Source organism: Chenopodium album, chromosome 23 (genome assembly GCF_948465745.1).
Source record: "Chenopodium album chromosome 23, dcCheAlbu1.1, whole genome shotgun sequence".
NCBI lineage: Eukaryota > Viridiplantae > Streptophyta > Magnoliopsida > Caryophyllales > Amaranthaceae > Chenopodium > Chenopodium album.
This window is the reverse complement of record NC_137856.1, coordinates 32187582-32318629: the sequence shown is the minus strand read 5'-3', so window position 1 is coordinate 32318629 and position 131048 is coordinate 32187582. Positions and strand designations below refer to the sequence as shown.

Genomic DNA, 131048 nt, shown 5'->3' with positions numbered 1-131048 from the left:
TAACAAGTCGTGTTAATTTCGAGTCGGGTTAGCAACAGATTAGGTTGAATTTTTGGGTTGGGTAAGTAATAGGTATGGTAAAATTCGGGTCGGGTCAATAACAAGTCGGGTTGAATTTGGGTCAGATCAATAACAAGTCTAGTTGATTTCGAGTCGGGTTTGTAACAGGTTGGGTTAAACTAGGGTCGGGTTAGGAACATGTCGGGTTGATTTCAGGTCAAATTAGTAACAAGTCGGGTTCAATTCGGGTTTTGACGGGTTAAAACGGGCTTGCGTCAATTGCGGTTCAAGTCTGGTTCGCTACAAGTTAATTAAATTGGCCTTTGTAAACCGGTTAATCAGTGCAAGTTGTAACCCGGTAAATTGACCGTTTAAAAGCAAATTGAATGGTTCCACACACGCAATTGGACTCCAGGAGGGTATTAAGGACCATGGTAAACATTTCGGTAAACTTTATTACCGGGCAAAAAAAAAGTCAAAAAAATTCCAAAATTGAAGGCTAATATCCACGTTTTTTGAGAAATTTTGGAGGTTTCGGGGCTCGGTGTCAAAAAGTCTTAAAATTCTATGGGATACATCTCGGGGTCTTATAATGCCGTTTGGAACCATAGATGATCATTATTTTTTGTCATAAATGTTCGTAGTAGACTTGAATTAATGAAATCGGTGCAAGTTGTAAACCGGTAAATTGGTCGTTTAAAAGGCAAATTGGATGGTTCCACCCACCCAATTGGACGACTCCCGGAGGGTATTAGGGATCATGGTAAACATTTCAGCAATTTTTATTTCCGGGCAAAAAAAAAAATCAAAAAGTTTCTAATTTGAAGGCTAATTATCCGGTTTTTGAGAAATTTCGAAGGTTTTGGGGCTAGGTGTTGAAAAAGAAATGAGATTTTATTAGATACATCTCGGGGTCATATAATGACGTTTGAAACCATAAATGTACATTATATGTGGTCTTAAATGTTCGTGGTAGGCTTGAGTTAATAAAATAAATGCAAGTTGTAAACCAGTAAATTGGTCGTTTAAATGCAAATTGGATGTTTACAACCACCCAAATGGACTACCGGGGGGTAGTAGGTGAAGGAATATAATTATGTCTTCGATAAGTGCAATTACTAGATATATCAAGGATCACTATTATGGAGATAATAAGTTCATTCTATTGGGTCGTCAATATCTGGTGCTAGATATGATAATTGATCTTTGGGTTAGTTAAATAGCCCAAAGCCTTATGGAATGGATCCTATGAGGTCACACAACAAGGGTATTGGGTTAAACAAGTAAGAGGCCCATTAATGGGCCTCATGAGATTATGACATACCATGTAGAGTGTTGGGCTAGAGTAGTGTGTTTTGGATAAGGGTTTTGGGCTTTTGACATGGGCTCTTATTTAGAGATGATATCTATAAATAAGATCCATGCCTAGGGTTTGTAGGTAGCAGTCATAATTCACACACTGTGAATTTTGACATCAAGGCAACCAATCCCAAAACCCTAAACACTCTCTTCACTCACGGCCCTCTTCTCTCCCCTTCACGTCCGTACGTGCGGCGCCCCTCATGGTGGCTCGTGGTGTTCGTCGTGGTGGTTTGTGGTTAGCTCGTGTCTCTCTTCTCCGTTGAAGGTTGATTGAAGCGTTCAGTCACAACTAACTAGCATTAGTGGAGGTTTAACTTGTGCCCGTGGACCAAGTAGAGGAATCACGCTTGGGGTTCTTTATCTCCCTTTGTTCTTGCTCGATCGCACGTGGAATCACGCTTCAAAGGTACAATTATTTGTTCTTTATGTGTTATGCATTAGATCCTTGGATTAGGTACTGTATGAATATGATTCATGTTTATTTCCGCTGCGTAGTACCTATAAACTCCTACAGTGGTATCAGTTAGCCTATTGCATTTACGCATATTGCCAATAATTCTTTGATAATCCACAATTTTAATTCAATTAGGAGGGAGAATAATTAATTATGGGTCAATTATTATATTAAATGTGATTTAACTCTTGGAATTGATTAAATGTGATTTAATAATGCTCAAAATAGCCATGAAGAGATCCGATTTTTGCCTATTATGCTCGAAAATTTCGACCCCCCAAACCCTAATTTCGAAAATTTCGAAACCCTAACCCTAAATTATGAATTTTATGTTTTGGTTTTGATTTAATTCGTTTACTATGTAATTAATGAATTTAATCTATTAGATTTCATGATAAATTATGAATTTTTCATGATCAAATTATTTAATTTAAGAGTTAAATTGAATTGGGGATTATTTTCATGAAGAACCCTAGTTTTAAAATTAGATTGTGAATTTAATTTTAATTGGATGAATTAGCATAAAAGTTATGTTTTAATTTATCATGGACCACATAAAAAAAAAAAAAAGGACTTAAGGTACGGCAGCCGCGGCTGGGTGGCGCTGCCACAACGACTGCCGCACCAGGTGGTCCGGAGGGAGGGGCGAGGAGGGGCAGCAAGTGGATCAGAAAGGTGCAGCAACAGCAGCACCGTGCAACAGTTGCGCGGCACTGCTGCTGCTGTGCGTCGCTGCCTATAGCAGCGTACACCTCACGGTGTACGGCCACCGTGGCTAGCTTCGGCTGGCCACACCACGGTGGCTGGCGCATTTTAATAAAAAAAAAAATTGTTTTTTGAAAAATTATTTCAGGATAATTACGAATTATTTTGGGATAAAATCGGTTTTATTTTGGATAAGTTAAAATATTTTGAAAATATGATCTTTTTTTTTAGGATAAAATCAAATATTCAAAAGTTGTTATATTTGATATTATCCATATTTAAGTTGTTGAATTGGTAATTATCCTAAATTAAAGTAGTTAATTATGGATAAGATTTGTTAGGATATTCTGAGCATATTCCAAAAGGATAATAATTGATTTAAATAATGTGATTATCCCATAATTATTTTTGGATATAATTGATTTAAAATTTTGTGATTGGCTAGTAATTAGGATAGAATTTCCTAACTTTGTTAGGATAATCTTTAAGGATAAATATGATTTATCTTTTAAGATTAAAATAAGATTTGATTCTATCTCATGACTAATTTAGAATATATGATATATTATTGATGATCATGAATAATATATGATATTATCTAATTACATTAATTAAAATATGAGATATTTAGATGCCATGTTTCCTTAATTGTGAACATTCGATGTTGTAGTTTAGGAAAGCATGATGAGTGATTTATTATGTGGCAATTTTATAATATATGATGTTGTTTATTGCTATATAATGACTGGTATGGCCCAGTAGATTGCTAAATACGATCTGCGCATCGTGATGTATTTTTGTAATCTTAGTACGGTCTACGTACCGATAAAGTATTTTGTAATTTTATTTTATTTTATTTAAGTAGTAGATAGAATAGAGTAGAATTACAGGTTGCAGTTAATCCAAGAAGCCCATGAAGTGAAGGCCCAAAGGGGCAAGGTAGATGCGATCCATGGTGATTCAAGTGGGAGCATTTACTTTATTAGTTTTCTTAGGATTAGGGGTCATGCTATGTCTTATTTATGCATTCAGTATTTTATGCATGTTAGATTTTATTGATGTTTTGTGATGATGCGCTAGAGTTCACTATTTAATCACAACATAATAAATCTAGATCCCAGTAATATTGATGCAGCTTTTCCAATTAAAAACCCGACGAAAACCTTGATCGTTTGTGATGGGTCAGCCTTCAGCAGAGCATCATAATATATCTTGGGGAAGTGGGGGTAGGACCGCATATCTACACTTTTAATTGGTTATATTCAACAAGGTTACCTAAACCGTTTAGAACCTTGAAGCTAAGAGGAATAATTAAACATGCGATGGTTAATTATTCAACCAAGAATTACAGGAGTTGTAATCAGTAAAGAGTTTACTCACCTTGAAAATGTAATGGTTGATTGCAGAGCCTCACTCTGGTTAATTATTGCACGAATAAAGGATCTTGGAATCACTTAATTCAAGATGGGATCACTTAAATTGAATAGAGTGCTTTAAAGTTACCAATTTAATTCGCTTATGGTACTTTAAATTTAATAAACATAATTGAATTTTGCGTTTACTTATTAGTAACATGTCGTTCTAATTTTATTATTATATATAATCTCCTCGATTGAAAAATAAAGTTGAGAAACGTTCTCAAAAAGTTAAAAGATAATCCATAAACCTATATTCCAATTTTGCTAAGGTAATTCTAAAAGGCAAGTTTTAGAAATTCATGTCACATGTCTAAGGTTGGTTTTATTCAAAATGTTTGAGTAAAATACCAACACATCTTCATTTTGAAAAATGTTTCAAGGGATATAATGAGATGAGAGGTACAAACCCCTCCAAAAGACAAGTATAAAAATCCAATAAAATCTCTTATCCTCAATATGATTGAATATAAGAAAGTGATTGAAAATATCTATGATCAAAAGTTGATCAAATGACAGTATTCTTCATCTACTTTATATAGAGTTTAATACTTGATTAAACTCAAATATAAATAATGATAGAATAGACTTAGCAAAATCATGAAATGTGCTTAAAGGTTAAGCAAAATATCATTTTGAACCTAAGAGAAATGTTCTAAGTGGCTCAAACGGGAAAGGTTTAGGAATATATGAGGATTGCATTAAGAAGTTATAGGCCAAGAATTGCAAACAAGTTGCTACTTCTCAAACCTAAAACTACTTACATGCTAAAAGTTATTGTGAACAACAAATGTTTCAAATTAAATGGACCAATTCCAATTGATTATAAACTACCTCATATAGTTGGAAGGTAAAAGAATGGAAATGTTCCAATTTAAGAATTATATTATAGAAATTGATTTGGCATATTGCTACTTCTTGGACATATGATGTCTTGTTTAGATCACTCATTGCACAATTTGGTTGAACTAAAGGAAGAAATTAGCTAAAGGAGGAATAAATCTACAAGTTTAGAAGCAAATGTTGCTACTTCACAAGTAGAATCTACAAGTTTGGAAGCAAAAGTTGCAACTTTACAAGTAGAACCAGTATTTCACCACTAATGATTAGTTAGAATTAAATAAATGTTATTCATTCTTGCCATTATCAAAACACCATTCAATGTTAGTAATTACTAAGCATCGAAGATTAAAAAACGTGGAATAAATGTTATTCTATGCTTCATTGAGTCATAATGTATTTTGAATTGCTAAATAGGTTTAAAGTTCTATATGATAAAAATAGTTAAACCATTTCTATGTATATAAATTGTCTCTAATATGTCAATTAATTCGAATGAAAAGGAAAATTGCATGCGAAAGATCCAAAGGGATGGACTTTCAATATCATTAGATTATGAATCTATTGATATATGTAATTATCATTCTAATTTGAAATTTTGACTAAGTCACCATTTAGAGAAATGATGATGAGAACTCAAGGTCGAATACATATCGATGTAAGAAAACCAAAGGTTCAAAGGCTAGAGACGGACAACGAAATTTCATTTGTGATACGATCACTACTTATGCTTAATTGAAGCATGGAAGTGAAGATTTTGAAAAGTTCAAAATGTTCAGTATGAAGTTCAGTATCAACTTGACAAGAAAATGATTACATTACAATATGATTGTAATTGTGAAAATTTAAGTCAAGACATGTAATTGGCAACATATTCGAAATATTGCGATATGATCGTAATAATGAGAATTTAAGCCAACACATTGATAAACATCCAAGAGTTGTGAAAATGTTTTACAACAAACTCCGAAACACTAGGCGAAAATAAGGGTTGGCCACCGGTTCAAAACCCCCCTTTGCCACCGGTTTTGAACCGGTGGCCAGTGGGGGGGTGGCAAAACCTTGGACAAAAGGCCACCGGTTCAAAACCGGTGGCAAAATTAACCGGTGGCAATAGTCGTTCCCGCAATATTTTTTTTTTTTGTTTTAACAATTATTGCCACCGGTTAACCGGTGGCAATGAACAAATATATATATATATATATATATATATTTTTTTTTTGTTTTTTTTTACTTGAAATATAACTGAACAATCAAATGAAAAAAAAAATGACAGCATCTAAATATAAATCGAACAATATCATTCAATTTAATCGAAAAATTACAACATTTAATTTAAAAAAAAAATTCCAATATAATCCAACAATTATTACATCAAATAAATCAGTAAAAAATTACAATATAAATCATAAAAAATTACAACATCAAAATCACAAAAACCCCATACAACATCTAAATCAAAATCTTGATTCTTCACTTTCACATCCAAATCAATATACCTGCATCAATTAAAACAAAAATATAAATTGAATAATAATAATAATAAAAAAAAAGAACACTAATCTCGGAATTAAAAAAAAAAGAAGAAAGAACACTAATCAGTTTCAATCACAATTAAACGCAAATCAATCAAACCCGGCAAATCAATTAACCCCAAAACTTTCGAAAATCAATTAAACCCAGAAATTTCGAAAATCAATTAAACCCAGAAATTTCGAAAATCAATTAAACCCAGAAATTTCGAAATCAATTTCGAACAATATTACAACAATCAAATCCATAAAAATCAAGGCACTTACCTGTAGATCCATAAACATGCACAAATCAAGGCGAAAAGTGGTGTTGATGATGTAGATCTGTCGGTGTTGTTGATTTTGGTGTTGCTGGTGTGGTGGTGGCGTGGTGGTGATCTCGTGGGTTGATGGTGGCGAAGGAGGAGAACGGAGGAGAGAGGACGAGAGGGAACAGAGAGAGGACGAGAGGGAACAGAGAAGGAGGAGAGGGAACAGATGAGAGAGAAAGAGAAGGAGGAGAGGATGAAGGAGAAGAAGAGTTGAGGTCGAAAGAGGATGAAGGAGAAGAGGAGTTGAGGTCGAAAGAGAAGGAGGAGTTGAGGAGAGAGGATGGAGAGAGGAGAGAGGAAGGAGGAAACGGCTGCTGGGAGAACAAAATGTAGGGTTTGGGTATATAAATCCGTAAAGGGCCGTGTTTTTTTTTTTTTTTAAAATATATTTAGCTATTGCCACCGGTTCAAAACCGGTGGCCTTTCACATTTTTGCCACGGGTTTGGTTGAACCGGTGGCAATAACTCTTTGCCTCATCCCGCCACTAATTTTTGCCACGGGTTTTCAAAAACCGGTGGCCAATGAGCGTTGTATTTTTCAATTTTTCTACTAGTAAAAGTAAACCTTGTGAAGTGTTTATGAAAGAAGCTATCAATCTATATGAGATATATTTTGATAATGGATGTAAATTACCTATTTTCCAACCATTGTTCAAGGGATATACTTTTAAAATAAGCTACAAAACTAAACAAACTACATACGTCAAATCAAATGTAGCAAAGGCTTCATATGTGATATATATAAGAAAAGTTCTTATTAGTCTTTCTACAAAGCAAGGAATAAAACATGTATTAAACCGTTTGATGCACGTTCGATTCCTATATAGAGCACAGGGTACTACTACACAACCATACTTAGCACAAAATGTTTGTTGCGCAAGTAGGTGCCCTTATGGAAATTGTTCCAAAAGGTCAAGTGGGAGTAGTGTAAATCTCTAAAGAGTTCGAGAAAAGCAACAAACAAACATGGTTTAAAACCATGGTTGGTTCACCCTATGCTAAATATGCCTCCTCAAAAGGCAAGTGGGAGTATAAGAATCTTGAAAAGTTCGAGAGCCTTGAAAGAGTTCAAGAAAAGTGATTTCGAAAATCTTGAAGAAATTCGAGAAGTAATCGAATAAAAGCAACAATATGAGCATGATTCACCTCATGTCACGAATGACAACGCGTGGTCTCATTAAGTGTAATGGGATTAATAACCATGTGTCGAAGGTAGTACATTCCAAGTGCACATCCTCTATTGTCGTTTCTCATTGAAAACTAAACAAAGTTGTTGTATGAGTTTCAATTGTTGCATAAAACCCACAATGGTGACTAGCATATGCAAAACTTTGCCAGAGAAATATGATTTCATATTGACTAAGAGTTCTAAAATATTTATTTTGGAACGTTATGATTATGCAAGTAATAAAGATAATTTGACAAGTTATAACTCCAAGTGGTTTAAAACCAGGAAATCTGAAATAGATTCTAAATCTGTAAGCAAGTGTATGACACTTGAATAATTTGCCTAAATTGGGTGAAACCCATTGTAAGCAAAGCACACAAGAAAGAAAAACGTTTTCTAACTAAAGCAAAGACTTGTTAAAGGATTCAACTAATAGTATGACTATGATTACGATGAAACCTTTACATGTTGCAAAGATCTATTAAAGATATTTAGTGATTTCTACCTTATAAGATTTGGTAGATGGATTTCAAAACACTTTCTTGAAATTGTTCATGAAAGAAGATTTGCATATGATACAATCAAAAGTTTGGAGATCCAATAATCCTAGGGATGCATAAAAGATCAATAATGGATTGAAGTTAGCATCAGGGAGTTAATGTTCTTAATTTTGTGAGTTAGTCAAATCGTTTGATGTTCTCGTAAAATGAAGGAAAAGGTCTTGAGTGTACAAGATGTTTAGTGGGAGCTATGAAGTCTTCTTGGTCTAGTACAAAGAGCGATTATTTGTTGCTTGAATAGTCAAGTAATGGTTAATGCATTTTGTATGAAAACCTTGGAGAAAAAGATGAGTACATTTGGGATTCAAGATCTATATAGATAGGTCTCGAAGGATGCTTGAGTTTTGGTTAAGAAGCTTATATTGATAAGATTCTTATAAGGTTCAACATTATATTGAAAAGAGTTTCAATCCCATGTGACATGGCACGCTGCTTAATGATTCAATACCTTGAGAAAGGTTGATGAAATTAAGACTTTGAGTGGTGATCCTTATGCAATTCGCAAAGGATGCATCATGCATGCCATGGACTATACTCGTCTATTTGATTCACGTGTTTTAAAGAACAAGTGATGATAGATTTCAATCGAAACCCAATGTAACGTTGGAATACAAATTAGAAATTCCAAAGTTCCTTGCGAAAGGGCGAACGAAAATTCTTAGTGTATGGAGATGAAAATGATTATAAAATTTAGAAATTGCAAAATTCATGTTTATGAGAATGTCTCATGAACTCTACTTACTAAACCCCTTCCATAACCAAGGTATGAGAGCCATACTAAGGTTTTTGGATTGAAGCAAGTTATGTAATTTTAGTTGTGTATGTTTTGAGAAAGCATATTACAAAAGTAAATACATTAGCTTGCAGAATTATGTTTATCAATTGAAACAAAGTTTCAATCTTATTTAATCGTGGTTTTAAGATTAAATAAAATGTCCAAAATAATTATGAATTGATGGGCTCACTAGGTTGATGACCTTTTGAATGAAACCCCACAGGTGAACTAAATTCATATATTATTTAAGTTCCTAGTTCGGAATCATTAAACTGGACATAAATGACTTCGAATAATGGACTAGCATGTTAAGATTGATTGGATAGCGCAGTTTCATGGGCTATAGGAGCGTAGTGATGCTCGGTCAATCACATGGATATGCATGAATGATGCATGATTGAACTATAGACCTACTTTGAAGTTCAAGTATAGAACTTCCGGATATATTAGTGGATTCCTTTGACATGAGTGGAACACTGATTCTATTCAATGATTGTTTTGACTGTGGTACATTCAAACGTCTTGCCGTAAATGGGGATTATAAAGGATGTTTCCCGGTCACTTCATGAATTGGGTGGGAGCTTTGGTTGCCATAAGATTGGATTGAGTCTACCTATTTAATTAGAAATGTGTCTTGGCCCCTTGAAGAGGGAGAATTCAGAAAATGCATGGCCGTGCTCAAATGGATTACATTGTAACCATTTGTTTTGTAATTCTAACTCAGATTTCAAGAAAGATTTGTAGATTAATATGATCACGACATAAGATGCAATCATATTATCAAATCGACACACATTGACTTAAGGAATTTGAATATTGCGCACTTTTCTCAGACAAGTGGGAGATTGAAGGAATATAATTATGTCTTCGATAAGTGCAATTACTAGATATATCAAGGATCACTATTATGGAGATAATAAGTTCATTCTATTGGGTCGTCAATATCTGGTGCTAGATATGATAATTGATCTTTGGGTTAGTTAAATAGCCCAAAGCCTTATGGAATGGATCCTATGAGGTCACACAACAAGGGTATTGGGTTAAACAAGTAAGAGGCCCATTAATGGGCCTCATGAGATTATGACATACCATGTAGAGTGTTGGGCTAGAGTAGTGTGTTTTGGATAAGGGTTTTGGGCTTTTGACACGGGCTCTTATTTAGAGATGATATCTATAAATAAGATCCATGCCTAGGGTTTGTAGGTAGCAGTCATAATTCACACACTGTGAATTTTGACATCAAGGCAACCAATCCCAAAACCCTAAACACTCTCTTCACTCACGGCCCTCTTCTCTCCCCTTCACGTCCGTACGTGCGGCGCCCCTCATGGTGGCTCGTGGTGTTCGTCGTGGTGGTTTGTGGTTAGCTCGTGTCTCTCTTCTCCGTTGAAGGTTGATTGAAGCGTTCAGTCACAACTAACTAGCATTAGTGGAGGTTTAACTTGTGCCCGTGGACCAAGTAGAGGAATCACGCTTGGGGTTCTTTATCTCCCTTTGTTCTTGCTCGATCGCACGTGGAATCACGCTTCAAAGGTACAATTATTTGTTCTTTATGTGTTATGCATTAGATCCTTGGATTAGGTACTGTATGAATATGATTCATGTTTATTTCCGCTGCGTAGTACCTATAAACTCCTACAGTAGGGACCATGGTAAACATTTCGGAAATTTTTATTTTTGGGCGAAAAAAAGTTAAAAAATTCCAAAATTGAAGGCTAATATCCACGTGTTTCTAGAAATTTTTTGGGTTTCGGTGACCGGTGTCGAAAGGTTTTGAGATTTTAGGGGATACATCTCGGGGTCATATAATATTGTTTTAAACCATAAATGATCATTATGTGTTGTCATAAATGTTCTTGGTAGACTTGAGTTAATGAAATCGGTGTAAGTTGTAAACCGGTAAATTCGCCATTGAAAGGCAAATTGGATGGTTCCACCCACCTAATTGGACTCCCGGAGGGAATTAGGGACCATGGTAAACATTTTGGCAATTTTTATTTCTGGGCGAAAAAAGTTAAAAAAATTCCTCAATTGAAGGCTAATATCCACTTATTTGAGAAATTTTGAAGGTTTCCGGGCCAGGTGTCGAAAAGAAATGAGATTTTATTAGATACATCTCGGGGTCATATAATGATGTTTGAAACTATAAATGACCATTATATGTTGTCATAAATGTTCGTGTTAAGCTTGAGTAAATGAAATCGATGCTAGTTTTAAACCGGTAAATTGACCGTTTAAATGTAAATTGGATGGTTCGTTCCACCCACCCAATTGGACTACCGGAGGATATTAGAGTCCATGGTAAACATTTCGACAATTCTTATTTTTGGGCGAACAAAAGTTAAAAATTCCAAAATTGAAGGCTAATATCAACGCTTTTGAGAAATAATATTGGAGGTTTCGAGACCCGTTGTCGAAAAGCCTTAAGATTTTGATACATCTTGGGGCCATATAATGCCGTTTGAAACCAAATATGATCATTATATGTTGTCATAAATGTTCGTGGTAGGCTTCAATTATTAATGAAATCGGTTCAAGTAGTAAATCAGTAAATTGGTCGTTTAAAGGCAAATTGGATGGTTCCACCTACCTAATTGGACTCCTGGAGGGTATTATGGACCATGGTAAACATTTCAGAAATTTTATTTGCAGGCTAAAAAAGTAAAAAAAATCAAATATTGAAGGCTAATATCCATGCTTTTTTTTAGAAATTTCGAAGGTTTCGGGGCCCGGTGTCGAAAATAAATGAGAATATAGGGGACACGTCTCGAGGTCATATAATGTCGTTTGGAACCATAAATGATCATTATATGTTGTCATAAATAATGTTCGTGGTTGACTTGAGTTAATGAAATCAGTGCAAGTTGTAAACCGGTAAATTGGTCGTTTAAAGGCAAATTGGAAGGTTCCACCCATCCAATTGGACTCTCCCATGGTAAACATTTCGGCAATTATTATTTCGGGCGAAAAAAGTTAAAAAATTCCAAAATCGAAGGCTAATATCCATGCTTTTAAAGATATTTTCGAGGTTTCAGGGTGTCGAAAAGGCTCGAGATTTTTGGAGATACATCTCGGGGTCATATAATGCCTTTTGGTACCATATATGATCATTATATGCTGTAATAAATGTTCGTGGTAGGCTTGAATAATGAAATCGGTGCAACTTGTAAATCGGTAAATTGGCCGTTTAAAGGCAAATTGGATGGTTCCACCCACTCAATTGGACTCCCAGAGGGTATTAGGGACCATGGTAATAAAAATTTTGGCAATTTTTATTTTCGAGCGAAAAAGTAAAAAAATTCCAAAATTGAAGGCTAATATTCTTTTTGAGAACTTTGGAGGTTTCGGAGCCCGATGTCGAAAGAGATTTTAGGGGATACTTCTAGGAGTCATATAATGTCATTTGGAACCATATATGATAATTATATGTTGTCATCACTAGTAGAAAAATTGAATTTGGCACCGCCAAATGGCCACCGGTTTTTAAAAACCGGTGGCAAAAAAATAAGGGAAAATGGGCGGGATTTTGTGGGAAGGGTATTGCCACCGGTTTGAACCGAACCGGTGGTCAAAATATTAATTCCACCGGTTCAAAACCGGTGGCTTTGTTTAAAAAAAAAAACCGCCCCTCCCCTATATAAACCCCTAACCCTAACTAAATCCTCTCTCAGCCTCTCTCTTCCCTCCCCTCTCCTCTCTCGTCTCACTCTCTCTCCTGCTCACTCTCTCTCGTCTCACTCTCTCCTGCTCTCTCTCTCGTCTCACCCCTCTCTCGTCTCACTTCTCTTTCCTCCTAGCTCTCTCGTCGCCGGCGGTGGTGTTAAAAGCTTTTGTGGTTGGTGGTGTTAACAAATTAATGGTTTTTAAGGTAAAATTCGACCATGAAATTTCTAGATCTAGACTTTTCATGGTCGAATTTGACCTTATTAAACCAAATTCAAACCAATTTCGGTTATAAAGGTATGTTTTTTGGTTTTTTTTTTTTTTTAAAAAAAAATTTCGCGTTTTTTGTTACTGTCGTGGTGGTTCTCGCGATGGTTAGGGTTTTAGTTTCGGCTGTTGTGGTTGCTGTCGTGGTGGGTGTGGCGTTGGGCAGGGTTTTGGTTTGGTTGTGGGTTCGGTTACGGGTTGTGGTGGGTTTGGGTGATGGGTCGTGTGTGATAATTGGGGTTGTTGTTGGTGTTTGCGTGGAGGATGGTGGCTGTCTTGATGGCGGAAATAAAGGGGCAGCAGGGGTTGCGTGAGGTGGTTGTTAGTGGCCGCTGTTGCGTGGTTACGTGGGGTGGAGGCTATGAGGAGTGTGGCTGGAGTTTGCTGCTGCTGCTGGAGGGTGGTGCGGCAGAGCAGGGGCTAGTTGGTGGTGCGGCAGAGCGTGTGTGTTGTGTGTTGCGTGTGGTGGCTGCGTGTGTGTTGTGTGTTGTTTTTTTTTTTAATTTTTTTTTAATTAGATTTCACATAAGCTGGGATAATTAAATGGTTGTTTGTTGATCTATGCATCAAAGATAAAGTAATATTTCCGTCTAAATTGTGAGATGATTGAATAATATTACTTTTGTCTTGGTATATATAGTTTCTATGTGTTGATCTATAATCCTGATTTTTTCTTTGTTGGTTTGGATATAGGTTGATAGATTATCTTACAAAGAGCAGGAAACTTCTCTTCTGCTGAAACTTAATCGTCTAGAAGAAGCTGCGAAACTATAAGCTTGTATTTAACAGTGACTAGTATTTTTTTTAAGTTTTTTGGACCAAAATTGTAATATTACAGCTTTTTTAATGAAAATATGTAAGTATATATATGTGTTAGTGTTTATATATTAATTTATGTCGAAAAAATGCAAAAAAAAAAAATTTTTTTTTTATTTTTTTGGGCCATTTTTGCCACCGGTTTTGAACAGAACCGGTGCCAAAAACCTCTTTAAAAAAAGCGGGAATGGGTTTTTGCCACCGGTTAACCGGTGGCAATTAATTTATTTGCCACCGGTTTTGAACCGGTGGCCTTTTGTCCTAGGTTTTGCCACCCCCCCACTGGCCACCGGTTCAAAACCGGTAGCAAAGGGGGGTTTTGAACCGGTGGCCAACCCCTTTTTTCGCCTAGTGCATAAATGGTCGTGGTAGGATAGAATTAAAGAAATCGGTGCAAGTTGTAAATCGGTAGATTGGCTGTTTAAAGGCGAATTGGATGGTTCCACCCAACCAATTGGACTCCTAGAGGATATTAGGGACCGTGGTAAACAATTCTACAATTTTTATTTCCGGGTGAAAAAAGGTTAAAAACTTCCAAAATTGAAATCCACGCTTTTTGAGAATTTTAGGATGTTTCGGGGCCTAGTGTCGAAAAGTAGTTTTGAGATTTAAGGGGACATCTCGGTCATATAATGTTGTTTGGAACCATATATGATCATTATATGTTGTTATAAATGTTCGTAATAGGCTTGGGTTAATTTAATTGGTGCAAGTTGTAAACTTGTAAAATGGTCGTTTAAATGCAAATAGGATGGTTCCACCCACCCAATTGGACTCCTGGAGGATATTAAGGACCATGGTAAGCATTTCGTCAATTTTTTAATTTCTGGGCGAAAAAAAGTAAAAAAAAAATTCTAAAATTGAAGGCTAATATCCACGATTCCACGCTATTTGAGAAATTTTTGAGATTTCGGGGGCCCAGTGTCGAAAAGGCTTTAGATTTTAAGGGATACATCTCGGGGTCATATAATGCCGTTTGAAACCATCTATGATCATTATATGTTGTCATAAATGTTTGTGGTAGGCTTGAGTTAATAAAATCGACGCAAGTTGTAAACCGGTAAATTGGCCGTTTAAAGGCAAATTGGATGGTTCCACCCACCCAATTGGACTCCCATAGGATATTAGAGACCATGGTAAACATTTCGGCAATTTTAATTTCCGGGCGAAAAAAAGTCAAAAAATTCAAAAATCGAAGGCTAATATCCACGCCTTTTGAAAAATTTCGAATGTTTCGGGACCTGGTGTTGAAAAGCATTGAGATTTTAGGGGATACATCTCAGGGTCATATAATGCCGTTTAGATCCACATATGATCATTATATGTTGTCATAAATGCTCATGGTAAGATTGAGTTAATGAAATCGGCGTAAGTCGTTTAAAGGCAAATTGGATGGTTCCACCCAGCCAATTGGACTCCCGGAGGATATTAACATTTCGGCAATTTTTATTCTCGGGTGAATAAAAGTCAAAAAATTCAAATATTGAAGTTTACTATTCACGCTTTTTGAGAAATTTTGGAGGTTTCGGGTAAACGGGTCGGGTTGGGGTCGGTAAGAGTGGGTCCGGTCAACTCGGGTTGGGTCAATTCGGATTAATTCCATAACCTATGCGGGTTGGGTTTAGGTTAGGTCATGCATGAGTCGGTCACGTCGAGTCATACTTCTTTTCGGATTTGTGTCGAGTTTAGGTTGGGTTAATAACAGGTCAGGTTACATTCGGGTCGGGTGAACAATGGGTCGGGTTTAATTTGGGTTTTCACGGGTTAGGGTAATTCTCGGGTTTGATTGGGTTCAGTTCAAGTCAATAATTTGCAGATTATAATCAGGTCGGGTCATTATCGGGTTCAAGTCGGGTTCGGTTCAAGTCAATAATTTGCGAGTTATAATCAGGTTGGGTCATTTCCAAGTCGAGTCATTCTCGGAGTCAAGTCGGGTTACAATCAGGTTGGGTCATTTTGCAAGTCAGGTCATATTCGGGTTCAACCTATAGTTTATTATTTAGGAAGATAATTATCTCCTTTGACCATACAACAAATATATATACTATATTTTACTCTTAAATTTGAGGATGATGCTCTTGTCAAAAAAAAAAAAAAAAAAAAAAAAAAAAAAAAAATTTGAGGATGACGCTCCTTTCTTTTGCTGGACCGACTTGGTCTCCCTAGACAAAATGCTTGGTCAACAATAATAAGGTGGTCTAAATTGCATTTAAGGTGATTTGAAATCGGGTCAGGAACAATTTGGGTTGAATTTAGGTCGGGTTAATAACAAGTCGTGTTGATTTCGAGTCGGGTTAGTAACATCGGGTTGAATTTTTGGGTCGGATTAGTAATAGGTCTTGTTAAATTCAGGTCGGGTCAATAACAAGTCAGGTTGAATTTGGGTTAGGTTAATAACAAGTCGGGTTGATTTCAGGTCGGGTTTGTAACAGGTTGGGTTAAATTCGGATCGGGTTAGGAACGGGCCGGGTTGAATTCTAGTTAGGTTAGTAACAAGTCATGTTAAATTCGGGTTTTGACGAGTTAAAACGGGTTTGGGTCAAATTCTGTTCAAGTCGGGTTCGGTTCAGGTCAATAATTTATTGGTTACATTCGGGTCGAGTCATCTCCAAGTCAGTTCATATTCGGGTTCGGGTCTCACATACTCGGGTCAACTAACTCGAGTCTAGGGTTGGTTTAAGATCGCGTCAGGTCGGGTTTGGGTCACCATTTTTTGGGTTCAGATGGGTTGGTTAATAATCGGGTTTGAGTCGGTATTTCGGGTTGGGTCAACTTTTGACAGCTCTAGGTGCGTATATGATATTATTTTTAATGAACATAAATTATTTGCCGAACAGCTCTAACTTGAAATTACCACTCAAATAGTAGTCCTGTTTTGAAATTACCACCTGTAAATTTTTTTAATAATTAGTTGGAACTTTTAGCTTGCTGCTTGTATGCTGGATTTTAGATATATACTTATTGTTCTTTTAATAATAAAAACCTCGTGATTTGAGTAAATTTCATTAATAAATATATATTACATCAAGAGTTCTAATTACGGAATATATTAGGAATCCAATAACAAGTTTGTAAATAATTATTTTACATAATACAGAGTACATATACATATCTTAAACTTAGGAAGAGAACACAATGTGTATATTGAAATTATTGATATTCTGATATTCTCCATCAAACCAGCCTTGTTGCCCTTGTACCAGCGAATTTCTAAACCCTTTTAGACTTTTAGTACCTGCACAATGTACAATACTATAATGCACAATTGAACATCCTACATATAACGGAACGTGCATTATAATAAGTACTCTCTTTGTCTGATTTTCACTATTAACATTTTTATTATTAGCGTAATTTGAACTAATATTGTGGCATTTAATCTGGACAAAGATGTAATAATTACATAATAACTGAAATGGAGAGCTTGATTCTAATACAACATTTACGGGTTGCTAGTTTGTGTACTTCTTGCTTTAATTTAACAATTATGTTCGACTATTTGTGTAGTTACTAGTTAGTGTGTGTAATAATTACATAATAACTGAAATGGAGAGCTTGATTCTAATACAACATTTACGGGTTGCTAGTTTGTGTACTTCTTGCTTTAATTTAACAATTATGTTCGACTATTTGTGTAGTTACTAGTTAGTGTGTGTAGTGGTTCGGGCATTGCCTTGGCTTTTTTTTTTCTTTACATCATATATATTTATATTTTAATCTTATGAAAAATAAATGAATTATATTACTTAATAAATGAAAAGAATATTATAATATTATGTGAAACTTGAAACATTAATGATAGTTGGTTGAGATGGTAAAAGTATTATCTAAATATATTGGAGGAGGTTATGAGTTCGAATCTTGTTGAAAACATATTTTATTTTGTTAAATGAAGTGGCTAACTTACGTGGCGAATATACTTTGGATGATGACGTGGCATTGTGACACAGGCACACATACTTTGAAGAGTGTCACGTGGCACCGTTCCTTTAAAAGGAACGCCTTTTTATATATAGTATAGATAGAGCATAAACTTTAATTGTTGACCATGTTTATTATGATGGAGCTTGGATTTTAGCCTTCAAATTCGTAATTTTTTGATTTTTTTTCGCCCGAAAATAAAAATTGCCGAGATGTTTACCATGGTTCCTAATACCTTCCGGGTGTCCAATTGGGTCGGTGGAACCATCCAATATGCCCTTAAACGGTCATTCTACCCGTTCACAACTTGCATTGATTTCGTTAACTCAAGCCTACCACGTACGTTTATGACAACATCTAATGATCATATATGGTTTCAAACGGCATTATATGACCCTGAGATATATCCCCTAGGGTCTCAACACTTTTTGACACCGGTGCCCGGAACCTCAAAATTTCCTCAAAAAGTGTGAATTATAGCTAGCTAGAGCTGTCAAAGTGACCTGTAACCTGACTTGAACCTGACCTGATTTAACCGAAAACCGATTTGATCCAATACTTTATGACCTGAACCCAAATCTGCCCCCGACCTGATAGTAACCGTCTACCAATTTAACCCGACCTGAAAACAATCCGAATCTGTACTAGTATCCGACCCAATTAAAACATGAACCTGTGTCATGGAAGGTTTAATAAAATTTTATATACCTTTTATTTAGCTTTTTTACTGGTATAATTCTGTAAACCCTCAATCCGATTTAATAAAACCTTTTGTTCAGCTTATATAACTTTTGTTCTCTATTACTCGTATATAGGTTTGATAAAATCTTGACGATACTTGATCAAATTATGGAAGGCGTAATTACATAGTTCAACTTGGCCACATCAATATTTATTAGAATTGAACTTGAACCAGAATCCGACTCAACACTAATCCAAACCCGAATGTACCATCTTGTTAACCCATCCAAACCCGACTCAACACAACCCGAACCTGAAATTGAACCCGATCTGATTTTAACTTGAATTGAACCCAACCTATATTCGAAAAGGTGAACGACCCGTCATAACTTGAACTAAAATTGACCCAACCTGAAGCTAAACCTAATCTGAAGCTAGATTGACCCGACATAACCTGATCCAGATTTAACTCGAGACCTAATTTGACCCGACCCAAACCCAATTTGAATACCCGAATTGACAGCTCTACTCTTAGCATATACTCTGTATCTAATAAGATTAGAAGTACATTTCAGCTTATATATATACTCCGTAACTAATAAAAGTATATGAATAAATCATGTACGTATACGAAGTATATCATATCATACCTTTTTAGTTAAAAAGAGATTAGAAGTACATTTATATATAGGCTTTGCTAAGATCAACAAATTAACATATGATTATAAAAATAGTTACAACTAGATTAATGTAATTATAATTTATGTCTTCTAAAATTGTAGGCTTCAATGAAGAACAAGACTACAAGAGGAGCACTTTTAGACCATCTCCAATGGTGAGACTCAAGTTTGAGTATTAAAATACAAAATGATGAGTTGTTTTTTACCTTCAATGGTGATACCATACCCACTTCTTAATTTAGCAACTCATATGAAGTCTAAATTATTCTCAATGGTGAGTTTCTCTAAAATATACAAATGTCACTTTCAATTTATGACCCATCAATTATTATAAGATTACAAATAATAAAAAAAAAAGATAAAACTTAAATAAATTACAAAATATATTAGAATATTGACAACGGCCCACACTTTTTGTCAAATGAGACTCAAAGAAAGTTGCTAAGTTTAGAGACCAGCTTATTGGTATACATTGCAAAAAATACTCTCTCCCCTAAACATACTCACTTGAGTCTCGCCATTGGAGATGGTCTTAGCGCGAATGTTGTCGTTGTATTGTGCTTGTAAACTGTAAAATAAGAAGATGAATAAATGAATAATAGTATTCAATTACTCATAATAGGTTACGTTGACAACATTAAAATATGGACATATCTTATATATATTGAAACTTATTCTAGTGTTTCAGTGTTTGTGTTCTAATCTGGTATAATTAGGGAACAAGGCTAGAAAGTATGCCTTGAAAAAGTTTGTTATATTGGAGTGAGCAACCCCTTTGTGCCCTTAGACGAGGCTTGAAATTATAAAATTTGACTGCTATTTTATTTATTTTTTATAATATAGATTTAAGAAAAGCTAAATAATGATTTTCAATTGATTATATAATTTGACGGTGAATGTTGATAGTCTTGATACCAAATACACAGATTAACTTCTTTTTACATCATTTGTATTATGTACTTCGTAACACATAAATCTCGACTATGTACTTCGTAACACATAAATCTCGACGTATAAATTAATCCAATAAATTGAATCTCTTATACAAACAAAGACTGTAGACTGTAACAAGAAATTATTCAAAGACTGTCAATTGTGAGTACTTATACGAGTTAGGCTTACGAGGTTGTAAGTTTTAACCATAAACATTACAAAGACTGTCGACTGTAACAAGAAATTATGCCACAAAACACAAGATCTATAATAAAGCAATAAAATATACTCGTATAGCAGTAATGTTTAGTTGGAACATTTAGCTTGCTGCTTGTATGCTGGATTTTATATATACTTGTTCTTTTATTATGATGGAGTTTCAATTGTAAAATATCATCCTTGATTTTCTTGAAATATGTAACAAATATATAACCATTTACAGCAGAATTACTGTTAGGAAAGGACCTAAGAGGTAAATCAGTTTTGGCAAACTTATAACAGAGCAACTCCAAACTGAGAAAACTCATAACAAATCAGCATAAGACCGAGTGACCGACCCATCCAGAAAAAGGAAAATGCTAGAAATAATCCCAAGAGAATCGTTCACTAATATCGATGATGGGGATGTGTTTAATGTAAGGCCAATCCTCCCCGGGGGGATCTTTTTGACATCTACTCTTCAAGCTTTCTGAACATCTGACGAGCTTAAGTCGGTTTAAAGAGGTGAGTTTGGGCATCCAATTCGGTATTGATTCGAGTCTTTTGCAACCCCGAATTTCAAGGGTTTCGAGGGCAGACAAGGATTGCATCCAATCTGGCAGACTCACTAGCTGTGGGAGACCCCTAAATACCAACTTCCGGAGGGAGTGATGAAGGGATCGCCATGGCTTGCCATCCTCTGTCTCTTCTGATAGCCTCACATTTGGACAATTGTTTATCGATAACTCCTTTAAGGCAGTGAGATGCTCTAATCCTCCACAAACACTCCTTAGTCTTTCACACCTACTAAATGTCAAGTTTTGCAGAGAAGACGAGCAGTTGCGAAACACCCCCTCTAATTCTTCAAAGCTCTCCAACTCCCCCCAAACATCTTGAATTACTAACCATTCAAGACTCTGAAAAGCCACCATGTGAAGAGATTTCAACCACATCACATTGTCTATCTCCACTTTCTTTAACGTAGGAATTGGGATACTACTACTTTTACTCAAATTTTCAGGACCAAACAATAATTGCCACAACTTTCCAAAAAAGAATACTAATAATGATGGAGGAACCTCACCTATTTTTTCATCCCTCTTTGTTTGTAATACTTCCAGTCTATTATTGAAATTGGTTAACCGTAATTTATCCACCTTGAGACACCGCGGAATACTTGTCAACTCTGGGCATCCCTGTATTCTCACTTCAGAGAGACATAATTGCATGTTTTTGTTATCTTCAAGGAGATGAAGATCATCTCCCAACGCTTTCAACTTGGGCAAATCAGACAAATCAAGTTGTTTCAAGGAGGGGAAGATTGATACTCCTTGACCACATTCTGATCTGAAACCTGATGGATTAATCTCTATGTACTCTAACTTGGGCAAATTCTCAAGCCAGAGTTCTTTGAGATGCTGCAAGTTTCCCAGACACAGCGGCATGAACTCCAACTCCTTGCAATCCTTAAGTTCAATACGTACAAGCTTTGGAATGAGGGTTATCCAACTAGGCATTCTCACACCAAGGTACCCCCATATTTCTAATCGCTCGAGATTCGAATGTGGTTGCAGCTCTTCCATAAATCTTGTTGCTTCCTCAGTATCCACACCTCCATCTACCTCCTGATGACAAAAACGAAAGGTAACGCCCTTGAGATGTTCCTTCCTACTTAGATAATGTCCTTCACTTCTGCTGTCATCTACCTTAACGGCATTTTTAGGCCACTTAAACTGGATTTCAAGACGACCTTTGAGGTTGTTCATAGCCTTAAGATCTTCCAGTCCATCAAACCATTGCTTCATAGTTGAATCACTCCCTTCACCACCCACTATAAAATCACTTAGCCTATGAAGGTCTTTCAACTCACCCATTCCCTTGGGAAAACAAGTTAAGTTGAAGCACTTCCTCGTAAGCAAGGTCCTAAGCTTCACCAGCCTGCTCAACTCTTCTGGCAGCTCTTTCAATTTATTGCAAAAATCTAAGTTTAAGGTTTGTAGATTACATAATTTTGTAATCGACTTTGGAAGCTCTTCTAGTCCGGGGTTCCACGAGAGATCTAAATACCTCAAATGCAACAGATCGCCTATCGATTTTGGCAATGTCTTGATACTGCTTCTAGACAAATCCAATGCCCTAAGGCGAATGCAATTAGCCATTGATGCCTTAACATCTTGATGCTGGTAGCCAATAGAGAGATACGTTCGAATATGGGACTTGTCTAATGAACATCTTGCACCTTTGTTTGTGATAACAGACAGATGGCGAACTTTATTATTCAAGTTGCCTTCTAAGTTATCTGTTGCACAAATCTCCTGTTTGGTTACCATTTGAGCAACATCGTGCATGAGATCGTGTATCTTAAAATACGTAGTATCAAAACTTTCATTTATTTCTATGTCTTGAAAGAAACATCGTTGCAACAAAATTGAAAAATATTCCTCGGCAACATCTTCTATGCTTCGACCATCTGTCGGGACAATATAGCCTTGTGCCATCCAAAGGCTTATTAGCATCTCCTTTTCTATCTCACAATCCTTAGGAAACAACGCACAATAGCTGAAACAACTTTTCAGTGGAGACTCGAGATTATAATAACTCAGCTTCAATATAGGCATGATGTCATTCTGGCTCTCTCCGAGGTTGGCTAATGGATTTTGCGCAAGTGATACCCATAGAGTCTTGTCTTGACCATATAAGAGACTTCCTATTACTCTTATAGCAAGAGGAACTCGAGCACATCGTTTTACAATATCTTGCCCGATCTTGACCAAGTCATCAGGAGGGTTAGACGATTGCAATCCAAAAGCCATCCTTTCAAACAAACGCCTAGAATTTTCTTCTGATAAGCCTTCAAGCTCGTATGGTCGACTGCCTCCTATAATTTTTGCTGTCTTTAGTGAACGTGTTGTTACCAAAATCCAGCTTCCTTTTTGACCTCCGATTAAGAATTTTTCCAGGTTAAGCCACTGATCACGCTTCTCAGACCATACATCATCTAAAACAAGCAGGAATTTTTTGCCTGCTAGCTGATGGCCTAGCTGTTTTTGTACCTGTTCCAGGGTGAAGTCCTTCTGAGGCTCGTTGTTAGTTGCCGAAGCCAAAATCTGACAAAGAATATCTTTTACATCAAGTTGCTTCTGATCATGATCGGAGACACTAGCCCATAACCTCAACGGAAATGCACTTGTAACCCTTGAATCATTATACACAAGTTGAGCAAGAGCTGTTTTGCCCAACCCTCCAATTCCCACAATCGTGAAAGAAGATACATCGCGTTGCACATTAGAATCAAGCATCATACCAACAATCTTCTCCAAGTCCTCCTTTCTTCCAATAATATCATCTGCACGCACAAGAGAACAGGTCTCGGGCTTTCTTCTCCGCATAGGCTCGGAATCATGCTTAAAGCTAAATCGAGTGTTGTAATCAATAGCCTCCAGTTTCTTCTTGATACTCTCAACCCCTTGAGACATTCTGCGAGCAACACCAGCCTCTGAAAAGAAACTACACACCTTTTCAGAGAGAGTAACGCCAGCATTCTGCTGAGCAAGAGTAGCAAACTCGTCCAGCAGATCATCTGCTTCAAAGACCACGTCCTTCAGCTTCTCGAACTCATACTCTTGTAAATGGGAGAGCTCCTGCTTGGCCTCTGCATCAAGAAGCACAGCTCTGAGGGCCGTCACAGTTTGTTGAAGATCATCAAGCTGTGATTTGTACTTTAAGTCTGACATGAATTTTTTGAGCGCTGCAGAGTCCAGCGACGCAAGCAGAGTTTGAGCAGCTGATAGCACAACGCCACCAGCTGATAGCACAATGCCAGCAGCTTCCATTTTTTTTTCTGAAAAAAGATGTTAAAGAAAATGGTGAAAGAAGAAAATAATGGTAAACAAGGTCTGCTATACTCTACTTACAACTTGCAAGAAAAAGTTGTAAAAATCATATTCGTTGAAATGTTGTAGCAAAAGGAGATAAGGTAGTGGTATAATGTCATAATTCCAATACCCAATTAGAAATAGCAAAAGGAGATAAGGTAGATCAGTTTTACATGCTGGACCAATCATTTTTCTTAGATAAGGTAATGTTATATTTTCATTTAATAAAGTACTACCTCAATTTCATACTATGTGCAATGCAACAAAGTAGGTTTCACGAACTCTTAGATAAGATTTGTGTGTGAGTAGAGAGAAAAATCATGATACTTGTACATGTGATAATGAGAGAGAAAGAAATAATAATCCTTTTTTATAAGTTATATTTGAATTTGCATATTTGTTGAGATACAACTTTAATCATTAACATCTTTAATTAGAGATTAATTAAAATTATGAAAACATTAATTTATAAAAGTAAACATTATGATAAATCCAATAAAATATTTTACATTCCTACTTTTCTCTATTATATGAGGAATAAATGCTAGAACTAAGAATGTAATTTAGGGACGGAGGGAGTACGAAGTATTAATTTCGGTGGCTCCACAAATTTGGTTATTTTCTTTCCTGGTTGTTTCCTTAGAAGAATTTCTTGGAAACAAGACAAGGAGTTTCCTAGAAATATTATTGCATAGGCAAGGATTTTGACATTCACATGCATTTTCACATTTGGTGCCCCACAAACAACTTGCATTATGGTTGCTTTTGAAAATCATAAGGAGACAGGATACTGAGCATCAACTTTTTATTTTTGGTGGTATTTAATATGTTATTTATGATATTATTTTGGGCTTATCTAAGTAAACTCCTTGCAATGGTTGTTTCACTTTTGACCTCATAATGTCATGAAAGGAAATCAGCTGAGAAATATAGGAAGACCATGGTGAATCAAAATTAGAACAAAAAAAAAAAAAAAAAAAAAAGATCTAAGCTATATCCAACCTTAAGATCTTATCCTGTTCACAGTCTTCACACTGCTTCCTTGGCTAGTTCTCAATGTTAGTAGGCTTTTAAAATTAGAAATCAATGGGTTTTTCTAGTTCAAAATTATTTATGGATATGAGTTAATGTCACCTTTGTGGCATTATGTATTTATTATCAGTGGGTGAGTTTTTTTTTATACTGGGGCAAACTGAACTGCCAGATGTGAGTCATATGACTGAAGAAGTCCCAAAGCTTAACCAAATGATGTAAGATCAATTTTCTTGCTAGACAAATAATTTTTCTTATGTCAGGTAGTGCTGTATTTTCATCTAAAGCAATAATTCAGTGGCTCCACAAATTTGATTTTTACTTTCCTGGTTGTTTCACTGGTGTAGTGGACTAGTGGGACTATGACTAGAACAATTTCTCGGAAACAGGGCAAAGAGTAACCACTTACTCACCGTCTCTTAAAAGATTGTCCCGTAAAATAGAGGTGTAACGAAGTTCACCACCAACAGCGTTCTAGCAAATTATTCACAGCCATATACTTTCTCCGCCCACGATTATCTACAGCAAACATTTTTTTTTGCGGACACTTAGGCAAAACTTTTAGCGTAGTTTAATTAAGTTTAGGTGGGTTTAATTAAGTTTTTAAAAGGAGGGAAATAGGAGAGAGAAAGTAGTCTCATATGTTTAAAGTTTGTTAGTGTGTTAAAGTGTCTGGGAAATAGGAGAGAGAAAGTGGTCTCATATGTTTAAGTTTGGTAAAATGATATTTTTTACATTTTAAAATTTACTAAAAGAGGAAAGATAAAAAATTGTTGCACATAATAGAGAGCACCTATTTATGGCAAATGTTGCAAATGATTGTGGGCGGAGGGAGTAGATAAAATAAAAGCCCCTAATTAAAACCCAAAAAGGGCTACAAATCCTAATCCATGAAATCTTTAAACAACATTAAGTATTAAAAACCATTAATCATTCTATAGTAGCCCTCTAGAGATCACAGTTAAGCACTTGGATTCTTATCTTTGTACATTATTCAGTCAAAAGCATATTTTCCAGGACCAATTAATGACTCTTTTAGCTTATTTGATAATTAATGAAAAATACTCATTCTTAATACTTTTTCTGATCAAAATTTGACCAGCACATACGAATTGAAACAAGAAAGTAAGAAACTGAGCTTACATTCACAAGAACACCACACAAAATGCAACAATTAAGAATGTTTCCAGAATGAACCAAATCAAATTACAAATTAAAGTTACACAAAACAGAAAAATAAAAAAAGAAATTGATTGCACATTCTGAGAAATCAACGGCGACAAATGTTCTAATGTATAGCAAAGTACTAATGTAAAGTTGTTAGAATGATAATTTAAGGAGATGTACATGGCAATTGAAAAAAAAAAAGTTCAATAATCCATATAAGAGCAATTAAATCAACAATTGGTCTTGTATGGACCCGGTTTGTAATAAATTATTGTAGACTCAAAATTTGACACTTTCAAATATTATAATCACATTTTGGATGATATAATCACTTTTTTAGATGATATAACTATCTTTTTGTGAGTCATATATTTTGAATTATATAATCTCATATTAAACCATTTAATGAGATTATATAATTATCTTTATGATGATAAAATTTAAAAATCATCTTATGAATGATGTAATTTACTATTTGATACTTTTTATAACGATAAATTCACTTTTTGAATGATACATTTACATAACAATTTCAGGATGATATAATCACTTTTGTAGTAATATAATTACATTTCGTATGATATAATCACATTCGTATGGTATACTAGAAGGTTGGGTCTACAATAAGTTATTGTAGACCGAGTCTAGATAATTGTGTAATTAAACCTTATAATATCAGATAGTTGACAATTATAAAGAAAAATTTACATCATACCTTAACTTTAATGGAGGAGAGAATACTCAGAGTATGCTTCAATGGAAAACTTGAGGAAACTTTAATGGAGGAGAGAGACTAAGAGAGAGAGAAAGAGTTGAATGAATTTTAAGAGTGGAAACTAGAAAGAGGCAATAATGGAAAAGAGGAAAGTTAGCTTTTAAATTTCAATTGCAGTTCGGCTTCATTTCATGGGAATTGTGGATTTCATGCTTTTGCTACTCAAGTCCTCACTATTCCATATCTCACTAGAGTTACTACTGAGGGCATGCTAGGATTTAGACCTGGCAATCCTGACCCGACCCGATTGACCCGACTCGTAACCCGAAGTTGACCCGAAAATAACCCGAACTCGAACTAACCTGATTTGATTCGAACCCGACCCGAAATAGAGTTGACCTGAAGACCCGAAGTGACCCGACTCGAATGACCTGACCTGAAATTGACCCGAAACCCGAACTTGACTCGACCCGAAATGACCCGAAGTGACCCGACCCACTTTAAACCCGAATTGATTGACCCGAATCAACCCAACCCGAATTAACCCGAATAATAAGTGAATAGGATGAAATGGTGAAATTACTTGTTTTAGAGCTTCTTTCTTTTCTAAGTAATAGGTACTCACGATTATTATTTTTTATATTTTTTTAACGATTTTACTTTATTTTTCCAACTATTTTTTTTTTATTAAGTGAATTTATTTTGGTGACTCGACACAAACTTGACCCGAATAGACCCGACTCGAATTGACTCGACCCGAAATTGACCCGATTCAAAATTGACCCGACCCGAACAGACCCGACCTGACCCGAACTTAACCCGACCCGAACTTGACCTGATCCGAACTTGACCCGAAGTGCTGACCTGAATTTGACTCGAAACCCGAATCGACTCGACTCGAACCCGAACCCAACCTGAACATTTGCTGATCCGAACTTGACCCGACCTGAATTGACCCGACACGGACCCGACCCGAATGACCTGTTTGCCAGGTCTATTTGGATTGGGGGTAAAACATTAAGAGGGTAATAAAAGTCAAATTAAGCAAAATGAATGTGAAAATAGGGAAGAAGGAGATAGTGATGGTGTGATTGTAAGAAGATTATGTAGTGATGGTATGGTGTGAGGTGAAGAAAGAGGAATCAATACCCTCATTTTGGGGGTAATAGTTACACTAGGGGGAGGGTGGGTAACTATTATCCTATAATTCCTCCATCTCCCTCTTTTCCTCATGGCACAACTAGTTAGTTACACTAGTGAGTCTTCACAAAATCACTCTAGTAACTCCTAAGTACTCTTGTCATAAGTCATAAATTATATATATATATATATATATATATATATATATATATATATATATATATATATATATATATATATATATATATATATATATATATATATATATATATATATAGTTTGGGTTTTTCTAAGCTATATCCCCCAAGTTATTGAAATTCTAAGCTGTGCCAATGTTTTTTCAAAGTTATAAATTGTGTCCTCCATCTCACGATATTCTATCAACAATACACTTTGACAGCCATATTAGTTAAGTAGCGTTATTAATTTGACACATATCCCGTTCTAATTAGTTTAACACTTTAATAAACTATAAAAATCGGAAAACAAAATAATTAAAACATAATTAAGAATTAATTAGAACAAAAACCAACCACCCCTCCCACCACCATAACCCAACCCATCAGCTCACGTCGTCACCGTTGGCAACCGGCTTCCCACCCTCATCGCCCAGTCAATTCCTCCCGTCGGCGAGCCCCCACCCTTTCCCCCTCGCCCTCCTTCCTTCCTTAACACTCCATGAACACAACCATGTGACGCAACCCAACCCAGATAACCGACTAGCCCAAAAGCCGAACACCAACCACCACGAAACAACCAACAATCCCTTACTCCCACCTCGAAACAACCCTCCCTCGTCGTTTCGGGGTATGAGAAAGGGAGTTGGGGGTTGTTTCGTGGTGGTTTAATAGAGGACGACGATGGTTGGGTTGTTGGGGTTTCGAGAAAGAAGGTGGATGCAGTGGGGATTAGGGGAAAAGGAGGGGGTCGAGGTGGGTGAGATGGGGAGGTACGGTACTGGTCGGCCATTGAGGTGGTTAAGGTGGAGTGCCGGCCGGTTTTCCGGCGAGTTTAGGGGATGGGTTAGAGTTTGGCGGTGGGGAGGATTTCGGTTTTTTTATTTTTTTTAATGTTTTTATTTTCATAAATTTTAATTAATGTTTTTAATAAGTAACTAGAAACGACAATTGACGAACCCTAATGCCCGTTAATTAATGTTAACGTCAAAGGTTATTGCTAATAAAAAAAAGTGAGGTTGAGGGTACAACTTAGATGTTTGAAAAAACATGGGCACAGCTTAGAAACCGAAGAAGTTTGGGGGCATAGCTCAGAAAAAAAAAAACCTCTTTTTTTTCATCTTTCCTAGGTTCTTCCAATCCGAGTTAGCGGGCTAGACATTTTTGAAGTGGGAAAAAAGGGTAAGAGAATCTTCACCCTAACAAAAACTTTTACATGCCCCCGGTTTACAACATTTTTGCGAAAAGTGACCCATATTTTCACAAAAGTGACCCTTTTTTCACATAAGTGACCCCCTTTTTTCATAAAAGTGACCTTTTTAAAAAAAAAAAATTTTTTTTTACAAAACAAACAGAGAAGTAACATAGGAATTTTCATCAATAACCACTATCATTCGCTTTAAATTCGAGAAGCAACAAATCCCAGATTCACCAGAATAATCATCATAAATGTTTGTGGGAAACACCATAATGATGAAGACTAACACCATAGCGGAAAAAACGGAGATTAATTTTCCATACCAAATAGCCATTTTTGTGCCGCTTCGATAATGATTTGAGATGAAGCCAATCATCTATTTTTGTGGCTGGAGGTTCATAAATGTTGATAAAAACAATCGATTGAATTTCAATTATATAAATCAAAAACTCAATTTAAACAAAATTTTGTGAAAAAATTGTCATTTGAGAAATTGGTTTTACAGTCGAAACTTTTTTATCAACAAAATATTAATTGTACGTTGAAAATTTCAGAATAGCAAAAGTGATTTCTTAGGCATGGAAGATGAACAGAAAATGAAAGAGTAAAGAAGGAGAGAGAGGAAAGTAAGAGTAGAGAGAGAAACTCAAAGAAGAAAGAAAGATCCTGAAAATGAAAAATAAGGAAGAAGGTGCAAACAGATAGATGATAACTTACTTTATTTGAGCCGATTTACAATAATGCTATTGTATACCGGGTATTTTATAATATTTACCTGCAAATTATAAGATGCACCATGGTGCACCTAGAAATAGGTGCACCACACCAATACTTTTGAACATTTAATAAAAAAATCTGAACAAGTGCAAATTTTGAACATGTAGTAAAAACATCTGAACATCGCAAATTTTGAACATTTAATAATAAAATCTGAAAAATCGCAATGCATCATGCCTATACTTTTGAACATTTATTATAAAAATTTTGAACAATCGCGAATTTTGAACATCTAGTAAAAAAAATTCTGAACATCGCAAATTTTGAACATTTAGTAAAAAAATCTGAACAATCGCAATGCACTACGTCTATACTTTTGAACATATATATATATATATATATATATATATATATATATATATATATATATATATATATATATATATATATATATATATATATATATATATATATATATATATATATATATATATGAACAATCGCAAATTTTGAATTATTACTTGTCACATAAATAATTTTGAAAGAATTTTGTCTGACTCGTTATAATTCAATAGTTTTGTAATATAAACTGAACATTTACTATATACAAAATGAACATTTCTCTATAAAATATGAACATAAAAATTGCATGTTTATGTTCATTTTTTGTGAAGTGTTCATATTTTTTTTTTACTAAATGTTCATTTTTTTTTGTAAAATGTTCAATTTTTTTTACTAAATGTTCAAAAGTATAGACGTGGTGCACCTAATTCTAGGTGCACCATGGTTCACATAATACTAATTTATATTTACCTCACCCTAAAGTGTCTCTTGTAAGGCTTGGCCCCATAACCTCATGAAGTCATGATTGTAAGATGCAAACATTACCATTAGTGTATCATTTGAACATAATTATTGAACCATTCAATGTTTATTATGGAGTACATAGTAGTTCAACAAAAATGACGGTAGTGAACTATAACCTCTACATATGTGATATGCCCTTTATTATAAGGAAAAACTAAAAATAAATAAATTCCAACTTTCATCAGTTTTGGTAGAATAATCACAATTTTGGATTATTCTGGAAGTAGAAGTACTAGGCATAAACTAATTGACCTTGAATATAGAAAGGGGGTTTCTCTTTATGTTGAAAACCCGACAACGATTTATTAAACAAAATCATCACCAAATAAAATGAATTACAAATGCACAGGTAAAAAATTCTTTCAAATTTAAGAGAAGAATATAATTTGTACATTCTCCATGAATCTAGCTTTGTTGCCCTTGTGTTGTAACAGCACTTTGTCAGCAACTCTCAACAGTTTCCAGCTTATTTCTGAATTTCTCTACTATCTCTAGCTATCTGCACAGTACACAATACAAAGTACTAGTGAACATCCAATTATTGTGACAATTAATCTGGACAAAGATGCAATAACCTAAGTTCAAAAAGTTAAAATGTATCAGTAAAACTGAAATAAAAAATTTGATTCTAATACGGCATTTAAAGAGCAGAAACTTCATTTGCTAACCATGTTTATTGTTATGATGGAGTTCAGTTGTAAAATTTCATCCTTGATTTTCTTGAGATATGTAACAAAAATATATAGCACCATATTAAGTAGTTTTTTGTTTGAATTACTGCTAGGCAAGGACCTAAGAGATAAATCAGTTTTGTAAACTTGAATCAGAGCATTTTCTAATTGATTAATGATCATATGAACTCCAAACTGTGAAACCTTATAACAAATCAGCATAAGACCGACCCATCTAGAAAGAGCAGCAATGTTATGAGTTATATAAAAGAAAAATGCTAGAAAATATTATCACGAAACGGAGAAGTATGCTATACTTGTCTGCGTACCTGCTAATGGAATAAGAATGATTATAGAGAAGTTGCGGAAATAAGTCATTCAAAGTCCGATTGAAATTTGATGATGGGAATGTGTTTAATGTAGGGCCAATCCTCCCCGGGGGGATCTTTTTGACATCTACTCTTCAGGCTTTCTGAACATTGTATGAGCAGAAGGTGGTTCAGAGAGGTGAGAAAGGGCATCCAATTTGGTATTGATTCGAGTCTTTTGCAATCATCAATACAAAGGAATTCGAGGGCAGCCAATGATTGCATCCAATCAGGCAGACTCACTAGCTGTGGAAGACTCTTAAATGACAAAGAATGGAAAGATGGATGAAGGGATCGCCATGGCCTGCCATCCTCTGTCTCTTCTGATAGCCTCACATTAAAACAATTCCATATCCATAACGACCTTAAGGAAGTGAGATGCTCTAATCCTCTAGAAACACTCCTTAGTTTGTGACAGCATTCAATATTTAAGGTTTGCAGAGAAGCCGAGCAGTTGCGAAACACCTCCTCTACTCCTTCAAAGCTCTCCACCTCCCCACGATATTTTAAATATACAAGACTCTGAAAAGCCACCATGGGCAGAGAATTTAGCCACATCACATTGTCTGTTTCCACGGCCCTTAGTATAGGAATTGGAATAGTACTGCTTTGATTCGATTTTTCAGGATCAAACAATGACTCTCCTATTTTTTCATCCCTTTTCGTTTGTAATATTTTCAGTCTTTTATTGAACTTTCTTAAAGTTAGATGTTCTACCTTAAGGCACAGCGGAATACATGTCAACTCTGGGCAACTCACTATACGCACTATAACCCAGTCAGAGATACATAATGGCATTTTTTTGTTATCTTCACGGAGAAGATCATCTCTCCAACCTTTCAACTTCGGCAAATGAAGCAACTGAAGGGATTCCAAGCTGGGGAAGATTGACACTCCTTGAGCACATTCTGACCCAGGCATGGAACTGAAAATTGATGGACTGATTTCTATGTACTCCAACTTATGTAATTGCTCAAGCCAGAGGTATTTGAGATGCCGCAAGCTTCCAAGACACGGAAGGTACTCCAACTCCTCGCAAAGCAAAAGATGAATACGTACAAGATTTGGGAGAAGGGTTGTCCAACTAGGCATTCTCACACAAAGATACCCCTCTACTTTTAACTGCTCGAGATTTGAATGTGGTTGCAACTCTTCCATAAACCTTCTTGCTTCCTCAGTATCCACATCTTGATCAACCATCGAGTGATGAAAATCTAATGTAAGGCCCTTGAGAAGTTCCTTGCTCCTTAGATAATGTCCTTCAGTTCTCCTGTCGTCTAAGTTAACAGCATTTTTCGGCCGCAGCTGGATTCTAAGACTACCTTTGAGATTGTTCAGAGCCTTAAGATCTTCCAGTCCATCAAACCATTGCTTCGTAGTTGAATCACTCCCTTCACCACCCACTATAAAATTGCTTAGCATATGAAGGTTTTTCAACTTACCCATCCCCTTGGGAAACCTTGTCATTTTCAAACAATTAGATGTAACCAAGGCCCTAAGCTTCACCAGCCTGCTCAAATCTTTTGGCAGCTCTCTCAAATTATAGCAACCACTTAAGTTTAAGGTTTGTAGATTACATAGTTTTGTAATCGACTTCGGAAGCACTTCTAATCTGCAGTTCCTTGAGAGATCTAAGTACCTTAAATGCAACAATTCACCAATTGATTCTGGCAATGTTTTGATACATTTATAAGACAAATCCAATGCCCTAAGGCGAATGCAATTAGCTAATAATGCCTCCACGAACAACTGCTCCATTTTAACAGCTTGATACCAGTCGCCAACAAAAAGATACGTTCGAATATGGGACTTGAAAGACGAATATCTTCCAGCTTTGTTTTTGGCAACAGTCAGATGGCGAACTTTATCATCCAAGTTGCCCTCTAAGTTACCAGTTGCACAAATCTCATGTTTAGTTACTATTTGACCAACATCGTGCATGAGATCGTGTAACTTAAACAATATAATATCACCATTTTCATCTCTTCGTACGTTTTGAAAGAAACATCTTTGCAACAAAATTGAAATATATTCCTCAGCAGCATCTTCAATTCTCTGACCTTCATCTAAAGGGACGATATAGCCTTGTGCCATCCAAAGGCTTATTAGCATCTCCTTTTCTATCTCATAATCCTTAGGAAACAACGCACAATAGCTGAAACAACTTTTCAGTGGAGACTCAAGATTATGATAACTCAACTTCAGTATAGGCATGATGTCATTCTGGCTCTCTCTGAGGTTGGCTAATCGAATTTGCGCAAGTGATTGCCACTTACTCTTGTCTTGACCATATAAGAGACTTCCTACCACTCTAATAGCAAGAGGGGATTGAGCACATCCTTTTACAATCTCCTGCCCAATCTTCACCAAGTCGTAAGGAGGGTTAGACGATTGTAATCCAAAAGCAATGCTTTCAAACAAACACCAAGAATTCTCCTCTGACAGCCCTTGGAGCTTGTATGTTAAACCGTCTCCTACAATTTTTGCTGTTGCTAGTGAACGTGTTGTTACCAAAATCCAGCTTCCTTTTTGACCTCCGATTAAGAATCTTTCCAGGTCAAGCCACTGATCACGCTTCTCAGACCATACATCGTCTAGAACAAGAAAGTATTTTTTGCCTGCTAGTCGATCGCGTAGCTGTTTTTGTACCTGATCCAAGGTGGAGTGCTCATGTGATTGGCCAGAAGCCAAAATTTTACAAAGAATTTCTTTTACATCAAGTTGCTTCTGATCTTGATCAGAGACACAAGTCCACAACCTCAGCGGAAATGCACTTGTAACCCTTGGATCGTTATACACAAGTTGAGAAAGAGCTGTTTTGCCCAACCCTCCAATTCCCACGATTGTGAGAAAAGATACATTGCGTTGCACATTAGAATCGAGCATCATGCCAACAATCTTCTCCAAGTCATCCTTTCTTCCAATGATTTCACATGCATCCACATAAGAACAGGTTTCGGGCCTTCTCCTCCGAATAGGCTCGGGATCATGCTTAAAGCTAAACTGAGTGTTGTAAGCAATAGCATCCAGTTTCTTCCTGATTTTCTTAACCCCTCGAGACATTCTGTAAGCAGCACCAAGTGGGTTATCAGAAAAGAAACGACACGCCTTTTTTAATAGATTACCACCAGCTTCCAAGAGTTGCTTCTGCCGAGCAAGAGTAACAAATTCATCCAGCAAATCATCTGCTTCAAAGACCGCATCCTTGAGCTCCTCGAGCTTGTACTTTGCTTCATGGGAGAGCTCTTGCTTGGCCTCTGCATCAAGAAGCACAACATTGACAGCAGAGACGGTGCGTTGGAGGTCATCAAGCTGGGATTTGTAGCCAAAGATTGAAAGGATCTCTTGGAGCTCTGAACACTGCAGCGCTGTTAGCAGAGTTTGAGCAGCCGATAGAACTGTGCCAACAATATCCATTTTTTTTTTTTTTCTGAAAAAAAGATGTGATTAAACAAGGTCACTGTTTGCAAGCTCTTCTATATTCCACTTAAAACTAAAAATAATGCAAACATTGAATCACATTCGTTGAAATCTTGCACTCTGTAGCAAAAGGAGATTAGGTAGTGCTGTACTGTCATCATTTAGATATCCATTTAGCTTTGTTGAAATAATGAAAGCTAGACCAATCATTTTTCTTGTATTAGATAGTGCTATATTTTCATCTAATTTATTAATTTCAGTGGCAACACAAATTTGATCTTTTCTTTCCTGATTGTTTCACTAGTCAACTAAATACTACTCCCCGTTTAAAAAAAAAAAAAAAAAAAAAAAAAAATTTACTCAGTAGAAGAATTTCTTGGAAACATGATGAGAAGTAATACGACAATCCATCCGTCCCTTGATCAAAATTTTGACGTGCACTTACAAATTGAAACAAGAAACTGAGCTAACAATCACAACACCCATAAATGCAACAATTAAGAATATTTCAAGGATGAACAAGACGAAATAACAAATTAAAGTTAAATTTGTCATGTTATATTTTCAACTATCAACATTTTATTATTTTTGTTTATCGGTAATTAGAAATATTAATAATTTAATTTGTCCATTGATACACGAAAGGCGTCAACTAAAAAGAAACGGAGTAAGTAATTGATACAGTAGCATATTATGAGAAATCAGAAGCGACAAATATTCTATATATTTTTAGCAAAGTACTAATGTTTTTTTGTTAGAATGACAAGTCAAGGAAGTGTGATGGAGATTGAAAAAATCGTTCAATAATCCATCAAAGAACAATTGAATCAAAGATAGTGTGTACTTAATTAAACCCTTTAGTGTGAAATTGAAATTCAATAATTATATAGAAGAATATACATCTTACCTCAGCTTCAATCGAGGAGAAAAATCTCAGAGTATGCTTCAATGGAACCCATAATTATGCTTCCTATATATCATAAATAAAATATTTGGTTATGTATTCTTACTTAATTGATTAATTAGGATGGCCGCAAATGGTCAAAGTTCTCAAAGTGGAAGAGGTAAGAATAAGCGCTTCTGGAAGAAAGAGGAGGAAGAAGCTTTGATTGATTGTTTGTTGGAGTTAAGTTGTGACCAACAATGGAAAGGAGAAGGAGGGTTTAGGAATGGATACTTGAATCAGTTGGAGCTTATGCTGAACAATAAGTTTCCTGGATGTGGTTTAAAAGCCATTCCTCACATTGAATCAAAGTTCAAATGGTTCAAAGATAAGTATGCAATAGTTGCTGAAATGGTGAACAAGACATCCGGGTTTCAGTGGGATGAAGAAACTAGTACAATACAATGTGAGAGACAAGCTTATGATGATTTTTGCAAGGTAACTGATTTCTTTTTTTTTTTTTTTCTTTATATATTTTTTAAAATCTTGCATTTTACTTAATCTAATATAATATATAACTAATGTTTAGACTCATCCTAAAGCTGGAGGATTATGGAAGACTCCTTTTCCTTACCTTAGCAAGCTAGATGATATATTTGGTGTTGATAGAGCTAATGGTCTTGCGGCTGAGTTGCCTGAGGACTCTATCCATAACCTTGAAAAGGACGTTGTTCACCTTGATAATGATAGTGACGATGAAGAGTTATCTGTTACTTGTTCACCTGGTTTAGCTACAGATTACACTCAACCCCAACCTCCTCCTGCTAAGAGAATGAAAAAGGAAAAGACTCCAAAGACTAATAAGAAAAAGAGAGCTACTCGATTTGAAAATGTATCATCTGTTGACAATATGGCAGTTGGTTTTATGAAAGATATGAATAATCATCTTGCTACTATTGCGTCTGCCATGAGTACAACACAAGAGCGTGAACAAGAGATTGTTGAACAAAAGAGAAGGCTATTATCTGAGATTGGAAGTTTGCCTGGAATTACCCAAGCTGAAGTTATAAGAGCTGCTAGTTTGTTTTCATCAAATCCTAGCCAAATGGAGATTTTCTTTTCAAGTCCTGATGATGAATGGAAAAAGGAGGTGGTGCTTGACCTTTTGAGTCGTAATGCTTGAAATAATTTGTCTATTTTCATGACAAATTGCCAAATGTGATGGATTATGAATTTGTTTTCTTTGAATAAATGTTCACTTGGAATTTTAAACAGGGTTTTTGAGTATTAGTTTTAATATTAAATAATTATCTCAAATATTAATGTGATTGTTTAAAATTTAACAGAAGCTTTGTAGTTATTGCTCTTAGAGAATTGATTTTGCTAGTTGATTAAACATTTAGTACACTTCAATGGAAAACTCAGAGTACACTTCAATGGAGGAGAGAGACTAAGAGAGAAACTGTTGAATGAATTTATGAGTAGAAAGAGGAAAAAATGGAAAAGAGAAAAGTATAGCTTTTGAACCTCACTTGCATTTCGGTTTCATTTCATGGGAATAATGGATTTCATGCTGTATGTATTTTGAATACTCCGTATTTGTCCAGCTATATTAATGACATAAATAATAATCTAATGATCAGCCTTTTTAATGTACTGATTAATATATTAATTATGGAAAAATACTAGTTGATCTTCATGATTAACATAATTGTCAATCATAGGGGTGATAGTGTCTTTTCATTCATTAAGTTGAGGATAATAATGTCATTGCACATGTAATGACATGTTCATATTGCCAGCTATGCAATATACAGAGTAATGGCGTTAGTAACTAAGTTCAAAGCCCCAAATCCCCACCCTCCTTCTCTCTCCTCTCTCTCGAAGTTCCAACAATGGTGGGTGTGTAGTAGCTCCGGTGATGGAGGGTGTAGTGGCCGGTGACAATGAAACTGAAATTAGTTGGGAGACAACTAGCTATGACTCCGGCAACGGGTGGTGGTGGTGTTCGTACTTAAATCGATCTCTCATCCGCCAACGTCGGCAAAAATTATGCCCAAGAGCTTCTTGAAAAAGCTCCCTAGGTTAGTCATTTGAAGGAAAAATGGTCACCTTTAACCTTTGGGGTAAACCAAGCCCTAATTTCACCTTTTCTTCTTAGGGTTTTCGTTTACGCCGCCGAAAATGATGGTATTGTTGGTGTCGGTGGTCGATTTATTGGTTGAAGCTTGAAGATGATGAAGATTGTGGTATGGTAGCTTCAATGGAGGAAGCAGCTTGAACACTACTGTTGTTACTGTTAGTAAACAGAGTTAGGATCTAGGCTTGCATACTTGGTGATTAAGCGGCTGACAAAGCACAAGTATGAGCTGGCTAGTATGAGTAAGCACTAGATTAACAAAATATGTTAATCATGAAGATCAACTGGGCAAGCCCCATTAATTATACTCTTTTGAGCAGCTGATGATAGCATAGTGCCAACAATATACATGAAAAAAAAAAATGGGAATGAATAAGGTAATGATTTGCAAGCTCTGCTAATATGGTTAGGTAAGCTCTCCACTCAAAAGAAAAAATAATGTAGTAAAAGGAGATTAGGTAGTGCTTTAATAACAATTAACAAAAGGAGATTAGGACACAAACCTAAGATCATATCCTGTTCACACTGCTGCCTTGGCTAGTAGGCTCAGTATAACAGAATCCAAACACAATCTCACTATGTTAGTAGGACACAAGCGATGTGGAAGGCTTTTAAACTTTAAAAAAATCAATGGATTTTTCTTGTTTTAATAATTATGGATATGACATCTTTGGGACAAGCAAATAACAGCACAAGGAAACTAAGGAAAAGCTTTCAACAATCAAAACAAGCATTATTGCATTAAGGTGAATGAACCAAGTCCATAATGACATAATACTCAAAACTGACCTAGTTAGTTGCCAAGAAAAAGGCTAATAAGCAAAACTTTCGAACTGAGCAAGGCTAAATCACCACCTTGACAGTTTAGGTATTAAAAAACCAGCTAATATCCCTTAATACTAATACACCTTTTACAGCACGATTAGACAGTTCGGTCAAATTAAGCTCAAAAGTGTTACCTGATTGTGTAATGTCCAAAGGCTTACTCTCCAGATTGAATTCCTGTCATTCTTCAGGTTTCTTGATATTGGCCATTGGGGGTTGTACTCATTCAGCTTGTGAAAAACTGTCCTGGATTGGAACCTTGCAGAGAAATCATTGAGGGCTTTTCAATAAGCAATTAATCATGAAGTCTTTACCGCTGAACTTAAAAAAAATAAACAGCATGAACCTTTTACCTTGACGGCAAGAAACCAATAGGAGCCATTTCTTCAGATCAAATACTTTTGTTCAGAACTTTGGATACCTCACTCCATTCTTACCTGCATTCTTAGGAGTTATGATTTAAGAAAGGCAATAATGTTCAAATTAACAAAGGAATTAAGTTTTAAATAAAGATTCACTAAGATAGAGGTCTAACGAATAATACACCACCAACAATCATCAGTGTCCTAGCAAATTATTCAACCCAAAAATAAAAGGGTTACGCTTACGCATCCTAATCCATACAATCTTTAAACAACATTTAGTATTGGAAAATAAACATTTTAAAACCATTAACAAGGTACCCCAAGTAGTAGTTTCACCATAAACTATAACACACCATCACCGCTGGCTAACACCTCCATGCCCCCAAGATGATATTAGCTGAAGGTATCGTCTGTATCACATTTTTGTCCCCTATAATTAGAAAGAAGCAAATAACTAAAGGCTAAAAGTATTGTTCTATTTTCATCATATTATAATATAACTGCCCATGTTTTGATACAGTACTATCAAAGTTGATTCCAATTACTATCTGCTAACTAATCATTCTATAGTAGCCAAACAATTAAATATCAATTCCAACTGCAATTACTTTATAAAGCCAATTTATATTTCTAATTAGAAAATGAACCAGAACACAGAACAAATATTAAAAACAATTAAACAGAAAAGTTGAAAGGAAATGCAGTAAGATAGAGAAAACAGACCAATTTTGCGAAACCTGGAGCCTTTCCAAAGGCAAAAACTCTGATTGTAGGAAGAAAAAGGCTTGAGGAGGAGGGTGAGTCGACCCATGACCCGGGCAGTAAGATGGAGTCGGGTAACCAGAGATAGATGGAGGAGAGCCCTGTATGAAAAAATTTGGTACATTGGAGTGAGCAACCCCTTTGTGCCCTTAGAGCAAGTTTATCTGGTGACGACGTCATCTTGAGTCTTAGAACTTATGTTTAAACTTTCTCTATTTTTTCTTCTTAAATCTCAAGAAAGCCGTTAGGCTAAAGTGATAAATTTGAATAAGTTTTAGTTAGTCTTAACTAAAATTTGATGACATCATTTTCAATGGAGTCAACAAAAATAATATCACATCCAAGTCTTAAAATTAGAAATTTTAACAGCTAGATTTAAGAAAAACTAATAAATGATTTTTGATTGATTATATAACTTGACGGTGACTAAATTAATTGCTTAAAGTTTTTAATGTTGGTAGTCTTGATACCAAATACATTGATTAAATTCTTTTTACATCATTTGTATTTTGTACTCCGTAACACATAAATCTCCACGTACAAATTAATCCGATAAATCGAGTCTCTTATGAAGAGCATACAGACCGGGTTTCATGAGTCCTCTTCCCATCACATAACATTAAATCGCTTTGATGGTTTCACACTTTCACATCAAACAAAAGAACATTGGGATTCAAATGAATTAGGCTTAAGATTTTGACTATAAATGTCAAACATACTACGAAGTTTTAAGTTTTAACCATAAACAATAGATACAATGACTGTCGACTGTTAGGGCTGTACTCAGTTTGATTTGGACCAAACCAAACCGCATTTTAGCGATTTGGTTTGGTTTACAGTAAATAAGGTTTGGTTTTGATTTTTTTGGCAAATACGGTTTGCGGTAAACAGTATTTTAATATTTACATAATTTTTAAATAAATTAAAATTATTATTTCTTTCTCTGTTTTTCAATACTAGCAACACACCTTTTATCACACTTTTCGAGGAGGTGATTTAACTAGGTAAACGAATGAATTAAGCTATGAAATTTGAACTGTAGCAATTTATCCCTTTCTTTTTATAGATGGTAAAATTTTGTAAATTAATTTATCCGTTTACCTAGTCTAATATCTTCCTTAAAATGTGTGTCGAAGGAGTATGTTGCAACTAAATAAAAACCGAGGAAGTATATATTATTAAAAAAAAACATGAAAAATCAAAAGAAAATTGTACGTTTGGTACCATGAAAAATCCCTTTCTTTTTATAGGTGGTAAAACATGAAGCTGAAGGCTAATATCAACGCTTTTAAAGATATTTTCGAGGTTTCAGGGTGTCGAAAAGGCTTGAGATCTTTGGAGATAAATCTCGGGGTCATATAATGCCGTTTGGTACCATATATGATCATTATATGTTGTCATAAATGTTTGTGGTAGGCTTGAATAATGAAATCGGTGCAACTTGTAAATCGGTAAATTGACCGTTTAAAGGCAAATTGGATGGTTCCACCCACCCAATTGGACTCCCAGAGGGTATTAGGGACCATGGTAAACTTTTTGGCAATTTTTATTTCCGAGCGAAAAAGTCAAAAAATTCCAAAATTGAAGGCTAATATTCTTTTTGAGAACTTTGGAGGTTTCGGAGCCCGGTGTCGAAAGAGATTTTAGGGGATACTTCTTGGAGTCATATAATGTCCAAATGTCGTTTGGAACCATATATGATAATTATATGTTGTCATAAATGTTCGTGGTAGGCTAAAATTAAAGAAAGCGGTGCAAGTTATAAATCGGTAGATTGGCTGTTTAAAGGCAAATTGGATGGTTCCACCCAACCAATTGGACTCCCAGAGGGTATTAGGGACCGTGGTAAACATTTCTGTATTTCTGGGCGCAAAAAGGTTAAAAAATTTCAAAATTGAAATCCACGCTTTTTGAGAATTTTAGGATGTTTCAGGGCCCGGTGTCGAAAAGTTTTGAGATTTAAGGGGATACATGTTGGGGTCATATAATGTTGTTTGGAACCATATATGATCATTATATGTTGTCATAAATGTTCGTAATAGGCTTGGGTTAATTTAATCGGTGCAAGTTGTAAACTTGCATGTAAAATAACCGTTTAAATGCAAATAGGATGGTTCCACCCACCCAATTGGACTCCTGGAGGATATTAAGGATCATGGTAAACATTTCGGAAAATTTTATTTCCGGGCGAAAAAATTAAAAGAAAAATTCTAAAATTGAAGGCTAATATCCACGCAATTTGAGAAATTTTTGAGGTTTCGGAGGCCCGGTGTCGAAAAGCCTTTGGATTTTAAGGGATACATCTCGGGGTCATATAATGCCGTTTGAAACCATATATGATCATTATATGTTGTTATAAATGTTTGTAGTAGGCTTGAGTTAATGAAATCGATGCAAGTTGTAAACCGGTAAATTGGCCGTTTAAAGGCAAATTGGATGGTTCCACCCACCCAATTGGACTCCTAGAGGATATTAGAGACCATGGTAAACATTTCGGCATTTCCGGGCGAAAAAAGTCAAAAAATTCAAAAATCGAAGGCTAATATCCACGCTATTTGAGAAATTTCGAATGTTTCGGGACCTAGTGTCGAAAAGCATTGAAATTTTAGGGGATACATCTCGGGGTCATATAATAACGTTTAGATCCACATATGATCATTATATGCTGTCATAAATGTTCGTGGTAAGGTTGAGTTAATGAAATCGGTGTAAGTCGTTTAAAGGCAAATTGGATGGTTCCACTTAGCCAATTAGACTCCTGGAGGATATTAGGGACCATGGTAAACATTTCGGCAATTTTTATTCTCGGGTGAATAAAAGTAAAAAAATTTCAGATATTGAAGTTTAATATCCACGCTTTTTGAGAAATTTTGGAGGTTTCGGGTAAACGGGTTGGTTGGGGTCGGTAAGAGTGGGTCGGGTCAACTCGGGTTGGGTCAATTCGGATTAATTCCATAACCTATGCGGGTCGGGTTTGGGTTAGGTCATGCTTGAGTCAGTCATGTCGAGTTATACTTCTTTTCGGGTTTGTGTCGAGTTTAGGTTGGGTTAATAACAGGTCGGGTTACATTCGGGTCGGGTAAACAATGGGTCGGGTTTAATTCGGGTTTTCACGGCTTAGGGTAATTGTCGGGTTTGAGTTGGGTTCTAAAGTCAATAATTTGCGGATTATAATCAGGTCGGGTCATTTTCAAGTCGGGTCATTATCGGGTTCAAGTCGGGTTTAATTCAAGTCAATAATTTGCAGGTTATAACCAGATTGGGTCATTTCCAAGTCAGGTCATTCTCGAAGTCAAGTCGGGTTATGTTCAAGTCAATAATTTGCAGGTTACAATCAGGTTGGGTCATTTTACAAGTCAGGTCATATTCGGGTTCAACCTATAGTTTATAATTTAGGAAGATAATTATCTCCTTTGACCATACAACAAATATATACTATATTTAACTATTAAATTTGAGGATGATGCTCCTTTCTTTTGCTGGCTTGGACCGTTTTGGTCTCCCTAGACAAAATGCTTGGTCAACAATAATAAGGTGGTCTAAATTGCATTTAAGGTGATTTGAAATCAGGTCAGGAACAATTTGGGTTGAATTTAGGTCGGGTTAATAACAAGTCGTGTTGATTTCGAGTCGGGTTAGTAACAGATCGGGTTGAATTTTTGGGTCGGATTAGTAATAGGTCTTGTTAAATTCGGGTCAGGTCAATAACAAGTCAGGTTGAATTCGGGTTAGGTTAATAACAAGTCGGGTTGATTTCAGGTCGGGTTTGAAACAAGTTGGGTTAAATTAGGATCGGGTTAGGAACGGGCCGGGTTGAATTCTGGTCAGGTTAGTAACAACTCATGTTAAATTCGGGTTTTGACGGGTTAAAACGAGTTTGGGTCAATTTCTGTTCAAGTCGGGTTCGGTTTAAGTCAATAATCTACTGGTTACATTCGGGTCGAGTCATCTCCAAGTTAGTTCATATTCGGGTTCGGGTCTCACATACTCGGGTCAACTTGGGTCTAGGGTTGGTTTAAGATCTCGTCAGGTCGGGTTTGGGTCACCATTTTTTTGGGTTCAGATGGGTTGGTTAATAATCGGGGTTGAGTCGGTATTTCGGGTTGGGTCAACTTTTGACAGCTCTAGGTGCGTATATGAAATTATTTTTAATGAACATAAATTATTTGCCGAACAGCTCTAACTTGAAATTACCATTCAAATAGTAGTCATGTTTTAAAATTACCACCCGTAAATTTTTTTAATATTTAGTTGGAGCTTTTAGCTTGTTGCTTGTATGCTGGATTTTAGATATATACTTATTGTTCTTTTAATAATAAAAACCTCGTGATTTGAGTAAATGTCATTAATAAATATATATTACAACAAGAGTTCTAATTACGGAATATATTAGGAATCCAATAACAAGTTTGTAAATAATTATTTTACATAATACAGGGTACATATACATATCTTAAACTTAGGAAGAGAACACAATGTGTAAATTGAAATTATTGATATTCTGATATTCTCCATCAAACCAGCCTTGTTGCCCTTGTACCAGCGAATTTCTAAACCCTTTTAGTACCTGCACAATGTACAATACTATAATGAACATCCTACATATAACGGAACGTGCATAAGTACTCTCTTTGTCTGATTTTCATTATTAACATTTTTATTATTAGCGTAATTTGAACTAGTATTGTGGCATTTAATCTGGACAAAGATGTAATAATTACATAATAACTGAAATATATTAGTAAATCTGAAATGGAGAGCTTGATTCAAATACAACATTTAAATATTTAACTAGTGTGTACTTCGGCGATGTTCCGGGTTGCTAATTTGTTTACTTCTTGCTTTAATTTAACAATTATGTTCGACTATTTGTGTAGTTAGTGTGTGTAGTGGTTCGGGCGTTGCCTTGGCTTTTTTTTTTTTTTTTTTTTTTTCCCCTTTACATCATATATATTTATATTTTAATCTTAAGAAAAATAAATGAATTATATTACTTAATAAATGAAAGGAATATTATAATATTATGTGAAACTTAAAACATTAATGATAGTTGATTGACATGGTAAAAGTATTATCTAAATATATTGGAGGAGGTTATGGGTTCGAATCTTGTTGAAAACATATTTTATTTTGTTAAATGAAGTGGCTAGCTTACGTGGCGAATATACTTTGAATGATGACGTGGCATTGTGACACAGGCACACATACTTTGAAGAATACCACGTGACACCGTTCCTTTAAAACGAACACCACTACAAATTCTTAAATGGACCTGGTTCACACTAACTTCTTGTGGACCACTAACATTAGCGAAACTATGATTGTTTTATTAATAAAAAAAAAAGGTCATTATAATAAAATGAAGGTCACTATGTTGAAAATAAAAGTCATTTTGGTAATATATAGGCTATAAGAAGTTAATTTTTTTTTATAAAATATTTTATAAGGTCAATATTAATAATAAAAGGTCACTATGTTAAAATTAGGGTCATAACGTCATACTTCAAGTTAACAATAGTATTAAACATTATACAACTTTTAATAAAGGTTACTATGTTAAAAATAAGGTTACTATGTTAAAAATGAAGGTCACTATGTTCAATATAATGTCAGTTGCGTGTGTATAAACCTCGGGTCCACAATAATATTATTGTGAACCAGGTCCACGCAAGTATTTCTGTACAATATCATCCTTGATTTTCTTGAAATATGTAACAAATATATAACCATTTACAACAGAATTACTGTTAGGAAAGGACCTAAGAGGTAAATCAGTTTTGGCAAACTTTTGTTAATGATATTACACGAAACTAGTATCAAAAATCAAAAATATATTACACATACCTTTATACTTGATTGAAAATGTAATTTTTATAACCCGAGCCCAACAAATCAATTTGTGTCCTTGAGACAATTTTGCTCCCTCTACGATACCCAAGGTTATTAAAAAATTGTCTCCCAGGATAGAACGAGTTTCGTTTCTTATAAAATGGTATTGTAATTATAAGAAACCAACGACCAAACTAAATAGAGTAACCACAACTATATACATGTATATCTTGAGAGAGTAAATAAAACTGATATTCTATATCCATAAATGAGAACAACCAACAACTATTTATAGACAAAGAAACATGGATGAAAAGACGCAAGTAATGAAAAGATACAATTATCCATCATAATTAATGAATAGTAAATAATGAAATAATGCAATTATCCATATTTACAATTACCAATGAAGAGTTACAATTATCCAAACATACAATTTGTCATACAACACTATTCTTCATAATTCTTCATTAATACTAAAATATTTACAATATAAATATCCAACAACTTTAACAGAGCACCTTTCAAAAAAAAAAAAAAAAAAACTTTAACAGAGCAACTCCAATTTGAGAAAAGTAAGACCGACCCATCTAGAAAAAGGAGAATGCTAGAAAATATCAACTGTATTGTTTAAGAAATATCTAGTATCGTTCACGAATTTCGATGATGGGGATGTGTTTAATGTAAGGCCAATCCTCCCCGGGTGGATCTTTTTGACATCTACTCTTCAAGCTTTCTGAACAACTGACGAGCTTAAGTCGGTTCAAAGAGGTGAGTTTGGGCATCCAATTCGGTATTGATTCGAGTCTTTTGCAATCCCAAATTTCAAGGATTTCGAGGGCAGACAAGGATTGCATCCAATCTGGCAGACTCACTAGCTGTGGTAGTGTATAGAATTCCAACTTCAGGAGGGAGTGATGAAGGGATCGCCATGGCTTGCCGTCCTGTGTCTCTTCTGATAGCCTCACATTTGGACAATCGCTTATCCATAACTCCTTTAAGGCAGTGAGATGCTCTAATCCTCCACAAACACTCCTTAGTCTTTCACACCTATAAAACCTCAAAAATTGCAGAGAAGACGAGCAGTTGCAAAACACCTCCTCTAATTCTTCAAAGCTCTCCAACTCCCCCCCATCATCTGTAAATGATAAACTTTCAAGACTCTGAAAAGCCACCATGGGAAGAGATTTCAACCACATCACATTGTCTATCCTCACATCCTTTAACTTAGGAATTGAAATACTACTACTTTTACTCGAATTTTCAGGACCAAACAATAATTGCCACAACTTTCCAGAAAAGAATACCTGCCGCAACTTTCTAAATAAGAATACTAATAATGATGGAGGATCCTCACCTATTTTTTCATCCCTCTTTGTTTGTAATACTTCCAGTCTATTATTGAACTTGTGTAAATGTAATTTATCCACCTTGAGACACAGCGGAATACTTGTCAACTCTGGGCATCCCTGTATTCTCACTTCAGAGAGACATAATTGCATGTTTTTGTTATCTTCAAGGAGATGAAGATCATCTCCCAACGCTTTCAACTTGGGCAAATCAGACAAATCAAGTTGTTTCAAGGAGGGGAAGATTGATACTCCTTGACCACATTCTGATCTGAAACCTGATGGATTACTCTCTATGTACTCTAACTTGGGCAAATTCTTAAGCTTGAGGACTTTGAGATGCCGCAAGTTTCCCAGACATGGCGGCATGAACTCCAACTCCTCGCAATCGGCAAGATGAATACGTACAAGCTTTGGAATGAGGGTTATCCAACTAGGCATTCTCACACCACGGTACTTAATTACTACTAATCGCTCGAGATTCGAATGTGGTTGCAGCTCTTCCATAAATCTTGTTGCTTCCTCAGTATCCACACCTCCATCTACCTCCTGATGACAAAAACAAAAGGCAACGCCCTTGAGATGTTCCTTCCTACTTAGATATTGTCCTTCACTTCTGCTGTCGTCTACCTTAACAGCATTTGTAGGCCACTTAAACTGGATTTCAAGATGAGCTTTGAGGTTGTTCATAGCCTTAAGATCTTCCAGTCCATCAAACCATTGCTTCGTAGTTGAATCACTCCTTTCACCACCCACAATAAAATCACTTAGCCTATGAAGGTTTTTCAACTTACCCATCCCCTTGGGAAAACAAGTTAAGTTGAAGCAATTCCTCGTAAGCAAGGTCCTAAGCTTCACCAGCCTGCTCAACTCTTCTGGCAGCTCTTTCAATTTAGAGCAATAATCTAAGTTTAAGGTTTGTAGATTACATAATTTTGTAATCGACTTTGGAAGCTCTTCTAGTCTATAGGTAAACGAGAGATCTAAATACCTCAAATGCAACAGATCGCCTATTGATTTTGGCAATGTCTTGATACTGCTATCAGACAAATCCAATGCCCTAAGGCGAATGCAATTAGCCATTAATGCCTTAACATCTTGATGCTGGTAGCCACGAGAGAGATACGTTCGAATATGGGACTTGTCTAATGAACATCTTGCACCTTTGTTTCTGATAACAGACAGATGGCGAACTTTATTATTCAAGTTGCCTTCTAAGTTATCTATTGCACAAATCTCCTGTTTTGTTACCATTTGAGCAACATCATGCATGAGATCGTGTATCTTAAATTTCATAGTATCAAAACTTCCATGTTCTACGTCTTGAAAGAAACATCGTTGCAACAAAATTGAAAAATATTCCTCAGCAACATCTTCTATGCTTCGACCATCTGACGGGACAATATAGCCTTGTGCCATCCAAAGGCTTATCAGCCTATCCTTTCTTACCGGATAATCCTTAGGAAACAACGCACAATAACTGAAGCAACTTTTCAGTGGAGACTCAAGATTATAATAACTCAGCTTCAATATAGGCATGATGTCATTCTGGCTCTCTCCAAGGTCGGCTAATGGATTTTGCGCAAGTGATAACCATAGAGTCTTGTCTTGACCATATAAGAGACTTCCTATTACTCTTATAGCAAGAGGAACTCGAGCACATCGTTTTACAACATCTTGCCCGATCTTGACCAAGTCGTCAGGAGGGTTAGACGATTGCAATCCAAAAGCCATCCTTTCAAACAAACACCAAGAATTCTCCTCTGACAACCCTTGGAGCTCGTATGTTAGACCATCTCCTATAATTCTTGCTGTCACTAGTGAACGTGTTGTTACCAAAATCCAGCTTCCTTTTTGACCTCCAATTAAGAATCTTTCCAGGTCACGCCACTGATCACACTTCTCAGACCATACATCGTCTAAAACAAGCAAGTATTTTTTGCCTGCTAGTTGATCGCGTAGCTGTTTTTGTACCTGATCCAAGGTGGAGTTCTCATGTGATCGGCCAGTAGCTGAAGCCAAAATCTTACATAGAATTTCTTTTACATCAAGTTGCTTCTGATCTTGATCAGAGACACAAGTCCACAACCTCAACGGAAATGCACTTGTAACCCTTGGATCGTTATACACAAGTTGAGCAAGGGCTGTTTTGCCCAACCCTCCAATTCCCACAACCGTGAGAAAAGAAACATCGCGTTGCACATTAGAATCAAGCATCATACCAACAATCTTCTCCAAGTCATCCTTCCTTCCAATGATATCACCTGCATCCACATAAGAACAGGTCTCGGGCCTTCTCCTCCGGATAGGCTCGGGATCATGGTTTAACCTAAACTGAGTGTTATAAGCAATAGCATCCAGTTTCTTCCTGATTTTCTTAACCCCTCTAGACATTCTGTAAGCAACACCTAGCTGGTTATCAGGAAACAAATAACGCACCTTTTTAGAGAAACTACCACCAGTCTCCAAGAGTTGCTTCTGCTCAGCAAGAGTAACAAACTCGTCGAGCAAATCATCAGCTTCAAAGACGGCTTCCTTGAGCTCCTCAAGCCGATGCTGTGCTTCATGGGAGAGCTCCTGCTTGGCTTCTGCATCAAGAAGCACAGCAGTGACAGCAGAAACGGTACGTCGGAGATCATCAAGCTGGGATTTGTAGCCAAAGATTGAAAGGATCTCTTGAAGCTCTGAACATTGCAGCGATGCAAGCAGAGTTTGAGCAGCTGAGAGCACTGTTCCAATAATATCCATTTTTTTTTTTTCTGAAAAAAATGTGAATGAATAAAATAATGGTTGCAAGCTCTACATTAAATCATATCATTGATATCTTGTAGCAAAAGGAGATAAGGTAGTGCTTCACTGTCATAATTTGGACCAATCATTTTTCTTATCGTTGATATCTTGTAGCAAAAGGAGATAAGGTAGTGCTATATTTTCATCTAAAGTAAGAGTATCAATGGCTTCACAAATTTGACTTTTCCTTTCCTGATTGTTACCGTTGTTTCACTGGTCTAGTGGGACTACCACTATAACAATTTCTAGGAAAAGGGGCGAGGCCAAGGAGTAACCACGTACTCCCTTTCTTAAAGAATGTCCCGTACAATAATGCCCAAACTTCATATTAGTGTCAAGTCATAGGGATAAACTAGTGCTGGTTTTTTCAGTAAAAAAAATACGAAATATAATACACAAGAACCAATGCAATAAGTGATATCTGAGCTTTTTAAATCCTCTGATCAGCACTCAGCAGCATCAAGATGTAAGGTGATGGTAGAATATACCCAAAAAACAAAAAAAAAAAAAAAACAAAAAAACTGATTTTTTTAAAGTGTCCTATTGGAGATTTTAGCACTATTCATGAAACATAATTTAACCATGTTTGTGAAATATACATAAGAAATAATATAGTTTTATAGGTACTTGTTGAAGTTGTCTCGAATAGTAGATTATTAATATACTATTGTCATAATTTATAGTTATTGATAATTAAAATATTATTAGTCAAAGTTTTGCATCGGCATGCGTGATATGTCACTATGGGGCACGGAGTACCACTGTATTGCAAGAGCATTATGGACCGACAGCCACCATGTAAACCATACATGCAGCAACTATGAAGTGATCAACAGATCAAATACAACATATATGAAGTATATATTAAGAATTAAAATAAAGCCACTAGCCTGTTACATCTTCACGAGAAATTCTGCATGTACAACTACAATGAGAATATACATACTCATACAAAACTGCCGCAGTTCCACAGATGCATCTGGAATCTCTTTGTTGCGAGACCAAAATCAAAAACACTTTCTATTTGGTCTATGTGCGATAATAAAGACCGTTATAAGGGAATATACATGATGCTTTTACAATGTTCTCATTACCAATACTCCTAGGTGACATTGTCGTCATTGGTAATATGTGCCACTATGTACAGAATCCGGCAGGACAGACAGCAGTTTCAACATACTCAGAAAATTCTCTGAGTTTCCATTGCCTTGTGTCATCACACAGTCCGCAAAACATTTGTGGACCAGGAAGGCTTATTGTGCAGAATAATATCCAGTATCACGTCTGAAGAAGGTTATTAACAGTCACAGAGACAGAGTTTGTTTGTTGCAGGTCCTGGCATATTTACAAAAGGGTTAGGCAACTGTCAAAAGAGGAAGTGTGCAATATTGACCTATAATTTCTGCCCATGACTACTTCGGTCAAGTGATGACATAGAAGTAGTCCAAGCTTCGATCCCTACCCTATAGCTGGCTTTTAATGAGAGCTAGGAAAGAGGTGGATCAGAATGTAGCCAATTTTGGTGTTTCAGATTGGTATCCTTATCAACATGTCTACTATTTGGAATCATTATTACCCTCCTAAAACAATTTACAACAGGTATAGTAATATAATTTTCTTAAACCTGTTAAATATAGACATTAGATTCCTATAAAGTGCAAACAAATTTTCAAAAAGACCTTTTCAGCTTCCAAACTACAAGAATGTCTTGGTGGAAGTAGCCTTTATCTTCCAAATTTTCATGGACTCATGAAGAAAGACTCTGAGAGACAGAGATATGAGCACATGGAAAAGTATACAGAAAAAACAATCAAATCTTGTGAAGAAATCCAGATCATTGTTTCCATAACCCTATTGATAAAGGTCCCTTAGTTATTCCCTAGGAAATTTCTAACCATTAACAAATTCCACACAAGTAATGAATTACTCTCTGTATCCTAAAATGCCATCACTGGATTTCAGCAAGGTAGTAAAAATTCATCCTTTGCTGACATAGTAGCCAAATATCATTGAATTTGGAGCTCCCCAAAATAACCTCACCTACAATGGAGGGAGAATGAGAATTGCACAACTACGGGAATTACAACCAAGATTCCTTAGCTGTGCAGGGCTTTACAAAAATGAAAAATTATCATTCTCCTATTTGTTATATACTTATATAACATTTTTACAACAATAAACATTACTCACAGAAATGAGTAATCATATTTTAAGAGGTCCTTGTAATTCATATAAGGAAAATTCGTAAATTACCACCCAAATAGCAGACTTATTTTGAAATTACCACCCGTTAAAAAAAAAAAAATTATTTTACCACCCCTTAAATTAAAATAAGTCAGGTGAACTTTCCGTCACTAGGACCCACATAATGGCTATTAATGGCTATATTGAGCCTTCATTACTAACACCCCCCCCCCCCCCCCCCAAAAAAAAAAAAAAAAAAAAAAAAAATTTCTATAGAACATTTCCTCAAACTCAATTTGCAGTTTCTACCCCAAATTCTCACAGATTTTACTAACTTGTATTTAAAGACGAATCTCCCACAAGTGCAGACGCTCAGGTTGCAATCAATCCTCAATTCTATTTTAAAATTAGGGTTTTGCGCACATTGTAATTGAGGAAAATTAGAGGATTGCATAAATTAGGGTTCTTCGCACAAATTAATTGGGGGAAATTGGGGGATTTCATGAATTAGGGTTCTTCGCACAAATTGATTGGGGGAAATTGGGGGATTTCATGAATTGGGGTTCTTCACACAAATTCTTCTTTTCTCACTTATTTCTCCTTCTCCATGACAGTAATTATTTTGCAGAAAAAACAAAAATTAGGGTTTCAATTTAATAATTTTAAGGGTGGTTGAACATTTTACAGAGAATTTATGAAGAAAGAGGGAGAAGATAGATGATTTTTCAGAGATTTAATGAAGAAATTGAAAGAGGGAAGGGTTTAGTTGAGTGCTATAGAATAGTGAGAGGGTGAAATAGAGAGAACCGGATGGAAAAAAAAAAAAGGGAGGGAAGTAAGTTAGGTAGGGCCCACTAACGGAAAAGCCACCAGATTTATGAAAAGGGTGGGAAAATAAATGCGTTTTTAATTTAAGGGGTGGTAAAATAAAAATAAAATAAAATAAAATAAATTAACGGGTGGTAATTTCAAAATAAGTCTACTATTTGGGTAGTAATTTACAAATTTTTCCTTTATATAATTACTATTTAATCAATAAAATTAGTAGTTTATACCAAGTTACCAACTGGAAAATTTGTGCTAGGCTGAATTTCTCTTACCATCCATTAAGACAAAAAACCTCCTTTCTCACCTCTACGTACACATTATTTCACATCCAAGTTCTGCTAACTAAAATAGACATAGGAAACATCAATCAGCTAAGCTTATCTCAAGGACAGTGTATTCACACAAGGCAAATCTCCACTAGGAGCCTAGCTACTAGCATAATCCCACCTTGTTTGTGTAATACACAGGAAGATAGGTGGTTGTATTCTGAAATAGGGTTCTGGCCCTTTAGAGTGATACTGTTCATTAGCTTAGATAATTATTTGTCAGATATACTAGATGCCCACAAGCCAGTGCTCTGACCTCACAAAAGTCATAATGTCATAAAAGGGATATTAGATGAGCAATGTTGGAAGAGCATAGTGGCATTATCAAAATTAGAATAATACAATGATCTAAACTAAACAAAAACGTAAGAAACACAAGATCTCCAGCTTGGTGCAAGGGATTAACATTTAATCAGCAATTATCTACTTTCAGCTATACCCAAAGTTCCCAAACCTAGGATCATGTCCTGTTCACACTGCTACCTTGGCTCTATAACACCCACCCTCTCTTTTAAAAAAATATCTTAAACAGAATCCAAATTCAATCTCATTATGTTAATAGGGGCACTAGTAAGGTGACAGGCTTTCAAATTTAATTAAAAAGCTATGGATTTATCTTGTTCAAAATTATTCATGGATATGGCATATTGGCATCCTTGCCTCCTTGGGGCATTCATGTATTACTATCTAGGGGTAGGGATGTCAGTGGGGCGGGTCAAGTAGGAGACCCGCCCCATCCCCGCCCCAATGGGGCGGGGATGGGTCTCGGTTTGGCGGGTGGTGGGGCGGGGATGGGGATAAAAATCATACCCGCCATGGGTGATGGGGCGGGGGTGGATTTTAAGTTGTACCCGCCCCATCCCCGCCCGCCCCACCCGCCCCACTTCATACCCGCCCCATCCCCACCTCTTACCCACATCTATATATCTTTTAAAGCAAAATTACATACTTTTATACTATTTATAAAATAATTACTTGAAATACTAGTACAATATTAATCTACTTTGTATGACACTTATATTATAACACAAAAATGTGTGTAGAATGTTTTATTTTATAATTCGTATTAATTATGTAAGACTTTTTATTTGAGATACGGAGATTAGGTGGATCTTGGGTGGGGATTAGGCGGGTCTTTGGTGGGGATAAGGTGGGGATGGATATCCAAGTGGGGGGTGGGGCGGGGATGGTTTTGGAGTTGTACCCGGTGGGGCGGGGATGGTTTTGGAGTTGTACCCGGTGGGGCGGGGATGGGGATGAAAATTGGACCCGCCGCGGGGATGGGGATGGGGATAGGGATGAAAATATTAGGTGGGGATGGGGATGGGAAGGCCAACATCCGCCCCGCCCCGCCCCATTGACATAGGGGATAAAAAATATTTACAGAGGCAAACTGAACTGCCAGATATGACTGAAGAAGTCCTACCCAAAGCGTAAGTCATAAAAGGATATGCACAACCAAAATTGTCAAGAGGATTAATTAGGTCAATGATTTCATGTTCAGGCAAGTCAGTTTCAGCTTAAATTTTGGTCAAAACCATTTTTCAGTTGTCCAACTTCTACAGCAGTTATCTGTATTTCATGTCAAAAAAGTGTTCAACACAACATAAATTTTGGATGGGCTCAGGTTGTATCAGCTTTCAGCTTTGCCAGGTCTCGATTTACAAGCATTAGCAAAGATAATGATAGTACATATGTACATCAAGAGAATTTATACCTGGAAAATCATTTCATCAGGGATGTGAGGAAGCACCTCCCTTACAGTTTCTGCCATGGCAAGTAAGTTTGCAATGCTGTCATTAGCAGGACGGGAGGCATTCCTTCTATGTGCAGTAACACTTGTTGCAGGGAATCTGTGTGCAGCAGGGGGAAATGCTGTACTGGATGTTGTTGCCTGAGAAGAGTTTGTTGGCCAAAGGCTCCACGAAGTATCTTCAAGAGCAGTCTGGGCATAGTTTTCTCCAACAGAAGCAAGGTGTCGCATCATCATCTGGACCCTCCCCAACCCAGCAGACCTAATGGCAGTTGATGGGCCAGCTCCATCAAGACCCTGACTTGGCCAAGGCTGTAACCAACTTGAATCTGCTCCTGCTCCTCTATACCAAAAGCAGACATAATTTTAGAAACATCATGGTAATAAAAGTCGTTAGATGAGAGTTAAGATTTCTATGCTAGTGGTAAAGTCTTCTTCTATTTTCTTCTAAATCTATATTTTTCTTTTAGGTAAGGAGGCCAGAGGTTAGAGATTGTTACACCATGAAAAAGCAATAATAAGATAAGAAATGTGCACTGCATGCAATGCAATTTTTTTGCTGCATTCATGCATATCCATGCTACACAGCAAATTTGGCGGCCTTGCAACCATGGAGCTTCTAGCCGACAAAACAAGGTATATTGCACATTAGCCCCACTACATAGAAAAACATGGCTCCCAAAAATGGAGATATAGAATCTAACAATATGTTGACAGAATCTTAAAGTTAATCTTAAAAGGTCATGCATATTGCAAAGAAATTAAAGAACAAAACAAAGAGCTGTGAAAATCAAACCTCCAAGGATTAACTTCCGGAGAATTTTGGTTTTGGTTAGGGAAAACTCCTACACCTCCAGCATTCACCGGATCAACTCCTGAGCTTAGTTGACGTGCAAGCTGCTCATCACTTGAAACTACTCTAGTATGAGAGCTTGCCTCACTTTCAGATCTTCCAACAAAAAGGGGTTTCCGACAGGTAGGACATGAATAGACCTCATTAAGTCCTTGATCCAACCTAGTATAAAAGAATCACTTTCAGCTCCAGCATCAAACTTTACTAGGCATTAAAAAGGAGAGTAAAATGAGTCTACGAGCCTGGCAATAAACATACCAAGATCTCAAACAAGCAAGATGGAAAAGGTGATTGCAAGGAAGCCTTTTAGCCTTTGCCATTGGTTCCTGTTGATATCCAACGAAGACCATGAGATCATTAAACATTAGCAATAAAGAAGTTCAAATAACTATAAAGTCACAAACAAATGAATTGAAGAAGATGTAGCATGAATGAGAGAAATAGTCAATAGGCAGAAGGGGAAACATTTAGTGAAAGAGGCACTTGCCCTACAGATGGCACATTCATCATCATATGCTTGTATTTCCTTTGTTGTCGCATCAGGAAGTGCCTCGTGAAGTGCACCTAAAGCTATCTTTAATTTGACAAATCCTTTAATACGCTTTACAACAGCACTTAGTAAAGCCTGCAAGCAGCATAGAAAAGAATTATAACGAGTCATGTGCTAAAATTAAAAGTGAGCCATCAAGGACTGATCAAACACATACACGAATGTTCAGGAAAAGGATTGCATCTACAAGATGGAATGTCATGCCATGGAGCCACCAAATTAGCACATAATGACCAAGGGCCATTAAAAGTGTCATCATATCGAGGAAAAACCCCATATTTCGAACAACATTGCTTTTCCATTCCCACAAAGAACCTGCAGGAGTTTTCTCATATAAATAAAAACAAAGCTACAAATATACAATGATGACTTAGGAAAAAATCATCAAATACAGCATAACACAGAGAATTCTTGCTTAAAAGCCAAGATTTAATAGATAATATTCAATAAATAAATAAGAAACCTATATTTCTAAAGTTTACCAGCTTGTATTTGTAGTGAGAGCACTGCTTAGTCAATTTCCAAAATCTTACATTCTTACTACAGAGATTAATCCAACTTCCAGAAAAAGACCAGATCTATGTCTGGCTAAGTGATGTCCCGAGATAGAAGTTGACCCTAAAATCAAAACTCCTTCCACTTCACATTATTCATGCCAACCCACACCTCTTTACATATGGTACCCTCCAAAAAATAGACTAGCTAATAGATTTGTGACATGCCCAAGCACAATTTGACAAATTTAATATTATGATGGATTGATAGTCCATAATTAAGTATTGTGAATATTCGTCCACCTACTTTTAAAACAAATAACAACCTAATGATCAGTCTTTATAATGTTGATTATTTCTATTTTATTATATGTAAAGAACTCTGTACAATTTTTACTCCTTATCTTTCATATACATTTTAATCCTTAGAATATTTTATCCAATGGATCTGATTCATTAAGGCATATATCAGAAAGTAGGTATTGTTCAATTCACATTAGAAATATAAACAAATAATATAGAAATAATAAACTGATAATATGTGATCACATGCATATAAAAGGCTCTTTTTTAGTTACAAACTCTAGTTGCAACTTGATCCTGATCTTTATAAATCCATTTTAACGTTCCAATAGTAAATTTATCCATTTACTTTAATACCAAAATGCATTTACATAGTAAATTTAGGTGGTGCACACTATACTCCAAAATAATTCCTTGTTCTATTTATGGTCTCTCTTCAATTTGTCGTTACTACTAGCTCTTCCACTCTCTCATAAAATCAGATATTTCAAACCACACATATAAAAACTAACCCTTTCACCACCCAGGACAACACCATACATGAAGAATATTGCCAGTAGAGACTTCAATGGAAGAAGTAATAATACCTGCAGTTGTATCAAAAAACTTTGATCTTTGGGAATCAGAAGTCTCTGCAGCAGAATGGTGGAGCCAAATATCCATTAGCTGAAATCCATGTACCACAATAGCCTGAAGATATATATATCATGCAACACAAACTTGTAAATAAGTGTCATGCTTTAATAAAGGTTGAATGAATAGATAAATTTGAATCATGAAACAACATACCTGCAGTGTCTCAAAAGCTATGCTGAGGGGCTCAAAGAACAACAACCAATAAGTGGACGAAACCAGAGGTCCAGATACAGCCGCACAAAACCATATCCTATAAAACACACATGACACTTAGAGACAAGATTTTCCAAAATTTAAAGACATAACCATTTCTACTACATGACAAACTACTATATATTACAGTATAATGATGGTCTTTGACACAATACACCCCATGGATTCAGCAGTTATGCCTACACTACAACTGAAAGGATGTGGTCATCAGCTCCATAATATTATTTTCAGGACACTGAATCATGTTATCTTGAATAGATGCACACCAGATGCATACAAAACTACTAGACAAATCTCGTGAATTGACCCTGAATGCATCAATATAGAAAGGGGGTTTCTCGTTATTATGAAAAATGACAGCTTTTTAATGAGCAAAAGCATCACCATATAAAAATGAATTAAGGTGTGCAGGGGATAGTATACTTTAAGAGGATTCGGAATTTCGGAGAATACAATTCTAATCAAAGAGAATCATTGCAACAAAGAAAAAAGCTATTCGATAACCTATACAGAGAAGAAAGGTGAAGGTTCATTGCACATTGGACCCTGGATAAAACTTATCCCCCTCCCCAACCCCCACCCCCACCCCCCTCATCCCAAACAATTCAATAGTGTATAATAATCCTTAAAACAATGACTGCATACTATAAATGGTTCTGTAACCACTCTATGACAAGACATATGAAACTGGCAAAAAAAATCAACCCACCCCCCCAAAAAAAGAAAAAAAAAATATAAATATAAGTAAAATAACCAGGTTGACATTGACTACATTAGTGACAATAATTGTGGCTCTATCTCAGAGCAATAGTTATTTATGAAGAAAATATTTGTTTTTGGCTAACATGTAGAGAGAGAACCACCAAGTACGCTTATTTTCTCAATTATTTGTCAAGCAAAGAACCCCAAATCCAAAGTTCAGTAACAACAAAATAAGATATAGAGCATAACAGAATACACAACGCTAGAGATAAAGTCAAGAAATACCATAGACAGTCAAAGGCCAAAACTAGCAATAGTGCTGAATATACACGGAAATATGTCCAAAGTGTAGCAGAAGGAGATGCATTCAAACGTTCAAGACGATCTCTTGCCAAAGCTTGAAACATCTACATAAGAGTCAAAGAAAGTCAAATACAGTCAGAAGAAACAATTAACACCCACATAAAGTAGATAGATTGATGAAAGTATTTGACAAACCTTCAGGAAACAAAGGACGGTCAACCATGTCATCCACAGGGTGGCTTGAATTATTGTTGGAGGAATGATTAATGGAAGAAATGTTCCCTGGAATCATTAAAAAATCAATTACAAGGGAATAATGGGAATTGGCAGCAAAGATTCAAGGATCAATAGCTCTTTTTACCACAAGAAATTCCATTAATGTACTTCAAAAGGAAAGTTTAGAGGCAGTGGGATTAATGATGTTCGGAAAAAGGTCTTTCACCAACCATGTTTTCATGCTACACAAAATTTTGACCAATGACAAGGATGTAAACCTCTGATAATCAAAGTAACCAACTCTTCAAGAAGAGATACATTATTTTTAGCTAAAGGAACAAATAACAAATATGACACAGACACTTAAAGTCTTACAGAAAAGCAATTAGCCAATCAAGTACGACTTGTTTGGGCCCTACTTGTTCTTACAGATTCGGTGGATTTCAGCTTTCTATATAAATCTTATTTTATATATTAAAGCCTTGAGCATAGCAGAAGCTATATATTACAATGTCGCCTAGTCAAATTAATGCAAGGCCATCCTTAAGGGCCATGGCAAATCTCTAGACTTGATTGCAAAGTGACCATGACTCCAAAATCATCTGTACTTGCCTTTTCCTCAAAACTTTAGCTGTTTAGATTTTTCTTTTAGCAGAATAACATAAAGATACTCTTTAACTCGTCTCCCTCCATTAAACAACCCCCCAAACCTTTGTCACAAAAAGGCTAAAATAGCAATTAGAATCGCTGATAGTGACAGTGAACAGCTCAAATCAACTGTAGTATTACCTTGTAGATAACATAATTGACCAGCCTTTCCACTAACTTTCGTGTTTCAGGGGCATATAGTTCTCCAAAAAATATAGTCTGCATTGAGAGAGATAGATATGGAAAAAAGCATTAAACAATCAGCCAGATCAAATGGATGATGATAGCATTATATAATCAGCCAGATCTAACCAGACAGCATAATGGCATGGCCTCAAATATGCTATATTAAGATATTACATTGGGTGAGCCACTTTCAATCGTTTACCCCCAGGCACATGCAAATGTATGATTTTACATTAGTCATAAGAAAAAGCACGTGCTCAATGTATTCAATCTATCTAATCTAGTCACTTAAATAGCTTGATAACTTCTGCTCAAAGTGATTTCACAAGTGATAGTGGGTTTATCAGCATGAATACATGTGTCTCATTTAGTCATTTTTTTGGTCTAGAGGTTTCACTAAATATAAGATCTAGAAAATTGATTTGACAAAAACCAAAGAAGACATGAGAGATGTGACACCATAAGAGATTAATTTAGAATTCATGGCTTTTTCTCAGGAATACTAGGCTCTTAAGTAATTCTTCAATCAATCAATCAAAGCCTTAATTCCATAATTGGGTCGGCTACATAAACCAAAAGTGATTATTCCGATACAGAAAATAAAATTAGTAAAAATGACTCTTGGAGTCCTAGTTCTCTCATAATCACAATAGGTGTTTGGTACATCTTGGCAATTTTCAAGTGAGACAGGTAGTAAATTAAAATGGCTTTAATCAACCCATATTCCTTTAAAAGCTGCCTCATTTTCATCATATCCTATTTAATGTCACCACGTCTCAACTCTCACAATACATAGTTGATACATACGTATAGCTTGTTAAACTTAAGTGTGGTGTAGATTTGTAGCATGTCAATCAAAATTTTAACATTACCATGTCACAATCTTAGATGGTATGCCACCAAAAATTTGACCACACACCTTTGATCTACATGTCTTGTTAATGGCAGTTAGTCATACAAGGGAAAATATAATTCTCTATCTTAGACAAACTAGATGTGTAGTTATACATAATAACCCTCCAAAGGTCAAGTCAGTACATCAGTTTAAAAGTATCAAAAAACCAATCAAATTATTTCATGTGTTGGATGCTAAATTATGCCATTTCTCAAATAAGATAGATTTAGGGGGTTTTGGTTCAATAAAGGATTAAAGGGAGAGGGAATGAGCCTAACAAAGGGAAACAAGGTGAATAGAATTTTTTTTCTTTTCTTTATAAAAAAAAAACCTACATTTTCATAGTTGTTTGTTTTAAATAACAAAAGGAAATCCTCAAAGTCACTAACAACCATTTACCACACCCCAATTTAGAAAATAACTACCATACAACTACCACACCGCTAGCGCACCTTACCTCCCGAAGTTGCTGCCTCAGCCATTGCACCCCTCCCCTAGTGCCACCACTGCTACTCCTTTATTCTCTCTCTTTTTCTTTTTGAATAATCTTCTAAATCTAGTTGCTTGGTGGTTGTTTTTGGATGGTTGGGTAATTTTCTTATAATTATGGTTGTTTTTGAGGATGAATAGGGTACTGTTTGTGGTGGATGAAGTGAATTTCATGGTGGTGGGGCTAATTTCGGGTGTGCGCGGTGGTTAGGGTGGCTTTGTGGTGGGTAAGGGGTTGAATTTCGAATGGTTAGAGTTAGGACGTAGTGGTGGTGGTGAGTTCAGTCTAGGAATGTTGGACTATGGTGGGTTCAGTCCAGGTGGGGTGGTGGTAGCAGTGGTGGTGGTGGCGATCCGATCTAGGATGGAAGGTGGTGGTCAGAATTGTGGTGGGTCCAGTAAAGGATGGTGGTGGTTGACTGGTAATGGTGGTGTTGATAGTAATGTAGGAAGCTTGAGGAAAGGGAATAGAAAAACCTTTTTTTTTTAGTGTGTGTGGGGGAGGGCAGATCAAAGTAGAAGACATTAGGGGAATGAAGAGGGTAAAGGGAATGATTGAAATGTCCTACCAAACAACAAGTAAGGGGATGAGCCATTTTGATTCCCTTACCCTTAATTAAAATCCCCAAACCAAACACCCCTTAACTTAGCAAAAACCGTGAATATTAAAGTTCCTATGCTTAAATGAGCAAAACTAATCTCCCCAAACCCATCTCCATATAAATCAAACTTCTCTAATAAGTTAAATGGTTTTATTATTGAACCATTAAATCAAAAAAAATGTTACTCCATTAGACAATATCTAAGAATATTGGTGTAATAGATATTGTGTCTTTCAAAATTGTGAAACATAAACAAATTTTTTACTATAAAAGCTATGGATGACTAGGAAATTTTGTAGCAGAAAACACAAAATCAGTTCCTTAATCTACCGCGATCAGGTAATATCACATGTGCACATTTCAGAATATGATAACATTATGCAAAATGCCATAAATAAGTCAATCCCACACAACAAAACAAAATAAATGTAGTGCAATGAAATTACTTTACCTTAATACTCAAAATAAATAACACAAATGCATTGATCAAACATATTGCCAGCAACGTAATGGTGGCATGAGAACGCAATAGGAGCTCGATTATATGACTAGCATTCTCTGAGTAAAGGGTATCGCTGCCAATAAGTCCATCCGCCTTGAATTTTTCGAGCGATATTTCTGTCCAGCACTGCAGACCTATCATGCTGACCACAGTACATGCCGCCGAAATTGCTAGATAGCGAACACCCATTGCTAGCAATTACTTTATTATCTTGAATATAACAGAACTCCCCCAATTTCATTAGAACAACATCAACATAACTCTTTATTCCGCATAATTATTCGCCAAGTCTTTGTAAACAGAAACTAATACTAACAAGCAATAACACTTCTTGATTCCGATTTCGACAATTTTAATCAGCAAAAGACTATCCTATGATCCTGCAACACATAATGAGAGCCAAATACACAGGTGATTAGGGTATAATCTGCTAATAATCCTTGTAAATTTCACTAACATGTCAAATTCTACCGTATGCTTATTCATTCTCTTTCATCCAGCTCAAAATCCAAAATTAACCACTAAATTTAAATAAACAGCTAAGGAATTCAAACATGCACAAATGCACATCAACAGAATTTAAGCAACTGTAACTTCTACAACACATAATTTCACTTTTCTGAAGAAATAAAATAAAAATAGCAAATCAGATGTTCAAATTCGCATGAAATTAAACAAAATCATTACCCTAATTTTCGTCAGAACTACAGAAAACCGAAAATTGAGTCAACAATATCACAATTGAATACAAATTAATCTACAATTCAATCAATCAAATTCGACAAAAAAATCAATTCAATAAAATTGAAACAATCGATCTAAAAAGTGAACAAACCTTCGATCCAATGGCTAGGTCAAGCCCAAAATCTTGATTTAGGAGAGAGAAAATTAGGATTGATATGAGAGAGAAAGATGAGAGAGATTGGGGACAGCTTTTCGAGGAAAAAAGCAAAAGTGAAATTTTGTTGTTCGAAGTGAAAGGATATTTTAATTATTTTTTAATTTAATTTTTATTAATTTAATATTTTTTTTGATGAAATAATGGGAGTCAATGAATCCGTTGACTGATTAAAACATCGTCGTTTGATACCTGCCTTGCTTATTTGATCTAGAATCTGATTAAAGTTGACCTTATTTGGCTTATAATCTTAATTCACTGTCTTTATAATTTGATGGATTTGATATGATTTGATGTACTATACCAACTAACCTTGCGTAATTGTATGTTTTTTTAGCCACTTGATATAGTAATGATGATGATAAAATTATGGTTTTTTTTTTGGAAAATTTGTCAAAAACAACCTTTTAAAGTGTTTATTTTATCAAAAACAACCTTTTAAATTTTTTTTTGCAACTTCAGACCACATTAAAAAAAATTTTTATCAAAGACAACCTAATGCTAGTTTTCGGCGTTGACTCTATTTTTCTGATGTTGACCACGAGTGTGTGAGGCACGTGACTTCATATATTGCTAATTATACCCCTTTCCCCTCCAATTAACTCATATTAAAACCCTTCAAAGTGACAAATTACTTTGAGAGAGGAGGGGATTTAGTACGAGTGAATTGAAGGGAAAGGGGTGTAATTAGCAATATATGAGGTCACATGCCTCATACACTCGTTGTCAACATCGGAAAAATAGAGTCAATGCCGAAAACTAGCATTAGGTTGTCTTTGATAAAAATGAAATATAATGTGGTCTGAATTTGTAAAAAAATATTTAAAAGGTTGTTTTTAATAAAGTGAACACTTTAAAAGGTTGTTTCTAACAAATTTTCCTTTTTTTTTTTTTTTTACAATTAACACTATTTATGGCAAGATTCAATAAAAAAATGGCTATATGGTACTTAATATTCATCTGAAATAAACATTAAACAGCTCGTAGCAAACTCGAAAAGATTGCCTGGAATCAAGAAATGCCAATAGTTGGCGACTTGGCGCTAACTCAAGGCTAAAATAGACCTTACCTCACGATCAACAAACTAAGGGCCTGTTCTCTTACGTTGAAATCCAGTTTAGTTCAGTTCAGCTCAATTCAGTTCAGCTCCTAATTTCCTCCTCTTATAAATTATTCATTTCAGTTAAGTTCAGTTCAGTTCAGCTGAGTTCAGTTCAGTTCAGCTGAGTTCAATCAATGAGAACAGGCCCTAAAGTTCTCTAAAGAAATTCAAAAACAAGCGTATATTCTCAACTTAAATGTTTTTATCTAATCATTTACGAGTATAATTGTTGATCGTTACAGCGATATCTATATCTATATCTATATCTATACTTAGTATTTAAAAACACAAATCATCTTCCCCATCAAGCCACATGTTAATTCTATTTTTCACCAATGCCACATGTCACCTCATTTAACTTTTCTTTTTTTTTTTTTCCTAATCCCCTCTCTCATTTTTTTTTTTATAAAAGAAAAAAAATTTAATTAAATACATGTATCATGTATGAATGTTGTTTGCATGGTTCACTTTCCCCCAACTTAATATCTTCTACAATTATATTCAATTTTCACCCTTCTTCTCCTTTATTAATTATTCATTTTCCAATAAAATATATTATAAAATAAAAATTTATATTGTATACCTATAAACAACCCATGCAGGCGTGCATTGCACGGGCCAGAAGACTAGTTTAATGAAAAACATATTACAAATGAAGATATGTGAAAAGCTTTTAAATTTGAAAAATAAAGAATAATAATACTAATAATAAAATGGCTAAAAGGAAAGTAGGCGCATAACTTAATTAAGTATATCCCTGCTTCTAAAATTGTTAACTTGTTGATAATGTGCGCCATATACTATTTTAATTTAAAATATAAGGCATTTGTTATTCGAAATATATACAAAAAAAAAAAAAAAAAAAAAAAGGAACAATCCGTAGTAAGATTGTTTATATAATTACACTCCTAATTTTGCAAAAAAAAAAAAAAAAAAAAAAAAATAGGGAAAACTTTTTTGACGCTTATTTATAATGTGTTAATTAATAAGTTTATGATTATTATAAGCTATGTTCACTAAACAATTACTTCAAGGTTATTCTTTGACTAGCCTAAATATACGTAGTATAAGTTATTCTTTGGAGCTCTAATAAGTTCAGCCAATGAGAACAGACCCTTAGTACAATGCTTTTTCTTAGCCTAATTGAGGATTAATGCCTTGTTTTTCAGGTTTTCTCAGCTCTTGTGTGCAATGGAGCAGAGTCACAAGCATGATATATGTCGCAAAACAATTTTAATAAATTCCTTGTAGGCACACTATATACAATATACAATCTATAGTCTCTGTAGAGACAGAGTATATTATTGTTTTCACTTTTTGAGATCAGGAGTAAAGGTCTGTTCTCATTGACTGAACTCAGCTGAACTGTGCTAAGCTGAACTGAAATGAAAATTTTATAAGAGAAGGAAATTAGGAGCGGAGCGGAGCTGAACTGAACTGAATGAATTGAATTTCAACATATGAGAACAGGCCCTAAGCCAATTATAGAGACTATCTGCCTAAGAAGACGAGTTGCCTTGTCAGTTTGCAGCCAAAACTGATTCAATACTACAAAAATCGCCAATTATAGAGACTATCTGCCTAAGAAGACGAGTTGCCTTGTCAGTTTGCAGCCAAAACTGATTCAATACTACAAAAATCGCCAATTATAGAGACTATCTGCCTAAGAAGACGAGTTGCCTTGTCAGTTTGCAGCCAAAACTGATTCAATACTACAAAAATCAGAACTGCGCATACTGAGAAAGAGAAAAAATTACATACACAGGCACTGGCAATCCCAACAATCAAAAGACCCCACAATATCTTAAAAGAACCCACAATATCAAGTAAACAAGCCAAATATGGTAATAAAGCAAAGGCCAGCAACAGAACTATTACCATAGGCCAGCAACAGAACTCAGGTTCATCCATCGTACCATTATCACCAAAGAGAACAAATCTCATACTCTCCAAACAATGCCAGCAACCCAAAACAGCACCTTCACAATCACAAATCTTCATGTAATAAAGAGAAAGAAACCCCTTCCCCATCACAATTTTAAGCCAGGTGATAGTGTGACAGCAATCAGCAGTACTTCGAAGCCAAAATCAAGCAGCAAGTTCATGCTTCGTTTTTACTTCAGACCATTCCTTCTCTTCAGCTTCAATCTCAACACCCTTAAAGCCCACTGGAGCACATTATTATAATTAAATCTTCTACAAGATAATGAAATTAAATATTCCATGTCATACTCAAGATTTTATACTATTTTGCAATCATAGTGCAAAACACTGAAACAGTAAAGAGAGTTCATATAATACATCGAAGTATCAAACAATGAGTGCTACCTTGATGCAAAGAGGGAAGAGTGGCAACAGAATTAGATCATCAGGAAAACAAAGCATAATGCAAGGTCACCCTCATAGAATGTACAACACTACAAATAAGGAGAACTGATAGAAAAAAGGATTTATTGGAACGCACCTCAACATGGGATACCTCTGAGCTAATATCCATTCCATTTTGTTCTTCACGAGCTCCAATAAAGATCGTTTCATTATACCTGAAAAAAGAGGCAAAAGGGTCAGATTGCATATAATTCATTACAGATAGCAAATAGATTTACAACCAGCTGATTTTCTACCAGATAGCACAAACTATATTGCATGTTTGGATCACAATTGCCCAATATAAAGTCCAGAAGAATCGGCATTTACTTACTGGACTCAGACTCTACATCAACTATTGTTAATGATGATTCCTACTGCATGAACACCAAGCCTCTTACCCAACCAAACCTTAAAGCTGTAGGTGCCTAAGGAGGATCAAGGTTATCTCCATAATCATATTTTTCTCTCCTACCTTCCTATTTCATTAAATAAATGATTCATTTTTTTTTTCTTACAGCAGTCCAGAAGAAAAATGGCTACATACATGGTTGAGTCGTGCAACAGTGGTGCAGCTTCATAGGCGGCTTATTTCAACATCATAGTCTTTGCTCTAGAAGTTCCTCAGTCTGTTCTCTGCCCTCGACTATAAACAACATATAGTAACTGAGATGAAAAATCAGGGCCAGCCTGTTGAGGCACCTACTGTTACTGCTAAATGCAGACCTGAAAAAGTTGTGATAGAAATATCAGTTAACTGATTTTTCTATAACGCCGTTTTCAGGCCAGCATTTAGCAGTAACAGTTTAGGGTTCCCCTCTCCTCCATTGTGTAAATAATCGAGTATAGGCCTAATATGAACTTGTTAGGCCTATGAATTAGTATTACTATTACCTGACTATTATTCCAAAATTTAAACAAATAAAAGCTGTTAAATTAAATTAATAAACTTAAAAATCAGTTCTGACACGTACTTATAGAGAGACACCAAAGTCAAATAATGGTCGCAAAATTCAGTTTTCGACAAAATAGGCATCAAATCAATACAGTTTACTACTATTTCAATCTAAAGAGGCGGGTAATGATTGATGTACCTGTGTCATATATGGAGCAAACACCATAGCAATGTTGTGAACATAGCAATGTTGTGAACATTCATTTTATTGTACTGTTCTTCTCGAACAACATCAGCCATCAATTTGATGGCCTAATCAAGAAGAGAAATCTCCTTGGATGGAAGCATCCTCACAAGCTCAACACAATCATCTTCAGTTTGGCACTGCATCTGGAATAGTCTGCAAATTGTGTAATTGACAGTAATGCATGTGCATCTTCTGCTCAGCAAGATAAAATATCACATGCTCACCAGAGGACCACCCTGATTTTGATGAAAACAGAGCAAGGAAATGTACAAGAAAAGGCAGCACATTGATAAGATAAATCTAATGTAAAAAGACCAGCAAAGCTAGAATACATTCACTTGTAAGTAAAGAAACTTGCAGCGCTAAAGTGCACAATAATATCAATTTTCATAAACTGCTACCTTGAAACAAAAGATCATGTGCAATGCGTTCCCAAGGCAATGATACAGACATTAAAGAGCAGTTAAGAGGAAACAACTTATCATCTGAATTTTTTGAAGCTGCTGTATAAGCCTGTTAAGAGCAACAGATGCAGCTCTCCGGACAATTGTAGCAAAACCAAATCCACTTTTTGAATCAACAGACAACAGGTGATGAAGGCACTGATGAATGCTGGCTTTGGTCTGGTTAAACAAGAAAATTTAAAGACACGTTTTTAACATTTGTCAAGGGACAAAGAGAAACTGATACAATGTATAAACAGATTCGGGCTATACATGCCGGCCTAGCCTCCCCTCGATTCCACCACTGCCTCAAAACCATTCAACTCGAGAAAAACAGGTGCAATAGCTCAGAGAAGATAATTATACATCCGTTTGTACCTGTAGTATACTATATAATGTGCATCTACTGTAGAATTTGTGTGGAAATGAAAAAGAGTTGATTAAAAAAGGGTATAATTAAACAGTTGGGAAAATTGTCTTACATATTGAAAATAAACAAAAATAATCAAGCACAAATAACAGAAATCCAATTATTAACCAACAAAATTTGGAATGACTTGGTAAAGGTCTGAAGGACCAGAAAAGACCTAACGTCGATCAGTTTTACCAGTGGAGCGCTTCCCAGAGAAAAGATGTTTAGGTTTGAGATTAGGAATGACTCTATCTCCTTCTCCCTTACGAGCATCTTTGTTCCTTTTGTTGACAGATTTCTTGGCAAGTTTAATGGCTTTGCCCTTCTGGAGCGAGTCCTTGAATCCTTCTCCTGGTACAAGTTCACCAAGTGGTGGTCGTGATCTGGACCTAGACCTGGATTGAGATGCAGAACGTAGTTTCTTGTTGGATTGCTCAATATCCATATCCATAGCATCACCTTCTCCCATATCTGATGACCTCTGCCTCTTCCGACCCCTTGACTTGCTACGAGCTCTGTCAATTGCTGCAGAAGGGTCGATTCCCAGTTTTGTTAATTGCCTTCCCATTCTCTTGGTTGTAAACTTCCTATCCTTATCAAACTTCCTCGGCACAATAGGTCTGCTCCTAGCAGTGCTCTTTTTCAACCTGTGTTCTCCAATAAGCAAGCCTTTCTTTTTCCTGATTTCGGCCAGTGCCTCTTTCTCTTCTGCTGTCAGCTCTTCACCGTCCATCTCAAAGTCTTCCTCAGACTCATCTGCTTCTCTCTCCAACTCTTCAAGCCTATGCAGGATATCAGGATCAATAAAGTCATAAACATTGTGACCATCAAGAAATTCAGGCATAATGTCTTCTTTCCATTCATCATCTGCCAAGATATAATGCTTCTTCAAGCTAGCAGAGTAAACACCAGCACCACCATTCTCAACCTCTAACTGCCTTTCAGTTATTCTTTGTTCTTTCTCCGTAGCTGCTTCCTTGGCCTTGGCTTCAATAACCCCAAGAGGTATGCAAGGTGGTCTTTCCTTCTGGTCTCGGAGCTTTGGAACAGCCACATGGAAACGGTTCAAGCAATCATTTATCTTCTTAGACTTCATCTTCAGTTCAACCCTCTGATCCAACAGCCTGTCACAAGCCGCACTCTTCACTGAAATAACCCCTTCTTCAGTCAGAGTACTCATGGTTAGAAGAACTCCCTCTTCAGTAGCCTCACCTACCACTGTTTTCAAAGCCTCAGCTTTCATTTCCATGACCAGCTTCTTGTCTTCCTCGGGAATATTATCAAATGACACCAAATCGGTCTTGTTGCACACTATGATCAAAGGCTTATTCATGAAAAGAGACTTGATACTGTGAAAGAGTGCAGCTTGCTGGGCAATAGTATAACCACATGATCCGGAAATGTCCAAAAAGAAGAGGACTGCAGCTCGGAGATGTGCAAGAGCAGTGATACTGCACATCTCAATAATATTCCTATCTTCAAATGGTCGGTCCAGAATCCCAGGGGTATCAATCACTTGATACCTCAAATACTTGTAATCTGTATGACCCACAAAGAGCGACTTAGTTGTAAATGCATAGGGCTGCACATCTACATCAGCCTTCGTAATCTTGTTCATGAACGAACTCTTCCCCACATTGGGATAACCACAAATTAAAATCGTTCTTGTGTTTGGGTCAATAGAAGGCAACCTTGCCATGTGCTTCCTAACTTGTTCAAGATAAGCCAAACTATGGCTAATTCGTTTCATCACAGTGCACATTCGACCAAGAGCAGCAACTTTCAGACACTTACATCTGTACAACGAATCACCATAATTCAACAGCTTAACATAATCCTTAGAAATCTTCGAAATCAAATTCCTAGCAGTATTCACTTGCCCAAGGGCAAGCTTGTAATGATCCTTGTTGTAAAGAACATGGAGAAGATCCCCGTAAAAAGGGTGGATATCGTCGAGCCTAGGGAACTCATCAATAATAGCAGACAACTTTTCCTGAAAATTCTGTTGTGTGTATTTTACTTTCCTCTTGTAAAACTCCCTAAGACGAGAGATTGAATAGCCTTTGTGGACAACCGTTGGGGTTTGTCGTTGCGTTCTCGATAGAACAATGTCTATCATTTCTTTCCCATTTGGTACCACAGTTATCTTCTTTAGATTATACTGCACCATTGTTACAACCTGAACAGAAATTTATAATCAAAAAAATTATGTTTGTAAATTCATGAAATTGTCACAATAAAGTAGAAAAACAATCAAATCATACATGAAAATCGATAATTCCATTGTTACAACCTTTTAATCAACCTAAACAGAAATCTATAATCATGTAAACTATGCATGTAAATTCATAAATTTGTCACTATAAAATAGAAAAACAATCAAATCATACATGAATATCGAAAATTCCATTGTTACAACCTTCTAATCAACCCTGAACAGAAATTTATAATCATATAAACTATGTACGTAAATTCATGAATTTGTCACTATAAAGTTCAAAACTAACAAACAAATCATACATGAAAATCGAAAATTCGTTCAAATTAAAACAAACAACGCGATCACAACTACACTACAAATTAAAAGCTACGAAATTCAATTACTACGCAATTACACCATGAGAATTGTACAAAAATAAGGGAAATTTAGAATGGTATAGTTCAATACTATACTAACAATTATATGAACGATAAACCCTAGATTGTGAAATTGAAATTCGATGCTTAAAAAAAAAAAAAAAAAAAAAAAAAAAAACCTCAGAAAACTCGGAAGGTGCTTCAATGGAGAATTACGGTTGAATGGAGGAGAGACAAAGGGGTAAATAATTTGTCACAGGGTTTTGTGTGTTTTAGGATGGACGGCTAGGATGTGGGGTAGATTGAAGGAGGGAGATGGACGGCTAAGATGTGTTGTGAGTTTGATGTAAAAAAAATTGTAAATTAAGGGTAATAGGGTAATTTTATCTGATAAATATTAAAGGGTAGTAAAATACGAGGGTAAAAATAAAAGAAAATGTTTTGATTTTCATTTTTAAGAGTGAAGCACAAGAAAGCGGCAAATCAGTGTTGATCAATCTTTCTGCTCTCTCTCGATTTCATCGCTTGCCTCTCAATAATAAGGTAAATTTGTTTTTTTTGATTGTAAATCAACTTTTAATTTCCTAAGATTTTGAATTTCTAATTAGAATGTAGTGTTTCAATCTGTCGATTGTTTTTTGTTCCATATATTTCATGAATTTAATCCTGCAATTCGATGTTTTTGATTGATTGAATAATTCTTAAGGTTTAATTGATTAGAAATTGTGTTTTAATTTTGCTTACTGGTTCGATTATCGCATTTGGGGGTTTAATACACTGTTTTTGATCCAGAAACTATCCCCAAAATTAGGGCTTTTGCTTAGTGTTCTGTTGATTACTTTAAATTTTTGTCAGGGGTTGTTAGAATTTGAGCACAAATTAAACTAATTTTAATCCAAAATTAGGGTTTAATGTGTGTGCAAAATCTGGTTTTGAAGTGACTATTATGTAAAATATAGCCTCCTGAGTGTAAATAACAGCTGAAGTTGAAAAGGGTAAAAGAAATTTTTTTTACCCAGCTTACAGTTTCAAGCTTAAGTCTTTCGAATGTAGGGTTCAACTAGCTTATATCGTGATACAGATGGTTGAGGACTTGATGAAGGAGGGGTTAGATTTTTGGTATCTGTTTTATGTTATATATGAGCTTCCAAGAGCATTTACTATTTTGTAGATTCTTTAATTGGATGGAAGAATGTTATTATCGTCGCGATTTGGCAATGTTGCATGTTTTGGTACTATTAGTTGGCATTTTTAAAGGATGGTATAGGCTTATATGGATTTAATGATAACTTTACGCTGTGGTGGGCTATATGTGGAGAGTATTCTTTGTCAGGAGGGGGTGATGAAGAAGTTAATGGAAGATTATATTTGCATCAGATTTGTTTACTTAGTTGATAGCATGTTCTGATTGCTTTGGGTAGTTGTAAGTTGGTCTATGATGGTTGGTGCTTGGAGTTGAAAAGAGGACGATGAAAGATTTTACGAATATGAGTTTTGGAGCAGCAGAGCTTGTCAATATATACGGCATTTACCAAGTTTAATTGGAATTTGGGTGTTAAATACATATTGCATAATTGAATACAACATCTATGCCCCAACTGTACCTTTTGTTTGATCACATTAGACGTTAAATTAGATTTTTTTTCAATACATTTCGCAATTTTGAATACAAATATTGACATTGAATGGAATTGTATATTAAGGTTGTTATAATCGTAAGAACTTTTGAAAGTTTGCACTGATCCCCTCTTTCGTCTTGGGTTCAGATAGTTGACTACACCTAATCAAGATGTTTCTCACCAGGTAAATTTAATCTCTGTCTACGAATCTATTGTTGGATGGTGTAAAAGTTTCCAAATATATGCCTTGAACAATTTTTATGATAAGACTTATGCTGACACTTTTCTGTCGTGTGCTTTGAATTAAGGACTGAGTATGACAGAGGAGTCAATACATTCTCACCTGAAGGTCGGTTGTTTCAGGTTGAGTATGCTATTGAGGCTATCAAGGTATACTGTTCATTTTTACAGCTCTCGTTAGCTTGCTATGTCCTATGTGTGATACTTTATTTTACTTTGGATTTTTTTATTTTTTTTGGGGGGGGGGGGGGTGTTATAGTGGATTTTAAGAGCTAACTTGGAAACTCCATTGTCTTGCCAAAATGCAGCTGGGTTCTACTGCGATTGGGATAAAGACCAAGGAAGGTGTTGTGCTTGTTGTGGAAAAACGTATCACATCTCCATTGCTGGTATCTATTCCCTCTGAAATTAGCACCTCTTCCTTTTCTAGCTGTCTGAATTTATACCAAATTGGTCAACTTTGCTCTTTTTATCATTTGATAGCTAGTCCCTTGCACTGCTTTAATTTCTTAATAATTTCTGATAAACATTTGGTCAAATGGTATTTTAATGTGTGAGTTTCATTGGTACAAACATTTTAAGGCTGGCCTTTAGCCTTCTGATTCTGGGAGCAAGTCGAGCAACCTTATGTTATGGTCCCATTAATTTTTGTACTGTTCCAAATTTTACAAGGAAACTGCATTCGTTCTTATGATATCTGCATCACATGTAGAGTTGAGAATCTCAACTTGGCTCTCTAGAAAATTGTTCTTGGCTCATGAAAATGGTAAGTGTATGGTGATGATAAATTTCATCAACCTTTTGAGGCAGAACCACCAAGTGTAGTTGTAAACTTCACACATGCTATATTTTATAATCTATTCAGTTTTTTTTGCATGGTACTCAAAATACTACCTCAAATCTTTGTTTCTTCTCTCTTAGGAGCCTAGCAGTGTAGAAAAAATCATGGAAATTGACGACCATATAGGATGTGCCATGAGTGGATTGATTGCTGATGCTCGCACACTTGTTGAACATGCACGAGTGGAGACCCAGGTACTTTTGAAGCATCATGTTGTTACTATAATTTGGCTTTGCAAATTATTGTTGTATGGAGTGACTGATTTCTTTTTATTCTGGTTGTTCTTGGTGTCAACTCAATATGCAACAGAATCATAGGTTCTCTTACGGTGAACCAATGACTGTTGAGTCAACTACACAGGCTTTATGTGATTTAGCTCTTCGTTTTGGGGAAGGAGACGAAGAGTCGATGGTAAGTAAAAGACAGAGGGAGGATCTTGTTCAAAACATGCAAAACTCTATGTTTTCGATAGATTATGTGGGTTATCTTCAGCCAAAATTGAAACCCACATTATTTACCTTATACATAGAGATTTACATGTAAACCTATGTTTTTCTTGCTGTAGAGTGTAGATAGCTCCCACCCTCTCATAGTGGTTTGATTTACGGAGTTTTAAGTTTTCATATAAAGAGTTGAGTTTCCAACTACCTAAACATTTAATGGTCACTCATCTGTTTATAATGGATTGTGTGTTTGTGCAGTCTCGCCCTTTTGGTGTATCTCTGCTCATTGCGGGTCATGATGAAAACGGACCAAGCTTGTAAGTCAAAATTTGTTGGAATTTAATAAGCTCCAACCTTTTCCTAAATGCCAATCTCATAGAACTTCACTTTGCCTATAATCTGGTGACTTTAGGGGGTTGTCTATCTGGATTTTAAACATACTGCTCATCTCTGTATGTAGGTATCATACAGATCCTTCTGGTACATTCTGGCAATGTAGTGCAAAGGCTATTGGTTCTGGTTCTGAAGGTGCAGATAGTTCCTTGCAGGAGCAATATCGAAAGGTATATATCCCTGTTTATATGTATGCCAGATTTGATTATCTTGATTCTTTGCCGGTATTGAATATTCACAAAACACGATATAAATATACAAATTCGTTGAAGAGAAAAATGTGACTATAAGTATGAAGAATTTTGAAGTTACAAGCAGGCATCATCCTGTAAATCTGTAAGATCACTAAAAAAGCCTGAACAGAGTGTCTTATGTATAGCAACGAGAGAATCTTGCAAGTGTAATTAGAAGAATTTTTGTTTGAAATTCTCTCCTTTCTTTCAGTTCATAGATCCACCAGAAAAGGCATGCCACTGTAAAAACCTTCCCATCCTTTTCCCTGTCAGGATTGACTTGTGAGAAATGCCAAGGCTTGAGCTGGGAGTCTCTTTGTTTCCATTGACTATTGGGAACTTTACGCCACCGAAGGTTGGCTGATTGGGAAGCTGTATAATGAGGAAGGGAATTAAAGCAGCGAAGAGTCTAGACTTGTAGAGTGTAGAAAAAAGGTCTTCTTGCCTAAATGCTTCTTCTCACTTTTGAGCTTCTACTTGCTTAATTCAGGAAAAAAAAAAAGGGGGGGGGGGGGGGGGGTTTGAATCACTCTTATGTCAAAGGGTATGTGATTCCTTGGGATCTCCTAAGCTACTTCTTCTCCTTTGATATATGATCAGAAATCCTTTTTTAAGAACGGATGATTCCTCCTTCCTGGGTTGGCATACTGATATACTAGGTCTTGAGTGGCATCAAAAGGAGCAAGGCAAACCACCCCTTTTTACGATATTTCATGTCCAGTAAATCTAGTTTGGAATAATTAATCTTCTGTAGCCACAAAACCCTTATAAAAGCTAGGCATGCATTTCTCTGAAGGAACTTCCTCCCTTTTTATCCTTCCACAACATACTTAGGTAACTGCATAGCCATAATAGAATTAATAAGCAAACTGAACCATTGTTATTATAAAAAAAAATTGATCCATGGAAAAGGTGCTGTCTCAGAATGCAGCTAGAGAATAGAGATGGTTGTTTATAAGTCATAACCGAAGATTTTTTAGGCCACATTCCATGATGATTGTCATCAGTGTTGAGCCTATCCATACTGGCTATCCTAATGCCTTAACGTTCTTTCGGGCCTTGGCTTTTAAGGTAAAGTAGGCTAAAGGGAATGGAGAAGTATGGGCAGATTTCTGTAAATTATATAGAAAGATACAGTAAGTTGACGACTTCCACTCTAACGCCTGATACCCAGACAATGGGAAAATGGTTCTTCCTTGTTCTAAATAACACTGTTCACATTAGTATTAATGATCTTGATTATTCTTTATGTTTCAATCTTACATAGCATAAACATTCCTCTGCTTCCCATTGCAGGATTTAACTTTTCAAGAAGCTGAGACAATAGCGCTTTCCATCTTGAAGCAGGTTATGGAGGAAAAGGTAGTGCTTTTTTTGTGATCAATGTTTAGTTTAAGCTGTTGCAATTGCATATATAGTGTTCTAATCTTTATTTTTTTTTTCCTTGTTAGGTGACTCCAAACAATGTTGACATTGCAAAGGTCTCCCCAACCTACCACTTGTATTCTCCATCTGAAGTGGAGGCTGTCATCGGTCGCCTTTAAGTTGTACTCTGCCAGAAGCCGCTGTGCCTATCTTTAGTCCTCCTGATTTCTCTCTTGATGCTTTGGCTCTCTCTGGTTAATTAATATTGCCAGAAACCATACCTAATCAATTTGAGGTTCAAAGCTGTTCTTGCACAGTAGTGTATTCTGTTTTGCTGAGTGCCCGAAATTAAGAGGGACTCAAACCTTACAGAAACTGACAGGAACGTAGATTATAGGATCCTAGAATTACTGGATAATCAGATATGTTCTGGTGGTTCATGAATATTTGCTTTATAGCTTATAGAGGGTCAAACTAATTGCAACTTTGTGAGTCAAGATTCTATCCATTGCTTGCCATCAGCAGGTTTCAAATTGATGAATTTTTCTTTTCACAAGCTGAGATGGATTTCTTGTTGCATCTTAACATTGCTCAAGAAATGTTTTATGTCAAAAGAATTTCGTTGACAATGGCTTTATTAGTTAATTTGCGTTAGTTGAAAACAAAGTAGACCAAGTACATCTTTTAGGCCCTGTTCAATTAGTAAGAATAATTTTAATTCATCAAACATAATTTCAATTATTTAAAAATAAGGTGGAGTGAACAGAGTATAACATTAGTTTTTGCAAACCAACTTGAAACAAAACAATAAAGCCTATAAAGGTGATAGTTTGCTCTCGTTGGAGGCCCTAATTGCTGGATGAAATCTCAAATGACAACAAAACTTGTCAAAAGGCAAAGAATTATGGCAAGTTTGAGAATCATATGATGAACTATCTAAATGACCTAAAGTTTGATTTAGGGCCTGTTCTCTTCCGTTGAAATTCAGTTCAGTTCAGCTCAGTTCAGTTCAGCTCAGCTCTTATGTCTAATGATATTGTTGATGATATAAAGCCAAATTTCATTCTTTTAAGCTCTTATTACAACGACGCAACAAATAATAATAATAATAATAATAATAATAATAATAATAATAATAATAATAATAATAATAATAATATTAATAATAATAATTATTATTATCAATAAATAATAATAATAATAATCATGAATAAATAATAATAATAATAATAATAACAATAATACTAATAATAATAATCAATAATTAATAATAATAATAATAATAACAATAATTAATAATAATAATAATAATATCGATACAATTCATTGTTCAAATGGTTCTATTTTTTTGATACACATTTCTATTGTTAATCTTATTGAGAAAATTAGAGTATTACACAACTTAAACTAATTTTCATAGTCAGTTAGTTCTTCGTCTTCTTCTTGTCCACCAAGCTCCTCCATTACCTCGGCATTCCTCTGAACTGACTCCCATATCTGATCAGTTATTTCTTGTCGGACAATATCCATAGCTGCTTTTCTGCTAAATGTAAGTGTTTTGTGTTCTTTTGTCATAATACTATTTTATTTTAAAATTAAATAGTATATGTGTTTAAAATATTTAGAGGTTTCAAGTTTTTAATATATTTTCCATAAATTATAATTATATTATAAATTTTATAATTATGTCATATGAAATAGTACATTTGTATATACACATAGGTATAGTAATATATAATCAAAGACCACTAATCCGTAGTTAAAAATCACTAATTAATAAGTTCAGTTCAGTTCAGCTCAGTTCAGTTCAGTTGATTTCAGTCAATCAGAACAGGCCCTTACTCGAGATTCTTGGCTCATTTTAACAATATGAATCTATTTTTTAGTGGCTCGTTGTGCTTTTGGTGGAGTGCTCATCATATTTTTTTGGTGTTTAGAGAACCATAAGGGTGGGGGAGAATCAATTTTATAATATTCAGAAATCGAAAGAAAGCTTTATTTACTAGCTATCCTTTACTCTCAATCTCATTATAAAACTATGTAATTCTTAAAAAGTAACTCATGATCGACTGATTAACCCCTGAATAAATAACCTCTAAATAATAACCTCTAAATAATAACCCTGACTAACGAGTAATCTTTAAATAAGTAATCCCTGACCGAAAAACCTCGGCTACCCAGTGTGGCCCGCCTGCCATGTTTATTATTTTGACTATTTTCTATTCAATTAAAAGGAAAAAAAAAAAACCTTGAAATAATAGACCTTTCTAGAGAAATCAGGGGGGAAGCTTGAGGAAGAGTCCACCCAGAATATCACTTCGAAAATTCGAGGGAAGAACAACAAAGAACGAAGGTGGAATAATGGGAATAGTGAAGAGCTGCTTCTCATTCATGGTGGGTACTGTTTGCGGCGTTTATATCGCCCAGAATTACAAAGTTCCTGATGTTCAAAAACTCGCTTCTACCGCCTTGTTCATGGGTCGTCTCATCGAGCAAAATTATCGCAAGCCCAAGAAATCTGACGAAGATTAGTCAATTTTTCTGGGATCATTCAATTCTAACAGGTTTTTACTTTTTCATATTAGGGTTTAATATGATTTTTAAATTTTTTTGATGTGATTTTGTGGGTAGTTGTAATAGTATAAGCAATTCTTGGTGATTTAGCTGGATTTTTTGTGGTGGGGTATACTTAGATTTTTGTGGGAAGTGTCAAATATTGACTATAATTCGAGTAATGTAAATTTTGATACTGATGATTTAAATTAAAGAAAATTTTGTTCTTGACAAGTTTATGAATTTATAGGTTTTCTTTTGTTGATGAAATTGTTGATGATGTTTTGATTGAATTAATATTGATTAGGTTGGGACTGTTGTGAATTTGTGATTGTACACCAATTTCATAGAATTGCAAAGTTCATATTGTAGGGATTTGATATAATTCTTGGGCTGGTGTAAGTCTGAAGCTATTGTTTGTGTTTAATCATACTGTTTATCGTCTCGAAATCATTGTTATTGTCTGAAAGGATGTTTTAAATCTTCCACTCGGCTTTCTGTCCTTGTACTGCACTGATCAAAGATGATGTGCTTGAAATAGGAACAATGAAACTTTCTTATTTTGCTACTGTTGTTAGGCAATGTAGAATGCATATAGATGCAACCATTGGCGCAATACCAATGTCAGCATTCCTGGCTTTAGAGTGCACTTTGGTATTTGGTTTTAGAGTGCAGTATGCACTGCATATAAAGGGCAAGTTGTGGGAATGTGGGATGTATCCTTACGTTTCTTGTGAATCGTTAGAATGACTTATAGCAGAAGCTTGGATGGTGGATCGTATTGTCAAACTTGATTTGTTATTAGATAGAAATCTATCAGTAAGGTTCAGCAGCTTGAACTTCCTTCTCTCTTTTCTACCAGCCTTCTTCACTCTCATGAGAAACTATATCTTCCTTGAAGCTGCAAAAGGCTTTGAAGGCCATACCTTCTTCCCAATGAGTAATAACTTTTACTTTTGAAACTTGTTCTTAAGGTTGTTGGGGGCTACATGGCTACAAATCCTGCGTTTTGACTGTGAATTTTATCTAGCTTATTGGCTTCTTGTAGGTCATGTTATATGATGCCAATAATGATTGGCAGCCGCAGAGTGGTGCAGAAATTGTAGATGCCTTCTTTACTATCCTTAGAATCTGCTTGTTAGGTATACTGTCTTGTCATTGTAGGATTGATTTGCCTTAGTTGAAGAAATTCTGCTTTGACAAATCTGCATGACATAAGTTCTCAATTTCACAGTGAACATGAAATGCCTGATTGGCTTTCACTTATGGTTGAGATAGGCTTAATCCATGGTTTGGATGACTACTAGCGCTTGCTCACCCATGAATATGTCCTGCTGATTGCTGACTCTGAGCCTGACAAACTATGTCAGGTATCAGGGTTTATGGCTTGAATTTAATCTTTCAGAGTAGTTAGCCCTAATTAAAAGATTAGTTAAGATGTATGCTGCCTATCCGGTTCTAGTTGAATGTGCAAGCAAGTTTATTGTGAATAATTGGGAGGAGTTATTGGAAGCTTTATAGTGCATTCTAACTATTACTGAATCATAAATTTATTCAAACAGATTGATTAAGCAGGTAAACTTTCCTATACTTGATCTTTACCTTGTGAGCTATTCGAGCTACCTTTAGAGTTGCTAGAGGCTTTTGATGAAACCCAACCCTTCTTAAGCAGAGATTAGTTTACCAAACCGACTGCCTTTTTTGCCTGTCTTGCTTTTACTTTTGTGTTCACACCTGTGAACATAGTGTATCTGTTTGGTCTGAAGCATCTTTGCATGACTAGTTCTTTTCCTTTCATCGGAAGTTGAATTGTCATAATGTGTTGCAAATTTGTGATTAGTATCTGCAGATTCCTTTTGCTCTTAACCTGTAGTATCTTAGGATTTCATTTGGACCTCTTTTCTCAACTGTCCAACAAAAAAATTGGAACTACTAGTATTACTAGAAAGCTGATTATGGATTGCTTTGGTAAATGTAGTGCATGAAAAATCTCATATTAGCGTACAATCTTAGGAAACCCTACTTACGAGGGAATTGGGCACAATATTGTATGTGGATTATAATAAGTACTTTTAATAATACTCTAAAAGATATTGCACAGAAGTTATAATTAACCTTCTATTAATGAAATTACATACTCTGTAGAAATCAATGATTGTTCAAATTTCTAGACTTAAGTTTGTCTACAAAATTACTATTTCATCAAGTTGAAAAATGACGTTTCGCTCGAAAGAAGGAAAAAAAATAAATAAATAATAAATAAAAAATAAATAAATAAACAGTGGTATTGAGGTTTGCAGTACTCGGCCACGTATGATAGCCAGCAGCTCACTTCGCATATTCACCTCCACAGAATCGTCAACTTGTTTCTGCATTGCTGAAATCATGTCACCCTTTTGATTTGAGCGCCACCTACAGATTTCTCTTGCAATGGCTAACACATATAGACCGCAATCATATTCGGTTGATTGCTGATGGGTCTTGCATTCCATATACTTGGGCAAAACTGCAGGTCCGGTAGCAGCAACTCATTCAGATTTCGGCGTCTTCAACAGGTTTGGATAATTCAGACTGCACGCGTTTCTTCTTCTTATTCTTCTGTTTCTTTAATGAAGGTGATGAAATTGGCGCCCTTGAAATTTCACTTCCACCCGGTCCCATGTACTCCTTAATGGCATCATACAACTTCATGGCATGAAAGCTATCCAATTCCTGCATGCTGTCATAATGCATAAATAAATTCTTCATCCTGTCATACACTAGGGTGCTTCAATGACTCCCACCAGATTTATCGTTGTCATTAGCAGGGAAAATAACCAGTCTCTTGCTTGACAGATTAGAGGAATTTGCGAAATCTTCAACAAAATTTTCATCCTCGCAGTCTGCTAGACAGACAGATACACTCGGTTTGACAAACAGGTTATCATCAGTTTTGCTAGATGAGCAAAGGTGAAGTAGAATGCAATGATTTGGTCATTGAGGAAACACAGTTTTCGTAATGTGTCAAGATCTGAATCTCGCAACACAATATCATTGTACTTCAACACTACTATGTCTTTCATGTCTGGTTTTCACAATGCAACGGATTATAGTTAACGATTAATCCCTGGATCAAAGGATTTCGAAGCGCGAAAGCAAGACGAGGAAAGGGTTATGTATTCAATCGAAATTAATCATTATTCGTCTGTCTGGATTGTACAATCCTAGACTCTTACAGTTACAGAGTATATATAACTCTAAGACTTGTGCCCTACTCCAAGTTTCTAACATGGAATAGGATTTTTCGGTTAGAAGACTTAGAAGACAATTATTATGTGGAAACTTCTACCTTTTTGGATTTATTGCCAGTTTGCAACAAATTGTACTAGTCCAATATTAACATTAAAGGCCCAAAACACTTATAAACACTTAGGGGCGTTTGGTTAGTGTATTTTTTTGGATTGAAAACGGATTCTATTAAACCGAAATCGTTATCGCGTGTTTGATTTGAAGGCTTAGTAACAAAAACCATTACCTACCCCTCAATTGTTACCTCTCAAAAACTTAGGATAACAAATATGCTTACCCTCCTCTTAACAAGTGTCATTTATTTTCATGGTTAAACCAAACAAATGAAAAGGTAATAATAGCTAAATGATTCTTTTTCCCCTCTAATTTGTTTCCTTTCCACTCCATTTTTTATTTTCCAAACCAAATGCCCCCTTAATTTCAATCTTTTTTTTTTTGGGTAACATAATCGCTTATATTATGATGTCTCTTATGCTCGTGATAAATCTCATTTATCTGCTATATTGATCCTTTTGTATTTAGATTAACTTACGACAAAAAATTAATTACATTAAAAAAAAAAATGAGATTTTTATTTTTTTTTTTATTTTTGTTTCCTTCTCACAATTTTTTTTTTTAATAATCAATGATAAACTTATAGGCTACATGTAGGGCCTGTTCTCTGTAGCTTAATTTCACTTCAGTTTCTAATTTGTAATTTTCCTCTCTCATAAACAATTCATTTCAGCTCTCTTAAGTTCAGTTTAGTTCACTTCAGAGTTCAGTTCAGTTCAATTTAGCTCCAAATTACTTCAGTTCAGCTCATTCCAGTAAATCAGAACAAGCCCGTAGTCTAGTCGTCTCTTCTTACAAGATTTTTAGTAGTAATATTTATATTTTTTTAGGAACTTCTAACACTTAATTATGTGACAATTTCCTTTCCTATTTTTTTTTTGTCGAAATTGTGTGACAACCATCATAGGTACAATCAGTCACATTCACATAGTTAATCAACCTAATCTGTCTTTCATCATCGCTACTTGATTATGTGTAATCAAGGTGACGAGGTTAGTATCACTATAAATTATTATTACAGTAGGGTTATTTATATAAATATATGTAAATCTATGATATCATCACCTTAAATTAGTGGTTAAAAGTTTGATTGCTATGATTATTAGTAATCTAAATTGTGGTTCTCTGTCAAAAAACATAAATCTAACTTGTGGTTCACATAAAAGATGACGTTCCTAAAGATAAAAAATTCTAATCCCACTAATTTTTAAGTAACCTCAATTAATTTAAAATAAATAAGGTAAAGCCTAACTCGCATGATGGCACTAGTCTAGACTTTGGAGAATGACTCAAATAATCAATTCCCCAATTTCAAGTGGTCACTTTATTTTAACCACTATTATTGCTTCATTTTAAACCATATGTAATGCTTGTTTAACTTTTCCTTGTTTCGAATAGACCATTTTGATGAGCTTTTTTTTATTGAATGAAAATAGGAAGCGGAATATCGTAGCATCAGTAAATTAGTGGCAATATTTGACAACAATTTTGAATTAACAATTACCACTTCACGGAAATAAAGTCCTACGAGTAGTTCATATAAGTCTCATCACAGAGAGTGGGGGATAGCTAAAGTGATTAGAGCTTCCCTCCCGGTTCCAGAACTGTTTTATCTTATAGGCTTGTATTGCACCAATTACTTAAGTATACAAATCACGACAATTTAATCTTATACAAATCGTTAAATTCTAATTAAGTTAAACTTGTGGCTCATAATTCACAACCTTCATCTACATAGTTACCTATATCCACCTAAATCCCTTGTTCTTAGTGAACACATACCTTTTATAATAGGTGCTAGAGAACAAGGTGTTTAGTATATTCATATAAGCACTACTTCTTTAAGACTTGCGTATTCAAAATGCTTAAGCAAGAGTCAGTCATTCGTCAATCCAAGTTTCCAATATTCAAGAAATATAGACTTTATAGTATGATTTAGAATCATTATTAGTGACTAAAGACTATCTTAATCTCTATAATTAGCAATTATAGCAAATTTGTCAAAACAATTGTCAACCACATACTTCAAATCAACATGTACATCACCTTTCCCACTTCATATATGATCAAGATATTTTATGTTGTACATACAAATGATTCAATTGCTTTTTTACATTGTGCAAGTTTTTTGGATGCGTATAAAGCTCAAAAGGCGAGAAGATGGATGAGATAACAACCAAAATATTGAATCATTACATTTAAGTGTTCCACCCAATCCGCCTCTTATTTAGTCAACGTGTCTCTTATTTTATTTTATTTTTTCAATTTCGTGAGATAAATGTAACTTTTATAAACAATTTGAGAATTCAAGGTTAACTGAACAAACCCAGATATAGAGAGAGAAAGTAGAGAGAGAAAGGAGAGAATAGAGCAATTAAGAGGAAGAAAATATTTGGTAAAATGACTTATATCTCATTAATCTTAAAGAAAGAGAATATATACATAATACATTACAACAAATAAGACAAAAGAGGGTAACAAACCCGTAACAAACTTTGTCCTAATCCCGAGGTAAACCCACTAACCAAATATCTAAAACAGATATTTGAGCTATTAACCTTATATCACCTTAACATTAACTCCTAACCTTATCATCTTGCCAAGCTTAAATCCTGGTTTTCGTACACATCTTTACAAGATAGTAATCACATTTAATTAATTGAAGTAGTATAGAAAACAAGCAACTATATTCTCTTCTTGTATCATACTAAGCTGGAATTCAAATCACTATAATGAGCCACTAATAAACATTTTCTTATTCTTGAAAAACACTTCAAGCAACAAGCTAAGGGTTACAACTTACCAGAATTGAAACCATATTGATACGCGCGATCATTTCTACCAAAATCAAAACATTAAAATGATACCGAACAAGCCTTTAGATAATATGTACGAGTAGTATTCATCGCAACCAGTGTGAACCTTGCCACAGTTAATAAAAAAAAGTGTACATGTATATGCAATTATGCATAGATTGTCAATAATACATCATCATATCCCCCCTTTGAAGGTTCTTGGCGTCACATCCAAATCAATTTCTAATACGTTGAATAATTGCATGATATCACAACTGCTTTTCATATATAGTGGTCCCTCCTCTCAATTCCAGAAACAAAACTCTATTTACCTATAAGCAAATACAAGTACTAATTAAATTAATTAAACCAATTAATTACTTTGTCCATTTCATAATGACAGCATTTGATAGCTACTAAAGCCTACTAAGCATAATTAGTCCTCCCTTATTTAATTTAATTTGGGACATGTTCAACAGTAATTAAGCGGCCTTATCTACAAGTTGTAGCCAATGAATATAGTAGAAGGTTTGATTATAGCTCGTAGTTTTGACACGGTTTAATATTAAAGTAATCATATAAGTAAAATAATAAAAACTATAGGTTATAATTAAATGCATGCTAGCTTAGTGTGAGTGTAATATGAGTATATGTACCTTGTACTTTTGTGTGAATATAACGAACAATATTGCACTTGATATGTTGGGTGATGAAGACAAGGAGGAAATTTCCTTGCATGCCTTCAATGATTTCAAGATTGTAATTCATATGTGACGATGCTAGAAGAGGAAATTTCCTTGCCTATAATGAATGTTATCCTTTTTATCGATTTGATGTACTTGTAAATCAATTTTGGAGTTGAATTTCACGATTGAGGGGGGAGCCGTGGAGGGTTGTACGTATGTGACAATTTTACTTCGTTTCATAAATAATAGGCCACTTTCTAAAATACCTTGTACTGCATACAAGTATACACAAGCTTCAAGCAGTGATTAACAAGCATTCTGTATTACAACTTCAAACAATCTCAACTCACAATGTTATGCAGAATAATGGAGTAAAAACTCTGCCTCATAAATAAACGATTTTTTTGAATGCCGATTTTTCAGTACAAACATACAAAAACAAAACTTTGTACAAATGTGATAAATATAATTTACAACATGAAGCTTTTCCCTCCATAATTCCAAATATAATTTATGGAAAGGAAAATAAAATTTCACAATTTTTTTCTTAGTTTCTGATATCCCAAATAAGGGATTTCTGATCCTTGAACTTGGTACTTGGTAGTAATATCCCCTGTAAAAGCCCTCCAATACAGAATGTACAGATGAATGTATGTGATCCTTTGCTCCAACTCTAGTTAGACGTCGAGGGTCTTTGCCATCTCTTCGTTTCTTCCTACGAGCTGAGGATATATATGATCCTAAGTTCATGAACACTCTAACAATAATCACACAATTAACAAAAAAATTTATCCTGTTTTACGGGATTTTTGTTATTTTCATACAAGAACATCTGCTCTTGACCCTCTAGGAGATCTGTATCCATCAATTTTTGCACGTATTTCATCGATCACAAGTTTAGTGAGTAGTAGTCCTGCTATTAAAGCTGCTGTCATCAACATTGTGAAAACTGCATCCCAGCTTATGGCTGAAAAGTAGCCTGTAAGCAAAGGTCCAATAGCAGCCCCAATTGAGCCTGTACCATCTATAATCGCGGTCACAGTAGCAAGTGCCCTTGAGTTACCCTTCAGTGATTTATGTGTTCCGAGATCAGCTGAAACTGCAGTTGTGATTAAAGCATAGGGTCCATTGACAAACATTCCGGCAATGAACATAAGGCCAATGTTCATATACACATTGATGAATCCATAGCTTCTGTACATGTACAGAGCCGGGATAGTAAAATATGTGAAGGAAGCTGCTGTTATTGCCCTGGCATCAAGCTTATCAGATACAAAACCAGCTAAAATTCCACCAACCACACCTCCTAAATCGAAGAAGGTTGACAGGTTTCCTGCTGTCTCACTAGATAGGTATTCTCCTCCAATTTCTGCAATGTACATGAAATTTTGTTATGGTTCAGAACTTGCAGTATTGTATAAGTATTATGCAGACAAGAAAACAGACTATTCAACTCAATCAAAGAAGTAAGTACCTGTATAACTGATGTAAAAGGGAAGCCAATACAGGAAAGTATAAGCAACCAATTTCGCGAAGAACAGGCAAAGAGCATAATTGGCAACTCCAGGAATCTTCCATGCTTCAATGAATCCAACAGCCTTTTCCTCCTCGAGTGTTTCATGTTCAGCAATTGCTTCCAAGGGCATAAAGGGTTCGGCCAAGAAACCTTTCTTAGGAGAATCTGTTTCTTCATCACCCATATGCATCCCAACGGACAAGGGACTAACAGGCAACATGAAAAAAACAACCAAGCCAATGAACCCAATCATAAGACCAGGAACAAACATTGACCATCCCCATCCATACTTCAATAAGGCAGACGCGACCAAAGAACCAGTGATGTTACCAACTGAAGTATGCGCGTTCCAAATCCCCATGATCAAACCCCTGCCACCCTTTCCGAACCAATTTCCAACAATTGCAACAACCGAAGGCCAACCAGTGGATTGGAACACACCAGCAAGCATTTGAACAATCAAATAGTAGTAAAAATTATGAATGTTGAACCAATATCCCATTCCAAATAATGCTGTAAAAAATCCAGTTCCAATCATTCCAATGGTTAAAAACACTCTCAAATTCATTCTATCTCCAAGGTGCCCTGAGAAGAACATTCCTCCAGCATAGACTGCAAGAAAAGCCACATCAAGGTAACCGAGCATAGCCGTGCCATCACTCCCATTAAATGGCTCCCATCCACCATTGTTTGCACCCAATAATGTTACATTTCCATTAGATAAGTTTAGGTAATTTTTCTGCCATGGGTAGGATTTTAAGTCTAATGAAGGCGATGTTGGTGTTTGAGGATCAAGGGCACTCTTCACTATACTCGAGGTTTTTCGGGTTACATGGTATGTTGCATATGATAAAAATGTTACAATCAGTACAAGTCCTTGGTAGGTATGGTATGAAAGTGATCTTTTCTTAAAATCTTCGATAACTCGAATCACATAAGGTCTTTCATCTTTGATTTCTAGGCTATGATACAATTCATGAATTGAACCTATTGATGAACTCATGAGTAATGATCAAATGTGAGGAAAAAGCCAAAGTTTTGTTTGGGAAGATCTCTTCTTACAGGTAACAACAAACCAAGCAAGCTGTAAAACAAGAGACATAAAACCATGTTTTAGTGCACAAATTACAATTTAATTAATTTCTAATAAGCCAATTATAATTCTATATTCCTAATCTAACCTGTAATTTTAATATTTTAATCAAATATTATTAAATTCCTAGTTTAAATTAATCAAATTGTTAAATTCTAGCCACAGAATCTGATCAAGGATTGTAAACTCTTTATTTGATTTAACACCAACTTAAACTATTCATTACTATTTCAAAAATTGAAGATTTTTTATCAAGCCAAAAAGTTATTAAGGCAACTTTTAAGGTAAAACATCCAAAAATATCAGTCAACAAATTAAAGCAAAAACTTTTATTTTCAGCCTTATTAATTGCAACAGTAATTTCCTCTGTTTCATGAATTATGAGCTACGGATTAACAGTCTAACACAACATTTTTTTTTTTTTTTCTTTCTATTTTTTCATCTCAATTAGCAATTTTCTTAATATAAACCAGAATTTCATCCCCCATTTCTTTAATTTAAAATTTTATATTTACATTTTTTTTTGAAGAAGAAGAAGAAGAAGAAATTTATATTTTCATAATTGATAAACATAATTCTGGGAAAAATAACCAAAATAAAATATAAAAATTCAAAACAAAACCCAGAATTCTCCGATCAATTCAACGATTACCCATTATCTAATTTCATCCCCAAAACAAGAAAAACACAAACTTTAAACATTTAACGTAATTATAACTCCAGAAAAAATAACCAATAAATCCTTATTTTTTTAAAAAAAAAAATCTAATATAATGAGTAAATTAAGCAAATTACCTTGGGATGAGCTGATAAATAGTGGATTGATAACTTGCCTTAAACTTTGGGATAATCAAGAAAATAATTTGGCAATTTACCGAAGAATGAGTTTGGATATTGCAGCTTACTTCTCTTTACGAACAAAGAAGAAGAAGTTCGTTTGAAGCGAGGCCGTTTTCTGAGCTAGACGTGGGCTACTTATAAATTGAATCTAATTTTTTTTATTTTTTCTTTTCTAATTAAGAAATAGTATTATATTGAATAAAAAAATATTATATAGTTCTACAAAAAAAAAAATATTTATGTAGGGCTTGGAATATTTCTGCAAGTTAGAAACGTTTTGTTCTATTATAAGTGGAGAATTGGGGAAGTTATTTTAAGTTATTTTTACTTTATTTGTTTTGACATTTACGTTATTTCTTATTTTGGAGTTTTGTTAAATCTCTTGTACTTTTATTACGGAGTTTATGCGTAGTGTTTTTGATATATTATTGTTTCAATTAATAAGAGAGAGTCATCATCACAAGTATTGAATCATAACGTTATAGTAGTGTACATTATAGTAGTGTCTAAGATTTGTTGTAGTGAGATCATTTGCTTGATTGACTTCAAATCAAAAAGCCATGCCCATGATAAATCGAGAAGGATTCATCTTGTGATGATCAATTTTGTATAATTTTTTACGAATATTTCCTGGGTTGATAATGACAAATAAATTAGTATTTAAAAAGGCCCAAATAGAAAGAAAAACACACACAAATTATATTAATTGTGTTTTTGTAAAGTGGAAGAAATCTTATTATTTCTATAAAGTTTTAATTAATTGTTCGTATTGAATTTAACAATTCTAATATATGTGAAAAGGTTTAGGTTTAACTTTATCAAATAAATAGTTGACATCTATAAAGTCCATAAGAAATACTTTGTCAATCTCTCTAATAATTATATGTAGACTTCCTCACATAAGCTTATAAAGAAAAAATACATTAAATTGCATGAGAATGTGACCAATTACATATCAAAGAATTGTAATTCCTCAGCTCTGAAAATTATTACAAATTTAATTTTACGATTACTTATACTTAACTATGACTATTAATTATAAATAAAATAAAATTTGATATCTTAAACACGTATTGCAAGACTCATTTAGCTTCATACTCTACATTGTATTATACTCGTATAGTATGTACTCATATTTTTTCATATATATCAATCAATAAAAGTCTTATCCCATAAGTGGAGATTTTGGCTCATGTTATGAAATGTGACAAAAATTTGACACTGGTTGGTATTTGGTACTGGCCTACTGTACCCTCCTTCTTTATCCAGGATTGAGACTGCTAATAACGGAAACACATTGATGGAGTTACACATATACTAGTAACAAAATTTATTGGTCCAAATTTAATGTATAGGTAACAGATTTAATTGTAATTGATAATAATATAAATAATAAATAAAAAAAATGGAGATGTTATATCATACTAGTAATTTCAAAACTTTAAACTGTTACAATTTACAAATTACTTACAATCATTATTTTTAGGATTTTTTTACTTTTACCACCAAAAAAAATCCAAAAATTGTTTTTTACCACCAAAACTTGTAAAAGTTTTATTTTACCACAAAAAAATAAAAAATAAAAAAATAAAATTGTTTTTTGCAGCCCGCAGTCAAAAAACTATCAGAATTTTTTAAATTCTTTGATTTTTCGTGCAAAACACATATTTTTAGGAGTTTTGGGGAGCATTTTAGCCCTATGAATCGAATTTGAGGTCATAATTGACAAAAAATTATCGAAAATGTTTCCTTTTGCGTGTTTAAAAATACCCTGATTTACGCAATTATGCAAAATGAGGCATTTTCAATCATTTTTTTGTCAATTCTGACCTCAATTTGGATCCATATGAACAAAATGCCCCCCTAAAGGACCTAAACCTATGAACATGTTTTGAGCATGAAAATAAAAATAAAATAAAATAAAAAAATATTTAAACTTGATGTTAAGTAGTAAAAAACAATTTTATCAAATTTTTTTAGTGGTAAAAGAAAGGTATAATTTTTTTTTTTTTTTTGTTGGTAAAAGGCGTAAAATCCTTTTTTTTTCTTTTTTTCTTTTTTTTTTTGATGAAACGGTAAAATCCTTATTTTTAACTAAGAGAGATGTTTCTATTCAGGTATATGTTTATCCGAGGTGACAAAGAATGTCCGTCAAAAGATATGGCCCCGCCCAATCAAAGGGTGAATTGGAATATGCTTTTGTATTGGTCCGCATCTATTTTTTCAACAACGAATATGCTTTTTATATCCCAAATTTCCACCTATTTTCTTGGTTTATTTTGCTTCATCCATCTACATTTAACCTTTTTTTTGGGGGTGAGATATATAAAATTCTATTGGATTGCTCTTTTTAAAGACTTAATAGGAAACTAATCTTAACACACTAATCTCTTTTTTTCTATCCCTTCTTGGATGAGGACTTGATCCCTAGTCTTGTCTTTGAAAACGAGAGTGCTACCAATCAGTAAACCCCACATATAATTTCATATAGTCTCACTGCCTCACATTATATTTATCCAATAATTCTTACGTACACGTCAAGATAATGAGGTATTATGATATAGTTTTTTCATATATTCTTTTTTTTTGTGAACGTTTTTTCATATATTCTACGTGTATTGAAAAAATTTAAGGTGCTTAGTTTTCCCACTTTCATATTCAAGTTAGGTATAAAAACCATTCAATAATATGGACATGGTTTGAACTCAGATAATCCTACATGAAGTAATATTATTTACAAAATCTTAGGTTTCTTCTACATACTAACTTGGTTCTTAGTGTTTAAATTTTAACAAGTATGTTTTTGATCGATTTAGAAAAATAAGGGTTATTTCTTTTTCAAATCACAAATAAATGTACTGGTAATATAATTTCTATAATCTAATATCAATTTTTCAAGTAAGCTTGGACATATATAAGTAAAAAAAACAAGTGATCGAATAAATTACTCTATAAAAATTTAAACATGTAGTGAAGTTATCATCAGACTCAAGTTACTTATCCAACAACAAGGTGGACACGATAAAAATTTGTCTAATGTAGTAGAAGTTGGTCCATAATATATTTATTTTGATCATTTCAGAGGAGTATATTATCCATATTTCGATTAAATATTGTGGTACGTCTAGGCGTCTACTATATACATTATTGATTATTCCATTAAAGTTTAAGTAATTCTTTGGTCTGAAATCTGAATGAGCTTTTGCTTGAACTTGTGAAATGCTCGTTCAAAGATGCCCATAATGAAAGCTTATTAAATGATGGTATGAGAATTTTGGTTTACGGAGAGTAGGGAAAAGAAATTCTATTAATACAGGTTTATATTATTCCGTTTTCTATTATAATATCGATTTCTAATAGGCTTATATTATTAATCAAGAATACATTTTTCAACTTTTTATATATTCAAGAATAAATCTTTTGAGAAGTAGATGATCAAGAGTAAATTAAAGATCAAATTTGGCAACAATCTTCATCATATTTTCAAACAAAGCGAGTATGTATATGTGCTTACAATATCAACAACATGATTATTATAAGTATAACTAAATTAAACTCTTACTTTATCAAGCATACGGCTTTTAAAATCATTAAACCAATGCAAATATTAAGTCACAAGGGGCGGAGATGAGATTCGATCTCAGGATCTCCTAAAATCGGGAGGGAGCTCTGACCACTTGAGCTATCCCTCACTCTCACCAATGCAAATATTATAATTTGATAGTGATACGGTATAAAATTATATAAGCCCTACTGCCCTAGTTGTGTGGCGTCAATATAATAAATACTGGCTTAATAATTTTAATAATACATAGGCGTATTCAGAAATTAGCTTAAATTACGTGTTATGAAAGTGATGCATTTGATAGAGAAAGGTTATATATATATATATATATATATATATATATATATATATATATATATATATATATATATATATATATATATATATATATATATATATATATATATATATATATATATATGCATGAAATAGTAAGCTTTAGTAGCTATGAAAAGAAGTGCGTGCAAGAATGCATGGGATGTATTATTAATTTATCCAATTTTTGGGGGCCAAGAAAAAATGCATGGCCTGTAATTGTCGATTGTCACCCCTAAATTTCCTACCTAAATTCTAGCCAAAAGAAATGTTCCCTGTTAATTCAGCTAAGTGGTGAACATTATCGAAGGGTTTGACTTTTTTTGGAAAAAACAAACAAACAAAACAAATTATCTACTCCCTATTAAGTATTTAAGCAGGCAATACATACTATATGTCTATATATCAAACTTAAATTGCATAAAATTCAAATGATGTTTGTGATATATATAATATCCAAATTTGGAGTTATTATTATGTTTCTTCATTATAAATACTTTTTGAGGAATATGATCGCCAAAAGAAATAAATTGTCAATTTTGTTCTTGTTTCATTTGAGTTTTAACATACATACATAAAACTACCCCCATTCCTTTATGTATGAATGTATCTCCAATTTGAAACATTATATTTCAAGTGAAATAAACTTCAAACCATAATTATTGTTTGAAACATATTCAAGTGAGATCGATTTTGTTATATATTCGTTTGGAGGTCAAGGTCAAGTATAGTTTTATGATATGACAGGTTTATAATTTTTATTATAAATTGAAGATTTTGTTTAAACATGTACATTTTTTTTTGACGAGAAACATGTACATTGAAATTGCATAATACATAAAATATCTCAACATCAATTATTAAACCGTTAATAAATTAGAGTTTTTGATATTTCTTCATAGAAGCTCTAATTGATGATTGATTAAAAATGCATTTAAAGATATTAATTACTTTTTTAAAATTTTATAGGTACATTAGGTCCCACAATTAAGGACTTTTTTTTCTCTACATATCAACATAATTAGGCCCCGTGGAGGACAAATTATTTATGGCTTAGAAAACAATAATGCAAAGGATTGTGTTCATTAAAGACTTTTATGATGACAATAATGATAATTATATATAATATGGGACTTAGAGATGATTTTCATTTTAATAGAGGGCTCCAAGACCCAAGGGATAATTTCTCCAAAAAAATCTCCTGCAATTGTTGTAATTTTTGTTTTTACACGTACTTACAAATTAAAATACAAACCTAAAATATTATAAAGAATATTAATTGCAAACATTTAACACCGCGATTTTAATTTATTACTAGTATAAGTTTCCCAACTGGATATAACTAGCTAGCAAGAAAGTAATTTGATGGTGACCTTTATATATCTCATTTAAGATGTGAAGTTAAATAATTGAGCATTACAATATATACCCGACTACCCGTATATAATGAAAGGTCTTACTGTCATACTATGATTTAATTATCCATTCCTAGTAACAATAACAACAAATAGATGATTGTGACAATTCTCTTTGTTTGAGACATTATAGATAAATCTACACATTATTGCATGCCACACAATTCTTGAAAGTTACTATTAAACTCATTAATACAATGTCCCATTTAAAATTTGTCCATATTATTATAATTAATTATTATAAATTTCCTCTCATTTTAGTTTCTAGACCTTACTTTCAAAACATATAATGATATTTATTATACATGCTACAAGAATCTGTATTACAATTATTTGACTTATTACCATATCTAGTAACTTCTCTTCTCCTCCAAAAAAAAAAAAAAAAAAAAAAAAAAGAAAAAAAAAAACTTCTCTTAGCTTGTCCAATGAATCTAACCTTCTAGAAGAAGTCAATTCGCCTGATCAAAATATCACATGGTCTCGTTCAAACAATGAGATACCTATCCATTTACAAAAAAAAAAAGTTAGGGAGTATTAAGATACTTTGGATTCATATTGAAATTATTCTATCGATTTATAGGTTGGATATCCAGTTACGGAGTATTTGAAAACTATATTTGATTCCATAATTATTGTTGTATTTATAAAAGACTACATTTTCCTTACAATATGCCAACCGGGTTTGATTAAGGGTCTGTTCACATTTACTGAACTGAACTGAACTGATTGGAGCTGAACTGAACTGAACTGATTGGAGCTGAACTGAACTGAACTGAACTGAACTGAAATTAAGTAAATGTGAACAGGCCCTAATTGATAGTTCTAATAAGTTCAATTTGGATTGAATATTAGGTATAGAACTATTATATTGGAATTCCTTATTTTCATTTTAAGTTAATGATGAGTAATTGATAATTATACATCAATAAATTTTGTTTGTTGATGAATCACATGTATATAGAGTTTATAGGCACATTTATGCTAGTTTTATAGTTGCTTTTTAAGTCTTTTAGTCGTTTTTAAGGTCGCAAATGCATAAGTTGTTTGTTTTGTGCTCTATTACGCTTCGTTTGTGTTTTTCTTAATGTTTCAGGTGATTTCATAATCATTTGAATGCTTTCGGAGTGGTTTTGGAAGAATCGGACAATGAAATGATGAAAAGTTGATGAATCGATGTCGCTCAATGAAGGATATGCGTTTTTGGAAGCTTAGTATGAGATTAATATGTATGAGGAATGAAAATAGCATCCACAAGGGTCGTTATGCACTTTATGGAAATGAATTTGAGTTAGAAACAAAGGAAAACGATGGTCTACAAAGTGTCAAAACAGACCTTTGATCACTCTTTTGATCATAACTTGAGTTCTACAGATCGGAATGAAGCGATTCAAATTGCATTAGAAACTAGACTTGAAGAGCTTTCCATTGATAGGTTGCACGCCCCTATACACTTCCTAGATCTTGAGATACAGCCCTTGAAAGTTGACTCTGCGAAGCTGCCAACCCATCGCCCGGCCATTGGGCGATGGCCGTGATGTGCGATCGTGCTGGAGCTGCTGGTTGGGGAGATGGAAGGCCAGCGCCCGCTGGTCGAACTCCTCCTTATGCAGCTTGTACGACCATCGGCCACCCATCGCCCGATGGGTGGGGTGTGCGCGCAATCTACTAGGAATCCTACTTCGATTATAACTCCTTCAAGCGACCAATCATATGACAACTTTTATTATTTTTATTTTCCTATCATTTTTTTATTTTTTTTATCTTTAGATTAGTTTTAGGATTTTATAAATACTCAAGGGATATTATTTTTCCCTTATGCCTTTTACATATTTTTTATTTTACGTTCTTTTTAGTTTTCTCTCTAGAACCCTAGTTTCTCATGGCATCTCCATGGATTCTTCCATGGATGATTCTTGGGTTTATGATTTTAATTCATTGAGGTATTTTATTTCTATTTTCTTGCTTTTAATTATGTTTTATTCCTTAGATCTAGTTTTATTTATTTATTTCATGCTTGAGTAGTTTTATTTCTAGGGTTTGGGAATCCATGTTTATATTATGAATCTTGATTGATAATTTTAATATTTTGATTATTGATTTCTCTAATTGATAGTGTTTTATTGTTAATCTTGCAACCTGATCAATTGTATGATTAATTCATGTTAATAAGAGTTTGAATCGAAAGATCTTACTTTTAGAGGCTTCCCTACAATTAGGAATTCTGATTATGTTAGCGACCGAACTACATATGTTGAATTGAGAGCGTTAAGACCCGACCGTAGGCTTAGCAATTGCTCTAGATAATTGATTGATTGAATTGTTATTGATTTTTGATAGATTTAGAACTATAAACATGGTGAACCATAACCCTAGGGCTTTTTATTATTTGTTTTATTCCTATTTTAATTTAGACTACTTTTCAATTTGAATTTCGTGAATTGTTTAGTTTCTCCAATTTCTTAGAGGTTAGATTGAATACCCTCTCTCTGTGGATTCGAACCTACTTACCCTACTACATTGTTAGTTGGATTCGTTAGGAATTTTTTTTTGACAGGTGTACGACAACCTATCATTTGTACTTTGTACTACATTTTAGGATGAAAAAGATATACTCTAATGTATTATCTTAATACAGCTATTACGTGTTTACGAAATTCATATATAGTCAAACCAAATAAATTAATGTAAATAAAAGAGTACGAGAATGAAAGATTTGTGATAACATCTCTATTTATATACTAGTACTAAGTATGTATTAATTGAAAACCTTGTTTTTCATTTTTATGAAGGTGAAAAGTGGAAACTCGAGAATGACAAGTTGTACGTAGATAAAAATAAATCAACCAAAAGTTGATAGAATTTGCAAAGTACAATAGGGACAAGTAAAATCTAAGCAATATGACAACTTGCTTAGCCACTAGCTTAATCTTAACCTCCACAAAAATTTTAAAAAAAATAAAAAATAAAAATAAAATAAAATCTTTTACTTGATTGTAATTAGGGGAGGTCAATAATGTACTGTACCAAAAAGCATATTCCAAAATCAAGGGAGAATAATCCTTTACCAAATAAATTGGTAAACCTATAAAATGGAATATTCTTCGTAATATCCGGACCAGATAAACTGCCACGTGTCAGACCAGGTGTACGGATGTTTTGCTGACGTGGGCTAGCCAGTTGTATTATTGGATGATGTCGGCCTTCAATTCAATTCCTACAACTTCTGATTTTAGTATTAAATTAAAAAGTAAAAAGTGGTGTATAATGGGCTGCTATACTACTCGTAGCAGTATAAACATGAATACAAAGGCTAAAAGCCCAACGAAGTTTCCTGTAAAGCTATGATTTTGGATGTATGTTTGGTCCTATCAGCTTTTTGTAGGGGTTTCAACTTGCTAATCCTGTACAGTATGTGCCGGAAAATGACATGTTCGGCAAAAGTAAATGTTGTAGTATGTGTAGTTCATGTCGAATGTACAGTTAGTTGGCTAGTTGCTAATGGCTTGAGATCAGTTATCGTTGAACCTCATGTTGTTCACATATGAGTTATCCTTCATTTTAATAATTAGGCCATGTTCTTTTGAGCTTCTGGGTAAGCAGAGCGGAGCAGGTGTTAACAGAGTAGAGCAGAACAGAGTAAATTGAGTCAACAAAGCATAGTAAATTTCAGCAGAGCAAAACATATTTCAGTAAAGCAGAGCAGCTCTAAACAATAGGCCTAGTCAAATACTCTGTATCTTTTATTAGTCGTCGTTGCTACTTTGTCGAGTGCAAGTATTTGGACTTGGCCTATATTGTTTGTGAAATATAATTTTATTCTCTAGCTCACTACTCAAGGTATAAAATTATGATAATTGGTTTATCTACAAAGTAATGCAAGGACGAGTATGTACAAACAAAGAAAACCGTCGTTGGGCAAGTAGTCATGCATATAAATATTGTACTATATATAGAAAGAGTATCCATCACAAATTTCAACGTGCTGCCCTGAAAGATTAGGTTAGCCATGCATGCACATAACAAAGTCAGACTCAGACCACTAGTAGAACATAAAAACAAATACTTCAATTAATTAGCTGGTTTTTTTGGTCAATTACTTTAGGGTAAAACTGTAATATAAAACGAAAATTCAATTTAAATGTATGTTATGTTACTGCAATACCACTTTGCATATAATTTAATTATAATGTTATAATAATTTCATGCATACCACTCAAAAAGAAGATAATGAAATGCTCAACTATTAATTAGGTTCGTAATAAGGAATTAATTAAAGTAGTGGTAGTAATTAGTTTGATTAAGCTACATGTTGAAGTCATAAAAAGCCCATTGCAGCAATATTGACCAAGTAGTCTTTGTTGCTGGCTTTCAAGTCTTGCTACTTTAATGGTGTTTTGGTAGCCATGCTTTTTATGCAACATCCTTTAAAATAGTTTAATTTTTATAATTATGCTTTTTGTAGGGAAGAATGGTAATTTGGTTGGGTGGAGCCACCATAAAAGACTACAATTGCCTTACCATAATACCTTACAAAAACCTACTCCGTATATGTTTATTTTTTGAAACACCGTGTATGTTTATTATAATACTAGGGGCATTAGTGAAAAGTCGAAAATGAAAACATTGCACTCTCAAGTCTCTTCATCCTTTAATCAATGTCTCATTTATATCGATCTCTGATAAAATTGGCTCTTGTATATAGCATATACTCGCATCTCATTATTAAGGACTCAAAGGGTTCAATCTTCTTCCCAATGCTTCAATTATGTACGTCTAAACGCACCTTTGTTAATTGAAATCTTTCTAAGTAACCCTGAACTACTACTAATATCACTATATAATCGGATCAAATTTTATATTGTTCTTAACCAGCGCTGTGAGCGTGGATTAATGAGTAAAACAACATATTGTTCGACAACATTTACCCTAAAGCTCATGTCAAATCTGCTCTACTTCCAACCTGTAAGATGAGCATTCAGTGTCCAGATGAAGTTTACGATCGAGTGGAGAGAGTTTGATGGTTCATAGAGAGCTTGAACAGTAAATAACAGACTCTGTAAATTTGGGTTTATCTAGATAAATTATACTTCGTAAAATGTTTAAAATCTAAAGTTCTTAATACACAACACGTATATAAGGCCGGCCAAGAATAAACTAAGCACCATGCAATCCTATATTCAGAATGTGCAGATTGGATTCAACAATTATCCAGAAAATTGCAAATTCTAGAGACATAAATTTGTGTTTCATACTTTCGCGATGCAAGATAATAAGTAGACAACCACCTCCATCAAGCATATATCAGTGGTCAATCTCAACAAATTTGAGATGATTACAGATATTCAAGGGGTGCGATACTCAGACGTACAAGACAAGATCGAGTGGTAAGAGGCACTTCACATAGACAAGCACAGTGTGGAAGCAAAACAGCTTTCCGTAATAGATCTCCAGCTTCCTGCAAAGGAGAATGAGTTTTTTATTCAAGTTACCTTCAGGTTTTGGTAGATGCCCTCATATTTAGCATTTTGTGTTGTTTGCAGACTTCTATGCATTCCACAAAAAGTGAATTCAAGCTCTGAAACAGCCGTCATTGTAATGTTACTTGGGATCTTCAGAAGAGTTGTACCCATAAGAATTGTTCTAACAATGAAGTTTTAAGCTTTGCTATGATTTCCTGTTTAGTTTTCAAGAATTAAGCCCTACCCATATCCAATCAAAGGTGTCAAATAACTAAATAAGTGTCTGAAACCATCAGGGCGTGGTAACATTGGACAGTCCTAACAACCAATTAACCACTAATAAAGATTGAATAATAACGAAGCTACTTAGCAAGAATAGACCAAGAAAAGTTACCCACACTAAAGACGGAGTGGAAGTTTGCATTCAATTTCTGATGTCAAACTGCAATATCTGAACTCTGAACAGCCACGATTTGGACTGCATTTGCAGTATCTCAGGAAGGGAAGAAAGCAGGAAGATGGGGATGTCAAAACCCAACACCATCATTCATCTTCAAGGTCATGCAGACTTAGAACCTAAGATACAGAAAATACCGAGTAACAAATTTTCTGAACCAGAAAGTTACCTTACTAACACTGGCACACAAGCCATGCAGCACAGTTGCAAATTTCTTGAGAACCCCCAGCATGATCAGAAAATGCAGGACTAGAAGATGTTTCAAAGACCACCATGTACCAAAGCATTTAATCCAACAAAACTACAATTAACTATAGGGGAAATTACAACGATGAAGTTTTACCTACCTCAATCCCTTTGACCTCTAATAAGATTGTTGAGAGGAGACATTACAGTCTCAACACTGTGGGACAATAAAAAAAGAAGTTTAACCCCCAATAAGACTGCAATGCAACACCTTGAAAACAGACACACAAAACATCTTGAGATATAAAAGCATCTACCTCAGTAGGTTTAAGATCATCGTTTATCTACACAACCCACTGGCCACTAATACCGGCAAACAGGACTCTTAGGTCACCTCCGGTGGCCATGCCTAACAGGCGAACGTGACCTGCTCCTTTCGCGTTCACGGCCATAATTCCTAATCCTCCCCCCTCCATCCCTTCCATTACGATAATCATCATGCCTCCTTCGGTCCATTCCTCTTCCGTCATTTCGATTACCTCTATTGTTCCAATCTCGTGATCTTTCACGGTCTCGGCTATACTCTCTATCACGATGACGATCCCTCTCACTGGAGATGCTTCTTCTGTTTTTACTCTCACTTTCCTTCTCTCTCTGCTTCCTACGTTCTTCTGCGTCTTTCTCCCTTGCTAATCTTTCCTCTTCCCTTGCTTTCTCTTTAGCAGCCTGGTAAAGAGTAGTAAATATGTAAAACGAGAAATATATCCAATAACATGAACAGGTTGTTAAATGAAGAAATGAGAGTTCAAACCTTGTATTCAGATATGAAATCACGGACCATGCCATATCCAATGTGCTGCTTGCCAGTAATATGAGACTGAGTTCTTTCCACAGCGTCATTGGCGACCAAGAATGAACCACAAATTTCACATAGTGCCATCTTTTTCTCCTGTGTCAACATTGTTGCTGCACTCAGAGGCTGTTGAGTTAACGCAGTTTTCTCAACATTAAGAATTTCCACCTGCAAGATTAATTTCTCAGATGTTATCACAATCAATGCTTATCCACCATTAATGACAGAAACTCAGATATAACAATAATATAAACAAAATAAGATAACCAAAAGTGAGTGACAGAACCGATAAGCTCAAAATATTGAGTCAGAACAATAATATTCACATGTTATGGAGCCAATAATACTCGATTTGAAAAGCCTAGTGTTTTGAAATGTTAATATGACATTAGCCTCAAAAGAATTGACCTTTCGCATCAGTGCTTCTGCTTCATCAACTTTGCCAGCTTCCCCCAGTGACTCTACTTGTTCCAGCAAATTTTTAATTTTATCTTCCAACACAGAGAGCTGCTCAGCCTTTTCAGCAGAAATAGGTGGAGGAGGAGGAGGTTCGACCTCCTGGTCCAGACGCTCTCTCCCACGTCTAACTTTCCTATCCAAGTCTGCCACCTGAAACACAATATCAACAAAGTCCACAGCATGCTATAAAATGAGAGGCCGTAATCAAAAGTACAAGGGTAAAAGCAGCCAAGAAAATAAAAATGCAAGGAAAGACTCACCAATTTCTCACAAAATTGAGCAAGTTCAGCCTCAAAGCGTGGGACATAAGTGTCATGCCTAGGAGAATTCTCGAAGCTAAACATCCAAATTATAGGACATATTAGAGATGGAAGCAGACAAGAGAGTAATAGCCAAGTAAAACAATGAGAAAAGAGCAAGAATAGAAATATGTTGTAGGCAAGAGATTAACCCACACAACTAATAATCAACCAAATAAACAACGATATCCTAATGCTAGGCAAGTAATGAAGGTTAAACAAAACATATCAGGAATGACAAGACACAATAATTATCCTCCAAGTCTAGATTCTCCAGATGCACTCAAAATTTACTGATGAAAATTTCCATAGATCAAACAAATTGCTTTAAAAAAAAGTCATCAAGTATGCAAACAGCAAATCAGGTCCCTTTAGAAATGGACACAATTGACTGCTGCCAGAAATGTATATTTACTTTGTATACAAAAAGGAAATAAGAGGTTAGAAGTCACATGTAGGGCTTAGGACTACACCATACTACAGAAGAATGCTACTGGTATACGTAGTACTTAAAATGCAAGTTTTCATGTAAGCACTTGCAGAAACAATTGCTTTGCTATTAGCCTGCCTCTACATTCATAACAGATACTACATACTAGACAACTACTTATAAGCATACAATGATATATAGGGGTATCTAAATAATCATCCACCTTAGAAACTCAGTTTTAAGATATCTAACACTAGATACAAATTTCCTTCTCTCCAAAGGATCTACCTGAAAAGTATTAAAATCAGTTACCTCAAAGAGTAAACCAAGTAACATCCAGACCTCCATATGTCATATTAGCAAAGCACCTGAGAAACTCCTAATTAAAATCCCATCCTACACCAAATATATAAAGGAAGTAACTTACTTTTAAACAGATTTTAAAAAAAAGTTATCAATAATAGTTGCACAGTCTGCAAGAGCAATTCAATTACTCAAACGGCATCCTCACATACAATCAAACACCTATTACAGGCAAGCATCATAACTCCACTAACTCACATAGTACCTTTCCCAAAATCCCTCAAAAAAACTCTTAATAACAATATAGATGCACTCATGCACATACTAAATCCATTACCTCTCTTTCAGCTTTTGGTCATGAATCCTTGGACATGGCCCTGAATCACAGATATAAATAAAATTACAAAAAAGGGAAAACCATCAGAATACAACTAAGACTAACAAAACTTCATTTATCTTAACAACAGTAATGTAACAAGATGATGCACATCTCACAGTTCACATAGTATAATCAATTGAAACCTTATAGCCAACCAATCAAACAAACATAAATAATTATTTTCTGTCAACTTGTATACCAAAATACATAGGGTTTCATACCCATTGCTTTCCTCATAAAATTCATCTTTAAAAATCTGATTAAATTCCATTCTTCAACAAATGCAATGCCAATCATATATGAAGTATAATATTAAAACAAATTATGCAAATCACACAAATTTCTATAGATGTATTAACCAGTACTACAAACCCCGCCCCCCCCCCCCCCCCCCTGCTACCTTATAAGAACTGTTTAAGAGTCATATGCTCCTTTATAAGAACTGTTTAAGAGTCATATATAATATTTACCGACCACATTACATGTAACAATAATTTTAACCTCAGCATTGTTTGTTGGAAGGAAAAAAGACATTGAAAGCGATACATCTATTATGCATCGTTTGTTGGAAGGAAAAAAAGACATTCAAAGCGATACATCTATTATAAACTAGTGATGTAATTTAAGTTAACATCATCACCCATTTACCCCCTCCCCAAACTCGGCATAAACCACTTATTATCAAAAGAGCACAAAGTAGTGAATTTACTCAGAACACACGACATCGTAGCCAAATCACTGCCACAACCCCCCTTCCCAAGTCACTCAATCTTAGGGCATCTTAAGAATCCTATCATCAAACACTTATACTTTAGAGGAGGTGGCAACATTTTTCGGATAACCATTATAGTATATGCGACGATTAATTCAATATTCAATGTCTCCGTCTCATAGTGCCCGACAAACCAACTAGATAATACTATATCACATTATTACCAATCAAACAATCCTAAAATCTTCTTCAAAACACAATTACAATAGAAGAAGCAATATAGATTCAACTAAAGGAAACGAATACGAACCAAGATCACTGCGAGTATTGACGAAGAGATCGTGAGGGCAAAATCGAACCATATAAGACGCGCAAACCTCCTTATCATCCCACTTAATCTCCTTATAACCCTTCCTTTCTTCATCAGTCAGATTCCGAGCTGAAATCACGCAATAATAATGTTAAAATTAAACCAATTTCATAAATTTTACATGAATTGAAGTCAAATTCAATCAAATCTCAACAAAATCAAGGAATTTTTGAAGTATAAGGGGAAATTAAATTACTGATTCAATTACCTGCGCCCATGAGTTCATCGAGAAGCGCTCTCTGAGCATCCATCGCGAAAATTCGAGATAATTAGAGCTCGAAATTGTTGAGATAAGAACTAATTTGAAGATTGCAGGTGTTAATTGAAGAAAGAGGGAAGAACTGGTAATGAAGTTAGGGTTTATGAGGTCGATGAGAGAGAAAAGCATAAATTACGCGAAAAGTACGCAATCGTCCAACGGGGTCCGTTTCGGGTTACTATACAATATACAAATACGAGTACATACTAGTCCCTTGTTTGGTTGGATGTATTTCCATGAAATCTCAATTCCTATGAAATTGTAATTCCTAAATCAAAAGTTATTTGGTTGTATACTTGTATACGGAAATTTCTATTTCCCATGGAAAGTTACAATGTTACACATACCTAGGAAATCAAATTTGAAATTTCTCATAAATTTAACCAAACAATTCCTTATATGGGATTATGGGCCTATCCTCTTATGCCTAAAATACTCCTTATTAGAAATTTAAAAATTTTGAATGTTTACAATTCAATCTCGAGTTTAATTGTCCTCATGAGAATGGTTTCTTAATGATACTTTTTTCTTAGCTTTTTTTGCCTATAAAATGAAACAAAAAACCAAAATCGATTTTTCGGGTGTGTTCTTATGTTCTATACACATAATTTTCACTGATCTAAACTTATTAGCTCTTATTAAAACTTATTTTAGTTGTAACCCTTATCAGAACTTATCAAACCTGATCTGAACTTACCTGAAAATAGCTGAACTTATTACACCTGAAATAAAGGGAAAATAAGGTGAACATGACATACCCTTCATATATTAGTTAAACAAGCCTACAAGCTTAATCAACAACATACAGCTTATTGAAAAAAATAACTCTGTATACATATATCTCAAAAAAGAAGTTGATTTTGAGCATTGAGACCTTGTTTTATCCACCTTATTTTCATATTTTTTGAGAGTTAAGTTAAGTTATTTTTTGCTAAGAATTGAGTTTAAGAGTGCGTTCTATTCACCTGATTTTACTTATCTGATTTTATTAAAACTTATTTTGGTTATAAATTGAACTTGAGTGGCCCTGATTAACCCTTATCACAACTTATCTGAACTTATTAACCCTGATCTAAACTTATTTTTCCTGAAATAAGTGGATATAAGGTGAATAGCACGGTCTTTCCAATGTCAAGTCTTAATTAACCTTCAATGATGGTCACACTTACTTTAACCCTAATTAATTTTCCCCAAATTGTTAGGTGGCACGCACTATATCAATTCATTGAAATAATTATTTTCATTTTCAATTTGATGCATATTACAATAGCAATGTATAGATGATGATGTCATGGAAACATAATTAAATACTCCGTAGCTAAATTAAGATTAGACGAATTACACAAAGAAAAGAGAGGCCTATATAAAACTTCATAAGTAAAATATTATACATACACACACTCCCACTCCTAATACAACTATTACATGTTTGTTAATAGAATAAAATCTTAAGATGTTATATAAGTACAAACCACACTCTAAAATAGGCTATATATCTAATAACTACCAATAGAGCTTATCTTAAGTTTAACAAAGGTTACAAATACCAAATAAATTCTCAAGTGAAATAAACACTAGCTAGTCCCATTCAAACTCGAGCCCCCTCTTGGCTACACCGTTGAGGATCCGAATCATGAGGCGGGTACACCACATTGTCATACAACAGACCAGCAAACGCGGCTCCAAGCAAAGGTCCAATCCAATAGACTGCTTGGTTCTTAAAACTCCCACCAACAGCAGCTGCCCCGAATGAGTATGCAGGGTTCATTGATCCACCCGAGAACGGACCAGCGGCTAGCACATTCGCTCCCGTGATTAGCCCAATGACTAAGGGTCCAATAGAGCCCAATTGACCATGTCTTGGGTCTTTGGCTGCATATACAGTGTAGACTAATCCAAATGTGAGTACACCTTCTAAAACGGATGCTCCGAATCCGGTCATTTCTTCTGATATTGCATGTGGCACAACATTCTGCATGCAACACATATATCCAATAAACCAACAATATGAAAAAAAAAAAAAAAAAAAATCCATACAAAATATTGAAATGAAAAGTTTCAATTATACTTTTTTCTTCAAAATTTTAAATTCCTATCCAACCATAAAATGTGTAAACTAGATCTATATGCATGCATATGCAATCCATGTTACTCCGTATGAAATACATAAATATGTACAAGCAATACAACCACCATTTTGAAAAATTACATGAAAAAACAAACGCAGTTGCAATATTTTAGTTAGACACCAACCTCCTCAAAAATTTGCTTCAATTCTTGTAGATCATTAGAGATATTCACCATTTTATAATATAAACTCGCTCTATCTCAAAATTATTTTTCCAATTTACTTTTTTTTGTCGGATTTAAAGATCAGATTGTGTGTATTATGGTAGTAATTCATAATTAATATGAATGATTAATTAATTAAAAAAAAACAAAAAAAATGGTGTGAATTCATCTACAAAACACTAAATTAGTTTAACTTAATAAAGAAGGGGAAGTAGAAAATATTGCAAGTAAAATTACTTGATTAACAGTGACGATCTTAAGGAGAAGGCAAGCCATAACAGAACCAAGAATTTGGGAAATCCAGTAGAAAAGGGCGGTAGGAATTGGAATGTGACACCCTACAACCTTCCCAAACGTGACGGCCGGGTTGACGTGGCCACCGGAAACGCTACTTGAGATATAAACAGCGGAGGCTAGGCCAAATGCATTTGCTATGGCTACAACCACCAGGCTTGAGGGATCTGATCTGGCATCTGGCATTATTTTCCCTACAAATAACAAAATTATAATTAACATGACATGACCAAACGATATACATACATACAATCAAGATATAGCCAACTATAAATAAATCGCCCTGCATGTCACATTAGTTAATAATGTATTTTAAACCAGTACGTATACTCGTAACCACTAGATATGAACAACAACAAAAACAATAGAATAATAAAACCCGTTTAACACATTACACATGTTATAAGATATGAATATATCATGAGAAATTAAAATGATTGTGTTAAAATTTGCATGCTATTTATGTACCACACAAAGCATATGGTGCAATTGTGAAAATTAGTAAAAAAAATATAAGTTGATTAAAGAGGACCGAACTTACGTGACGCCATGGCGGATCCGGCGGCGGCCAAGACATAGATAAAAGTGGAGATAAACTCAGCAAGGTAAGATCGTAGGGCGTTTGGGATCATGGATTGTCGAACATGGGAAGAGAAAGTCGTTCTTGGTGCCATTTTTTGTGTTAATTAATTAATTGTTGAACAAAATGAAACCAAAAGAATTTAGGCTACGAATTAAAATCACTAAGAAAATTCAGAGAAGAAAGAAATATTTTCTTAGACAAAATCAAAGGAAATGGTAACTGAAAAATGTAAGAGGAGGTTGGTTATTTTTATATACAAAGAGAAGGGTTAGTTGCATGGTTTTGGAGCGTTTTAATTTGAATAATAACTGCCGGTTGCACTTGACAGTTTACCTGTTATGGTAAGGGATTTGGGAGGGAAATACATTTTTTTTTTCCTCTTTCTCTTTTTGTTTCGCAAGTCCCCTCAAAATACAAAAGATTACTTTTTTTTAATATATTTTTTGGTAAGAAATAATACAAAAGAATAAACTAGAGAAAATTGAAAGCAATATTTTAAAGTTAAGTAGTAAAAAAAAAAAGTGAAGGCAATATAATATATATGTAGTACTCATACTAGCTTATAAATAAAAACACTTTGTATTTCTCATGAATGAATAACTAAAAATGGTATCATGTAATGATCCTGAAATCTCCCATACGAAAAAATGTATGGTGTTTTTTTTATAAATAATGAAAATAAAAAATAACTCGTACAATACGTATTAGATATTACAGTACTTATGTAGTTAACAATTTCGTGATCGGAGTTATTGAAAAAGATAGAGTTGCATCAAATGACATGTAAACAATGTATCAGATCAGAAATTATTGTACTGTACGGTCTGTACCTAATATGTAGTCAATTCAGTTTAACACTCGTTTTTTTTTTTAAAGAGCCTAAAATATTTATTGATCATGTATTTGAGTATTTGACCAATAAAACACACACATAAATAAAAATCCTTTAATTATGTAAACAAACCAATTAAACAAATGAAAAAGGCTTCAATTGCCATAAACAATAAATAATATTAATTAAAATACATATAAATTATAGCCTAAGGGACAAATCAAGGCCTGACTTCTCTGGCTTCACTTGATCTAATTTACCACCATCAATACGAAGCTCTCCTTTTTTAGAATTATCACTCTCAATGATCACATTTTCGCCTACGCCACGTAGGACTTGAGCCGAACCTCCTTCAACAAGAGTAGGCAAAGATTTCGAAAGATTATTCAAGTTATTGAATGGAGAGTAATTGTTCTTTACATTATTATTCGACATACTCAAATTATCATATGATGATATTTGAGAATTTCCTAACAATGATGTTTTAGGCTGGTTTGTGCTACCATACCCGTGTCTATAGCCTTGATACATCGGCATACGATAACCCAAACCCGGCTTATGAATCATGGAATTCGTTTTGACTACACCAAGAGGTGACCTTTTGCAATATCCACCGTATGATATGTTATTGTACATACCAAAATAAGGTTGGTACAAGTTATTTGTACTCGAATAAGGTGAGAACCCCGTGGCTTGTCTCATCTTATCGCGAGCCCTCTCTTGTTTATGAGCATTTTGATGGCCGCCTAGAGCTTGGGAGGTAGAGAACCTCCCAGGACAATACTTGCACGTAAAATCTCTAATACGAGCCTTGTTACGTTTTTGATGATCGGATGATAATTCCTTGGCCACGTCACCATTAGCATGTTTGGTTGGTACCATGTCTTGGCTAAAGCTCGAAAGCTTAAGATCAAGCATGGTGTTTTTGGAGCTAGAATTATACGACGGAGACTCTAGAGAACTCGACGATGACTTTACATCCATGGCTACAAGGGTGTTTATTTTCTTGAATGAGATTAAAGTTTAAGAGAGTACTAAGATTAATTAGATGAAGGGCTTTTATAGAGATAGCAAAGAGTGTTATTAATTCAAAGATCCTTCATATATGGTAAGACAACTTGTGCCAACTTTGTGAATCTCTTATCATTAATATTGCCAAAGTAAAATCTCTTTGACTTGCTATCTGCTTAATTAATTACATAATATATTATCTCAATTTTAACTCTTAAGATATTAACGTTACTTTGTGGCTTTGAGCTTCCATATTAGGTTGGAAATTAAGGTTGTGTGATCAAGTATAATTAATTAAAATGGAAATTTGAATGATAAAATATGATTTAGTTAACAAAAATAAAAATTCCATTCGTGTTAGTAGGATAAAATAATCAGAGATTATTTTGTTATTACAATGTACGTAGAAACTAGAAAACGTGTCAAAATATCATCATAATTATGACAAGGATAGTTGACATCAAATTTTCTTAAAAAATCAAGTTAATTACGTACATAATATGGAGTAATAAATATAATAATCTCTTTGATATGGTAATAACAAGCTAAGTTAAACTTCCGTTTGAAATCTCAGTTCTAAAATATCATTTTTAGCCACAATATATGATTTCATTGCCAACCGTTATTGTTGCTAAAGTATCGTTATTGATTATATTTATCTCTTTCAAAATTATTGTTGATTCATATTGTGTGTAAGAAATCTTTGTTGCATCAAATTTCATAAGGAATCAAGTTATTTAAAGAATGAATTTGCTTAACAATAATAAATCATATGTGCAGTTACGAAATTGATTGATCAAAAGGTTTTGTGTGAGACCGGACTCACGTGAGACCGGGCTCAATAACAAAAGTCCAATAAAAAGGCGCGGGCTAACGAAACCCGATCGCGAGGCCCGCAACACCAAAAACATGATAGTGGACTCACGTGAGTCCGTCTCACCCAAAACTTTACCTTGATCTTTATACCACAGGATATGATGTTTGATGCAAAATTTCTAACACGATTATCAAGCGGGATTTTAACCTACTCAAATACGGAGCAATCATATTGTTATTTCTTTCTATTTTTATCAAATCTAGTTTGAGGTTGCATTCCAATATTTCAATATTATTAACTTTATGTTAAACACCTATTTTTATTACTTTTTGTATCTCATATTATATATATTGCGAAATAATGATGATTGTTTAATAATTATAACGAGTGTGAATCTTAATGTATCATATATAGTCAAATATATCTACTTTAATTTAATAAATACAGAGTAGCTGGTAACTAATAGATACAGCTGGTTTGACCGATTGATTTTGTTATTGGCTGGTTTGACTAGTTTAGTCGATTGTAAATAGTTGATTATGTAGAAGTATTTGATAAATAGTTATTAATTTTTATCTGTTTCAGTGTATCATATAATGACCAAAAAGTAGTCAAATATGAAGATTCAATGAGCTAATAATCTTAAAGCTCATATTTAGCAAATTAAACTCGAATTAGCTTTTATAAATAAAAATGCATGGTCAACCCTCTAATAGGCTCTTACTGAAAAGCTCTCTAAAATATCTTTACCGAACACAGCCAGGCCAATAACTTAATTAGTTGTTAAATAGTGTAAAAGTGTTTTATATGGAGTGCTTTATATTATATATATTAGCTTAATCGATGCCATCATCCAATAACTAACCAAAAGAAAGGATAAGTTGTAATGTATTGAAAGGTTTAAATAATGATTTCACATATTCAGTCTATTTTTGTTCCATAATCAAGTGTCTACTGCTAAAGTAGTATACTAGTACGTAGGTCAAAACCAATAATTTAGAGGTGAAACGATATTTGTCCAATAAATCTGTATTAATTCCACAATTCACAGTCTACAAGCTATTGGTAAAGCTCCACATTGGCTAGAATATAATGAGTTATTACAAGTCTCCATTGATTAGGGTGCTCCAATACATCGCTGCAGAAGCTATTATGGTGATTGGTGAATCGATAATATAGATGGGTGGTATGATTGGAATAATTATAAATTTTGTCCTAACCCAGGACCATAGGGTGATAGGGAATGAATAAAATTACTCGCACTTCTTTTTTAGACCACTTTGTTTTGTTATTGGTACGTCTAATAAAAATAACAAATATATACTTAAAATCTTAAATGAACATAACTACTAACAAAGGTAGGCCAATTGTGTGAAACTATTCCAAAGTATATAAATATTTTCAAATATTACTCATACTTTATAGCTATTTATTTTCGTAATTCCAGGTCAATGGGCTTAGGACAATTCTAAATGTTTGGGCTAAGTCCATTGTCCTAAGCCCATTGACCTGGAATTACGAAAATACCCCTCCATTATCCAGCCCATCATTAGTCAGCACCAAGTACGGATTTACCCCTAATCAATCCAACTAAGTACAACTTCTGCCACCAGAAAGTACATCTATAAATAGCTCTCCAATCATTAGCAAAGGTAACTTTTTCCTAATTCTCTAATTCTCTCTCTTCTTTCTCTGTCTACTTTCTCTCTCTAAAGTACGATTGCTGACTTAAGCATCGGAGGGGCTTTCCCGGGTCACACCCCCGGGGCAGTTAACCTTCTCTCTTTTGCAGGCCTAGCTCTCGGACAGCAAGGCATAACGGAGGGAAATTCGGACATTACTAGGACTTTGCCTTAAGACATCTTGACATTATTACCGTAACTCCGAGGAATACTCTAAGACTCCCAGGAGCAACTCTGTTTTCCAGAAACAGGTGGCGCCGTCTGTGGGGATAAGTAACAAAAAGTCATGGTGAACACTAGGCGTCCCCGCAGTACATATCAAGATGCTATTAGATAATCTCCGATTCTCTTGTCTAGGCATGCTCATATAGTCGAGGAGATGCCCCATGCTCGCAGCGACCCCGTTGAGGAGGTGAATAGCCCTCAGGTGGTCACCCGCCGAGACTTGGATCAGTTGGCAGCCCACATCAACAAAAACCTTGAGGAAAGCCTAGGGGCACTTATCAACCCGGGCGGGGGGCAAAGTAGGATGGGGAACGCTCCACAGCTTAACCCTCAGCCTCACGTATCCCAGCTCCATCAAGCCTCCTCCTGGCCTAAGCGAAAAGAGTCAAGCATTCCCCCTCGGCTTGCCAGGATATCCCCTCGGCCTGCCTGGCTTACCCCTTGGCCTGCCAGGATACCCCCTCAGCGTGCCTGGCTACCCCCTCGGCCTGTCAGGATACCCCCTCGGCCTGCCTGGCTACCCCCTCGGCCTGCTAGGATACCCCTTGGCCTGCCAGGATACCCCCTCAACCTGCCAGGCTACCCTCTCGTCCTGCCAGGATACCCCCTCGGCCTGCCAGGATACCCCCTCGGCCTGCTTGACTACCCCCTCGGCCTGCCAGGATACCCTCTCGGCCTGCCAGGATACCCCCTCGGCCTGCCAGGATACCCCCTCGGCATGCTTGACTACCCCCTCGGCCTGCCAGCGTACCCCATCGGCATGCTTAGCCAAAGGCTATGCCTCTATCAACCGCCTCGGCATACCTAGCCGAGGGCAATGCCTCCATCAACCCCTTGACATGCCTAGCCGAGGATTATGCCTATATCAACACCTCAACATGCCTAGCTGAGAGCTATGCTTCTATCTTCTCCTTAATTGGCAAGCTTCTATCATATTCTCATCATGCCTAGACGAGGACCATGCTTCTATCAACCCCCTCGACATGCCTAGCTAGGGGCTATGCTTTTGTCAACCGTCTCGGCATGCCTAGCCGAGAGCTAAGCGTCTACCATCTCCTCGGCATGCCTAGCCGAGAGCTATGCTTCTATCTTCTCCTTAATTGGCAAGCTTCTATCATATTCTCATCATGCCTAGACGAGGACCATGCTTCTATCAACCCCCTCGACATGCCTAGCTAGGGGCTATGCTTTTGTCAACCGTCTCGGCATGCCTAGCCGAGAGCTAAGCGTCTACCATCTCCTCGGCATGCCTAGCCGAGAGCTATGCTTCTATCTTCTCCTTTGCAAGCTTCTATCATATTCTCATCATGCCTAGCCGAGGACCATGCTTCTATCAACCGCCTCGGCATGCCTAGCCGAGGGCTATGCATTTATCATCTTAACCATGCTTCTATCATCTCCTCGGCATGCCTAGCCGGGGGTCATTCTTCTATCAACCGCCTAAGCAAGCCTAGCCGAGAGCTGTGCCTCTATCAACCGCCTCGGCATGCCTAGTCGAGGGCTATGCCTTTATCATCTCGACCATGCTTATATCATCTCCTCGGCATGCCTAGCCTGGGGTTATGCTTCTATCAACCGCCTCGGTATGCCTACCCTAGGGCTATGCTTTTATCATTTCCTCGGCACGCCTAGCCGAGGGATATGCTTCTATTATCTCCTCGGCATGCCTAGGCGAGGGATATGCTTATACCAATCCCTTGACATGCCTAGCTAAGGGCCATACTAAGATGAAAGCACCCCTCTTCAACATGAACTTTACAAGATCAAGGAGGTCATTCACTCGAGGGTCTTCCACTCACAAGTTCTAAATTGCATGGTCCTAAGCTATCCTTCCCCATCTATCATGAATAGCTACAAGGTGGAGTCTGCAACCGATATGCTTGGAATGCGGACTTAAGACGTTGTTGTATCTGAGCAACTTCTCAAATGACAATGATGCCCTAGGGGCAATAAGAACTTATACTAGAAGTTATTTCTTTTAATAGTGCATCATTTTCATTTTTCGGGATGGTTATCTACATAGCTGCCTAAAGCTTTAAAATCTTGGGAATTCATTATCTTCTCAAAAAGCACCGGTCCTTCTTTCGTACAAGACACCCTGGGTTGCTAACTAACGTTATCAATAACAAGTTTGTTCCAATGTTTGGGGCAAGATGCTAGCCTATACTCAATGTTTGAGATAGTGTCCCGGCGAATCGTTAAAATAACAAAAGGCTCGTTTAGCCCTCGGCCTATCCCAAAAGTTGGGATAGCGTACCCCTCATATATTTATAACTTGAGGCTCGTTTAGCCCTCGGCCTATCCTAAAAGTTGGGATAGCCTACCTCTCATACATATATAACAAGGGGCTCGTTTAGCCCTCAACTTATCTCAAGATTTGGGATAACGTACTTCTCCTCAGCCTATCCCAAAAGTTGGGATGAACTACCTCTCATACATCTATAACAAGGGTCTCGTTTTGCCCCTAGCCTATCTCAAGATTTGGGATAACATACTTCTCCTCAGCCTATCCCAAAAGTTGGGATGAACTACTTCTCATACATCTATAACAAGGGTCTCGTTTAGCCCCCAACCTATCCCTATGATTGGAATAGCATACCTCTCATCTATTTTATTTAGGAGGCTTACTTCGGCCGAAAGATCTCTTCAATACAAGTCAAGCGCACCCCGGGGACTAGCCTCTACAACATCAACAAAATTTAAAAGTTAGAGATAATCATCAAGCTTCAATTAGGAGAAAAATAATTTTCTTGGGTTTGTGACAAACTCAAAACAAGGCATACCCCAGGCTCTCAGCGTCGCTATCTAAGGCTTAGCTCCCGGCTTATCTATATCACCCCTCAACCTTGGGTAATTTTTAGCAAAGATAATGCATGCCGAACTCTTGGCTAATAGACCCAGCTCGAGCAAGCTCTTGGTACTTGAAGCCAGGCCCTCGGCCTAGAGGAGGCCTCAACATGACAAGTCAAGCCCATCAGCATCTCTCAGCATAGAGTATTCTCTTTACTCCTTCCGCTTGGCCTATTAAATCACCTTCTCAGCTTGGCCTATTAAATCACCTTCTCAGCTTGGCCTATTCTATCATTCTCTCAACATGGCCTCCCTCCGCTTGGCCTATTCAATCACTCTCTCAACTTGGCCTCCCTCCGCTCGGCCTATTCAGTCACTCTCTCAGCCTCCCTCCGCCCGGGGTATAAAGCTTCTTGGTTTATTTCTCAAGATACCTCGGCTTGGGGTATAAAGCTTCTTGGTTTATTTCTCAAGATACCTCGGCTTGGGGTATAAAACACTTGGTTTATTTCTCAAAGTACCTCCGCCTGGGGGTATAAGTCACTTGGTTTATTTTTTTTTTTCAAGTACCTCTGATTAGAGTTATAAAGCTTCTTGGGTTATTCTCAAAGTGCCTCGGCCCGGGGTATAAAGCTCTCAGATTTATTTCTCAAAGTACTCCCGCCTGGGGGTATAAGTCAATTGGTTATTTCTCAAAGTAACTTCGCCCGGGGGTATAAGTCACTTGATTTTATTTCTCAAACTACCTTAACACCCCGGATAGCATGTCCTTTTCTCACTCTTATTCAATACTCCCTCACCCCGGGGTATGGCTCCCTCACCCCGGGGTATAGCTCCAACACCCCGGAGAGCATGCCCTCTTCTACCTCTCACTCAATGCTCCTTCACCCCGGGGTATAGCTCCCTCACCCCGGGGTATAGCTCCAACACCCCGGAGAGCATGCCCTCTTCTACCTCTCACTCAGTACTCCTTCACCCCGGGGTATAGCTCCCTCACCCCGGGGGTTAGCTCCCTCACCCCGGAGAGCATGCCCTCTTCTCATTCTCACTCAATGCTCCCTCACCCCGGGGTATGACTCCCTCACCCCGGGGTATGGCTCCCTCACCCCGGGGTAGCATACCTCACTCTTCCTCTCATTTACTCCTCCCTCACCCTGGGGTAATGCTCACTCACTCCTCCCTCACCCCGGGGTAAAACTCTATCTCTCTCGCTCCACCCTCACCTCGGGGTAAAAATTCAAGTTTTTCACCATCTCACTCCTCGGCGTTCAAGTAAAACCCGGGGTAAGACTCATATATTTCTTACTTCTCTCGCGCCTCACCTGGGCTACCCGCACTCATACCCCCTCAGCACCTAGCTGTCTCTCGGGGTCCTCGCGCATCCATCCTTCCGGACACACTCGACCCTCTCGGCTCTCTGCCAAGCCGCACCTGCTCACCACTACTCTCTCGCATCTCACTCCCTCGGCTGCACCATGTATCCCTCGGTATCCTCGCGCAGCCACCCCTTCAGCAGGGTCGCGTACCCCCTCGGCATGCTCGCGACCCTCTCAACCTGCTCTAAATCCCGCGGCATCGCTCCTCACCCGGCCTCACTCTTCACTCCTTCTCTCCAGCATATCAGGCAGACACCCAAGCATTCAGCTTATCCTAAGCCTCGAAAACACAATTACCCCGAATTCTCTCGATCCTACCCCTCTGGATCTCACACGCACTCTCTCAGCTTATCTCTAACCTCACTCACAGAGTTCACCCCCAAGTATAACTAGCTATACCCCTGAGAACCCGAAATTTAAACACATAAAAATGCATTCACACCCAGATTTCAGCTTGTACACCCTCAGAAAAGTCGAAAATTTTCACATTAAAACCCTTAATTTCGGCCGAGCATAGCCGTTCTACCCCGGGGCTCAATCAAATCAAGGAATTCAAATTCTCATATATACTTACCCCCAGCATCAGTTCACGAAATTCAGAAACTCAAAAAAATTATCAAAGTCAAACCCAAATTCCAATATTCCCAGGCAAATGCAAGTATAGTGGGAGTTCATATGTTCCAAGCTAAGGAGATGGCAACTCCTCAAAACCCTGGTTCAGTTGGGCCTAAAGTAATACTTGAGCCCAGAATATCACCATTGAAGGATTAAAGCTTAATTACAAGCTTAATCAGCATTAAAACATCATCAGCTTATCTCAAAAAGCCCTAAGGGTAGGGGAGATGGAGATAAGACATGCCTTCAGCAAAATACATGGAGCTGAGAAAAATTCTAAAAAGGGATAAATCATCAGTTGTGCCTAAGCCCTTATCAGGCTTAGCCCCCCAAACTGCTCAATCATCTGAGTTAAAGTACCCTTAAAGCATTGCTTGGGGCTGGTTTTCACCCTTGCAAGTCGCTTGGAGCTCGTTTTAGCACCTTGGGATTCTCTCCGGTATATCAGACAGTCTCTCTTATTTTTATTCCGCATGATATCTGAACGTCATGTGATCTCGTTCCCACATCACGCGTGGGGCTAAATGTTTGGGCTAAGTCCATTGTCCTAAGCCCATTGACCTGGAATTACGAAAATACCCCTCCATTATCCAGCCCATCATTAGTCAGCACCAAGTACGGATTTACCCCTAATCAATCCAACTAAGTACAACTTCTGCCACCAGAAAGTACATCTATAAATAGCTCTCCAATCATTAGCAAAGGTAACTTTTTCCTAATTCTCTAATTCTCTCTCTTCTTTCTCTGTCTACTTTCTCTCTCTAAAGTACGATTGCTGACTTAAGCATCGGAGGGGCTTTCCCGGGTCACACCCCCGGGGCAGTTAACCTTCTCTCTTTTGCAGGCCTAGCTCTCGGACAGCAAGGCATAACGGAGGGAAATTCGGACATTACTAGGACTTTGCCTTAAGACATCTTGACATTATTACCGTAACTCCGAGGAATACTCTAAGACTCCCAGGAGCAACTCTGTTTTCCAGAAACACTATTGATCGTATAAATCACTTTTGTATACTGTATATGTTTTGATATCGACATATATAATTTATTTTTTGCTTTAAACTAAACACCACATTCTGATAAGATAATGGGATAGAATAAGAGATCGAGAATGCTAAGATTTATTAGTTGAAAACTAGCTAATTCCATAGTATTTGTATTGACCATTCATTTTGTATTGATCTATTGCAAGTACATATAATAATGCATGCAATATGCTTGCATTTGTTTATGTAATGAAGTCACTATAACTACCCTCATATTATTATTACTTTTATCAATTTAAGTAGACAAACTTGTCAGCATACAATGTTAACTATGTACGACAGTACGAGTATAAATTTATTTTTTAACTTATAAAAATGATAAAAGTGAATAATTTGAAAATGTACATCAAAATTAGTCAAACAACCACTTACATACATATAAGAAAAATATAAAATTTGCTTTAATTATTGAATAAAATTTGCTTTAATTCACAAAATTAATACAAGTAACATTTTCTACTCCGTATAAATTAATTTGTACATATTTACATGGTAAAAGGAGTGAAATCGGAAAAGAACAGAGGAGTTTTTTGTTGTTTTTTTGGCGGGAAAATAGAAGGGTATAGAATCGCCAACGTGGCAACGTGGCTAATTTCTATAAATACCCCCAATAACCGTCACCAGAATCTACGCTCACACAACTTTCTCATTTTTACAATCTTCCACTCTCTCTCTCTCCTCCATTTTCAAGCTCTCAACAATGGCGTCTCAGCCACACCTTGCCATCATTTTCATGGTGATTTTCACCTCACTTTCAGTCCTTCCCGCCGCCATTGATGCTCAGTCATCAACCTCAACCTTCACATTCTCTTCATCTTCAACCTCACCTTCACCTTCCTCGACCGCCGCCTCTTCTCCGCCGCCATTTTCGTACTCCTCCTCCGAAGCTCTGCGTTCGCCTGAGTTTCTCTCTCCTCTCTACTCCATCACCAAAATCCTCAGCGAACTCGGCTTCACCGACTTTGCAATGGCGTCGCACTCGCTCTCTCTGTCCTCCGCCTCGCACTCGCCGTGGCTCGGCCCTGTCACCGTCTTCGCTCCGGCGGATGCTTCGCTGCGAACTTGCACTTCCTGCTCGCTCACTCTCCTTCTCCAGGAACACACTGTTCCTGGAATCTATCCTCTGGATTACCTTAATCAGCTCATTTTCGGCACGAAAATCGAGTCGATTCTCCCCGGTCGCTGCTTAACCGTCACCTCCGCCGCAAATTCCACCAAAATCTTCATCGGCGGCGCCGAAATCACTCATCCAAACCTCTTCATCAGCGACCACGTCATCATCCATGGCCTCCAAGGCTTCATCTCTCACCTCTCACCCTACTCCTGCTCAATGGACAGGATGACGTCACTCTCTCTCCGTCATCTCTCACCTTCCGTCGCCTTAACTCGGATGATGCTCGTCGACGCCGGAATCCGCCTCCGATTAAGCGGCTACAGCTTCCTCGCTCTCGCGATGCGTGTCAAGTACGCCGAGCTCGTCACTCTCCAAAACATGACGATCTTCGCCGTCGACGACTCCTCCATCTTCCAAGGAGGTCACTCCTACGTTCACGGCGTTAGGTTCCACATAATCCCTAACCAAATGCTGAAACTCGCCGATCTCGAGTCTCTGCCGCCGTCAACGGTGCTTCCGACGCTCGAATCCGGCGAAACCCTCACCATCACCACCCCAGGCGGCGGCGGAACTTCGTCTCCGGTGAGAATCAACTACGTCAAAATCAAGTATCCAGACCTCATCTACAACTACAAGCTTGTTGTACACGGTATTGGTTCTCCATTCCCTCATCTCCGTCAATCAATCCCTGTTTCTACTGGACGGTCAGGATTTTATCCGATTACTGCTGGTGAGTATGGATCTGATGTAAGCGGGTCTAGCTTTGGTAATGTACGCCCTACTTCTTCTCAGACTTCTGCTCCTTCTCCTGCTTTGATTATGAACAATCCAGTGGTGGTTAATCAGATGGATGATATTCATCAAGGTCTTTGATCATCTTTTTAGTCATGCTAATAATTGACCTGATTTTGCAATATTCTATTGATGTCGTTTTAATAGTATTAGTTGCGTCGTTTTGTTTCGATTACTATTTCCTCAATTTGTGTGTTTAGTTTGTGATGAGTGTAAGCAGCATGTACTCGGTTTGTAGATGAACAGAATACTCAATACTAGTGAAGTTTCGTTTTTGAATTGGAATAATTGTTAACTCTGTTTTTATTTTATTTTTTTTTACTGTCATTTGAATTACTGATTTAAGCTTTCTGTTAATTGTTCATTAGCAAATAAAAATGGTGGTTTGTGCATCATAGATTACGAAGTTATTCAAAGTTGTGGCGCTATAAAAATCAGAGGGGTGTGTGGAATCTTCAATGAACTGTTGTTTCATTAGTTACGTACGCTTGCTTAAATATGGGCATGTACAACAAATTTGACAAATTTGCAATTAATTTTAGTTATAGAGTAATTTACCAAATTGTAATGAGCTAGACAAAGGCTGGAAATAAAAAGGTACACACTCACTAATTATGCTGTGAAAAATGATTGATAAGTGATAAAGTTTAGATTTGATGATACATATTTCATGTCCGTTTTATATCTAATCTTTCGATTTTCCTGAAAAATGGAGTAACTAAGAGGAATGAAAGTATAAAAACTCGGTATACGATTGTATAATGTGGTATGATCCTTAGATGATCTGTGTAGTTTCTTACTTAATTACTTTACCATTGTAATGTCATATTCTTACTTAATCAATACAATTTAGACTTTAGAGTTAAAAAATATTGAATTATATTGAGACCGGTATGAGGGTTTTTTAAAACCACAAGTGATAGAAAAAAACCTCACTAAAAAAGATTTGCATTTTGTTATGTCCATATAAATATACTTACCTTGTAAATCATTAGGGGCTTTATATGGATTGATTTAAGCCACTAACTCAAGTACTCAACATCCTTCCCTTTCAAGCCCATTACAAAATTCACGAATGAAAGTTAGGAAAATAATGTTCCTTGTCACACATGGCTCCTACAGGCGTAGGTAACTTGCATCGTACAACCGTTACACACATGTAAAGAACATACCGTTATAGTGAAAAGAACATACTATTAAAAAGTAATGAGCATATATCTAAAGTAAAAAGAACATATTTTTATTTAAAAAAGAGTGAAAAGAACATATGTTCATGTTCCTTAATTATAAGCGTAATGTACTTTCATTTGTGAAATAATGTTAATTACTTATTGTGAAATATTCTTTGATTTTTTAAAAAAAAAAAAATTATGGTGAATATACATAAATAATGTTCATTTACATAATATTTTCATGTTCTTTATAAATATTACAGATGTTTTTTTCATGTTCTTTATAAATATTACAGATGTTTTTTTCACGTCCTTTATGAATATTACGGATGTTTTTTAGATGTATAAAAAACCATAAATTGGATGTTCTTTATAAAACAGTCATATGTTCTTTACAAAACAACTTTATGTTCTTTAAAAAACTACTACATGTTCTTTTCGCGTTTTTTTGTCTGTACCTTGCTAGGTACAGGCTGCTGTACCTTAAAATTTTCAGTACCTTATACACTTGCTTTGTGTCTAGATTTTTTGAAACAAACTAGAACCATCAATTAATTAAGAGACAAAATGTCCATAAGTATATACGAAGAAACATCTTGGGGGGAATGATTTTCCCAAGTTTGTTCAAAACCAAAAGGAACTAGTTTAGCTAACTTAAGAGCAACAATATTACCATCACGTTTCACATGAGACCAACCAACAGACAGGATATCAGAACATAGAGCAAGGATATCACCAAGAACTGCATCAGCCTCCAACGTAACGACAACACATTCTTTGAAAGCTTTTCAATAACAAGTTTGCAGTCTGACTCTAGAAAAATATCCAAGTAGCCATATCTCTTCCCAATTTTAAGAGCAAAAAGCATTGCCTTAGCTTCAGCAATCTCAAGGACCAGAAAGCTCGACATCTTCGCGTTGCAGCCACCAAAACATGCCCCTCATGGTTCCTAGTAAATGCGGGCGTTATGCTGTGTTGGGCCGTCACGGGACGTGCCAAGGTGGGGATCGTGTTGGGTCGTGCCGTGCCAAAATTTGGCACACCCTAGCCAACGACACGACTCACATGGTTTGCAAGCCGTGCCGGGCAGCGGGCCACCACGGTTTTTTTAAAAATTTATTTTTAAAAAAAAAATATATATATATACATACATATATATGTACATACATACATATATGCAGGAAGATGGCGCCTCTAAAAGCAGTCACGTTTTTTCTTAAGTTAAGAAAGATGGCGCCTCTAAAAGCAGGAAGGATGTCTTCAATTTAATCAACAGCCAAGGCGAAGAAAGAGTCCTACCATCACGACGGATTCGAGATATAAAGAGATAGCAAGCCGGAAGGACGACAGGAGATGATCGTTCGGATAGGAGATGTGGACGAGTTTTAGCCTAGCTCCAAGAATAAGGTACCGAGACCTCTTTGAGCACAAGATTTGAGCGGTTAATGGAGAGCACCAAACTCATGCGTTGGCTTTGGGGCGAGGATCAAGGAGGCCGGATTTCCCTTTATGGACCTCAGCGTGAAGTTGTCCTTTCATCTCTCTACCTGCCTTTACCCAGCGGCAAGACGCGACGTTTTGTCGGAAAGGTCTCTCGAGCCTCTAGGAGCCGAGGAATCGCCCCAGACTCTATCTATCGTGCTGTCAAATTGAAAATTGTAGTAGCCGCGGCCAAGCGAATATATATATATAGGGGAAGGGTCTCATGAGAATTTTTCTTATGTGAAAACACTCTTTATGTTCTAAATTTTTACTCGTATGTTCTAAATTTTTAATCTGATGTTCTAAACTTTTCCTTAGGTGTTCTAATTTAAATCAAATGTTCTAATTTAGTACTCACATGCTCTAAACCATAAGTTAGTTAAGTTTGATGTCATAAATTTTAAATAACTTGTTCCAAAATTTTAACTTATATGTTCTAAATTTTAAAACGTATGTTCTAATTAAGATTTTTAATTATATGTTCCAGATTTTAAAGCGTATGTTCTATTTTTTTACTCATATGTTCTAAATTATTTACTCACACTTTCTATATTCTATATCAATTTATTCTAGATTTTTATTCACATGTTCATAACCTTAAAATTAGATGTTCTAAATTTTACTCTTATGTTTAAAATTTCATAAAGCAAATTTTATATATATATATATATATATATATATATATATATATATATATATATATATATATATATATATATATATATATATATATATATATATATATATATATATATATATATATATATATATATATATCAATCAATCAATAACATAATACTAAAATTGACACCATTAATGGTACGTGTCAATTCCTGGTATAATTTTTTCCCTCCAAAAACACACTTTCCTTTATTGCTAAAATCTTGTAACGCCCCGACTTTTAATTGGCGTTACCGGACCGTACTTAATGCGTCATTCACAGCGGAAATTAATTAGCCATAGATAAACCATTCTTTACTCATCATACGCAGCGGAATCAATCATATAGATAATCTCATAATCACCTGTGGATTATGGGCCCATAAATAAACATACTCCTTAATAAGAAAATTCAATAAATTATACAACTCCGGTCTTCCTTACAGTAATAAAATAACAGATCTGTCTCAGCTCTCAATGATTCATAATACATAACCCTTGATTCCATAATCCCTCAACTATTTAAACTCCTTTAATCCTTTTGCCTTTGATGTTAGCTTCGTCATCATTATCCCTGTAATTATCCATAAAAATAGAAAACATAGAAAACACGGGAAAAAATCCAAAAATGAGTGGAAAACTTAGTAACATTACTCTAGCTTGTAAAACCGTTTTTCTTTCAAAATCATTTGAGCACATATCTTATTCCTTATGCATTCATAGTTGTTCAGAAATAATATAATATCATTATTTTTAAAAGTTGAGTCGGCAAGGATCATTCCCTTTACATAAGATCATAGGTAAGTACATGTTTTGGACATAACATAACTTTCATTCGTGTGGGATTAATTAATTCCCTATTTCATAAACATACTTTCCTCCACCTATAACTCACTTATTTTCTATGTTCAGTTCATTTTCCAATTTTCCAATGTCGACAAATGTAACCTCGTATCATATTAAATCTGTAATACCCCTCATGATTGCTTTAAAGGAGTTTGATATACTACTCATATCAACAAGATGCATCTTCCTTTTAGGGAGCCCATATTCTAAGAATACTCCATAGTTAAGCGTGCTTGGCTGGGAGTAGTCTTGGGATGGGTGACCTCCTGGGAAGTTTTCTCGGGGTGCGCATGAGTGAGGACAAAATGCGCCGGAATGACTCGTGTTGGTCTGTGGGGACAGTTGTTGGCCCTCGATGCGCATTTCGTGACAATAGGCCCCTCCCTAATTTGTTTGGGGTCGGGGTGTTACAAAATCATTTCTGAACAACTTTATACCTCATATAAATTCATAGCACATTGGCACAATTCATAATCATTCATTCGTAACACTTAATTGAATAAAATATCATTAGCGTTAAACATTTAACAGGGGCATAACATAACAGATCACGTCCACATATCTTATAGATTAATAAAATAACTAGAAATACCTGTTATTCATAGCATTCTTATCACCTTGTATGATGGTAAGACAGCTTTATGAACGATCGTACTTATCAGTATATCGTAAAACTCATTAATAGAGTATCCTTGTGAGTTCTCATAAGTCCTTTAACAAAATTCAGATATTCGTAATCTTTTTGGTGGACATGCTAGTCGCTGGACAGTATGACATGGCAGAACGTCTTCTGCGATGGGCCGGTGCCCATAACATAGAGCCGGTGCTCGACATAGTTGGGCAGGTGCCCCATGGGTACATGCATTGCATGACCGAAACATAACATATACTGCCAGACGGACTAGGTCTTTCACTTTCATTTATTAAGTTATGTATCTTTTAATAAGTTATTCGTAGTTTATTAACATACTTTCGAGAGTTCCACAAATTGAGAAAACATTGTATACATGTAAAATCATTCATATAAATCATAAGACTGAAATACATCAATGAACATGTTGATCATCTCGCAAGTCATTTATTAAGTCATTTGCACATACCACGCTTTTAAATCATAACATGCCAAACATACCATACATGCATACGTATGATACAATAACATGTCATTAAAATTACACACATGTACTCATAATAACTAGATATAATTGTCACACATACAGGTCTAAACACATGCAGTAGCTAAACATAATAGTTACAGATACGGAACTGAACACAATTGCAAAACATAATGGTTACACACATAGGGCTAGACATAATTGCTAGAAATAATGATTACCTCATTCGATTATCTTTAATCATCTCACTTAGCCTCATAATTATCATCCGAGCTCTATAACCTCCATCATTAGTTTTTCATTGCTATGACTCATTCGATCATACCTAGTAATAATAAATATTCATTAGTAACCTCTCAATTCAAAACCTTTGATAGAACAAGTATAAGCTTATTTTTAGAAACAAAACAAGTATTACCTCATTTTGAGTAAAATGAGCATTACTTTATAAATAGATACTACCACTATTCATATTAGTAGAAAATATTACTATAAAAACTTTAATTTAGAGAACTCTAAAATTGCTCTAGTATCAAAACTCATTTTTAGGAAGTTGAATGTACGAAGTACATAATCATCAATTCCTTGTGCAAAATAATCAATCAATCAATTAACCTATATTAAAAGCTAATCTAAAGTGACACTTGTCACAATGTCATTAACAATTTTCCCGCCCATTTTACTTTCCGTTTTTTTATGAAGATTCTTTAAGGAAATCAAATTATAATAATGAAAAATATCTTTCTTCCAGTTAAAATTCTTAACAATGATAACTCTCCATATAAATCCAACTAATATATTTTTATGTTTACTTTTGAATTAATATTATGAGTATAATTTTTTTTAAAAATTCAATACAATAATAACTCTTTAAAAAATTAATAACAACCGTGTATTGCACGAGATTTAAACTAGTATTAGAATATAAACAAACACTACACTTTTAAGAGTAAAATAAGAAAAAACATAGAAATTAGATAGCAAGCTACTACTACATTTTTAACACCATTTTCTTATCATCAAAATATCTACATAATCGTTTTCAAAGAAAGTTAAGAGTTTGTATCTCAAATAAAGGATAAACTTATAATCAAAATAAGAGCAAACAAAATAAGCTCACTTTGGTTTCATGTGTACAGAGTAGTCTCAAATAGTGTTCTCGGTTTCACCAAACATGACACGAATGGAAGAAGAAGAAGAGTGCGTGGCTGCGGTGTATGAGTTTGGTCGACGGTAAGAATAAGGTAGGCAACAACGGCCTGGAGCAGGGAAAAGGCACGGTGATTAAGGCAATAGTGTTGTCAGGTGTCTCTTCCGCAGTCAAACTTATGGGTGTTAATAACTTGGTACAAGAAACTTACAAGGGAAGGAAGAGTAAAGATCAAGATTACCATATTAATTTGATATGTATGAAAATTAAGCTGATCACCTGACCTTTGTTGTGATGATAAGTGAAACAAGTGAACATCCAATGGGAAAGAAGCAAATTTTGACTTCCAATGCTTAACCGTGAAGAAAGAACAAGGAAGAGGTGGATTTTGTCCTTTTTCGATGCATAAGGGCATTTTGGTAATTTCACCTTCTCGGAAAGATATACAGATTTTATGTAAATCTTTCAATTTTTGACAAAACATAAAAATATGACTTATTAACCCGAAATACATTTTAAAATAATTACTTTGCTTCGTATAATTAGATTCTGAAATAATATAATCATAAAATAAGATTAAGAATAAAATAGTCATACTGGGTAAAATATAAATTAAACTTTAATTATGCTAATAAAATAAAATTAGGTATAATAAATCAAGATTTAAAATCTCGGGTATTACAAGGACGAAGACCAACATCCCCATAAATCCGAGCTGCATAACTCCCTTGTTCCTCAACATATCAAGCAACACGTCCACTAGTCAATATTAACTTTGTGTCTAGATGATAAATCTCATGAATTAACTTTTTTAAAGAAGAACCTAGATGGAAAATAACTTTATCTACATCAAAAACATTGCATTCATTATTTACAGTCTCTTATTTGACAGGCTATTGTGATTTATTTGTATCCTTAATGGAAATTTTAATCAGCTATATGAGAGATCTTGTAAATTTATGTTAATGCATGTTAAAGTTATGCATTGCAAAGCGTTAAACACTGAATTATGATTTATGGTAAACAAATAATGAATTACCAAAAAAAAGGCCTAATTCGTTTACAAATATGCCTCGTTCTCTTCATCTTATTTTTGCTGAACTGAAATTATTTTTACTGAAACAAAATTATATATGCTGAACTTATATATATTATTTATTGAACTTAAATTAATTTTACTGAACTGAAATTATTTTTGCTGAACTGAAATTATTTTTACTAATTTTCTATTAGAATTCTTCTTTAAGAAAACTGAATTTTACTGAACTGAACTTTAGTTTACAAAATTGAACTTATTTTTACTGAACAAAAATTATTTTTACTTAATATTATTTTTTTTTAAGGTGAAGAGAACAAGGCCTAAGTCGGCCCTAAGGTTATTATATTCCATGGACATAACAAAATGTAAATCTTTTTAGTGAACAAAAATGAGCTAATGCTTGTGTAGCTGTAATAATAATAAAAAAAAAAAAAAATCCCCCTACTAGTCTCAATGTAATTCAACATTTTTTTTTTCTCTTTTAGAGTCTAAGTTGTACAGATTAATTCAAAATTTGAAGTCACAATGGTAATATAATATATTAATAACAAAATTCATCGGGATCACAAAACAAAATACAATTATGTATTGAGTATGTATACTTACATCTTTTTAAGGTATACTATTTCTTTCATGTCAATTAAAGATCAATAACTATATATATATATATATATAGATATATATATTATTACTCCACTAAAAGACACACCAGCAATAACACGTGTCATCACCTGGTGTGTTCTTAATTTTATAATTTAAAAAAAAAAATATTTTTGGAAACAAATCTTCTATCATGCATAAATAAAAGATAACATATTTATACATAAATAAAATATTTGATGTATCTTTTCAATACATATTAGCATCAATAATTATTTTAATTTTTATGAATTTATTTATTTATATATTTACTAGAAGCTCCAAGAAAGTAATTCAATATCAAATATTAAAAATTACTTAAGATAAAATAAAAGATTTGATCCTTCTCCAAAAGATATTAACCACTATAAATTTTAGAAGGAAAAAAATTAATTGGATTCTAACATAATTTGAGACATACATAGACAGCATAGTGTAATGTACTACATTACTACGTTTTAAGAAATTCATTTGATTCATAATAATACCAATTTGTTAGTGAAATCAAATAAATAAAAAAATATGCATATTAACAATTGCATATTTTAAAATATATAGATCTAATCAATCAACACCTTTTATATACACCTGGGTGCCCATAGATGTAAGTGTACTAAAAGGCAGTTATTTGCTTATTTGACAATTTTTTTCCTTCTCATTTTAAGAGTAAAAAACGAGCAAAAACATATATTGAATGAGCAGAAAATAGTCAAAATACCTTAAGTGCACCTTGGATATGATGTACACAATTATTTTTATTTGCTAACAGGTTCTTTCATAAATTCATCATATTTTAGAAAAATTAATAATATATAATTAGTTAATGTAGTGTGAATATGAAAAGTTCTCTATTAAAAATTACCGTGAATGGCACGGGGCCTAACTTAGTAATATATAAAATGGACACTAAATGATTATCATCTAAATTTAAACTTATCAATCATTTTCAATCTACTTATAATTTAGATACTTCAATTAAGAATTCAAATTTCTTCAAAAAAAAAAAAAATTAAATAAATAAATCAAGTTATTCAAATGACAGTATAATAACAACAAAATAAAAAAAAGTAAAATAGAGTTGTGAATTATTATAAATCAAATAAACTTCACTGTATTACTACAATTAGAACTGCAAAACGACTTAACGATACAATTAAAACGACATCAAAAATAAGAATAAAGACCTTGATGAATACATAATACTATCCATCTTATTAACCAGTGAATTTTCTGTTGGGTTAGTGTGGCCCAAATTTCATAGCACAACTTATTATATCTCAAGGTTTCTCAAGGATTCTAGAAAACTCTAAAAATATTGAGAAATCGATGGAACATGGTGGAAGAATCTAGAAGAAGTAAATGCTCATGAAAGCTAAGACTTTTGTGGAGAATTGAAAGAGCTTGTGTAGAAAATTCCACGCACTTCTTCCACCTCCATATATCCCTATGAATATAAGGTGTTGGACATCATTTGGGAGCATGGATCCACCTACATATCCTCCAATACTCTTATCCCCTTATACACTCTATTAGTATCCTTCCATGCATTATTTATGCTGAGAGAGAATTTACCTTTCTACACACACAATTTATTTATGAATCCACTATTCTTACTTTTGTATTACTCCTTTGTGAGTTATTGTACTCTCCTATTTTCATATAATGGATTATTAACGCTTGTCGTTTGTGGTTTTTTTTGATAATTTTTCAAACATCTCGTTGTGCACTCAACAACCCTAACATTTTCCATTAATCGGATAAAATCTTAAGATTTTGACGTAGTTACGACGTATTATAGACATTACAATTACATAAATTCTAACCAAATATAAAGAAGAACAATTATAGAAATTACAATTA

The 131048-nt window shown here is 35.2% G+C and overlaps 10 protein-coding genes and 2 pseudogenes across 12 annotated transcripts; 3 read left to right on the top strand and 9 right to left on the bottom strand.

The window, feature by feature from the left end:
- Nucleotides 1–20661: 20661 nt before the first annotated feature.
- LOC145607390 (putative disease resistance protein RGA1) lies at nucleotides 20662–24114 on the bottom strand. Its single transcript, XM_081663059.1, has one exon. The coding sequence runs from the start codon at nucleotides 24112–24114 to the stop codon at nucleotides 20662–20664; it is 3453 nt and encodes a 1150-aa protein (XP_081519185.1).
- An 8091-nt stretch (nucleotides 24115–32205) lies between these two features.
- Nucleotides 32206–35726, bottom strand: LOC145606764 (putative disease resistance protein RGA1). The gene has a single exon (XM_081662591.1). The coding sequence runs from the start codon at nucleotides 35622–35624 to the stop codon at nucleotides 32214–32216; it is 3411 nt and encodes a 1136-aa protein (XP_081518717.1). The 5' UTR covers nucleotides 35625–35726; the 3' UTR covers nucleotides 32206–32213.
- A 928-nt stretch (nucleotides 35727–36654) lies between these two features.
- LOC145607389 (uncharacterized) lies at nucleotides 36655–37693 on the top strand. Its single transcript, XM_081663058.1, has 2 exons — nucleotides 36655–37008; nucleotides 37100–37693. Exons 1-2 carry the CDS (start codon nucleotides 36655–36657, stop codon nucleotides 37691–37693), a joined length of 948 nt encoding a protein of 315 aa, XP_081519184.1.
- An 8971-nt stretch (nucleotides 37694–46664) lies between these two features.
- Nucleotides 46665–50572, bottom strand: LOC145609067 (putative disease resistance protein RGA1). The gene has a single exon (XM_081664636.1). The coding sequence runs from the start codon at nucleotides 50526–50528 to the stop codon at nucleotides 47073–47075; it is 3456 nt and encodes a 1151-aa protein (XP_081520762.1). The 5' UTR covers nucleotides 50529–50572; the 3' UTR covers nucleotides 46665–47072.
- An 833-nt stretch (nucleotides 50573–51405) lies between these two features.
- LOC145606862 (E3 ubiquitin protein ligase RIN2-like) lies at nucleotides 51406–64237 on the bottom strand. Its single transcript, XM_081662707.1, has 13 exons — nucleotides 64089–64237; nucleotides 63203–63633; nucleotides 60721–60798; nucleotides 59911–59997; nucleotides 59698–59819; nucleotides 58651–58747; nucleotides 58449–58551; nucleotides 57222–57379; nucleotides 57002–57139; nucleotides 56773–56840; nucleotides 56458–56676; nucleotides 55626–56004; nucleotides 51406–51905 (listed from the first exon to the last, which is right to left on the bottom strand). Exons 2-13 carry the CDS (start codon nucleotides 63440–63442, stop codon nucleotides 51849–51851), a joined length of 1746 nt encoding a protein of 581 aa, XP_081518833.1. The 5' UTR covers nucleotides 63443–63633; nucleotides 64089–64237; the 3' UTR covers nucleotides 51406–51848.
- Nucleotides 64238–69641: 5404 nt separating this feature from the next.
- Nucleotides 69642–71787, bottom strand: LOC145608561 (nucleolar GTP-binding protein 1 pseudogene; annotated as a pseudogene).
- An 849-nt stretch (nucleotides 71788–72636) lies between these two features.
- LOC145608229 (proteasome subunit alpha type-5) lies at nucleotides 72637–77869 on the top strand. Its single transcript, XM_081663841.1, has 10 exons — nucleotides 72637–72737; nucleotides 73961–73997; nucleotides 74122–74203; nucleotides 74362–74442; nucleotides 74975–75088; nucleotides 75204–75305; nucleotides 75596–75654; nucleotides 75798–75900; nucleotides 77260–77325; nucleotides 77415–77869. The coding sequence occupies exons 2-10, from the start codon at nucleotides 73984–73986 to the stop codon at nucleotides 77505–77507; spliced, it is 714 nt and encodes a 237-aa protein (XP_081519967.1). The 5' UTR covers nucleotides 72637–72737; nucleotides 73961–73983; the 3' UTR covers nucleotides 77508–77869.
- A 4069-nt stretch (nucleotides 77870–81938) lies between these two features.
- Nucleotides 81939–83044, bottom strand: LOC145606643 (NEDD8-specific protease 1-like; annotated as a pseudogene).
- Nucleotides 83045–87071: 4027 nt separating this feature from the next.
- Nucleotides 87072–90440, bottom strand: LOC145608502 (putative glycerol-3-phosphate transporter 1). The gene is made up of 3 exons (XM_081664117.1): nucleotides 90109–90440; nucleotides 88179–89304; nucleotides 87072–88073 (listed from the first exon to the last, which is right to left on the bottom strand). The coding sequence occupies exons 2-3, from the start codon at nucleotides 89221–89223 to the stop codon at nucleotides 87523–87525; spliced, it is 1596 nt and encodes a 531-aa protein (XP_081520243.1). The 5' UTR covers nucleotides 89224–89304; nucleotides 90109–90440; the 3' UTR covers nucleotides 87072–87522.
- A 10064-nt stretch (nucleotides 90441–100504) lies between these two features.
- On the bottom strand, nucleotides 100505–105770 carry LOC145608346 (uncharacterized). Of its 3 annotated transcripts, XR_014105787.1 has the most exons (9): nucleotides 105567–105770; nucleotides 105299–105427; nucleotides 104235–104274; nucleotides 103126–103201; nucleotides 102815–103015; nucleotides 102365–102574; nucleotides 101871–102279; nucleotides 101715–101770; nucleotides 100505–100906 (listed from the first exon to the last, which is right to left on the bottom strand). XR_014105787.1 is itself a non-coding variant. In XM_081663959.1 (7 exons), the coding sequence occupies exons 1-7, from the start codon at nucleotides 105607–105609 to the stop codon at nucleotides 101944–101946; spliced, it is 1035 nt and encodes a 344-aa protein (XP_081520085.1). In that variant the 5' UTR covers nucleotides 105610–105770; the 3' UTR covers nucleotides 100505–101943. The 3 variants fall into 3 exon arrangements, 1 of the variants encoding a protein (XP_081520085.1); XR_014105786.1 differs by having other exon boundaries at nucleotides 100505–101770; XM_081663959.1 differs by having other exon boundaries at nucleotides 100505–102279.
- A 1435-nt stretch (nucleotides 105771–107205) lies between these two features.
- Nucleotides 107206–108877, bottom strand: LOC145609436 (putative aquaporin TIP5-1). The gene is made up of 3 exons (XM_081664923.1): nucleotides 108745–108877; nucleotides 108147–108397; nucleotides 107206–107589 (listed from the first exon to the last, which is right to left on the bottom strand). The coding sequence occupies exons 1-3, from the start codon at nucleotides 108875–108877 to the stop codon at nucleotides 107206–107208; spliced, it is 768 nt and encodes a 255-aa protein (XP_081521049.1).
- An 11002-nt stretch (nucleotides 108878–119879) lies between these two features.
- LOC145609740 (fasciclin-like arabinogalactan protein 21) lies at nucleotides 119880–121166 on the top strand. The gene has a single exon (XM_081665203.1). The coding sequence runs from the start codon at nucleotides 119880–119882 to the stop codon at nucleotides 121164–121166; it is 1287 nt and encodes a 428-aa protein (XP_081521329.1).
- The last annotated feature ends 9882 nt before the right edge of the window (nucleotides 121167–131048 follow it).

What these genes read in the sequence shown, in the direction of transcription:
- LOC145607390 (XM_081663059.1), bottom strand. Translation starts at nt 24,114, where the DNA reads ATGGAAGCTGCTGGCATTGTGCTATCAGCTGGTGGCGTTGTGCTATCA.
- LOC145606764 (XM_081662591.1), bottom strand. Translation starts at nt 35,624, where the DNA reads ATGGATATTGTTGGCACAGTTCTATCGGCTGCTCAAACTCTGCTAACA.
- LOC145607389 (XM_081663058.1), top strand. Translation starts at nt 36,655, where the DNA reads ATGGCCGCAAATGGTCAAAGTTCTCAAAGTGGAAGAGGTAAGAATAAG. An exon ending in CTTATGATGATTTTTGCAAG is followed by an intron (nt 37,009 to 37,099) that starts GTAACTGATTTC and finishes ACTAATGTTTAG; the next exon opens with ACTCATCCTAAAGCTGGAGG.
- LOC145609067 (XM_081664636.1), bottom strand. Translation starts at nt 50,528, where the DNA reads ATGGATATTATTGGAACAGTGCTCTCAGCTGCTCAAACTCTGCTTGCA.
- LOC145606862 (XM_081662707.1), bottom strand. Translation starts at nt 63,442, where the DNA reads ATGGGTGTTCGCTATCTAGCAATTTCGGCGGCATGTACTGTGGTCAGC. An exon ending in TTGGCCTTTGACTGTCTATG is followed by an intron (nt 58,748 to 59,697) that starts GTATTTCTTGAC and finishes TGTGTTTTATAG; the next exon opens with GATATGGTTTTGTGCGGCTG. An exon ending in CTGATGAAATGATTTTCCAG is followed by an intron (nt 51,906 to 55,625) that starts GTATAAATTCTC and finishes TAAATATGCCAG; the next exon opens with GACCTGCAACAAACAAACTC.
- LOC145608229 (XM_081663841.1), top strand. An exon ending in GTATCACATCTCCATTGCTG is followed by an intron (nt 74,443 to 74,974) that starts GTATCTATTCCC and finishes CTTCTCTCTTAG; the next exon opens with GAGCCTAGCAGTGTAGAAAA. An exon ending in ATGCACGAGTGGAGACCCAG is followed by an intron (nt 75,089 to 75,203) that starts GTACTTTTGAAG and finishes AATATGCAACAG; the next exon opens with AATCATAGGTTCTCTTACGG.
- LOC145608502 (XM_081664117.1), bottom strand. Translation starts at nt 89,223, where the DNA reads ATGAGTTCATCAATAGGTTCAATTCATGAATTGTATCATAGCCTAGAA. An exon ending in CTTTTACATCAGTTATACAG is followed by an intron (nt 88,074 to 88,178) that starts GTACTTACTTCT and finishes TGTACATTGCAG; the next exon opens with AAATTGGAGGAGAATACCTA.
- LOC145608346 (XM_081663959.1), bottom strand. Translation starts at nt 105,609, where the DNA reads ATGGATGCTCAGAGAGCGCTTCTCGATGAACTCATGGGCGCAG. An exon ending in CAATACTCGCAGTGATCTTG is followed by an intron (nt 104,275 to 105,298) that starts GTTCGTATTCGT and finishes TCTGTGATTCAG; the next exon opens with GGCCATGTCCAAGGATTCAT. An exon ending in CTCAATTTTGTGAGAAATTG is followed by an intron (nt 103,016 to 103,125) that starts GTGAGTCTTTCC and finishes ATTGTGTTTCAG; the next exon opens with GTGGCAGACTTGGATAGGAA.
- LOC145609436 (XM_081664923.1), bottom strand. Translation starts at nt 108,877, where the DNA reads ATGGCACCAAGAACGACTTTCTCTTCCCATGTTCGACAATCCATGATC. An exon ending in CGGATCCGCCATGGCGTCAC is followed by an intron (nt 108,398 to 108,744) that starts GTAAGTTCGGTC and finishes TGTTATTTGTAG; the next exon opens with GGAAAATAATGCCAGATGCC. An exon ending in AGATCGTCACTGTTAATCAA is followed by an intron (nt 107,590 to 108,146) that starts GTAATTTTACTT and finishes TGTTGCATGCAG; the next exon opens with AATGTTGTGCCACATGCAAT.
- LOC145609740 (XM_081665203.1), top strand. Translation starts at nt 119,880, where the DNA reads ATGGCGTCTCAGCCACACCTTGCCATCATTTTCATGGTGATTTTCACC.